The 121,910-nt window shown below is 40.8% G+C and overlaps 7 protein-coding genes across 8 annotated transcripts; 4 read left to right on the forward strand and 3 right to left on the reverse strand.

The window, feature by feature from the left end:
* Positions 1 to 27,120: 27,120 nt before the first annotated feature.
* On the reverse strand, positions 27,121 to 27,752 carry LOC108102099. The gene has a single exon (XM_017206753.2). It carries the CDS (start codon positions 27,675 to 27,677, stop codon positions 27,312 to 27,314), a length of 366 nt encoding a protein of 121 aa, XP_017062242.1. The 5' UTR covers positions 27,678 to 27,752; the 3' UTR covers positions 27,121 to 27,311.
* A 3,619-nt stretch (positions 27,753 to 31,371) lies between these two features.
* Positions 31,372 to 33,236, reverse strand: LOC108089756. The gene is given in 3 exon segments (XM_017188263.2): positions 31,372 to 32,775; positions 32,777 to 33,062; positions 33,117 to 33,236. Coding segments are annotated over 2 exon segments (1,128 nt in total). The 5' UTR covers positions 33,038 to 33,062; positions 33,117 to 33,236; the 3' UTR covers positions 31,372 to 31,908.
* A 419-nt stretch (positions 33,237 to 33,655) lies between these two features.
* Positions 33,656 to 34,447, forward strand: LOC108089030. Its single transcript, XM_017187165.2, has one exon. It carries the CDS (start codon positions 33,755 to 33,757, stop codon positions 34,337 to 34,339), a length of 585 nt encoding a protein of 194 aa, XP_017042654.1. The 5' UTR covers positions 33,656 to 33,754; the 3' UTR covers positions 34,340 to 34,447.
* Positions 34,448 to 37,582: 3,135 nt separating this feature from the next.
* On the forward strand, positions 37,583 to 41,561 carry LOC108088828. The gene is given in 8 exon segments (XM_017186835.2): positions 37,583 to 38,217; positions 38,220 to 38,907; positions 38,964 to 39,394; positions 39,472 to 39,803; positions 40,205 to 40,730; positions 40,792 to 41,058; positions 41,113 to 41,262; positions 41,318 to 41,561. Coding segments are annotated over 8 exon segments (3,150 nt in total). The 5' UTR covers positions 37,583 to 37,596; the 3' UTR covers positions 41,453 to 41,561.
* A 21,581-nt stretch (positions 41,562 to 63,142) lies between these two features.
* On the reverse strand, positions 63,143 to 116,237 carry LOC108089298. Its single transcript, XM_017187512.2, is given in 5 exon segments — positions 63,143 to 67,056; positions 67,058 to 68,824; positions 84,586 to 84,616; positions 104,810 to 104,855; positions 115,059 to 116,237. Coding segments are annotated over 2 exon segments (2,691 nt in total). The 5' UTR covers positions 68,222 to 68,824; positions 84,586 to 84,616; positions 104,810 to 104,855; positions 115,059 to 116,237; the 3' UTR covers positions 63,143 to 65,529.
* Positions 77,777 to 79,093, forward strand: LOC108089521 (SUN domain-containing protein 1). 2 transcript variants are annotated; one of them, XM_017187887.1, is made up of 4 exons: positions 77,777 to 78,060; positions 78,115 to 78,690; positions 78,747 to 78,913; positions 78,968 to 79,093. In XM_017187887.1, exons 1-4 carry the CDS (start codon positions 77,908 to 77,910, stop codon positions 78,993 to 78,995), a joined length of 924 nt encoding a protein of 307 aa, XP_017043376.1. In that variant the 5' UTR covers positions 77,777 to 77,907; the 3' UTR covers positions 78,996 to 79,093. The 2 variants fall into 2 exon arrangements, with proteins under 2 accessions (XP_017043376.1, XP_017043458.1); XM_017187969.1 differs by having other exon boundaries at positions 78,133 to 78,690.
* Positions 109,031 to 110,883, forward strand: LOC108089423. The gene has a single exon (XM_043208622.1). The coding sequence runs from the start codon at positions 109,143 to 109,145 to the stop codon at positions 110,697 to 110,699; it is 1,557 nt and encodes a 518-aa protein (XP_043064557.1). The 5' UTR covers positions 109,031 to 109,142; the 3' UTR covers positions 110,700 to 110,883.
* Positions 116,238 to 121,910: the final 5,673 nt, after the last annotated feature.

A 121,910-nucleotide genomic window follows, 5' to 3' on the forward strand; every position in this document is an offset into this window, starting at 1 on the left:
AAATCGAATTTGCATATGCATTTGCGCTGCGGCTTCTGCTGCTGATGCCTTCTTTTGTGGAAGATGTTGCGGCACAAGGAGCGAATATTTCCGCATCCCCCCAGCACTGAAAGTTCGTTTTTTATTTTCAGAAACGCAAAAAATTGTTTTATGCTTTTGGATCTTTTTTATGATATAGATTAAAATCGAAGTTGTTCACTAAAATTTAACAAGGTTATAAAATAATTTATTTGATCTGCAATTCTTTAATGTTATTAAACTAAATATATGAAACTATAGTTTTTTTTTTTTTAATTTTAATTTTAAAGTCATAATAGTTATAATAATAATATTACTACTATTTAACTAGAAAATATGAAACATAAACTAAAAATGATAAAGAATTAAATGATTGAAGTAGAATTCATAAATATGAAAGGTTTCCTAATAAAAACCACTGGTTTTGTTTGAAAACCACCTCTCTGTAGCTTCAATTATACATTCAATTTCTGCGCATTGTGCTGCCTGAAAAGGAATTCCTCCTTCGGCAGCTACACACACGCACACACGCACAGCCATAATTATACACACTGCTCGGGGGTTCGGGTCCATGTCCACATCCATGTCCAGAAAGCATCAGGAACGTCGTTGTGCTCCAATGGCCACGGAAAACGCGCTGCGCATATATTAATAAATTCAGCCGGGTACTGGGGAACTGGGCCCGGTTTTACTTTAAGTGATGTGCTCCAGAATGGATTCCCAGACACGTTTGCCGCACACGAGGCGTATGTGTAATTTTTGCGATTGCGATTGGGGAAGGCGAGGTGAACTGAACGCGCTGCAGCTGGAAATGCGTGACAATGAAATCGAATTTCCTCATTATAACGTGACATTCGCCGCGAGTCGGGGGCCTCGCTTTAAACGCAAAACAGCGATGGTTTCAATATTTCCAGAAATAATGAATAAATCAGCAAAACAGCGGAGAAAGTCGGAGAAGCGCGCGCGCAAGAAAGTTTGTATTTTTCGCAGGTCCTTCTGTGTTTACATATTCAAGGCTGGCAGTCGTCCTTTCATGTTGCACACACGGCTTTGATTTCCATTTGTTTCCCTTCGTACACTTACTTAAAGGTTGGCTTAAACGGAAAAACATATAAACAGGTCTTTAAAATTTAACTTGGGTATATGTTGTATTTAATAGTAATTTATCTTTTATAAGTGTTCTTAATTCTTTGTAAATATAATTGAATTTAAAACATGATCTTTTATTATAAGTATTTATTTTGGTCTATTGTTGTACATAATTTGATTGTATCCACGCATCATAATATTATTTTGTATATCCAGAGAGTGTGTAGAATCTTTCGGTGGACGATCTGTAACTTTTTTTTTACAGGTTTTCCTTTTATTTTTTCACAATGTTGCCCCACCTTTATCCACTTGTGATGTTGCTGTCTTCTTTATGACTTTGTTTCTGGCTCTTAATTAACAAACAAAGCTCATGTGTGTGTGTGTGTGTGTGTGCTTGATTATCCTGCTCGTGTTTAGCCTGGAGACAGGCTTTTACATGTGCACATGCCGCAGCTGTCTTGGCAAAGGTTCCCCTTAAATGTAACCTGCAGCAAATGAATTTAAAATGTGCATCGGAATTCAGGGAATAAATGCCCAAAACGAATAATTAATGTAAGTCTCCTTTGAGCGTTAATCGCTGAATGTTTAAGGCCCTGGCAAATTAAAGCCATCTACATTTTGCCAGCCCTTTTGGGCGGCTGCCAGGACTCGAATGCAGCTCATTGCGGATATCTAGCAGGCTGTCAATTTGCAGATTGGCGTTTAATGACAGCTCAAAGACACTTGGCCCGAATTGGGGAAATTTCTGCCGATGCAGCAGCAGCAGCAAAAGCAGCAAAAGCAGCAGAAGCAGCAGCAGCAGTTGGCAATTTGCAAGCCCTGCCCCGATATCGAATTTTTGTTTGGACCCCGACTGCCGACTGCCGGGCTCTGCAATACACCTTAATTAAAGGCAATTATGCGCTCAAAGGCATAAATGATGGCCCGATCCAGCCCAACTGTTATGAGCCCGGCCAAATTGCTGCACAGTTGCCCAGGGGCCGGAGTCGAATAGGTTTAGGCCGCCACGCCCTGCCAAAAACTTTTACGGACCTGACTTTGCAGTATCTTTTTCGTTTTCAGCTCCTGCTGCCGGGCCTCAAATTTTATTTTATTTGCGCAACGAGCGTAATGTAGTTAAGCAAGTGCAGATTTCGGGATGCAGGGGTGGACGGAAAGGGGGTTCTACAAAGGGGCACGTTGAGCATACGCCCGAGTGGCCTGTATTTTGGGTAAGCTGATTTGGCAGCATTGTCGGGCAAAGCGGATAAGGCGTCTGCCAAGCTGGAAAAGTTCGTGTCGTGCAGAAAGCAATATGCAAATAGACCGATTTCAACGGCACTAAGCTGCAATCAATATTCAAATCCCATTTGCCATTTCAATTTGATGTAATAAAATTTGCCATTTTTGATCGAGCAGCGACTTGAATTTAACTCGGTCACTATTTATTCTAATCGTACAGTTTTAATTTGTAGCCTCGACTGAAACTCTAGCGACAATTCAGATTCGTTCATCCACTCCAAATGAAATGCAAATCCTCTACAAAATCCGTCCGCACCTAAGGATTTGGGCTTGAGTTTGAGCTTGAGTCCTGGGAGCTCCTCCCTTCGACCGGCTTCATTATTATGCTGGGAAATAACCTTTGTCTCGAATTAATTAAAATGGATTTACATGAGCTCAGAGTGTCCAGGGAGCCGGCCACAAAGGACACCTTTGCCTCGGCCTTCCGGCCTTTCTTCGGATGTAACCCCCCGTCACTATTTTGCATGCCGATTCCTGATTCCTGGACGGCTTTCCGTAGACTCGCTCTCGCACCGCAGATAAATATTTATATTTCGCTTTTTAATCTTTTGTAAATTTAAGTCGCGCTATTCAGCCTGCCCTCTGTTGACTTTTCAATTTGAGAGTTGAAAGCACTTAGGGTTATTAGAATGGGAATCCCGGAGTTAACTTCAAGTAGCCTTTTGAAGCCGAGGGATTTTCCGTCACAGCTTGTTGTTTTTTTTTTTTTTTTGTGGGGAAGTTAGACTTTTTCCAGCTGGCTGTGCGAGTGTCGAGTGCATTAAATTTAAATTGAATTCGACGCTGCCTTCGATGCCTGTCAAGTGTCAGTGGCGTCAATAGTGTGACCCCCACTTCAGATGGCCAAGATGACGATGGGTGGCGCCAAGGAACCCACATCAAACTAACCAGGTCAGGTGAACATGGCTAGCTGGCTGACTGACTGGCTGGTTGGCCATTTTGTGCCGCTCCTGCTGCCGGGGAAATTAATTTCAATTTACATTTAAATGCAGTCCGTCGACTGGCGACAGGCGGGCAACTTGTGACCCGACCTTGCTATTTCTCTGGACCTGTGCCCACTCTTAGTGCCTTCCATCTTTACGCTTTTTTAATACCATAATTGGCTTACTGACGAAGGTTAGAAGCGCCACCAAAAGAAGCAGAAGAAGCAAGGCAAGCAGGGAGCCAGAAAAGGAAAATAACTGCCACCGAATCGCACACAAATTATTCAAGAAAGATTTTTGACAGCACTCGCGCTTTCCTTCTGCTTTCAGTGCTCCGCTTTTCCCCCGTCGCATTTCCCCCGTCACATTTCCCCCACTTTGGTGGCACTTGAAAGGACAACCTTGAAACGAATGCCCGCCATTGCAGAAAATGCTGGCAGCATTAAAGATTTATTAGCTAAGTGCACTTGCCGTTTTCCCGCTGCCGATTGTGTAAGCCATGGTTGAGTTGGGTCACCGCGGCGCCTTTTGTTTGGCCATCCTTCAAATTATAGAAAAAAATATCCAGTTATGAAGAGCTGCAAAAAATTCGCAAAAGAACAGAGAAATGTATTGTGGGCTCTGAGTTTAGTCAAATGGCTTTAAATATTTAATAAAGCAGACGCGGGTTCGTGTGCAGCATTAATAATTGAAAGCATTACTTGTCTTAAGGTTCTTCTTATATTTTAAAAGGCTTTTGAGCATAAATTATACATTAAACCTTCTTTTATTGTACACTATATGTATTGTTTAAGTTTAAAATAAATTTAGAGAAAATTCAGAAAGGATTTTAAAGGAACAGAGTGCTGAAAACCGCTCAATTTGTGTTTGAACATTTTAGATACTGATTTAAATATTTTAAACCATTGCAAAGCCCGCCTCTAAAAATTCCATGGTTATCGCTGAAAGGCGTTGCCGAACAAGGCGCATACTTAATATTAGTTTAATTTCGCTCCTCTTTTTGCTGATTGCAATTGCATTGCTGAACTGCTGGAATTCCAAAATAGTTCGGCTTTGTGCGCTTTTTGCATTTCGAATTCCCCCATCAACAATTTCCATTTTGTGCCGGCAAGTTCATTTGGCAGTGGACGAAGTCCCCGACCTCCGCCTCCCTCTGCAGATATATATATTATATATAGATATATCCAGTGGATTCCCCCTCCCCCCTTCCACTCTTAAAGTGCATTTTCTGGCAACGCCTTGCTCTCTATGCTACATCAATTTTATTGACTTTTCCCATCGTTCCGCTCGATTGAATGCACAATTTCATTAGCAGTCATGCCACAAGCAGCAGCAGCAGCAGCAGTAAGTTCTCCCCAGGGGAGATTCAGTTGGGTTGGAGGAGAACCCTCCACACCGCTTGGGCATTGAGCTGCAGTTATCCAATGTCATCGGAGACAATGAAATGCTCGGCTGCCAGCGGTTTCACTTGCAATGCAGAGGTGGCCATCAAACGGTGGCCATAAGTCAGTCATCGCCACCACCCAAATACCCAACCCAGTGTCCTTGGCCTAATCGCGTTAACAGGCTGGTCCAAAGTTTTAATTTAATAAGCGCAAGTCATGAACATCAGCACCACAATGCCCATCGCCATCTTAATAAACTTCAATTCCCAGAGCCAATCCTATTTGTGTATTCCTGTTCCTGGTCGCCAGCTCCTGCTCCTGATTATGACTGGGCCGAAAAACTTTTAATTAGTAGGCCGGGCGAAAGTTTTTCAATTATTGCCACCTGCACTTTAACCCTTACCCCCTAATTACGATTAGGCCGGGCCATTTTGATTTTAAATCAACTACCAATACCCAAGGGGCCGCCACTAATGAGCAGAGTCACGGCTCCCTTGTAATTAGCCCAGAAGCCAGTGCAAATTATGCTTGGCCACAAGTCAAAGGTGATCGGGATTAAGGACTTTAAAGTTTAAGGCCCGGGAATAAATATTTCTGGCCGTATTTGTCGCTCGGCCGCAGCCAAACAAATGTATCTTTGGCCGCATGACAAATGCCGTCTAGACACAAAAAACCCGTGGGGGAATGGAAAAAAACGGGGAAAATTTGAGAGCTTAGACCCGCTCAGTTCTCCAATTTTTTGGTGACATTTTTCGATTGGCTGCAACCTGCAGCGAGGCTCCGTCTGCTGTTCTTCCTGCCTTTTTTCCGCTTACCTCCGGTCGGGTTAGCTTTTTTAAGCCCACAAATCACTCAGTATACAGTCTATAAATGCTTGATGATGTTGGCATAAGTCACTGGCAGTCGATGTCGCATCCTTGCATGAGACTCTGAAAAAGGTGGGGTACGTTAAGATGAGATTGATGTTTTTAATATCAAGTTGTTTGGAGGGGTTACTGTACTAAGATAACAACAAACTCAAATTAAATTATTATACCCTTGCAGAGCAAAAGGGTATTATAATTTCAGTCAGAAGTTTGCAACGCAGTGAAGGAGACACCTCAGACCCCATAAAGTATATATATTCTTGATCAGCATCACGAGCAGAATCGAAATATGTATGTACGTCTGTCCGTCTGTCCGTCTGTCCGTCTGTCCGTTTCCGCGCAAACTAGTCTCTCAGTTTTAAAGCTATCGTGCTGAAACTTTCCCAAAAGTTGTGTAGTTGTTGCACGCAGTATATAAGTCGGAACGAGCCGGATCGGCCGACTATATCGGATAGCTCCAATACAAGAGAATGAAATAAAAATTCTCACTTTGTTGTTTTTCATCAGATCGACTTGAATTCTTCAAGATGGCGTTTTCTAACTGTTATTGAATTTCGGATTAAATTTGATCAAAATCGGATAACTCTATCATATAGCTGCCATAGGAGAGATCGAAAATTATATATAGAATTAATGGAAATAAATTGATAACATCGTTGTTTTTCATCAGAAAAGTATGATTTTTGGAATATAGAGTGTTCTTACGACTCTTGAATTACGAGCTAAATTTGATCAAAATCGGACAACTATATCGTATAGCTCCCATATGATCTATAGTCAAAAATATGGGAAATGAATAGAAAAATCGTCTTAGCTTCGATGTTGTCTAGCCTTTATGTGTTTTGTTCGACATATTTGATGACTGCAAGGGTATATAAGCTTCGGCTTGCCGAAGCTAGCTTCCTTTCTTGTTATTAAATTATTCCAAAGTTCACAGATTACACAAACACTAATAAGAACAACAGATTAAAATATATTTGATACATCACAACCTACTAATGTTAACATTGATTTATAAAATGTACGATAAAATAAAGAGGTATTAAAATCTTTACTTTTATTTGTTGTCACTTTATTAAAATAAATTGATAAGCTGCGCTTAAATACTAAAAAAAAAAAAAAATTCTTTAAAAGCTGGTATTAATACTTCTCATCATTTTTCTGTGAAGTATTTATTCAATTTAATTTTTAGAAAAGATATAGCTTAATGCCTTACGTTTTTTAACCAAATTTAATATAAAAAGTAAAGAAATCAGGCAATAAATGTTACGATTACCTAAGGTTCTTATCAGCTTCTTCTACTTCTCCTCCTTAACATTAAGACCTGGAGCGATAACATTTCCGTAGAAGTCTTAGATCCGAAGCGCATTCAAATGCTTTGCACTCGAAACGGAACTACTCCGGCTTTCATGTTTTCCCAAGCCAGCGCGTCATAATCATATATCAAAGCCGCACAAAAGCCGCCTCATAATGAGCTGCCAGCGAAAGACATCGCGCAGCAAGCTGCACCACCGAGTTGCAAGTTGCAAGTTGCACCAACCGGCACACGGCGTCTGCGGATTCTACTTTGCAAATTACTTGCACGTTGCATCTACCAACCGAGGTAGGAGAGGGCGAGGGGGTGGGGTGGGTTTGGGGGTTGTGGATGATGCAAGCCGGGTGGCTGTTGTTGTTTATGCAGAAGAAACTGTCATGAGTCTACTAAGCACTTGTGACATGGCCCCATGCCACATGCATATGCAGCATTTGCCGCGCTGCGCCGACATAATTTGCGACGAAGTGCTCTACAAAATATGCACATGCAACGGGCAACGGGCAACGGGTGATGGGGGGGCGGGGGAAAAATGGAAAAAGGCAAAATAATAACGGAATTCCTTTAATTTTCACACCACTACAAGGCGAGGTGGCAAGCCAACCAGCCAAAGATGCACAGAAAAGGTTTTATCGATGAAATTTTGCTACTTTTTTATCGTAATTTTCAGAAATAAATTATACATTGATAAAATTCAAAATGATAACTAGCTATAAACGTATCATGTTGGGCAGCTTTAGTCTGTATTTAATATTTCTGAAAGAGAGTAAGTGATTAGCATTGATAATTTTTTTTACGTTTCTTACATTTTATATTCATGGTTTTAGGTATTGAATATTGTCACATAAGTATACGTTCAGTAAATTTATTAAGTTTGCTTAACAGTATATGTTATATAATATTATCATTCAATAAGATCTCTTTCCTGGAAAATGTGTAATAATTTAAGTCGCTGGTAACGGTGCTAGTAATAACAAGTCCATTTTATTTCGCTGTGTGCAGTGGTAGTAACAGCCGCAGACATTGACGACAGTGGCCCAGAGGCAAGTAAGCCGGAGTTTGAGTCGGAGGCGGAGCAACTTGAACGGTTAAGTACTCGGCACACACTCCCACGGCGAAGAGCAGTCAAGTCAACTGAAAACGTGACAGGATATCCTGCTGCTGCTCCAGCTCCACAGCTCCATGGCTCCATGGCTCCATAGCTCCATGGTTACACGGCTACTGCTGCGGCTCCTTGTCCTGTGATTTTCACACTTTCCATGGAGTGGGTTTTCCTTCTCCCCAGCTTTCTCTGGTGATTACGCCAGTGGCATGCAAATGATAAAGAAAACGTGTCGCTTAATGTGCGCCCCATTATAATTTGGCATCTGAGCGGTTGGCTGTGGCTAGTAAATCTCTGTCTGGCCTCGACATTTTACCTTATTTCGAACCCTTGTCGAAAGGAGGTCAAATGCAGCTTGAAAGTAAGAAATCAGCTGAACATCTTCTACCAGGCAAAAATACTAAACAAGCCATTCAATTATTTTAAAATGTATTAGTGCTAAGCTGAGTCGCTTGTAGGTTTTTGCCAAAATAAATTAAACTTTAAATGTTTTCCCAAAAATGTAATGGATTTTCCGTTTATCTGCCGAGCGCACAAAGTTTGGGTGAGTGTCAACTTTTGCATAAAACTTATGACAAGCTCTAATTGAAAATAATTCATGGTAAAATTTTAAAACATTCTCAGTTGCGGCGGGGATAAATTCAAAGTTTTTTGATATCACTTGTGCTGCGGTTTGGGCTCCAGCAATAGTTGCTGCGTATTTTTCTAAATCATTTGCAAAACAGTCGTGATAAACGCTTGCTTTTGTCGCTTTTGTGGTCGGCTTGCCTGGCTCAGCTCACCTGTCACACAAATGGAATTTATGTCCGACTGCGGTTGGCCACAGCAGCAGCGGGGATATATTCATTTATATCGGAGGGGATTGGATAAAAATTGCATTGATTAAAGTTTGTTATTTGAATATTCATTGGCACTGGCGGTCGCATTAAAGACGACAGCTGTTAATGCCGACGGAGCATATGAAATATTTATTTATGTATTTATATACATATTATTTTTCGCAATTTATTGTCTTTGAATTTATTTGTTAAATTTACATTTCTAATAGTGCCTAGCCGGTATTGTTTGCGGTTGTAATTAGAAATGTAAATTCGCAATTTGTTCAGGTCGATGGTGGAGCGATAAATAGTTCATGAAATTGATAGTCGATGCTGAATAAGGAATAAGTGCATTTAAATCGAGTGTATATCAAGTGGACAAATTGGACAAATTACGCAACTGTACGAAAGAATGAAGTGTTGTAAAGATACATTGAAAACGTGCTAAAGCCTAATTAATTTCAATTATAGTGTGCACAAAATGTTTGCGGATTTATGAGCTCACGTGAGGGGAAAGCAAATTATTAAAGCCACGATACAATTGTGCTAATACTTTTTAATTTAGCACAGTTCTCAGCATTTTTCTATTATTCTGTTTGTCGATGGGAATTGGATTTGACCCATGAGCAAACTAGGCAAAAATAATATGAAATTAATTTGTGTTTATTTTAGCATAAATTATACAGGCGGCAAATTTATGTTTGGCATGCAGAAAGCGAGCGAATCGGCCTTTTCCGCATATCAATTAAAAGCATTTCCCTTCTCGCACTTTGGCCCGCAATTGAATAAACCATTGTTGGGCATTTTTAGTTGATTTTCGATATTTATCGCTTTTGCTGGGCCTATGCCAGCCAGTTCCGAATTTATGGCGGGTTTTCAGGCAAAGACAAACATTTGCCAATGTCCTTGGCGATCCTATTTGTGTGTCCTTGCAATATTTATTACACACAGTTGCACATGAACATGGCGTGTACGTTATATAGAGTTCTGTGGCCCATTTACCCTCTTTGCCTTTCTTTGTTTCACTTTTGCTGTGTTTTATGTGTGCTACATTTGTTTTCATTTACAAGTATTTCACTTAAAATTTATTTGCCATACACATTTTTATGGCTTAGCTTGGCTTTGTCCTCCGTTTCGTTCCGTTTACCCCCTCCTGCTGGCTGATCCTTTAAATAATGTATCTGCGAGTACTAAAATTAAAATTTATTTACCATTCAGTGTTTTACAGCGGACTCAATAAAAAATGAAACTTATAGGAGTAGACTTGAGCGGAAGGTCAGCGGACAACCCAGCTCGCTGTTGTTTTCGTTAGAAAAAGTTTGTTTTAATTGGCAATTGAAAGAGTTGATCAAATGAATGCCAATGCCATTGTTTCCACTGAAAGGAGCTGCTTTTTTAATGCCAAAAGTTTCCGCGTTTTACCTTTAATTTCGATGGACTCTTTTTGGCAACAGTTTGAAGCGTCATAAAAACATTAATGGAATGACAGCTGTTGCAGATGAAAAAAAGGAAAACGAGACAGACGTTATGAAAAACGCGAGCGCCTCGATTTCAGCGGATTTCTTTTGCTTTTGGCGGCGGGGAAAACAGTTTTTTGCTCTTAGTGCCTGGGAAAAATAAACCATCGGCTAAAGGGAAGCCTTTAAAATCCTTTCGCGTAAGCCTTTTGCATGGCTTTTGCCTGTCTCAGTCCGCATCTTATTCTTAGTTCGCCAGGGTCCTGTGAGTTTTTATTGTGCAATTGTATTTGCTGCTCATGAGAAATTGTATGCGTGCAAAGACGCTTAAAACTTTCCCCCGCACTTTCCCCGCTCTCTCCCTTGCTCTCTCCCAGCTTTTTCGATAAGAGCTTTGCTGCACTTGAGCCTCGAGTTTCATTGTCTTCCTGCCAAATGCCGGCTTAAAACTGCTCGCCGTTCACGATTTAATTTTAAATGCTCCTCGCAGAGCTCTCAAGTCGCTCAATCTGGTGGAGAGCTTCTCGGAATTGGCAATTTTCATGATTGCTGGTTTCAAATGTTGCATATGCCATTATTTTGTTAGAGCTTTGAGCACCGATAGTCATTTGGAGCTGATTGGAGTTCTCCCAACCAGAACACTAATCTGAAATATTTCGGATATTTCCATTCGATTTGCGATTATTTTCATTCGGTCTGTATTTTTTGGATATTTTGCCGGGCACTGCCTAATCCCATTATTGCCTATTTCGGAAACATTTTAGCCAATTTTGCGGCATTTTGTTTCCCAGTCGCAGAATGATGATAATAAAAGCAGCAGCAGTGGCCATAGCACCAATTGCTGTCAGCATATTTTTTCACCGCAGCACTAAAAATTGCTTAAATATTGCGCATCGAATTAAAATTGGTTGGAGCTCGACCAAGAAAAGTGCAATTTTTCGGACTCCATTTTATGTGTGCAACCTAATGAGAAAAATTCACTGCTCTGGCTGAAATAAAACTAATGATGATGTCTTTATCAGTTAGAGAGCTAATTGCTGGTTTGCTGAATTCCCAGGGGCTTTGTGGTGTTCTTTAGTCCGGACTGATAGTTTCGCGCCTTTGTATTCGCTTGTAGGTAGCGATAAATAAAATGTTTGTCTTGGAGCGGACTGACAGTGTTTCCTTTTTTTCCTTTCAAACAACTCCACCGCTGACACTTGCCAAACCGTAAAAATGTCCAGCATTTGCCTGCCAGTGGCGAGCGGCAGGAAAACAACAGTGACGAGGGCTAAGAACGGCGAGTTATGCACACCGATTTCTGCTGTTGTGGTAGTTCTGCTCTCACCAAAGGGATTCGGGTATATCAACTGCTTCAGATTTCAAAAGCCAAAACAATCTGAAGACTCTTTTAGAAGTATTACGAATTTGAGAGGGTCTTAGTTTTATTCAAAGAGCATTTAAGTTGTTATTATGTGTATCAGAGATTAGAAAGCCACGTTTATTATTCACCTACCCTTTTTTAATTATACTTTAAGTATTCATTTATTAGAAATCATCAATATTACTTTGTTCTGCTGTTACCCTCTTGGATTACTTACCATATGTGCGTATAAAAAACCAAATTGCACTAAAAAAGCTTCCTATTTCATTTTATTTATTTATTTATTTCATTTTATAGCAGTTAGAATAGCTTAAAAACTAAGACTAACGTAAGAGAGTTGCTGTACTAGCTGCTGAGACCATCTACTGACTGACTATTACATTTCATTTGTATGCAGTTGTGTAAATAAAAAAAAAGTAAATTTCCCCTATCCTTAAAAATATTTCTGACAACAATAATAAATGCGATTTATAATAAAAAAATCTAGCAAAAACTTTCTATAAGTTAGGCCACAGTTTCTTAATATTATTATGATATGAAATGTATAAAATCTCTAAATTTTTGAAAAAAAAAGTTTTATTTATATACGTTAGACGATTTGTAATCCAAAAGAGGATATGTTACCTTTTATATCTTTAGGTTACATTTATTAAATAATTAAATTTATACCAAAGCGGGACTTCAACGAATTTCACATAATTGACATGACTCTTCGTGACAGAAGCATATTTCTTGGTGCAATACAGTTTGCATTGATCGACTTGCAATGCGTAAGTTGACCGATTAATTTTCCCACTGGGACAGGGCATTGGCGCTTCGGCGGGCGCTTCGGAGGTCCTGGGAGCCCGGTGCCCGCTCCACTTGCCGCGGCTTCTGTTTCCGGCGGGCTGCTGGCGGCAGACATGGCGACTTGCACGGAAGCGCCTTCAGCTGAGGGGAATGGCCGAGAGAGCGACTGGCCAAGGAGACAGCGACATCGGCGCGACGTCTGCTAAGCTGGCAGGACTTTCAGCGTCAGCGGGTCTAGTCCCGAGCTGGCTTTGTGCTGGTGCTACGGTAAATCAATACTTCCACCCATCACCCATATCAACTGCAGCCACTTGCGGCAACTTTTCCACTTGCCATAAACTTGGCAAATATTAACTAAGCGGGCGTCAGCAGCGATTGCTGGGAGTCAGCTGCGTAAATTACGAGTAGTTGCACTTGCCACTGGCTGAAGTGGCCAAAGTGGCAGAAGTGGCCGGGGAACAATGACTTCTAGCCGAAAGTTCGGGCTGCGGGGCCACAAACTTGCCCGAAACTCCACTCATTAACAGCTGTTGTCTTTAGTTTTCAGTCAAGATTCTATTTACTTTTAAGAAAGTTAATTATATCAGTGCGAAGCGCTCGTTCCATTCACTGCTTTTTCGTATTTATTCTGCAATTAGTTCCGCTCGCTGCAGCAACGCCCGAAAATATTAAATTCGCATTTCAAAAGCAGCGGCAGCTTTGGAGGATGTGTCGAAAGTTACCAGAAACTTGTTTCCCATTGCAGTGCAAATTAGTTTCCAATGTGCCGAACTTTCCCCCAAAATGAGATTGGAAAGGCAAACTTAACCAAACAAATAACTTCCTTTGTGTTTTTTAATAAGTCAATACTGGACTTGTGCCAAAGACTGGGGCAACTGACCCAATTCCACAAAATTTTTAATGGCCACTTATACAGTATTTTTAATGGCTTTGCAAACACATGTTTTTTAAACATTTCAACAAAATATATTCACTCTAACGATCAATATTAAAGAAACATTTCATTCAAAATTCATCATTCACCTTCTTCGTTTTTGCTCAAGAGAAGATATTCCTTGCACTAAGATAATACTTATTTAAGAGTGATTCCAGCTAAAGTAATAACTGAACGTGAAATTCAAAATTAGGTTTCCATAACGAACGTAAATATTTTCGAAATATTAATTAAGTGGGCGGCGCTCGAATAAATTGAGAATTACGCTAGAACGCATTTTCGGGGGAAAACAAGCGAGTCCGAAAACCGAAGCGGGCCAAAATGAAACCGCCAAGCCGCAACCAATGCCACATATTTACTTTTATCTCAGCCCGAGCAGCTGGAGCTGGAGCTGCAGCCAAAACCAAAGAGAAAGCCAGAGCCGAGGAAGAGGGCCAAACAAATGGGACTGCGACCGGTTTGGTTTGGCTGGCTGGCTGGCTGGAGGCGGATCCTCTGCGTCCTCTGTTCTTCTCCGGCTCCTTGGCCGGACTACAAATGAGGGGACTCCGGAGTCCACACCCCGCAGTCCGCAGTTCCTCCTCCGTAGTCCGTTGTCCGCAGTCCGCAGTCCGTAGTTCTGCCTCTGACAACGACGATGCTCTCAAATTGTCGGTCGTTTAAATACATTTAAATATAAATGCAGCGCAGCGCGGCGCAGCGATAAGAAAGCTGCAGCCATGGACATGAATGCGGATGCGGATGCGAATGCGGATGTGGATGAGGATGTGGATGAGGATGTGCATGTGTATGGGGATGGGGGTAAGTGAAATTCCTCATTCATTCATTTCCATTCATCCGAGTTCCACTGCAGCGTTCTATCAGCGTGGAAAATCGTGTGTGCGCGGGCTTTTCCCCATTTTCCTCGGACCGAATGTGGGCGTGTGGTCAAAGTCTTGCCGCAGCCATTTTAAACGGGCTGCAAGTCGGAGCCGGCGATAAACAAATATATATCCAACACTTGTGATGCGCATTTTAAAATAATGAACGAGCACGTGAGGGAAATCGCACGGGGAAACGATTAATTGTTACCTATTAGCAACGAGGGCAAACATACGTGTTAAAATGTGTATCAGTATCGTTCCAGTCGGGCGTGTGGAAAATAATTTAAACGTTTTGTTTAAGGTGTCCTATTTTGATTTTCCAATTTTATGGCTATTTGAAAATTTTGACTTTACTTTATATAAATGTATATATGATAAAAGGGTTAGTAGTTTGTTAATCAAAAAACTTGTTATATTTAATATGTATATGAAATAAAAATTAAAAAAAAATAATATAATGTAGATTAAATATATTGCATAAATTTACAATTTCATGCTTAACCTTCACAAATAAAAATAAATTGTATCCACAGATTCTCCCATTCACAACCTCTTTTGCGTGACAGATACCTGTATCAAAGTGCCGACATAGCGTGGGTAATTCCCATGCTTATCCGGTGAACATTCTAGTTATTCACATTCCCATTGCTAACGGGGTGGAGTACCTTAACTACCCCGTGCTTGATGCCATCAGAAAAACCATTCTGGTGGTCAAGAAGAAAGCCCTGACAAGCGAGAGAAAAATTTAATTACATATTTCCTCACAATACGTATACGCCCCTTGGGCCGGCAGCCTCGCACTTTTCCTACACGAACTTGTATCGTGGGGTCAGCGAGTGCGATTCATTTCGCAGCCATCGCCGTTGCCGTGATTAAATTTTCATTTTAATGCACGATTGAAGGAGCATTCTGCGAATTTAATTGAAAAACTGTGCAGCTGCAGAGCTAATATTTGGTTTGCAGCACGACCAAACCACCCACCCACTCTCAACCCCTTCCCCACTCCCCCTCCCTTGCATCCATCCAAGCTCATCTCATTCCGGGCATGTCCTCGATTGTGGGATGCGAGTCCGGTCCGCAGACATGTCGGCGCTTTGGCGCTTACACGGATCTCCGGCAGCTCTGCTGGTCAAATGGGTTTCTGACGTGTTTTCCATGGCACGCCGAATTAATTTCATATCGCATATTTTCCAATGGCATTTGCATGCATAGTTAATCGGATTTGCCGTACGACGGAGGGGAGTTCTTAAACGGTTTACCATATCCACATTATCCCCCATTAAATGGAGCAGATTATGGCAGCGGTTGTTGGTGGCCGAAATGAGTGAGTCGCAAGTAGCATTTGTTCCATTTGTCGGCTGTCTAGACTCTTGACTTTTGCTGACCTCTGCTCTACGAGTTTTTTCTGCTGGTTTTTTGGCAATTAGAGGGCAAGTGCAGAGGCGACTATTTGTCATGGCCCATCCACATGTCGATGACTTTGGCAACTTTCTGGTCGTCATGAATTGTCTGTGGATCACCATTCCTAATAGCCGTCGCATTGATTTGATATTTCTGTCTGTCTGCTCCTGGCTGGGAAATTTCCATGTGACTCCCAGTCGAGTCATTTGCAGCTGCTTACCTTTAAATTCTCAGCTAGGCAACTGTCTGTTTCAATTTCTTCGTCACATCGCTGTCAATTATCTGGCGACACAGCAGGACTTTATAAGCTGCCACTTCGGAGAGTTCCAGGTCCTGTTTGGGGAGACACCAGGCGACGGATGTATTCATGCATCAGCCCGGCCAAAGTGACATTTATTGGCTGTCAGGAAGTCCCTCAGTCCGTCACTCAGTCGCTCGACAGTCAGTCGGCAGTCGGCACTCGACAGTAGACACTCGACTACAGTCTACAGTGGGGCGGTGGAAAACTGGAAAAGGGGAGTGGGTCATTGGGAAAACACTTTGTCAGCCTGCTTCTGCTTTTCGGGCAATGAATTGATGTGTCTTGCATGCGAATTTTGAAGCTCTCAGTGGCACTGTGTCGGTTCGTTTCTTATGCAAAGGGGACACTCTCTGTAGCTAACCTGGTTCCAAACACAATCGATTTTATTAACCAAGTACTAGGTGAAATGTAGGAACTTCGTATCCATATGTAATGAGAAAAGGGACGAATGAAATAAATATTAATTTAAGTTTATAGTTCTTAATATCGGACACTTCCAAGCCACAGTTGTTTCTTTTACAGCAGATATTTTTGTGCAATAGACACCTTAGTTTTACACAAACACTTGAATTACTTTTGAAAAACCATATAAAACACATTTGTGGTGCATATACTTTATAAATTTGATGTTGCACTTAACAACAGAATTTATATGAGCTTAGGGAGTCTTTTAGATAGCAATATTTTTGTTAAAAAGTCTAGTTAAATATGTATTTGCTCCTATACTCATAAACATTACTTGCGTCACCATTTAAATTATTATAGTTGAATGCAATAACTTAGGCATTTCAAAGGTAACTAATCAGTCACACAAATCCAACTTTTTCTTGGCTAGTTATAAATAAAAATAATTTTTTAAAACTAAAATTTAAGTGTCATTATCCATCAACCGGTGTGCCATTTTCGCTTCGGCCTTGTACACAAAGCGCAGCAGAAAATCGTGATAATAAGCAAAAGTGAGGGCGGGGAAAACTCAAACTGCATCGCGGGACAATTAAACCAGATTGAAAACCGGCCAAAAAGTGGAACTTCTGCCAAACTGCACGCTCTGCGGAATTAGGTAATTTTCCACGGCAGTCGGCGACACGATCGATCAGCACTTATAGGTTCATCTTGGCATGATTTTTTAAGAATGGTGTTTTGTAACGACATTTGAATATTTAAAAAAAATGACATGGCAATCGGACGACTATATCATATAAGTGTTATAGAAAAAAGTATAGAAAAATCATCACTACTTCTATGTTGTTTAGTATATATATTATATATATTTATATTTTGCTTGGCATAAATACCGAAGCTACCTTTCTTGTTTTTAAATGAAATGACTCATGCATTGCAAAGGTAACTAAGTAGTCAAACTAGCCCAAAGATATCTCTGACAAAATTTAATCGCTTTTAAAAAGGAAACAAATTTATACATCTATAACTTATTTGTCCTTGTCCATGGCGCTTCTTGCCCGGAGCTGGGGCACCAGGCGCAGCAGGGGACGTCGTCGCATTTCTCGTCCAGACAGCAGCGGCAGCAGCTGTCCGCAGGTCCTGCGAACACAAGGACGAGAATCGCGAGGAGCAGCCAAAGTGAGGGAAGGGAGAACTTAAACTGCAGGCTGCGGTGTGTCATCGTGGGACAAGCAAACCAGATTGACAACCGGCCAGCAGGTGGAACCAACTCCAAACTGAACGCTAAGCGGCATTAGGCAATTTTCCACGGCAGCCGGCGACGCGATCCATCATCAGGAGGCGACGAGACAGGCAAACAATGTCATTAGCTGCACTTTATCCGGAGCCCACGAAAATCGCAAAACAGCAGCACACATGCGTCTGCACACGTGGCAGGTCCTCCGTGGACCACAATTAAGATAATGCAGAGTCAACAGGACAAGAACCTCCCAAATGGAGTCAAAGCCGCTACACTGAAGGAAAATGCAAGCTTTGGGGACAGAAAAAATTGTTGTATTTTGTTTTACTGATAGGGTAATTAAAATGGCAAAATACTTAAAAGTTCATATCTTTTATTTTAAGTTCAACCAAATTATAATACCTATAATCAACTATATTTGCGTTTTATAATGCTACATTTAAATCTAATGGTGGTAAAAAAAAACATGATAACAGTTTTTTATATATAAAAACCTTTTTTTCAGTGCTTGCAACAGAACGCTAATGTCGTTGAACTGTCGCTGATTCATGTCTTCAACAAGTTTATTGACAATGTGACGTATGATTAATGTGCCTCCTAATTGCCGACTGAGACAAAGTGAAGTGCCAGCGTTCCACTCAGACATTGCTCAGTCTTTAAGCCAAGTCAAGTGTTTACGTTTAAACCCCCTAAAGAAACATGAAGATTAATTAAAATTTACAGCCACTTATTTTGAGTGCAGCATTTATCTAGTATCTTGTACATTTAAATGTCTTTCAATTCAGATTGAAATTCGATTCATACACAAGTGATTAAAGCAAAGCGTTTTAAGTTGCTATTAACTCAATTTGAAATCCTTTTTTGAGCGAGCACATTCAGGTAAATTTATAAGATGGCTGGGTCAATTCAATTCAGGTAGCACAATCACAAAGGGGGAGTGGAGAGTGGGTTGAAATGGGTTGGCAATAAGAAACTGCTAACACATGGCAACGACAGAACTTCGATTTGCAACGACAAGCGAATGCAAACAAACAAGCAATAGGGTTCGGTGGAAATTGTCGCTTTAACTTAGTTTATAATGCCACTTGAATGAGTTTGCTTGGCACAAATGCGAAAACGAATAGGACTCTGGAAAGGGGTTGCCACAAAAGTTCGAACATAAAATCCAAAATGTATTCGAAATTATTTTTAAGATTTGCAGATATTTATAAGCCATTATTATTGAGAATATTATAGTAAATTGATTGTAAATTAGTTAATTTTTAAATTAATTTGTAAGCTAAGAACTGCATTATTTCTGGTGCGAGGGGTGAAAACTAGATTCACCCAATATCCAAAATGTTAGAAACCCCCCTGGAACACCGGGAATATCCTTTCATTTATGCTCCCGCACGAATGGTCCTTTCAGTGCGGAGAATGCAACGAAATAGTACGCCGAGCAGGAGCGCAAGACAGATGTAGAGTATGCACTATATGCCAGAGCAACCGGAGAAGGGATTTCAAATGGTTTAGTAGAGAACAGGCTGCTGGCGCTAAAAGAGTAGTAGGACCGAACCAGATGCAAATGCCAGGCGACACGTGAGCCCCGCCCCCTGCCACGCCCCCCGGTATGCAATTTGCCATTTATTCAATTTAAATATTCACACCATTGTGTAAAGCGAGCCCTCGCAACAACAGAAGGCCACGAATGCGTCGTGAAATATCTGAGATGGCATCTCCGAGCTAGACACCTCCACTGATGGCATAATAAGCCAAGGATGGGGACAAAGGCCCAGAAAATAATAAAATAAAGCGCATGCAGAGAGCGTAACAAAAGTCAACATATCGCAAAATGAAATAAATATTTTTATTATTATGTAAATATCACAGTGCCATGAAATTCAATTATGTTTAATTTGTATGCGAAATGCAAAGGAATACGGGAGTTATTTCGATTCTATCGTTAAATTATTGTATTGCTTTTGAAATAAGTAACCTTACTGAAATAAAATAATTCAGTAATAATTCATGCATTAAAATAAATATTTGAAATTTTTGCAAATAATAAGAGGAAAAAGTGGAATTGAGGCGATTGTTCAGCCTAAGGTATGCGGAGTTCGGTTGCACTCGCTTTTTTCAGGTCATATAGCAATTATTTAGCTTGTCAATTTGCAATTATGGATATTCCTCTTTATTTACATTTGGCCTCTCGTATTTATTTATGATGTTTATCGAACAATGGCCGAATGTTTTAATCCAGCAAAGCGTTGCAGCATAAAGTCCCGATGGAATTAATCATTTTTGTTGCGCTGTTGTTTGACTTTGGCGCGCTCATGATAATGCCAACTAAATTTAATATTAATTCAATATAAATTCATTAAAGGATTAATTTATATTATTTTCATTGTTAATCGATGCACAGCCGCGTGCAAATGCGCTTAATGAGCTTTAAAGGAGGAAATAAATTAAAACAAAGTGGGAACTCTCGCTCCGACGAGCGCAAAATGCATAAAGTTTATGAAAACCAACAAATGGCACGAAGCTCGAGCTGGAGGAACTGACCAAAGTTTTTGGTGGCTCATAAAATATCTACACTCGGCACTTTGGCCACTCATCGAAGTCGCAGACTTCGCTCCACTCTGCTTGCTTTCTTAATTAAAATTTTCATTTAGGCAGCAAACAATGAAAAACTGGTCCTGGCAAACTAATGAAATGGAAAATGCAAGGCAAAAAATAATTACCCATGCATATAAGCCAAATGCAAATTGCTAAGTTTGTTTTAAGGGGGTGAACCAGAGTTTGAAGATGGCACAATAAAGAAAAAGAGTGGCGTATAACTTTCAAGAAGCTTCTTAAAAATTCCAAAGTTGGTGAATCATGATGGGAGCGTCTTAAAGTTTTTCGTACATTAAATTACTTAAAAGATTATATTACTCCTCGCTCATTTATTATCTTCCCAGTTAGTTTATATACTCATTCTCATCCAACTACTGCAAATATTGCAGTAACTTTGGTTCAATTAAGTTGTATTTTGAAGGAAGTGCATTTCCTAAAAAGAAATGAAAAGGTATTTATTTGAATAGAAGTAAAACTTCTCTTTCACTACTTCACTCTGCATGTTCATTAAAACACCTTTTGTGGCAGCAGCTCAACGAGAAATATTTAAATGTGCTTCTTGCACATTAATGTGCATTAATTTTATTAAAACTAAACAACAATGCGAGTGCTAGCCTGGAGCACTGACCTCATTCGTCTGGCCGGGGAGTTGGAGTCGAAATAGAGAGTCGCCGGGGGCCAAGCGGCAGCTGGCATAGAGGGCAAAGGGGGCAAAGGGGGCGTGGCAGGTCCTGTCGCTCCGCTTGATGGAAGTCCTCTGTTGATTTGCGACGCCTTTTACTTTTCGCTTTATGCGCTCCTTCCATTTGTTTGCATTTGCGTTGACACTCACTTCATTTAGCAGCCCACAGCAGCAGCAGCAGTTGCAGCTGCACAAAGCGAACGGCAACAGCAGCAGTGGCAGCAACCCATGCAACATCATCAACAGCAACAACAACAACAGCAACAGCAACAACAACAGTAGAAGTAGCAACAACATCAGCTGCAAGTGATGTACGTGAGTGCAAGTGCCACCCGCCCGCGGCTGCAGGTTAAGGACCTTCTTTTGAACTTTAAAATGTTTGCTTTTGGACATGTGGGCGGTTGCACGGCGAGCATAGCCGGCAGGATGATACCCTACAGTTAAGGCTCAATTTTAACTGATTTATGTGTTTTTGTTATTTCCAAATAATTAACTAAGTGCTTAGTGTAGTAGTCTTTATTATAATTCTGTAGTATTCTTTATTTTAATTCTTTGCTTTTTAGCTTTTTCACATGCGTTCTCTTCTTAGTCAATCTCAAAAGCCATTACACCAAGGATGGTATCTTATCGATAACTTATTCCATCACGATCATATGGTAACTCTTAATAAGTACTACCCACCCGTTACATCTGGTAACTCTTAATACTACCAGCCTGCTACAACTCGGCCATCCTGACTTTGAGATAGCCCTCTATCTCCTGTTAACATTATCTCGTACATCAATAGATGAATTTGTTTTTCTTAACCAATGTCTAATATTTTGCGCACTCCACACGCCTTGGTAAGGATTTCGAGCTAACTGAAAGCCATCAATGTCTTTGATCAAATACCTATCGTTTTTTAATATCTTATCAATAACATAAGGACCTTTACTTTTTGGTAACAGTTTTCTTGCTACTCCTGCCGAGCTATCAAAATTTTTTACCATAATATAGTCTCCTGTTTTGAATTTATTTGGATCTTTTCTTTTGCTATTATAATATTCCTCATTTTTTGACTGTGCTAATACCTGATTTTGTTCTGCTTCCTTTCTAATCTTTTCCAAATCTCTTTCACAATTTACATCTACACAATTTTCCTCTTCTAGCTTTTGTTTTAGGTCATCACTTATTTCCCCTTTTTGTTGTAACCCAAACAACATTGTACTTGGATATTGTTTTGTACTTCGGTGTATTGTATTATTCAATGTGTATTCAATTTGTTCGATAACCTTATCCCAATGCTGCCCCTCTTTCGCCTCAGTAAGTTTGCTTAACATAGGACCTAAACTTCTGTTAACCCGCTCCACCTGTCCATTAGCTTGAGGCGATCCCGTGGCCACTTTAATGTGCTTTATATTTGCGTCACTTAAAAACTTTTCAAATTCCCCCGAAGTAAAACCACTACCTCTATCTGACACTATGCAACTCGGTTTGCTATATGATCGAAAATAGTCTTTTAATGCACTAACAACTTCTTTACTATTTGTTGTTTTTGTCGCATATAATCGTAAAAATTTCGTACACCCATCTACCACTGCTAATATGTATTTCTTTGATCTACTCTTATCCACTGGTCCATAATGGTCAATATGAATAATATCAAATGGTTTATTACCTTTGGGTATGCTATGTAATACCCCACATTCCTTGCCTGCATTGGATGAAAACGCAATACACTTTAAACAATTTTCTATATGTCCTAATGATTTGACTTTCATGTTCGGAAACCAATATGTCTTCATCATTGCACTAATCATTTTATCCCTACCAATATGTCCTAATTCATCATGATACTTATACATAACATGATCCTCCATAGGTGCTGGTACATAAAATAATATCCTGCCATCATTCGTTTTCCTATATACTACCCCATTTCTCATTTCAAACAATTTCAGCTCACCTTTTTCTAACAATTTTCTAATATTTTGTATTTTCATATCCTTCGTCTGGCAAATTACTAAATTTGTTTCTAAACTATTTGCTTCTGTTATCATAATTGTATTATAACATCTCGACAAAGCATCGACGTGCTGCATCCTGCTTCCAACTCTATGAACTATTTCATAATCAAATTCTTGTAACTCTAACGCCCACCTTGCTATCCTTGGATTTAAATCAATTTTATTTAAAGTCAAAGCTAATGAGTTACAATCAGTAATAATTTTAAAACGCTTTCCCTGTAAATATATTCTGAATCTTCTTAAAGCATAGATTATCGCTAAAGTTTCTAACTCAAAGCTATGGTAGTTTGCTTCTGTTTCTGATGTGCGCTTCGAAAAATAAAAAATAGGATGAAATTTTTCATCTGCCTTTTTCTGAAAAAGTACCGCTCCAAACCCCAAGGCACTGGCATCACAATGCAATTCAATGTCATCTCTATGATCATAAATTGACAAAACTGGCGCTTGTAACAATTTTTCTTTTAAACATAAAAAACAATTAAGCTCCTTTTCACCAAAATTAAATTTTTTATCCTTTCTAAGTAAATCATACAGAGGTTTTGCAATAATAGAAAAATCTTTAATAAACCTTCTAAAATAAGAACATAATCCTAGAAAACTCTGCACTGATTGAACTTTATCAGGCATAGGAAAATTCTTAATAGCTTCTAAACCCTTATCATCGGCTCGAATACAACCTTTAGATATATGAAAACCCAAATATTTAACACAATCCTGCATAAACTCACATTTATCTAACCTTAATTCCAGTTTATTTTCTGCCAATCGAATCAAAACTTTCTCTAAAATTGCAAAATGTTCATCTATATCTTTGCTTGCGACCATTATATCATCCATATAAACTATAACCTCATTTTCTCTAATCATGTCCGCAAATACAGTATTAACAAATCTTTGAAATACTTGAGGGGCAGTTTTAAGCCCCATCGGCATTTTTAGAAATTCGTATTGACCCAATGGCGTCACAAACGAAGTGTATTTAACCGAGTCCTTATCCACAAATACGTGAAAGTACCCATTTTTTAAATCAAGTTTCGTAAATATATTTTTTCCTACAAGTTTATCTAACAAATCGTCTATTAAAGGCAACGGATAATTATCTCTAACCATAATTTTATTAAGCCGTCTAAAATCGACACACATTCTAAGATCCCCCGTTTTTTTCTTTACTAAAACAATTGCTGAGGCATATTCTGAACTACTGGGTTGTATAATACCCTCTTTTAAGTATTCATCTAACATAAGTTGTAGTTTTTCTTTTTCCGCATATGATAGTCTTCTAGGTGAACAACTAAATGGTTTTTCTTTTCTAAAATAATTTTCATCTCGCCCCTAATGTTGGGATTTGCTTGCTTCTTTGCATTTATATAAGTGCTTTCTAACATTTTTATAAATTTTTCTCTTAATGCATAATCCACTTGTGTCCCAATCTTATATTCTCTTTCAGAATCCACTACATTAATTTGCATCATGCTACTTTGAAAATTTTCTTCTAACACTCCTCTAACTAATTCTTTTGACTTCTCATCTAACAATTTACTAGCTAACAATCTATTATCTAACAATCTATTATCTAACAATTTACTGTCTAACAATTTATTATCTAACAATTTCCTGTCTAACAAACAATTTTCTGCTAACGATTTATCAACCCATTTGTTTTCTACATTTTCACAATCCATATTCATTTCACTATTTTCTAACAATTGATCTGCTGCTTCCACTAACTCCACTTCATTTATTCCTTCCTGCTCCAAGTTTGGCCTTATGTTGTCTTTACCATCTAATAGACTTTCAGTACACTCATTACCATTCACATCAAGTTCACTTAAAGATAATTTTATACCATAAAGTTCCATAAAATCTCTACCTAAAACAATATTCCATCTCATAGACTCGTTAGGCACCACTTTTAAATCAAAATTAATTTTATTACTGTTCTTGAAAATGTGACAAAATATTTTTCCGAATACATTTAATTGGCTTTCATTTAATCCAAAATATAACACTTCATGTGTGTGTAATTTAATATTTGTTGGAATACATTTTTGTTTAATAAACGAAACAGGGCTGCCCGAGTCTATGAGGCATTCTGAAATTATAGATTCGTTATTACTACTACTAAAATAAATTACTAATGACCTTACAAAATTGTTTACGCCGCTGTCCTCCGTCTTCACCTTCCTCTTCGGGCACTGCGCCATTAAATGCCCTTCGTCACCACATCCGTAGCAAGATCCCGGCTTCCTCTTTGGCTTACTGCAATCTCGTGCCCAATGTCCCTTGGAGTTGCAATTGAAGCAACGAGAATTTTCTTTTATATCTCTGCCCTTTGCTGCTTCCGACTTCATCAGCAAACCACTCTGCCTAGGTAAGGCAACATCTGCAAATGCTCGCCGCATCTTCGCCGGATTATCAAAGCACTGTAGTTTTGCCTGGATGCGTAGATTTTCATGTGGTATTCCCTCGATAATGCCATCTAATAACTCATCGTCGTCCATATCCAAATCTCGAGCCAACATGCACTTGTCCTCAAAGTATACGCTGAAATTTTCGTCCGATATCCACATTCGTAGCAAATTTCCGACGTAGCTCAATTTTCGGAAGTTTTCCACCAAACGCCTCCTTCAGTTGATCCAAAACTTGGTTTATAGGCTTCACCACACGTACCGGATCTGCATGCAGCCACTGCAACGCTTTTCCTTTAAGCTTTGCAATACATAATAATTGTCGCTGCATGTCGTTCAACTTGTGCAATTGTGTAATATTGTCAAACTGAGCAATCCAATTTCGCACTGGTGTATTGCCATCGTACTCCATTAAAATCTCTTTGGCCAATGAAAACGCCATGGATGCCCAGTCCCCGAAATTTTTTTCAGCTGCCACATTTCTCTGAATTTCACAACTTGCATTTCCTTGAGCATCATCTTCTACGTCTTGGCATGATGTATCGTCGTCTCCCTCTAACTCTTGGTTTCGTCCATGCATGCGTAATTGTTCCAGAACATTCTTAGCGGCCTCGATTTCTTTGTACAAATTTGCCAACGCTTCTGTTCCTTTAAACATTTCAGCTTGTTGCGATTGAATTACGCGTCTTGTCTCCGCCTCCAGATGATCATCCTCCAAATTGTCCACTCTTGGTGCATTTCCACGTTCTGCTGCTGGTACAGCATTAAGACGCACCAGCAACTCAGCTTTTGTGCCTTTTGTGGACAAACCCAATTCGCCAAGCCATTTTTTTAATACCGCCATTGCATAATTATCACCAACTATATCCATTTTTTTCTGTTCTTGATCCCACTTCTGAATTTGTAGTAGTCTTTATTATAATTCTGTAGTATTCTTTATTTTAATTCTTTGCTTTTTAGCTTTTTCACATGCGTTCTCTTCTTAGTCAATCTCAAAAGCCATTACACCAAGGATGGTATCTTATCGATAACTTATTCCATCACGATCATATGGTAACTCTTAATAAGTACTACCCACCCGTTACATCTGGTAACTCTTAATACTACCAGCCTGCTACATTAGAAAACTAAACAAGTTGTGATTTATTGATTATTAATAATATTTCGAATGGCTTATAGTTGTTTATAGTTTGAATGGTTTTAGATTGCTTAGTAAATTTTTTATTAATCATCTGGCCTTCTAAAAAAGTAAGATTCAAGCATACAATACAGAAATTATTTAATTTCACCTTCTCCTTTTATTTTCTATAGAGGTATGTTTTGACATTCTGAATTTCAGTTAACTATTTCAAAATTAATATTAAGCCTTTGAAGCAATTTGTTAAATAGGAACATGCTGCCAGTATTTCAGAAATATCTCTTCACATTTTATTTTAGTTTCGTTTTTTAAAAGGACTTAGAAATCTATAGGGTACTGGCAACCTCGACTACGCCCCTACTTATTACTTCTATATTTATTTTGCCACTCTCTCCCACTCTCCAGAACCCATATACCCCCTTAAACCTTCTCATTCCCTCTCATCTCTATTTGTGTTTGTGTTTGCCTTGTGGTTTCGCCATCGCAACCAGTCCCGGGACGCTTTTTAATCTTAAGCGCCTTCCACTCGCCACAGTTGTCCAGGCCGTGGGCCAACTGTCCCTTACTTCTGTTCAGTCTGCTTGGCTCCAGCCAGCTGAGCAAATATATATAACCATTTTTACCCTTTGCCGCAGGTCCACCTGGCGACTTATGGCCGGCTTATGTGCTCGCAAACCAATTAAAATGGCCAACGGAATTGTAAGACCCCAGACGCGAAGGCAATGCCAGCAAATTAATTTCAAAGGATTACGACTGGGCCTGGAATTGTATTTAGTTGATTCGTTTCGGATATTCGGTCATGGTAAATCAGGGCCTCCAAATGAAGTCCTCTGTGTGTGCCATTTTAAACGTGGGAATTAAGTGGTCGGGTTTCTTGGGTATAAAGTGTCATGTCATTCTGCAACAGCAACTAGCAGCCTTTTCTTGTTTTTGAGAGTCTAGGTAGGGGCTTTCCCTTTACTGTGTTTTGGACTTCTTGTGGATCCAACCATCGGTTCACTGTTGGCTGCTTTTTTCAATACCGCAGATGCTGCCTCGGATCTCTGACGACGGTGCATTTCCACACTCTGGTTAGGATTCAGGTTCCGAAACACGAACCGATTTTCCACGAAGCTTTCATCTTCGTCATCCTCCAGGTTGTTTCGATCCTGTTTAAAAAACTCTTGAGGGCGCTTACCTTTCCATATTTTTATGCCTATTAGGATCAAAAGTCCAATGATCAGTCCAAAAAACTGAAGGTCGTTCTTTAAAAAACAATCCGCCAGCGAATGTATCAAGGAAAGTTTTTCAGTAATCTTAAACATTGCATCAGAATACTTCGTAAGTAAAATTTGTAGCAAAAACTTTCGACTCGTTTCGATAAGTTGCTCGGAATGTACTAAGAAATGTTTGTACATTTCTTTGAGAAATAAGCAAACTAGGAACTTTTAAAACTTCGCTTGCTATGTGTTTATAAAAATGTTTCTAATTACAGTTATTTTATTAGATTTTATTATTATACTTTAGAGCTTCTTATTTTGCGTAAGAAAAGTAATCAATTTTCTTAATTAATCAAAACAAATTTGCATACAAAATAAAATATTGGAACAATTGTTAGAATAATTAAGGCTTGAAATTTTTATTTTTCGATTGAATAAAGAAAAGTTTTAATCCGTTGCAATTTAATTTATTTTGAGTTACTATATATAAGAGAAATAGTAAGAAATCAAGGCTCTGCTCAACAATATCAATGTGGATTTGTCAGAGCTTACTCTTGAAAATTAGTTGTGCTTAACCACTGAAATCGCAGTTTCAGACATCGAAACAAAGTCAAAGGACACAGACTTGTGTACTGTTTACTTTCTGGGAGGACAGTTCTCAAGGACTCAGGATCGGTGACAGACTTATACTTATACTTATTCTGAGCCTGACCGCCACTCGAGGGTTCACGAAGGCTCTTAACCCGCCGCTCGAGGCTGTGGCCAAATCCAAACCACTAAGGAGGGGAAGTGGCATGAAAATAAATTAAAAATGTGTTAGACTCGCACCCACACACCCATACCCCTGCCACACTCACACCCACACATACACACTGGCAGTGTGGACACTTATCCTGGCGGCCGCATACACAGACATATTAAGGAACGTGACTTAGCTGTCCTGCGACAACCACACACTCGCATATAAATTTAGCATGTTATGAAAAATGTATACAAAGTCGGGGGAGTGAGTGAGTGACTAAAGTCCTGACTGAAGGCGCTGCCTTTGTCCAACTGGCACGTAGTCCTGGCCACGCCCAGTCCCGCCGGCGAACGCCCACCGCCTACCGCCTCCCGCTTTTAATGACAAAAGTTATGACGACAAATGACTCGGTTGACTTTCACTACGAAATCAGAGCCAGAGCTCCACAATGGGACCATGAATCACTTCCCGCTGACTTGACTCCGCTCGCAGAATTCACTTTTGCCATTTGGCCGCCTTGATTTGTAGTCGCCGTTAAGAGCGCTCTTCATTTATCATTATGCAAATTATGAATTTAATTTGAACGACGCGAAACGAAACGAAACGAAACGAAACGAAACGCGAACTGGCCGTGCAGCTGCGGTGCAGATAATAATGTAAATGTTTTAATGCTCCACTGATAATTATGCAAGTCTTGCTGCATTGGCGAAAAATTCACGCTCGACCGCAGTCGCCGTCGCTGCGTGCAAATTGAATTTGTTAATCAACTGTATTTAGGCTTAATTGAAAGTGCGGATAGAAGCGGGAAAAACAAGCGCACTTTAAAATTAATTTAAAAAACAGAACAGAACGCTTCTCGGGGGATTTTTCGTAATCAGCAAACACATTTACAAAGTAGTTGTCGACTTGCAACAAATTAATATAATTAAATTGTACATATTTGTCGGGATCAGATAAGCAGGACCTAAATTATTCCGTTTCTGGCATCCATAATTCTAAGTGGCTTATTAGTGTTTGCCTTGGCTTCGATTGGGCAAAGCCAAATTATGTTTTCGACCAATAACCTTTCCAAATTAAATTCAATCCCTGGCACTTCACACTGGTTATTAAATGCAGCCAACTAATTTCGAGCTGCAGGCGAAGGACACACTTCCTTTGAAGCTGTCAAATAAGCCTGAAATGGAAAATTGCATTACAAGTTTGGATGGCTCCTACTTCCCCTTTTCCAGGACTGACTTTAGGTAATGTTAAATTTGAGTTGATAATTAGGCCAAAAGTAAATTGGCTCGAGGCTGCAGCTAGTGTCACGAGATGTCTCGAATTTGTGCCTTTGTTAATAAGCAAAACTGATGTACATCCCACGTGAGTATTATTTACTATGTCGAACATTTGCCTCGGGTTATAGGGCTGCTCAGACTACGTTAATTTGATTTTATTACGCATACGCAGTGTTGTCCAAGCAATAAATACATGTACCTTTAAGTGCTCTGTCCGAAGTTTTCTAGTCCAATAGTGTGTGTGTGTAGATTAGCTATATCTGCACTGCGACAGTTTGAAGCGTGTTTGGCTAAAGTTGATTTACTCCTTTCCAGAGCAGCAATTAATTAGCATGCTTTTGTTTACCCATCCCCCGAACATATTGAATTTACACTTTCAGGTGGCACATAAATTTCCCACTGTTTTGGTTTCAATCTTATGTAGGCCGTTTAGCTATAAGCATGACGTATTAGTTGGCAATCGTTTAAATTTAATAAATCAAGTTAAAGGTCAGTAGAACTAGAAGACATTGCTCAAAGATCAAATACAAAAATGTATAATCAAATATAAATATTTCTCTGCAATTTTCAAAGAACCAAAACGGATGAAAAAGATTGCGAATGAGGCAACTTTTTCTGCCGCAACTTTCAAACTAATTCGTTCGTCGCCGCTTCTATCCGCGTTCAAATTACTTTGGAAATCTTTCTAAAGAAGCCGACGCCTACATATTTCCACCTTTTTTAATATTTTATGCTCTTTATAGGCGCACTGTGGGCTGCATCTGATGGCGTTGCCACTTTTGCCTTTGTGCAATTGCTTTTTGCGGATATTGTTGTTAGTTTTACTTTTGAGATCCGTGTTGGTTTTGCGCTATTTGTTTTTTTTTTTTTCATTGTGCGATGGCGCTTTTGTTTTACACGGCCAGCACTGAGACTGTGGTTTTTGTAGTTGCCGGCTGCTCCGGCTGCCGTGTCCTATTTGTATCCTGTTGGCACTCACAGACACACACCGACACTCAGATACACCGATATACAGACACACACACACACACACATTCTTACACGTTCACTCGCATTTATGTCTATTGGCGCGCGTCCATTTCCATTTCATTTCCGTTATTGCAAAACTTTTCGTATTAAATATATTTTTCTGCCAGCGTTTGTTTCATTTCGAAGCCTTTTTCCTTTTGCGATGCCGTTGTTGTTATTCTTATTGTTGTATTTGTTGTTTTTGTCGTTGTTGTTGTTGGTTTTTGCACTCTAGCAAAGTTGTTTGTTGCTGTTATTTCTGGTACTTTATGCGCCGTGGCCATTATTGCAGTTGTTTCCTTTATTGTACAAGTACAGGCATAAAAATCCCCGTATTTCCATATAAATATTTTGCGCACTCGCCCGCCTTCAGTTCGCCTCATTTATTGTGGCCTACTTACGGACGAGTGTGCTCGGGCCAGCGGCTTACAAATTGACATGCAATTAAATGTAAGCCACAGGCATTTATTATAATTGTTACACCCTTCAGGCCCGCTTTTCCCTCGCTTTCCGCCCACTTTCCACCCGTTTCCCCCATTTCCCACCGCCTTTCAAATAGTGACGCTGATTAGGCAGCTACCAGCTACAAACTAGCGCTTTTGCTGTCGTTCTCTGGCAGCTGCAATTAGCATGCTGCGCTGTAATAAATAAAGTAAAATTAACCACAATACCCCAAACAAAGCGCTCGGCCAAATTGTCCCCATTAATTTAATTTGCAAACAAAAAGTCAGCCGAAAGTTTGCGTTCTATTTTTGGCCGGCTTTACTCGTAGTTTGGATTTTTAAACCATTTATTTCGCTCATCAGTATTTTAAGACTAATCAGATTTCGGCTTTAATTTCGGAAACAAAGTTATTATTATTCCGGCGCATATTATGGTATATTGTTTTTCGTCTGCAATTCACGTGTTTTGTTCTGTTGGAATTGATCAGAAATGCAAATATTTTTTTAATTTACAGCGCCACAGTCCAAATTGGTTTGACCTATTCTTCCAATACTTTATTTATGCTCGCATGTATTTTGCAAAATTGAGCGACCTTTTTTTGCATATTTTATGGGCCAATGCATTTAGAACGTTCATGTGACCACAAATTTTTAGCGCATTTGAATTAATGACACCGAACTTCAGCAAAAAATGTTTAACCGCAAATCAGGTTAGTTTTTATTTCCCTGGTTTTTTGCTTCAAGGCAGTGAGGTTAGAGAAATATAATGAATGTTTAAACTGCTAATTTTCGTTAGTATTTTTTATGTAATTCACTAGCAAGCAATTGGTATTCACTGTTGATTTTCCAGACATGTGATTAACTTTCTAGGAAAGCACAGCATCGCTAAACCAGAAGGACATGCGATCCCCATGTGAAAGTTTCTGTGGAACTTTTATTGAGTGATTCCTTACCACAGAGTCGTATCGTCTAAAGTTTTCATTACCGGCGTTTAGGCGATCGGCCATTTCGGCGGCCTGTTCTTTCAAGGATTGTCTGTAGGATAAGGCCGATTCTGATTGGATATAACTGGGACCGTCCTTTGATTCGGGGAGTACTTTTGAATTGTAGGTAATCGATCTAATCTTATCAGACGTGGGGTCTTCTTTGCCCTTTTTGGATGAAGTTTCTTCTTTTGCATCTTCTTTTTTAGAACCAAGGGTTTCTGCGTCTGAAGTCTTGGATTTCACGGATCGCTGTGAAATGGAATCAGATTTCTGTTGTTTGAGAGATCTCTTAGAATCTGCAACTTTGGTCTTTGAATTGACAGAGCTTTTAGTGCTAATTTTCGAGGCTGTTTCCGATACCTTTGATTTAATTGTGGTGGAGGAAGCCTTAGCTGCTTCAATGGACTTTGTTGGCTTCAATATGGATTTGGGAGTGAGTGAGGCATTTGAAGAGCTTGTATTGGAAACAACAGATGCGGCCTGAGAAATTTTGGAAGCCTTTGTAGCAATGCTGGCCCGACTTGACTTTGAGGCGCTGCTCTCTTTGGAGGCCACACTTAATTCCGATTTGGATGAATTGTTTTTGCCTTCTCCACTCGACTGGCGATTCGACTTCACTGGCATCAAAGTGCGCAGAGATCCTTTTGAAACTGCATCCTGCGAACGGGATTCCTCGGCGAGTTTCACTTTCGAAACGCCTCCTGCATCGATGCGGTCTTTTTCATGAATGGCAGCGGCCTGCTTTTTTGGCCACAGCCATCTCCTCGTTGATGGCCTTGGAAATGGCCACTTCGCCTGACTTCGACTGGTCCAGCTTCGGTTTGCCATCCCGGTAGAGCGAGGCCTTGGAGCCGCCTTCTGCCGACTTTAAATATTCGGGCTTGGCCAAAAACACCGGTGGCGGATACGTAACGCAGGTTGGAATTTTGAATTCGGAGCGAGCACCGCTGTTCGGCGGTCCCACATTGAACGGATTGAAGGGTTCAAGGTCGAGGTCATCGGGAAACATGCTGGCCAGTAATGTTGGCAGTTGCCTGTAGGAAAAATGGTTCATTACCGATATCATCAACTAACGACTACTCACTTGCTTGGGCTGTAATTTAAAAATAAGGCCTGAACGCTTTCCCGTCCTTACATAGGTAAGCCAAACGAGTTTTATCTGTTTTTGGGAGGCTTTTAGGCTAAAAATATTTGAAACAAACTGACACAAAAGTCAGTATATACTGTGCTTTTAGTTCGCCAATAATATATTTTCTTATTTCAACTCAGATATTAAGGTATGAAATACGGCCTGCAATTATTTTACACGTCATTGAAGAGCCAACTTTGTTTATCTCTTATCCAAAAAGTAATCACTTCCCCTTTATTTTGCTTTGCCTTTTTGCGTACTCTGACAGTCTGGGTTGCCCACTTGAAGTTCGTCGTCTTGGCTTAATTAAAAGTGCCTCCTGCTTCTTTTAAGCCTGTGTATCAATTCAGAGAAAACGTGCTGATAAGGTGTGAAGTCCTTTGTCTCTTTTTTTTAATTATGAAACAAAGGCCTGCTTCAAGGAGTTGTTGAACAGGAGATGCATTTGCGGAAGATGATTTCAGAAGGGCGGCTCAGACATTGCTGTCATGGTGCTATTCTGGCAAAATCCAGTAGTTTGATCAACCTTTCGGTGTCCGGTTATTAAAAAAAAAAGTATCGAAATTCTAGAGAGATAAGTAAATCAATTGTTTCGGCATGTCTAGTCTTCAGCGGTCAGCTGGCAGCCCGCAATCGCTTTGCGGTCCACCGCAAGTGCCACAAAACTATGTCTATGGCAGCGGACTAGTTTTCGGTGGCAATGTGTATCCTGTTCTGGTGAACGGTTACCCCATGCAGCCGCCTATGGTCGCTCATCAGGTGGCGGGACAGCAGCGCATTCAGATGCAACAGCGACCGAGGAGTCCGCAGATCCCGGGGAACACACCCATTGTTCTTCCCCAACAGCGGCCATGTCAGTTAAGTGGCGCCCGCGTAGGGACGCGATGTCCTGCGCCCCAGAACACGGCCAAACCGAATCAGGCGAGCTTTGTGAAGTTTCCAGCTCCTGTAGTCAGCCAGCAAATGCGTATGCAACAGCAGCAGCAGCAGCAACTGCAGTTGCAGGCGCAGATTTTCCAGCGACAGCAAATGCTGGCGGCCATGGGGAATTCCTACAGCGATTGCGGCAATTACAACCTGCAACAAAATGCGGGCGAGTCCGAGGGATGGAGTGGCTACGCCATGATGAGTCCCATGGATGCAACTAAGCCCTATTCCTTCGGCTGGGGCCTCACCAATTGAGGCTCTTCTAGTTGTATCTGTGGAAATATTATTTATTTTGAGTTGTAAGGAGTGGAAAACTAATCTAATCAAAATATGGTACTGAGCTTTCTAATCATCCTAAAGGAATTTCCCCTTGGTACAACTTGGCCATAATCTGCAGTGGCTCGTCCGGGATCCGTTTTCTGCACTTCATCGAGCTCTGAGGTTCTCTTTTAGTGGCGGGAGCCTCCTCGACTCGGGGTTGGTTCGTCATTTAGTGGTAAATTTCCGTCTTAGTTGCCAACGAGCGTCAGACGTGACATTTTGCAAATTCCGTTTTCAGCATTTTGTAATCGTTCCGGCATACGTGTGCCACTGAAAGTGGATTCCCCACATCCTAGCTCTGCTTTTCCTGCTTTTTCTCAGGTTGTTCTTGCAACATATATGGGATTGTCGGAGTGTGTGTGTGGCTAAGGGGTTGCTAAGTTGCAACTGGTTCGGCAGTGGCTTCCGATATTTTCACTGGTTTTTCCCGCTCTTGCGATGATACCCTCAATGAAAGCCTTGGTTATACAAGGCCTTTAGATTACTAAAGGAAAAATCATAAAAATTTGTGACACGAAAACAGGGAAAAGTTCGATTCCATACAAATTTTGTATCAAATATAACATGTATTATGTCCTCATAGCATAATTTTATGTAAGGTATTTACCTATTGGTTTGAGAACTTTGAAATTTCTTTCTTTCATTTTATTTACGAACAAAACAAAGTCAATTAATTTTGCCGTTTCGAGTATTTATTTCAATCATTTGTATTGCCACATTTCCCAGCAGGGATACTCAAAATAATTACACATCTGAATGCAGATTTAGAATATATGAATATTCTTGTTTTAAATGTTCTTTTTTTTGGAAGATTATTTCATTTAGCAAATTTCTTGAATTTAATTCATTGTGCAGTTCATTACTTGTCGAACGCAGCTTTTCTTTGGATACCTTTTCAATCAATCATTTGGTTTATTTATTGCGCGAAATACATAAAAATGTAAAAAATGACAATATGTAAAAGCCACACATGGTTACCACGGAAGTTAAGGGTTTTGTGCAAATCTCTTCCCTTCAAAGCTCCCTTCAAAGGGATCAAGTTTCCTGCTTACTGTGATAATTAACGTTATTTCCATAAATAACTTTCTTTGTGGCACGCCTTCGGAGCAAAGCTTCTGACGTCATCAGGATTTGCTGGAGAAAACTCAAGCCGCAAGCTGCATGTTGGCAAACACACACTCGCACACACACATTCTCCACTCTCTAATGATGATCCCCAAAGTCAACTTGCTAAAGTAACACGAGCTCAAACATGCACACACACACTCACACACTCACGCATACACACACTGGAATAGCGAACTCATAAGCACACAGTGGTATTAACGCCATAATTCGTAAGTTACACACACACAGGCGCCGCAAAAGGATTAAGTTATATTAAAGTTGTGAGCACTGCATTTTAAGTTCGCCTCCTTTGACGTTGGCGAATATGCAGGAAGCCAAGGAATTTTTCACTTACTATACGATCTTGGGCGAAAAAGGACCACGCAGGCCGAAAAGTGCGCGATGCAAATTTCAGATGACCCACATTTAAATAATAATAATATTCGGGGCTTGCCGCCCGATTTAAATGCAATATATGGCATAAGTTTACGCATTGCGATCCGCTCTCACGAAATAACCCCTTGGCTTGTATAAATTTGCAATATTTTTATATAGTTGCACGCGCTGCGGTTTTTTTTTCATGAGAGTTACAGGTCAAGTGTTAATTTTTGTTCTCTTATTTTATTTCGTTTTCAGTTTTATTGTTCTTGTCCTCGCTTTTACGTGTGCGCACATTTATGCGAAAAGTTGGCGCAAAAGTTTAATTTAAAAAATGCACTCGCAATGACTTTGACCATCCCGCTAAAAACAACAAAAGTTAAAGCAAACGAAAAGAGCCACAAAACCGACAACTATGAACTGAAAAGTCCTGAAGGTTGCAAGACTGGAAATTAAATCAAATAAATTGACTTTCTTTTGCCTTCAGTTTTGCCCATTTAGATCAATTTACGCTTCGCTTTGTCTTCCAGGATTTCATTAATTACCATCTAACAGATTTGCGTTTTATTCTTGGGCTTTCTTGGTACTAAAAGTGAAGAAATGCTTAAGCAAAATTAAATTTCAAGTGTATAAGTTCAAAGCAGTTCCACAATTCGTTCCACATTCTCAGTAAAGCCAAATTAGAGTACCTTGTCTGATTAAATTGGATGTGTGGCTGCAACTGGCAGTGGAAACACGTCGAATTTAATTCGTAACCTGTCATATAATATTCAAGCTGCTGCTTAACACTTTTGCCGAAATATGGTTTACGACCCCACGGTGGCTAATAAAACTTATATGTCTGGGAGTCGTAAAACCCGCGCAGCAGCACAGTTCCAGACTAAATGGCATGCGATTTTTAGGCCAGACTTTTCGGAATTTGCGGAGGCGCACGGAACCGGAGCAGCCAACTTGTTGAAGTGTTTATTGTTTAGAGTCCCGCGGCGTCGGCATCGGAATACATAAAACATTTTTTCGTTTTAAATAAAAGATACGCAGATGAGGGTCCTGGAGAGCGGGTAAGTAAACTCTTCAACTTCTGCACGGTTTGCGTGGGTGCCTGAAAATTGGATACGCATCTCCAGTCTGAAGTATGTTTCGCAGACAGTTGTTCAGGGGTTAAGACGTGGAATCGCGTTCCATCTTCTCGAAATTAGTTCGGGGCGTCTAGAGTTGACTTGCATTAAAATTCGATATGTGTGCGAAGGAGTGGCTTTATGTGAAATGACACGGGGAAAAGACTTCACTTGGGGATGGTGAACTAAGCCGCATATTAAACAGATAATTTATAATACATATAAATAATAAATAATAATAATAATAACAATAATATAACTGTTATACATATACATACATAGATATATATGCATATATATTCAATTTAATTTATAATATCTCCATCAAGTAACAATTCCTTGAAAATTAAACTGGCAGAAGTTAAAAAACAGTTGAGATAAGAATAGTTATTTTAAAAACGATTCCAACCGTTGGTCAATCTAAGTTCTGTGTTATTTGGAAGGCATTTTTTATTGTACGAGTATTTCCCGAAGTGAAAGTTTGTTGATGTTTTAAGAAAAAGAGAAATCTCTGTCTCAAGTGCCAAACTTACGAAATTAATCTTATGATCTTCCCCAGTTTGCTTCATCACACTTATATTTTAGTTTAAAATGGACAGAATTAGCGTTATGGGCCGAAATAAGCTCCGTCGAACTGCTCGGCAACCACGGAGAAGGCGTTCAACCGGAGGAGTGGAGGAAGTCCCGACCACTACACCCAAAAATCTGATTGTAGATACATCCTCGGAGCATAAGACCTTGAAGCAGCGGGTGTTCCTGTACATTCAACTCAACGAACTGACGAAGCTCCCAAAGACGGAGTATCCGTTGGAACTGCATCTCTACCATCCAAAAAACACGCTGCAGAAGATGCAGGAAAAGTACACCACGGAAACCATCATCTACCAAAACGAATTCAACTTGCAGAAACCCGTTTTCGCTTTGGGAGTGATGCAGGATGACATCGATGAAATGAATACTTTCAGCGATCAACCGCTGGTGATTTCCCTCTACCAAAGAATTCCCAGGCGACGCAAGGGATCCAAATTAAAGTCGGTTGGGGTAACTCCGGAGGCTTCCGAAAATAGTGAAGGTGTTCCCATAAAACCCAGGAGATCGAGTATGAAGAATTCAGAGCGGGTAAGCGAGGAGTTCGGGGAGGAAGGAATAGGTGGTATTTTCTTGGAGGAAAGACTGGAGCTTCTGTCCCGAGGTCACTGCGATCTGCTTCAGCTCTTTTCCAGCGGCGTCGCTTTATAAGCGACATTACCATATTCCTGTACCCGGAGTTTGAAAACCTTTCGGAAGCAGCGTCCACTGAGAAAATCACCACCTGCAGCCTTTGGCACATGTACTCCATTCTGCCCATTCTGAAGAACTTTAACTTCACCAATTTGGCGTTCATGACCCTGGAATCAATTTACAATGCTCCCGGGGATCTGCATTCCCAATCCGCTGAGCTGGGACTCAGTGTATCCTTTCGTTCAAGAGAACCAGAAGACGAGGATGGCACTTTAAAAGTGATTCCATTGTGCACCTACTCAGGATTCATGTCGCAGATCATCAGCGACCAGAACACAAGCATCGTTTGGGAGAACATAAAAAGGGATCTGAATCCCGACATGCACAAGTGTTCCAACCAGATGGATACCAACTCGAGGGTGCAGCTGCCAAGGCTCTTTCGCATGTTGCTCTGGGAACAGGACGTCGACTTTCAGATCCCAAGTATCGATCCTGTGTGCGATTCCGCCTTGATCAACAACTCCCTTCATCGCTTTGTGCTCAACGAGGATATGCGAAAGATCCTCGAAGAAGCTGTTGTGCACAATGACTACGAGTTGTTGTTGGAACTTTACCAAGAGACACCTAGCAATGTCCTTTACCAGGGAGTCCTTAACCCGAGCATCTTTGGGTATCCAGGAGGTAAGCAAAAGGAACTTCTTATCCCTTTGATATTTATATTTTCAATGATCCATCAGTCAACTATTGCCGCTTTGCAACCCAGTTAAGCCCCCTTATCGTACCTGAAATTACAAGTGAACCGCTTGTGCAAGGACCAATGTTCTGCACCTTCAAGATCTGCTTTTTTCAGCCAATTTGCGAGCGCAATGAACCCCTCGACAAGTTCAATGAGAGCCTCCTCAAAAGGTCAAAGCTGCGAAAATGCTTCGATATGGAGTTCCTGAAGGAGGACGAGGACGACGTGGATGTCTTGCTGGAGCTCTATCGCTCCTTCGATGATCTCATCTCCGATACAATTGCCTTCATAATTAACAAAGGTGTGAAGGAAATCAAGGAGAAGAAGGAGTTCTTTTGCTGCCAACTGGGCAACCTCTGCAATCTGGTGCTGAAAATCTGCAGCTGCGATTTTAACGTGCGAATGCCAACGACCACAAACATAGAATTCAGAGTAAGTTATTTCTATTTTGTTATATTGGGTCCTAATTTGTTCATTATAATTTAATTACTATAATTCCTTGTTTTTAGGAAATGCTGACACATATGTACCAGGAACTGATGGATCGCATTGAGGGTATTTTGACTGCCTGCAGCTGGAAAAACAGCTGCGATGTTGCAACTCGGAGCGAATTCTGGGACCACAGCTTGAACAGGATGATGAATGAAATGCGACTGGCCAGCAACACTGGCCAGCGGGACTTGGCCATACAGATTTACGAGGAGATCGACAAATCCACTTTCAACCGAATCATTTTCGATTTTGTAACCCTGCTCAACAGCGTCGAAACCTTGCGATTCGAGCAAGCCGCGAAATACTTCAGCACACCGCGAACGACTGATTGGAGTGGAAATTATTTCACGTGAGTTAACATAAAAAGATTTTTATTGAAAGCCAGAAAAAATAATTAGGCCAAATTATACCAGAAATATATTATTAACTTTTTTTTTTATATATATATTTATCAAAATAGTTTTGAAAAATATTTATTTTAATTATATCGCTTTCTGCGACTTTATTTTGTCTATAATATCTTTGGTCAGGGTTCACTATTTATCTTTTAAAAAATTTTAAATTAAGGAAGAACCTAAAATAACGTACAAATCTTATGTATTTATTTTCTGAACGCAAGAACCTTAACCAATTCAGCCTTCAGCTCCAAATCTGAGTAACTGGTTTCGGATGTCGGGCACCCAACTTAAGCATTTTCTCTTGCTTTGTTTAAAACACTTATTTTGTCATCTATATTCCCTAATAGCGCAGATTGCTTTTGCAGCTCTATATCAACTACATGATAGATTTAAAATCGTCCGATGAAGAAGTGGTGGCCTCTGCAAAATCCAATATGATCGAAGCTCTGCGACAGTTCGCCTATAAAAACAGTTTGGAAAGTGAGATCTGGATCCTGTTGTACTGCTTCTACAAGCAAGAAAATTATTTGCCGGGAATGGAGTTCACGCGGTGGAAGTTTCTGAATCTTATTCAGATATCCTCCAAAGAACTAAATTTCATTCCGTGTTCTTTTTACGAACTATACCTGCCGCTCTATTTTGAAATGAATAGCTCTTGCTCCCCGATGATTTTACATTTCTATCCCGTTTTCAAACTATTCACTCGTTTGGGAGCATATGCATTTGCGGAAGCTGTATTTTATGAAATGGAACAGTGTTTTACTGCAGCAGAGGGATATCTTATCAAGACTACTTTAAAGATTCTACAGCAACAGATTGATAGCAATTTTAAGGTGGTTACTATGCCAACGGACAATAGTGTATCGGGAAAGTTAATGGTAAGATAAACTATTTTCCTAAAAAACAGAACGAAATTACGTATTTTGGATACATAATTAGAAATGTTACCAACTGCACATTAACGGAAGTGTCGAGTATTCCCGAGGACGCTGTGATGAAGCCATGAAATACTTTCAGAATTTATTAACTCTCACTGAACCGAGTGATTGGTTTCTATTTAAACTGAGTTTTCTGCGCCTCGGAAAATTGGCCTTTGCAAGGGGTCAATATGAGCTCTCCGAAAAGGCCTACGATGCTTGTGAACCTTCCTCCCACAAACAAAGGCACTTTATAATAAACTATGGAAAGGGACTGGCACTCTATCATGTTAGTTTGTATTAGGTAAAATATATTTTGGTTACTTTACATTACTTTTCTTAGCTTAATCGTCTGGAAGAAGCTATTCCCTTTCTTTCTCGTTGCACTGAAGCCAACATTTTTGTTCCCGATGTCTGGGGATATTTGGCCACCATAAACATTAGACTGAACCGGAATAAAACTGCCCTCGAATGCTGGAAAATGGCCAAAATGGTATGTATTTATGTATTGAAAAATACTCAGTAATATAAAGTACTCTTCCTAAAAGCAACCTGAATTAAGCATCAGCAAGAAAGTTTATGCCGAACTGGATAAGATTCAAATCTCAGATGTTCATCTGCTGGTAGATGATGATGGAAACCCCGCGGAAAAGCTCTCGAAAATGGACTTCATTACTTTGTAACTAAGCCAAACTAAATATTTTAAGCAAGCACGAGAAAATATAAAGTTCGGCGACAGGTGAAGCGGTCCTAAGCAAACACATCCGGAGTCACGCCTTTCATCAAGTTTTAGCAACGTTTATCACTTAAATTTAGTGCCCTACATCTGGGCAAAATTAAGTATACGCACACGCACATGTTAACACGGTATTTCGGTCCCTCGATGTCCTTCGCCTGCCTCGACGACCGGGCGCTTGTCAAAATTTTAGCCGCAGAGCGGCAGCACAAACGTGAATATGCCAACACAATGCATTTTTGGCCAAGGGCAAACCGCCACAGCAATAGCAACAACAACAAAACCAACAGCACAGAACAGAAACAAGTGAGATACGTAGTTAAACCCTTTTGGCCAACACTCAACCCATGACAGGTGTTTGCTCTGCAAAGCGTTTCAGGGGTACGTCGACTTTGGGGAGTAGCTTGTCTTGCCAAAAGGAATCAGAGCCTTACAATACCATTGATATCATAGTTAGTATTCCTTTTGTGAAGATAACTTAATTATTACATTTTCACAAAGTGCTGTTACGAATGTTTTCTTTTCTTTTTTGCATGAACTATTTTGACGAAGTGAAAACAAATTATGCGATTCCCACTTTTTTAATAGAAATTTGTTTAATTAAATTGAACACCACTTTTATACGATTTAGCCGATGTTCCAAATTTAATTCGGATTCCAAATGATGTTTAATTACTGAGTTTTTCTATTGAAATATAAAGTGCTACTTCAGCTTTGTCTATTTTCCGTTTTCATTGGTTATTAATCAATGTTTTATTGGCTATATTTATTGATAGTTATTTACTGATGGTATTGCTTTCCAAATCCAGAATCTGTTGTTTAGTGAATGAGAATTAATAATTTGATTTTAAATTTGAATCTTTCGACCTATGTTTGATTAGTATTTATTATACACAATAAATCAATAATAATTTAAAGTTTGAAAATGTTTACAACTTAATCTATTCAACTGTCGTGCTCAAACATTTCAAAACTTTGTTTAATTTCAACTCCTGCAGTAGTTAGAAAGTAAGTGTTTTAAGTAACGCTCTTTAAAGGGCATCAAGCATTCGATTCTGTGGCCTGCGAACGTGGTTCTGTTGTTGTTTACCTGGCTGCGAGTGCTCTAAAATCCGCTTTGACAGCTCGGCTGTCAGCTCAACTCAAACCAAGCCGTTGGGGCGTCGGTCTGGAGATCGGGTGTGGGGGCGAAGGATGCTGTACACTTTTTTGCTTGTCTTGTTTGGGGCAGACCCTCAACTACATATGCTAATGACGAGCCAGTCGACGGGGGGCGGGCCGTGGGCGTGGCAGCCACTCAGCTCGGGCTTTTGAGCTAGTTTAAGGCCAACAACTCTCGCCTGCCGGGCACAAACATACCCATACAGCCATACACACAGAGGTACACTCAGGTACACCCACAGGTACACAGAACTACACACGGGGACCCACAACACATCGGCTTCATCAAAATGAAATTTGTGAGCAAACACATAAAGTGAATCAAGTAAGCAAGCCAGGTAGTCGGGGCACATGCTGCTAATGTTTTAAGACGGCTTTAAAATGCGTTTCAGTTCTGGGTTCTCCACTCTCCTGTTTTCCTGTTTCCTGTTCCATCCACATCACGCATACGACCCGTGGGCCCTGGCGAAAGGAAGCTTTTGTCGCCCGAGCCAACAAAATCAATTAGACACATGCATTTACATACTCCGATTGCAGATGCCATCCAGAATATCTGCACTCCACCGCCACTCCACCGGCCCGACGAAACAACAATTGCAATTTAATGTGCTGCCTGCGCCTGCTAATGATAATGTTGTTATGTGCCTATTATGGCTGTTGTTTGTGGCATCTGCGGGGTTGTGGAGCTGTGGAGCTCTGGAGCTGGGGTTCCTGTTTCGAGCCCGGCTGCGAACACATGTCATTAGCATTTGCATTATGCGAACTTTGCTGTCTGACAGCACTCAAAGTGATGCAGTTAGGCGACTGCACCCGTGGGCATTCGCCCCCCACAAAACAACACCAAATGAAATTAAAGCTGGACCCAAATGAGACCGAAATTGATTGGTAAAACGGGGAACAAGGACATGATACTGATAGCAAAACTGACATGCTGGGTATTATCTAGCTTGCTGGTGGTAAAAATCCTCTTTTTTTTGAATAAATAAAGGTTGTTTGCTTCTGAACTATATTAGTTTTTAAGTTACGTATTGTGTAAGTATTAATTAGAAATTTCCAGCAAGAGATTTCTCAAATTTACGCTTATATAATTTCATGTTCAATTGAATCCAATAATGTTGATTGCCAAACATGAAACGAATCCCTTTCATATGCTAAAACATAGCATTCAAGCCATGCCAATAAGCAGGATGGCCCAAACGGAATACTAAACTTTGCTCATGACTTGCATACACGGCGCACTTGCTCCAAATATTAATCCGTATGAATTTCATATGCCGAAATTCCAAAACAAGGCCGAGTGGCAAGCCTGGCTCAACCTTGAGCATTTGGGGCAGGATGCGGCGTTTGGTGTGGAGTGTGGAAACCTGTAGCAATTTCTAATCAAAATATGCGATGGACAGGCTAATATGCAAATACCGTGTAAGCAGCTCAGTCGCAAAGGAGCTCAGCTTAATACCAAAATAGCTCAGCTCGTTTTCCAGCCACCGCACATATCTTCGGCTACCCGGCTAATAACACAGCCACAGGGAAAAATTCGAAAAAAGATGGAAATCGGTGGGGAAAACTACAACAGCTGCGTACGCTGCCCTGAAAAGTATGCAAAGATTTCGCCCTGAATTAAGTTGGCAAAGAGCTAACGTGAAATTCACACCACAATGCCTCCAGGACGAGCCGAGGGAGCCTCGAATGTTTGCCGGGGTGCGACATGAAAATTTCATTTGAAATTGAATATGAAAAAAGCGATGCCTCGTGTGCGCCGCCTGTGCGACAGCTGCTGCAATTGACAATTATTATTATTGTCAGTGCGAATGAGAGAGGTGGAAAGGGGATGAGGCAGGGGGAGAGGAATGAGGGGGAGGGAAGGGGGCATGGTTGGTATTCATATGACAACCGTGTGGCTCATAACCAAGCGCCCAAAATGCCTCGACATCCGTCGGCTTCAATAAAATTCAATGGTCGCATTAAAATCATTTAAATTCTATTGTTTTGTTTGCTTTTTCCTTGGCTCACCGGATTTCCATGTATTTCTTTACGACTGTCAACCGCACACGTACACATACACATACACACTCACTCACGCACACGCAAACTTACGCACACGGAGTGTGGCAAGCTCGGCGAATGCCGCATAAGCTGTTTTCGCTGCGGATTTAGGCGATATCAGCAAATGCATATTTAATGGGCCCGCGATCAATAAGATGTGAGGTGTGGTGCTTCCCCTCCGTCGATTAATGCATTTTAAGGCGGCAAGGGACTTAAGGACTTAAGGATGGCAGGGGAAATTTAAAAATTATAATACTGTATTTTTTTATAAAATCATGAAGGTAAAGTGGAAATCGGTCTTTAAATTCTCTTTAATATTATAAACTTAGGTAACAAAAATAGTATTCTCTTTAATATTAAAAACTTTAAGGAAATAGTGGTAGGAATGAAAAAATTAAACTGTTTAGTCTTTTTATAAACATGGTATTATATTATCAATAACAAAATATCATCAAAATAAGACATTAAAATCTTAGTAAAAAAATCTTATTAAATATCAAAAGAATCTTGTTACTTATGGAAATATATTTGTGGGATGATATTGAATCCAAGACGTACTTAGCAAGTGAAGTGATTCTTTGAACATACTAATTACATAACAAAACATAAAACTCTATTCCTTTAAAATATCGATAAAGATTTCTTTAAACACGCTTCCCTCACTTTCACTTCAACCGATAACCCCCGATTAAATTTTCAAATCGCGAAACGAAATCGTTGGCGTCATTTAAAAATCATAACTGCCAAATCCGAGTGGCACGTTCGGCATCTGTTCCTGCTCCCTTTCTCCCCCTCAAACATCTCAGGTGCGATTCCATCGGTAACCCCGTCCTTTGGCCCTTGTGCTCCGGTGTTTGCAAATTCTCAACTGCCAAAAAAAACGCGAGTACGAAACACGTTGAACGCACAACGCGCGCAAATGCGAAATGGAGAGGGGAAAAGGGTTTTCTGGCTTTCCCCAGGATCTGTCTTGTTTGCATAATGCCAAGCAGTCAACACCCACCCACCCACACAAGCACCCACACACTTACATGCTGCTGAGGAAAAAATAAGTCAGCGGTTTTCATTTTACAATTTGATAGCCGAATAAGAATTTTCTGCTGACAGAAGTCGCGGCAAAAACCGTTTGGCAAAGGATTTCCACTTTTGTGCGGTTGATTTGTTTGTTGATTTGCGTAAGTAACGTTTGAGGGGCGTCACCAAGCCCTAAATCCTTTATGGCCAAGTTGCCTTACGTTTGTCGCATTTATAAATTATTTAAAGTGGCAACGCGCCAGCTCAGCTGGCTTGGTGAATGTGTGCGCTGACCATCATTGACCCCGTGACCCCAAAAGCAACTAAGCAAACAAACGCGGGCCCTCTTAAATACACAGAAAAAAACTAGGTATTAAAAAAGTTTTTAAAAGTTATTATTCCTTTATGTGTCTGTGCTCTTCATTAAATTATGCATTTACTTATAACAAAATATTAGAGAAAAACATCTTTAGAATATTGGCAAAGGTTTGGTGAAATGAGCCTAGTTCAATTATAAATTTTCAAATATTAACCATGTGCCCTTCAAATGGTATAAGTATTATATATTAAGAATGAAATAAAGTAAATTAAAATTAATCTTCAGAAAGGGATTTTGTTCACAAGTTGTCTGCTTACTACAAAAGTACCACTGCTATAATTATTTAAATTGTAAATGATTGTAATTAACTAGCCTCCCTTTAAATATCCCGCTGTAGTTCGATTTAAAAAAAATGGCTTTTGGAGCTTTCTATCCAAAAATAATAGATGCTTATAATTAATAACAGTTAGACTATTCCAATTACGCAAATAACAGATATTATAGAAGTAATCTCAAGACTTGCTGAAATGTAACTATTTTTAATACAAACGCAGCTTATTATGAAATCTTTAAATACATATTTCTCAAAGTGTACGCACAGGCAGATGGACCAGTGACATGAGAGACCATAAACAGTGGCTAAACAAGGTGCTTAAATTATGCCACAAGATCTGAAAACCGGCTGTAAATAACAAGCCGGACCTGCAGCCCTGCCCGCCCACTTCCTTCCGCCCCCAAACTTATCCCCCTCTCCCCTCTCTTTCATTCTCCTCCAACATTGGGGACATGCATTCATATTTATGGTTGTCTATCTGTGGCCCGTCCACTTCCCCTCGTCCTTTTGCCCCTCATCCTTCTGCCCCCGTTGACAAGGCCATGCGTCGCCTGCCACAAACTGTAGCCACTGCCGCCCGGCAGGACCCTTATCCTGCGAGTCCTGGCTTGTTGCTAGTTGTTGGTCTCATGGCTGGATGACTTTGGTTTCGAGAAATCAACGAGTGTGTGTGTGTGGTCCTGTGGCTGTGCGATATTTGCTCGAGTGTTTGTATTTGCTTAGCGCTACTCAGCTGGTTGCAGTCCACAAACACACATGTGGATATCGGCGGCCAGCGTTTAACTTCTGGTGCAAAGCCATCGCTGCGATTTCGGCGGTTTGCCGGGTAATGAAAAGCTGCGGCTCAGGTTTCCGGCTTGCAATCTTCTTGAGGCTTTCTGGTGGTGTACTGAGCAAAAAGAAATATGTATAATATTTACGTACCCATCAAAAAGCTTCAAGTTGTATTTAATATATGTCTAAGCTTTGTATTCCATTAAGATGAGAAAAGTATAGATGCGATATTGCAAAATAAGCTAAACGTGATTACAAATATATAAACCGGAGAGAGTGTGATTTTAGTCTCTCTCTGGTTTATACTATGCTACTATGCATTAAATTCAAAAATGCATAACTTTACTTGAAATACCAGTTTATTCTTCATCTGATGTTTTTCTATTTTTGCGCACAGAATTTATTTAGCTTCTTATCTTTTTTGGCACCTAAAGCCAGAGTTTAAAATGAGTTATATGGCGATTTATTTAAAATGAACACTCACAAAAAAGCTGAATTAGTTTTTATACCCGGTTTGTTAAATTAATTTCAACCAGTTACGTATTTAACTATTGGTCAAATATAATTATATATTTCTATTGGTCTATAAACTTATCTAGTTTTTTAGATTTTGGATAATTTATATATTTTTCTTAGTGCATTCCCCTGCCATTCTTTTTATGGGTGCGGTTAGCACCTGTCTGCCCGAAAATCGGTCTTCCTTCCTTCCTGCACAAAGCGATTTTAATTAAAATCGGATTCAGCATAGACGATTTCCGGAAATTTAATTGCGTGTGGCTGCAAACTTTGTTTACATTGTGTGCAAGCCGTTCAACCAGTGTCTTTGATCTAGAGATCCCCACATCCTCATCCTCCTGCCCAAGGAGACACTCGAAGCAATAGCTGTCAGCTGCCCAAAAACAATATAAACTACATGGCAATCGGGGCGGAGTGTCAGATGTTCGGATGGTCGAGAGCGAATGGTGGCAAAGATAAAAAATAATAAAAATTCATAAATGAATGCTTGAGCGCTTCTTGACACACGGAAGTTGGCCACCGGATGTGTTGGATATGAATGTGTGTGTCTGTGTGGATGTGCGGTCCTTGAGCACAATGGCTCCTGTCGTAGTATATGTGTGTGTGTGTGTGTGGACTTTTAAGTGTAAGTGTGAGAGAAGGGGAAGCAATCACAATGCGAAAGACAAACGTCCTGCTGACTTGTCTTTGTGCCTGAATTTTTGGTGTTGTTAGCAGTTCCGGCTTTGGCCAGCAAAAGCCATTATGGTATTTATTTTATGTCGTAGTCGTCCAGTCGGACTCCAAGTACGAAAATTGTTGACAATTTTCTATTTTAATCTCCGAATCGAGAGCCAGTTGGACGCCCTGGAATTCGGGATCATCATCCGCATAAAGGTATGCTGTGAATTCGTCGGCCCAAGGCCTTAAATTTATTGGGCCAACAAGTGCTCGGGGCACGCCCCGCATTTCATTTCATTTCATTCCATTTCGCCCGACCGACTGACACATCCTTTATCCTTTTCCGTTTGCGGCCCGCAATGGGCCAATAATAAACAGTTTCCGTCACTTGTTTGACACATCTACAAGGCGCAATCTGATTGCGCCACATATACTACTACATATATACATGTATGCACTTGTATTTGTGTGCTTAATGATATGTACAAAGGCTGGCCAAACATTAACCCTTTTCGGTGCGTTTGGGCGTGAGCGTTTCAGAGGGGACAAAGTGAAGGGGGAGAGAAAAGGTAGCGGGGAAGCAGGAAAGTGGAGAACAACAGCCAGTTGGTCAAATATAAAGCGCTCCGTGCCGTGCGGTTATTGCTTGATTAATTTCCGGTCAAACGGCTCTAGACACTAATGACTATTTAATGTTACAATTTACACTTTATTGATTCGCACATATCTGATTGTGTTTGTGTCAGCATAATCGAGGCATTATGTCAACCTGTCACGGCCAGGTCAATTTAATGGCGCTTAAAGGCAACTTTCGCTCACTTGTCGCTGCGACGTAACGTAACTTAACGTAAGAGCCGCCGCTCAAACGAAACAAATTAGCCAGGTTGACAGCTCTTGCATTTAACGTAACGTACAGGCCCTGCAACGAATTTATGCAGCATTTTCCTCGCTACTCTTCTTCCTCCACCACCTACTGATTCTTTTCCTTTTTTGCATTATTCTCCTCATTTTTCCCACAGCCTGTCGGGAAAACTGGGAAAAGTGGTCTGCATTTTGCCTAATGCGACGTTGCATGAAAACGAAAACAGCAACGTAAACAGAAAACAATATAAGAAATACTGCGCCGTGGACAATCGACCATTTTATGCTCTTAAAATATCTGAAATTTTATTTTATTTTTATAAAATACTGTCTATGTAACTGAAATACTTCTTTCAAAACAAATAGCTTTAACACAGACTTTTATATTAGAAAAAAAAAACTTCAATTGAATAAGCCAGTATTTACCATTGATTCAAAATCTAAAGGATGTATGAATAACATATTATTTAATAATATTGATTCTGTTCTTTTAAGTTTCGTAACTTTTAATGACTATTGCAAAGTTATTTTAACAAGAACAACAATTTAGTTTGTGTTCCTTCTGAATCTTAGCAAATACCCTCATGGCAAGTAAATCTGCAAGTCTAAAACCAGGCAAAAAACACAAGCAAAGCGAAAATTTCCATTTTGCATATGCAGAAACACAGACGCTTTGGACTTGAGTGACCCCCGGGGAATGGGGATTTGGATACCAGGACCAGGAACAACTCCGCTCTCAACTCTCAACTGCTGCCTGTCACAAAATTTGTAGCCAGCTCCGGACTTTTCAGTGGTCTTTGCGGGAGTATATGGGGTTTCAGAAAGCCTACACTTAAACCTGAAATGAAAATTTATGTTTTTTGTTAGAAATAATAATAAATATTTGTATTGGGCTTAAAAATAAAAATATTTTGAGCTTAAATATATTCACAAATTCATTAAATTCACAAATATATTAAATTAGCTTTATTGTAGAATATTTATTAAACTCTAGTCTAAACAATTTATAAATGCTATAATTTAAATTAACTTAAATTTATATTAATTCAATAACTGGGATAGTCAAATGCAATTGTTTTACTAGCTGCTAATTCCATATTTTTTTATGCTGGTTTATAAATTAATATTGAAGGAATCTGGTCTGCTAAATTGTAATATTAATAATGAAAATAAAAAGCATACAAACATCAACAACAGTTGTTTTTTATATTGATAGCTGAAAGCATATGATTAAATATTGTTTTTATCAAATCGCAACAAAAACATGTTTAGCTATTTTATAAAGCAGATTAAACCGCAATTAAAATTATAATCGGTTAACAGTTTTGGTTTACACACATCAACTATTCATTTCAGGGAAAATACAAATTTGTGATCCACTTTTTTTCTCAGTGACTGTCGGAAACAGCAGAGGAATGCCGTTCGGAACTTGGTCCGGGGTGTTTTTCAGTCGAAACCGGTTGAGGTTGGGCCTTTTGCTGCTCTGCAGTGGCTGCTGCTGGACGTCGGAGTAGTCACAGCTATTATTTTCTGGCATTATCTCATCATATTTCTGCGCTGCGTTTGTGACTGCAAAATTGCTAGAATATCCTGCTGCTGCTGGTCGTCGGGACACTAAAGTAGGAGCAGGAGCAGGATCAAGCAAATAACCGGCAGGAAGGCGAGAGTGTGGGCCGGATGCCAGCCTGTTTATGGCTGAAGTATGCCGGCTAATTCTCAGAAAATACTCAAGAATTATGTGTTGGCTCAGGCTTATCCGCAGACAGGAGCAGAGCCCGTAGTTCATCATGTGAGCCCCCGGAACTTGGGGATTCGCATCACGTATTTTATTACATCGTTATTCATGATATTGACTCTCGGCGGATGGAAAGTTTTGCCCACCGCTCTAGATATTCAAAGTGCAGTTCAATAGATTTCACAGCCATAAAGAATACATTAAGTTTAGGGTCACTCTCTCTCTCATTCTTCTCGGCAGGCAGCACATAATTAAATTGATTTCCACGTTCGTTATGCTCCCTGCGATTTATGGCCATGTGCGATAAAGTCAATTCGAGCAAATTGAAAAGCGAGCAACGAGTTTGAAATGTTGCTAAAAACGGACGCATACTCGTAAATTGTGTACGCATAAATTATACATGCCAAATTGATCTATTTTTTGGCCATCCTGTCGGAGTTGAGGCATTCCTGGCATTTTCCCGGCAAGGCGAAAACAACCAGTTTTCCCGACTTGGCCTGGCTTCAACTTATGAACTATGCGCTTTGTTTGGATATATCCCCCTCCCCGCTCCTCGAATGCTTGTGTGCTGACTTTGCAAAACCCTCAAATCCCCGACTGCACAAAAGTTCATATCAAAATACCAAAGCAAATATTTATTATCCGTGTGTGCGGAGGAAAACTCCGAGTTCGGAGGCCACACCTCAGCTGAAAACCGAAACTGAAACCGAAACGACAACTACCGAGAGTCTACGGGAAATTCGAATAGAAATTATTTCTGGCATTTTTATAAACAACAGGGAGCCACTGGCAACTATTCTAATAGGATTTGTTGGCGGTACCTAAGCTTACTTTTCAAGTGTTTCAAAAATGCGTAATAAAATTAATCCCATGAAAGCGGCGACGAGCCAAATGAAATTTGCTTTTAGAAACTCCCGAGTGGAAAAGGTTTATGGCTCTCCACGAAAATGTCAGAGAATAAGTCGGTGGAGCGCGTATTCACACTAATTAAGACATCGTATTAGCACCCCTCTCGAGGATCCATTTAGAATTTATACGGCCAGCAACTGCAGCGACGCTATTTAAAGCAAATACAAAATAGAAAATAAAAAAGGGCAAAACAAAACGTGAAGTGCTAAAATTAAAGCAACAGCAGCTAATTACAAGGCGACCCAATTTCGTGCGAGAGTGCGAAAAAAAGGAATCCGCCGGCGGTTGGGGATGCGCCAATAAATGGCAACGAGGCCAAGCACCTCCGAAAACAAACACGGAACCACAGGGAAATGTTGCCATCCCCATCCCCATGCCCATCCCGTCCCGGCAGCTGTGTGCTTGTTTTTTGCTAATTAGCGAATAACCGTGTTTAGATTGCAAACACTCATGCCGGCGAAAAGAAATAACAGACGCCGGCAAATTAATTGCCAAACAAGTGAGTGCAGAGTTGGCAACTGGAAACTGCCGTCGCCCAATCCCAATCCCAATTCCGAGGCAAGCCCAAGCCAAAGCCCAAGCCCACAGCCACAACAAACCGAGCCTAATGTCCGCCTCACAAAAACACCAGCGGAAGTCGCTGCGAGGGGAGGGAATGGAGTCCGGAACACTATCTATGAGCCTTTATTGTGGGTTTTTATCGGGTAAAAGTGATTTTGGATTCTTGCAAGGTTAGTGAGAGTTGGGATCATCATCACATCATTACTCAAATTGCATTGGGAGTTTTGTTTATATTCTGCGGTATAACAAAATAATTTAAGTTTATCAAATGCAAATGACAATAAATATTATCGGGCATTTCAATCACATTTTGCAGCTTTTCTAATTAGATTCCCTATAAAATTTCTAATAAATGCTTTATTAGGCTTTTGCCAAGAATCAATAAGTAAAACCTTTTGAGTTTATTTGAATTTGATATAAATTAATTTAATTAACTAAAAATTACGGTAACGGCTGATTGTAAACATAAAGTCTTAAAATGAAATCTCATTCATATGTACTATTATAGTTTAATCACCTTTATAAATGCATTTAAATGTTTTATTCACAATATCAAAATTAATTTAAGCCTTTATTATTAAGCGTCAAACTATAATGAAATTTAAATTGAAATTACAGTTGAATTTATGTATTTCCTATGGTAGTTTTACCGCACTTATGTTAGTATTTAATAAAAAATATTTCTCTTTTAAAAGCATATGAATATTTGCTAACAAATTCGAAACTTTGCGATGCGAACTAATCATATCAATTTTTAATTAATTCGGACCCAAACCTATGAACAACTCTTTTTGCGGCTTGGTAACCATTCTCTCAGATCACCCCTCGCGGGGTTGCAGCACGCACTTGTGCAACGGAAGGAAAAGGAGAAGGGGAAGGGAGAAAGTCCTGACCCCTGACCCCTGACCCCCGACAACAGACGAGTGCGGTCGACGACAGCGGCTCGAAGGTGACGTTGCCACTGCTGCGCTTAGTTAATTAGTTTAGCAGTATGTTGGTCCTGTATCTGCAACTGTATCTGTATCTGTGTCTGTATCTGTATCTGTAAATGTAGCTGCGTCTGCATTTGTATCTGTGTGTGTGTCTCCACTATTTCTGCGTCCGCATCCTGCGAACATCTGCGAGGCAACGAGTCCTGCGCCTGTCATTTCAGGCCACTGGGATATGGACCCTTTCCGCGTTTGCGACTGTTTGCTGTCGGCGGTTGATCAGCAGTTCGCTGAATTTTGGGCCTCTGTTTGCGCGTTTCTGTTTCCCGTGTCCACGCTCTTCAATTACAGCTCTTCAATTACAAATTGTGACGACAGCTGTTTGCAGTTCGCGACTTTAAAATCGCTTAGCCGGCAGCGCATCGGATTTGTTTGAAGTGTTGAGTAGGCAAATGCTAATTAGAGCTGCCATCGGGGAGCAAATGAAAGAGCTGGATGTTGTTGAAAGCCTACTCCAGTTGGGTCTCAACTTTACTATGGTAGTGAAATTAAAGAAGGGCAAGCTTCAGTTAAAGCAAACTTTTACTCATAGTTTCCTAAATTCAGACAAAGCCAAAATGTATGCTTCTATTAGACAAATCATTTCAGTTTTTAATGCTTGTGTCGATGGTGATTTTAAAGCTCAATTCTGCACACAAAATCCTTGTTGCATATTTTTCCAATCTCTGATTCAATTAGGCTGTGTCCTCCGGTTTGAATTCCTTAACGCCTGACAAACACTTTAGCAGATTTAATTTCAGTTTTTAAAGTCTAACAACGTCAACAGCCGCAAGGACAACGGGAACGAACAACAAGGGAAAGTGTGAAACTTTTATGTTGTTTGTTAAAATACAACCTTAAGCCCTCTTGTTGGTCAAGAGTGAGCTGCACACACCCGAACTCATAGCCACACCCACTCCGACTTGCCCGAAGGAGTCAAGAAAGTTGCCGGGACTTCCGAGCAATTCCCCGGGGTGTATTTTTCAAGTGGAGTCCGGCGAGGCAAAACTTTTGCCCGTCTCCCACGGAGGCGGCATTAAAAATTGATGAGTTCTTAATTTGTGCTGCGCTGCCGCTGCCATATTGAAAATAGATTAAGTTCTATTATTTGCAGTCATGATGTGGATTAGCACGGACACTTTGCAAGCGCCCCGAGTCCGGAAAGGCGGAGTCCGAGGAGGAGAAGGAGTCGATACCCTTGGCCGCTGGCCAGCGGACTGCCCTCTTGGACGTCATCATTAATCATGCTGACAAGGGCCGCCTGGATTTTCATTTTGCGCCGCTGATGGCGCTGCCGCTTCCACTTCTGAAGCCGTTCTCAAACCCATTTCCCTGGCACTTTTCCGCAGCCCTTGCCAATATCCTCGGAACCCCGAGCCCCGAAACCCGGAACCCCATTTCGATTCTTACGCCGCCGTAACAATTTTGTTTGCCTTTGCGTTCAGTTTGTTTGTATAATTTATGTGCCGAACCGATTCGCAGGCCAATTGTCCAAAGCCGAACTCCCTCTAAAGGAAATGGCAGAATGCGATGAATGGCAAAAGCCCAGTGGAAGATACGGAAAACAAGTGAAAAGCGTAAGCGTAATGAAGAAAACATCGTAAAAAACGAGCACGGAAAGGATCAGCGGCATTAAGAGATATGCCAATGAGGATTAAGTGCAATCAATTGGATATCAATCAACAGAAAGTATTTCTTTTATCCAGTGTTTGTGTTCCTCGATGTCATTAGCAGCTTACTTTGTATTTTAAGCGGAACGTGTTTGTTTTTTCTACTTGTCTATAAATTGTTTCAGTACTATGTACATATAAAATTGTAACATAGTCGTTGTGCTTCAATTTTCCCATGCGCGCTAAAACAGTTCTGGTAGAACCCAGCGATTCTTTTGTTTTTTCCATCCTTTCAATCGGTATTACTCATTCGAGGTGGCGTTCCATAAAATTCACAGCAACGGACCCACACAACAATTTACGAGTTATTTATGCGCAGCTCGGACTCTAATTGCAATTTCCGCGCAGTCGCGAAATGTTGCAAAATGTATGGACCTACCTCATGCGACTTTGGCAAAAACTCAATAATATTTGCAACGCACACACATATACACGCCTTTTTTTGACAAATTTGCCAATGACGCTGGGACATCAGAGGGGGGCGTTCAGGGCGGGTGGCGGTGGGCGTGGCAGGGATATCTAAAATTTATTTATGGTAATTTCGTCAAACTGCACGATGTCGGAACTCTCGATGGGGGAGTCAAACATAATAACGGCGGGCAAACACGGCATTTGTCGTAGGCATTTTATCGGATGCCGGGCACAAGGTAAATTTAACAGATTGCCTCTGCGGCCTGGCCAGATTTGGTGACCATATATATGGATTTGGGATCCGCGGTTCGGGATTCGGCAGTCTGTTTAATACGGTCCAGCGGCAGTTGATTTGATTTGGCGCCCAACGTGGGGCACAGTTCATTTTGGAGGAATTTAATTAACAATTTCGCATCGCTCCCATTGAGTGCTGCTCAGCCAGGCGCTCGTAATTGTAATTGTCTTTTTTGTGCCCGCCAGACGATCGGTTTTGCTTTTGTTTGCATTCAATAAAGTTTGTGTAATTAGCTTGGCACGCATTTAAATTTTCAAAATTAATTAGTACGAACAACAGTGCGGCTTGTTTGTGTTTTCATAATGCACCTGTTCAAAAGATTTCCCCCCTTTTTGTTTTTGCTAGCTACTATATAATGCAAGAGCAGGCGTTGGTCATTTATGAACAGCTTAATTTAGCTGGGCAATTAATAATTTTATTTACTCTCCTGCTGTCTTGTCAATAGTGTGTGTCAATTTATTTGAAAGCATGAAATTTAAAAGTGCATGAGGTAAACAAGTTTTAAAATATTTATGGTAATTTATAACGAGGTATTATTTTATGAGATCACCCTTCAAATAATCCGGAAACACTTATTGAATAACAAAATTTAATTTTCGTTGAAAGCAACCCCTTCTCTTGGGTTCTAAATCAATCTCGTTTTCAAGGGAAAGTCAAGCATATTTTTATCTGACCGCTTGAATGCTAATTTATTATTCCGGATGCGATGTCGCCTGCGAACATTTCCTAATTAGACAGGGCTCCCACGGCCCTACGGCATATCCTTTCGGCATTATCCACACACTCACATGCACGGCCAAAAGGACTCGCCCACCCACTCATACACCCAAATTGGAATGAACGTCGAAAACTTTCAACGCCACAATGAGGCATTGCGTATGGTTTAAGCTTTATTTATTTGCGGCCATAAATAACGCTTAACGCATCTAAATCTTGAACTTTGTGCGAATGCGCTGGGTTAGAATGAGGGGCGGTGGGCGGCGATGCCGGGGAAGGGGGCGTGGCAGATGAGAATGGCCCGAGTTGTTTACCCGGGACTAAGGATAACTCGACATGGCTTAAACGGTTGCCGTCGTCCGACTCAAAAGCCAAAAGCCAGAAGACAATACAAAAATCGTAGGTATTTCCCACGCCGAGATTTATGAGCGACCTTTTTGGCTCCCCTGAAGGGTGACGCTTAATAAAACGCTTTAAAGTTAACCATATTTCGGTGTTCCTTTTTCCCGTTTAACTTGTCCGAGGTTTTTTGCGTGGATCTTGCGCCACATTTAACAGTTTGTTGTTCTTGCAACATACACAATGAAGTAGAGAGTGGAAAAAAGGGGGATTTTCCTGCCTCGAAGTCAAAATACGCTAATAATAATCATTTAAATATATTAAAATAAATTAAATTAGCATAATTACATGATTTAATTGATTGAATTTGATTTGATTTGCTGATTTTTATATGCAGCTGTGAATTTAAAATCCTGTTTCTATGTTTAAATAAACTGTTTGAAGGTAAATATTCGTACATTAAATTGTTAAAAAAGTTTTGGTTTTAAATAGGAATATTTTTACATTTGTTAGACTTTTTAAAGAGTTTTTTATTTTAAGCAGTAAAAGATTGATTTGTTGAAAAATCAATCGATATTCAGTCTGTGCATATCTTTTGCTGTTTTGTTTGAGCCAAATGCAGGGTGCGTGCATTCTGGCCGAAAGTGATGCCTTTCAGGGCTGTCATGTTGTTCTACCAACTGATGGCTTACAGCTGCCTGCTAAAACTTCTGTCTCTTCCTGTCCACCCACATCCCCTCCCCCTTACCCCCATCTCCTTTTCCATACCACGAACACCGACACATCCTGACACCAACACACACACACAGATATTGGCTCGGCAAATGTCAGTTTTGGCACCTACAACACTTTGTTGAACTTTTTGGTTTTTTCTTGGTTTTTTTTTGTTGTTTTTCTTGTTTTTTTTTTTGGTGTTGCGTGAGTGAATAATTTTGTTTGGCAACTCAAAGGGAAAGGGTCCTTGAACAAGGAGGCGGGCCAAAAGCTTTTACACACTTTCCCCTGGCGTTGTGGATTTTGCTTACAAATTAACATATAAATTGATTTTTCGCAGCGACAAAGTGTTGAGCTTTTCGGAATTGTCAATGTGGGCCAAAGGTGGCAGGCTCGCAAGATCATCGAGAAGAGCATTTGAACCGCATGTTTTTTCCATAAAACACAATATTTTTGTTTACCACTGAGAGCGATTAAGATTCAATTGCGAGTGTAAAGTAATTGTTATATCATGGGTTAAACTTACATCCAGCCGAAGCCATTTGGCCCGTAAATCGTTTTAGCGCTTTCCTCAGGAACTGGGTCATCCGGAAGTTGTATAAATTACAAACCCCTTCCAAACCTTCGAAAAAGAACGGAAGCCAGGCCACCACTTGGCCAACTTAGACTTATTATAGCGAAGATAGCCGAAGAACTGCAGCGGTTATCTTTAAAATAGCCACAAAATCCATTTAAATTATACTACAAAGGCTGGAAATAAACAAACAAAGCTTAGAGCAAACCTTAGGGCCATCTCAGACCCAGCCGAAGTTCTGGCCAAGTTAATTACACTTAATACGCATGGAGAAACGGTGAGCGTGTGTGAGTGTGTGCGAGTGTGTAAGTGTATCTGTGTGCGGATGGCTTTGACCAGAAAACCTGTTTGGTTATTTGGTGATTTGTGTTTGGAGAATACTCAAAGTATCCCTGCAAAAGGGTTCGGGCAGGATCTGTGTGTGTTCAGTGAAAATATTGGGTAGTTACTTCCCAAGGATAAGCATAAGAGATTGCCTGCTTCGCCTTAAAATATGCATTGGTTGAATTTATTTCAATGAAATCAACCTGTCCGAAAAGTAGAAAGATATATAACACATACCTTTCGTAAATAACTCCTACCCTTCACATAGAACTAGAAAAGTTTAAACTAGTGTAGGCTCAGAATAAGTTATTATTCATTAAAAAAATAATATATGGAGTTCACCCAATAAATGATTTATCTTTCCCCTGAAAGCAACTCCAAATGAATCACTTCAGCTTTTAGGCAAACATTGACTCCCTTTTAAAACCAATTTACATTTGAGGTGTCGAATATTCGTATCTATTACAAATAACTATGCAATCCTCTCTTATTTACCTGTCGAGTCACTCGCAAGTGTGACCATTAAATATTTTGGCAAATATTCCGGTGTAATCACCAGCAGAATGGCCAAGGATAAGGGTCCGACTAGAGAAGCCAAGATGTGGCAACAGCTGGCCAAATTATTCTAATTGCCAGTCAATGGACGTTGCCTGGCAAAACAAATTTAAAATTCCATCAATTTGGCAAAATAGTGAGAGAGGACCGGAGAGATCCGAATCAAATTATCCTAAAGACGTTGACATTGCTCTTTGTGTGCCTTTGGATCTGGCAAATAGAAAGTTTTCGACGAAGTAGAAGTCCTTTGTTCGTTTCATTTGTTGCAGTCTCGCAAAATTGATTTGTCAAGCAGCCACATTAAAAATTGACAACTAGACAAATACGAGGAGGAGTCGAATGCCCGGAATACGTGTAAGGTTTTCCAAGATGAATGGCCGTCCCACATCATCTTTGGGCCAGCTGGCAGGCCGAGTCTGTTTGTAGTCAATATTTTATGAGTTTGAATTAATTTGGAGACATCTACGCCGCAGCTGCTCGATTCGTGGCCAGGCACGTTTCGGTCCTGTCCATTGTTTGTCAGCCGAGTTTTGCAGTTTGACATATTTCCACAGTCCACAGTCCACTTCTGTTTCTGCTTCTGCTCGGGCCACTCAAAGTTCTTGCACAGCATTTTTCCTGGGCACAGGATTATTAGTTATGCAAATTAATGTGCATGCATGCGTGAATGTGAATATTTAATTCCGACTCTACGAGGAACCTGTGACAAAAGACCAGGATCCGTTCTTTTATGGCTAAACCGAAAACGAGTCACATAAACGGAGCAGGGATTCGAAATTGGTTAAGTTTTGAAATGGCAGGCAACGTGCCTTAAAATACTGGAAAAGCCACAAAAGAAGTTTCAAGCACTGCAAGTTTTAGTTCAGAGTCGCAAATTTATGCAATGTAGCCATCAATATTTAATGGGCATATTAAGCCAGCTCAACTCAGCGCCTAATCTCTTCAAGCCTAATGACCGACAAAGTTCGCCATGAATCACCTGCCATTTCGAGATGGTTTACTTATGCATGACTCTGATTGCCTTTCTTGTGGTTGGCGCACATACATCGACTGCCTGAATCGTTTATTTTATGCACAAGCACTTCCGAACCACACAGCAAATTTTATAACAAACATTAATTTTGGTTAATAACTTTATAAGACAAACTAGCCAACTTGTGTGCGGATATCAAGCGTTCGTTCCGCTCCAACGCCACAAACTTTGACTCAACATTTTTCACACAATGTTCGGGGCATCCAAGTTGCCAGGCGGTCGGGACGAGTTGGGTTGGGGCATAAAATAGAATTGGAATAACCATACGATAAGCCCAATTTGTGCGCAGCTTTAGTGGCGCATTAGCCGTACATAAAGCAAAGATAGACGCCTCCATATTTGTGCGTTGATGTGCGTCACTTCCGCTTGTAATTGTAGCTACAATGTCACAATCACTAGACCATATAAACGCAGGCAAGCGGCCACAAGGACGAAGGACGAAGCGGGTGGGAGAGGGAGTGGTGCTGATGTCGGCCATCTCTCGCACACATAAACAACCAGGACGACACCCACTCACACACATGCCGAGCAGCTGGATTGTGTGCGCTTTTAAGTGGCTCTGCGTCTTGCCCACTCGCCACTCGACCGCCTTGCCACCAAAGTGAAACCAACATGCTGCACCGTGACTTCAAACTAGTCGAGGATGCAACATGATGCGGGCCCTACAATCTGATTAGATCACTTTTCATCACGCACTTAATGCTTACTTAAATAATGGTTTTAAAGCCTACTATTTACTACTACTGAGCCTACTAATTAAATTTATTTATATTTTGTCAATGTTGTTTTCAAGGATATCCTTTAAAATGTTCCACAAGTTCGATGGCGTCTGAAGAAAAAAAAAACAAGATGAATGTTAAAATAAATTAAGGACATCTTTAAATTTCTGTTTTATGAAAATTCGAATTTATTTGATTTTTTGTTTTTTTTATACCAAACCATAAATTGACATTCTTTTTTACCTTGAAGATCATTACGTTCTTAATATTTACCTGTTTGTTTGATATTTTATTTAAATTTTTTATATAACTTGATTTTTGAATGGAAGTCCTGTTTTTAAAATTGACTTACATATATTTATTTTTATTTTGGTTCAAAATTTGTAATAAAAATATAAAGGACCGTAATTTTTAATAAGCATATAGCCAATGCTTTTTTTCTAGTAATTTTGGTTTATTAATTACACGAGAATTATAACCAGCAGAGGGCCCTAAATTAAATCATGAGTCCTTAAGGTCTATTTAATCTTATCTGCTTTCCTATACATCTTAATTTCAACCTCATGCGTAGAAAAATGTTTCAAAGAATCCGTGCACAATAACTTTCACCACCTCATTTAAATACTTTTAAATTGTAATTTAATTAAATTAAACTCCAATGCTTCGCGAGTTCCACTTACCTCTTGAGCAAATTTACAAAACAAATTCTTATGCTCTCAGTTTTCCAGGAAAACTCTTGGAGTAAACAGGCAACTTTCCGGGGAAGTTGGTCCCACTGTGTGGTGCCTGGAAACCTCAGCCTCGCAGTCCTCACTCGTACTTGCCACTTTGTAAGTAGCCCCAGTGAGGGCGCAACCCCCTTCACACTCGCATCCCAGAGATACTCGGCATTCGGGAGATTTTGGGGGTGGGCGTGCTTGTAGGTCCCGAGCATTGCCTTGGCAATATTTACAAGTCACTTGTTTTTATGCCTACATTAATTATGCGCGCCTCCGACTTTGGTTTTCGGTTGGAGCCGGGTGCTCGTCTTTGATTTTGATGCCGTTGCCGCAATTCCTGCCTGGCTTTGGTTTTTCTCTCCATCGCTGTCAACGATGTGGCTGCTTGAGAGGAGGAGAAGGACCCTCGATTCCCCACACCCCCTGTGTTGGCCATATTTTTGGCGGCTTTAGACGTCTTTCGGGTGTGCGAGCTTAAGGCATTTCCAATAAATTTCGACACTCGTGTGGAGCGGAGCTGCTGGAGCGGAGCTGGTTTAAGCCCGGCTTTTAATTGCTCGGCGCTCCGGGGGAGCAGCCATCCGCAGCTCCACAGCTCTCTGCAGCTGCTCATAAATGTCAGGTCGAGGTAACAACTGGCTGCATTAACTGACCCAGTTGTGCTTTCCTTTTGGCGTTCTCCGTTTGCGCCCTTTAATGACATTATTGCGCACTGAAACGAGTAATGCGTCAGTGCCGAGGTCTCCTCATTCCGGGCTTCCAGTCAGTCCGTCCGTCCGTCCGTCAGTCAGTCAGTCCGTCCGGTCCGTTCCGGGTGTGTTAGCTGTGCTTTGAGCTCGGCTGCGACCTTGCCGCGCCTCGATGTGCTCATTTTGGGCAGACACTGCGTATGCGTAATGTGCGCCATCTTCGCATATTCGCATCTCCGCATCTTGGCATCTTGAGGCCCGCAAAACAACCTTGAGCTGCAACGGGTTTTGCTGGTTGGGTAAACTTGCGGCAGTAAAGCTGTCATTACATATGCCAAAAGCGTTCGGGTTTTGGTGGGATTTCGACAGCGCCTTGGGTTGCCTTTGACTTACGATAATTGCATTTCGCCTCACTGAATTTATTAAGTTATGAATATTTAGGGGGTCTACTTTAAGATGTTTTGTGCATTTACAATCAGCTTTCGTTTTCACTCACTAATTGGTCTGCATTCGTAGGTAGTTTATGACTGTCTTCCATTTCCTAATTAAATATTAATTTGCTCACTTTAATGTCTCTCTATTATTCGAATAAAAACTCCCTTTTCTACAACTTCTTCTATTTTGCTTCAACTCTTCTTTTCGATGCCTCAAGTTTTATGGTAATTTTTTCAGGGAACTCAAGAAAAGGCTGCGATAATTTTAATCAGCAAAAAGGGTATTTATCCGCACTTCCCATTCCCCATTTCCTCGCACCCAGTTCATCTCTCATTTAATTCTCTTTCAATATTCCAACATATCTAGACTGGCATTCTCGCCCAGCTTTCGCTGGATTTTGCGTTGCCTACTTAGCGGCGCATTTGCATTTCCATCGCCATCGCCATTCGTCGTTAGCACGGCATTATCCTGCTGCAAGAAGAAAGGCTCCATCTCCGACTGTTTAATATTCAATCGCTGGAATTGTTTGCGCTCCCTTTTGTTTTTTGTTGGCGGTGCAGCGCTCGACTTAAGTAAAAAGCGGCATAATTTAGTTTTTATTAAATTCTTCAGTTTAATGCGTTTTATTCGGTTTAATTTCTCTCTTATCCTTTTTACACTTGCTTCTGTTATTATCTTTATGCATTTAATTTAATTTAACTTAGAAAATTAATTATAACTAGATTGTGTGTCCTCTGGCCGTTATCCTTTAAATGTTTCGCGACCGTTTATGGGCCTTTATTCGGTTTATGCGTATATGTTCTGCTTCGCCTAGCCATTAACTTAATGCTAACATTCTCTTTATATCGTAGTGTATGCCATATAATATTTAAAATTATTCTGCCTGCAGGCAATTCTTCTTTTGTTTAATATACCTTCGAGTGTTCGTGTGTTCGGGCTGAGATTCAAACAGTTTGCTAGGCTAAAATGTTTTTTGTTTGTGGTATTTTTGCTTCGTTAATTTAGTTTCTGCTGCTATATTTTCCTTTAGGTGCATCTTGCCAACTAACTCACTTGGTGAACATAAAACATAATCATTCGCTACATACACAAATCATGCCGAGTACGAAGTACGAGTGTGGTGGTGTTGGTGATTGTGAGTGTGATTGTGATTGTGAGTGTTAGAGTGAGTGTGTTCTGCAGGTGTTAGTGTTTGCCTGGCTCTTACGTCTAATGATTTATTTATGCAATTTACAATATTCCATATTGTGCTTAAATGATTGCTTCTGCCCTCGCTCTCATATGCATTTTGCCATTGCTAATTGTGGTTTCCTGTTGCTTAAACTCCTTCAAATACTTTGCAAGCATTTCACAATCGCCCTCTCCTCTCGATTTCTTTTCGATTTATGTTACAGTGGGGAAAGTCTCGAACACTTTACACAACAGTTACGGTAAAAGAGAAAGCCTGGGCTCTGCTTAAACGATCTCTATGGCTACATTTACATACAAGTCTCAAACGGTTGGGGTTATCCTATATTAGTTAGTTCTTACGATGCTAGCCGCTCTAATTTACGATATCTACTTTAATGTTACCCGGAAACACTTGTGTTCGACTCTACAACAAACTTAAGGCGGGGATTCGAAGTCGGGATTGGAGGGGTTAAAAGGTGAAGGGCAAGGATGAAAGTCGAGAGGTTTGCTTAGGACCCGCTGAGCTTCTGAATGCGATAAATTATTTAAATGCAGCTCGGGCGCGGATGTGGCCCGAATTAAAATTTCATAAACTAGAGCACACTACAAAGGGGAAGCCCTTAATGCCACTCGCGATTTTCGGCCGGCACTCTTGACTCGGAGAGGTTCAACAGCCGGGGTCCTTCAGCCGGAGTCCTTTGTGTCACGGAGAGCAGGTGTCGCCATGGCGAAAACACATGCCACTTGCCTCTCAAGTGGAACCCAGAGAAGTGGATCCAAACGGGGGACCCAGCCTGCAACCTGGTGACTGGGTGAGTGGGACTTCCCCGTCGATTGTCAACTAACAACGCCTCCGAGAACCCGACATCTCAATCGGAACACACACACACAAGCACACACAGGAAACCCCACATGTCCTCTCGTCTAGGAGGCCCTGAAATTCCTGCTCCTCTTTTCCCGCTTTCTTGCCTTTTTCTTTTCTGCCTTTGGGCGGCGAGAGCTGCTGAAAACTTTATATTAAATGAAAAAGTTTTTCAATTACATCAGCGGAAATAAAATGCTGCCAGCTTGCCACTCGAAGCACGCAGCAAACAGAAACAAACAACGACAAGAGGCTTTTGTTTAGCGGCGTCTTTGTTTTTCGGCTTTATTAGGTTAGGTCCGCCTATTGTTTGGTCAAATACCCTGAACGCAAAAAGTCCTGGGGAAGAGTGGTGAAAGTGGTGGCAGAGAGTGCCAAAAACTAGGAAACTTTGTGCAAGTAAATACTGGATTTCTTGGTAGTTGAAGTAAAAAGTTAAATGATATTACTAAAATATTAAGTTCTATTTCACCTTCTACATACTTTATGAAACTTCATAATTTTCTTGAACAAAATTGCTTTCATGGTTTTGCCTTCGCTCTAAGTAAACTTTTGCAACAAAATCTGGCTTATCAATTGATTGGGTATTTGAACTTCGGCTTGCCAAAGAGTTCCTGTTTCCCTGCTCCTTTTATTTGGTTTTCTGGGCCTTCTCCTTTTCTCACTCGCACTCTCCCTCTCTCTTTCCCTCTCCTGCCAATTATTAGGTTAAACTTGGGTTCGCCTTTTGTTGGCTCGGTTTTTTGCGGGCTGGCCGGCAAACAGAAAAGGGGAAAGGTAACTAAAACCAAAGGAGGAAACAGGAAAGCGGGAAAAAGGAAAAACAAGGAGGCAAATAAGGAGCGAACTTAGGCTATGAGTGGTTTGTTGATCAGCCGGCAGTTTACAGAGCCACCGAATCGTCTAAGGCCGCTTCTTCCCTGGCAGTCGTCGGTTGGCCGGGTCAAATGTCGCTCGTCTCCTGGCCGTCGCCCACGTATCCTTCGTCGGGACTGTCGGCCAAAGGACCGTTCAACTGCTTGAGTTTCGCGCTCTCCTCGCGGCTATCCTCCTCGCCGCCAGGTGGCGCTGTCGATCCGGCGGCCTCCTCGAGTCGCGGCGAATTCGCTTCGCTTTCATCCAATTCGGGAATGGTGGAGGTGGCTGCTGCTGCTGTTGCTGGTTGCTGCTGCTGCTGCGGGGGTGGTGCTACCACTGCGGCAGGTGGGGCTGCCACCCCTGGCTGGCTGGTGGGCGACTGGGCGAAGCGGTAGCCGGGCAAACAGCTGGGCCACTGCTGAAATGGCGCCGGCATCATCGCAAGTTCGCTTTTGTAGCCCTCTGGCGGCGAGGGGAACTGATGTTGCTGCTGCAGCTGCAACTGTTGCTGCTGTTGCTGCTGCTGCTGTTGTTGCTGCTGTTGCTGCTGCTGCTGCTGCGGATAGCCCTCTGCTGTGAAGCGCACATTGGGCATTTGGTACTTCTCGTAGCTCACCGGCGGATTCCTCTGGATGAACTCCGCTTCCAAGCTGTAGCGCAGTGTGGGATTCCCGCCCGCTGCCGCCGCCGCCTGGAACTGCTGCTGCTTGTGCAGCCGGTTGTGCGGCAGAGTGCGGTAGAAGTTGGCAGCCGGCTGCACCTGCTGTTGCACCTGCTGCTGCTGCTGCTGCGGCTGAGGGGATTGCTGCACCAAGTGAGCGCTGCTGAAGTCGTAGGCAAAGGATCCATCCTGACCCAAAAAGCACACCGGGTTGAGGTGCACGTCCACCTGGTGGGGCGCCGGCTTCAGTTGCATGCCCCGCGGCAGCGTGGTCATCGCCTGGGCGAAGCGACCCATCAGCGGGTGACCCGGATGCGGATGCTGGTGACCCTGGTGCGGATGTGGAGCAGCTGCCAGTTGGTAGCAACCTTCGTACTGACCACAGTCACTCTGCGTCTCGTACTCCCCGGCACCGTCCAAACTCACGGCGGTCTTTAGCTTGTGCTTCACGCTCTCCGCATCGTTGACCAAATCGGGGTTCTTCTCCTGGTAGTTCCGTAGCGAAGCAGGGGGGGAGCAGTAAGCAGCCGCCAATCCATGTCCATTGCTGAGGAGGAGGGGAGGGGATCCAGGTCCCGTACCCATGAGATTCACATTCAACTGCAGCTGCTGCTGGGCGGGATTGGGGGTGGCATACAGCAGCAGGTTCTGCTTCATCTGATTGCCCAGGATGATGCCCCCGCCAGCTGCTCCATTCGCCGCCTTGGTGGGGGTCAGAGTGTCACCCAGCATGAGTCCTGCATTGCCATTCAAGCTATCTCCTCCGTCATTCAAAATGGAGGCACACTTCATCATTCCCATTCCTGTGTCCTGGGTGCTTCCCGTGGAGGAATCCGTTCCCCCTGCGATGCTGGTCACCTGGTCGCACTTCTTGCGCTGCTTGGCCGGCTCCGCTTGCTTCTTGCACTTCACCACAATGGTGCAGAGGAGCACCACGAAGATGATGCCCCCCTCCCGCGCTGCTGGCCACAATGTAGTTCATGTAGTCGCGCGGGAAGGAGACCTCATTGACCACCGGCGGCTCCTTGATGATCACCCTTAAAGTGTAGTTGCTGAAGGTGGTTCCCGCGATGTTCTGGCCCACGCAGGAGAAGGTGCCGTTGTCCTCAGCGCCCACGTTGTAGATGAAGATCTCGCTGCGCTTCTCCTCCGCTCCACTGCCGCCGATCGTCTCGTCGATGTAGTAGTACATGTGCAGGTTGTCCACCAGGCTGTCGTTGCTCATCACCTGGCCGTTGAACAGCCAGAGGACCTTCGGCTCCGGGATGGCCCTCACCAGACAGGTGATGGACATGTTGCGCCCCTCGCTCACCTCCGTGTAACTCGACTGCGGACTCACCTCCGGCAGGCAGGCGAGCTGCTCCCGCTGGAGGCCCTTGATCACCTGGCCCTTCAGTCGCGCCGGCTCCATGCACTTCGGCTCCTCCGCCAGCGGGGTGTTGTAGTTGACCAGCCAGGAGTGGATGTCCAGCAGGCGGCAGTCGCAGGTCCACCGGTTGCTGTGCAGACTGATCCCGTGCAGCGACTTGGGCAGGATGTGCGGTCCCTGGATGAAACCAATTCGGTTCCCGTCCAACCGCAGCCACTCCAGGTTGTCCATGCCCACGAAGGCCTCGTTCTCGATCCGCTCCACCTGGCAGTTGGACAGCTCGAGTGTCGTGAGGAAGGACAGGTGCCGGAAGGCGGAGGTCTTCAGCTCCCGGATGGGATTGCCGCTGAGGGATAGCCGCATCAGGGAGCTGTAGTCCTGGAACGTCTCGCTGGGGACGTGCTGCAGCGCATTCTCGCTGAGATCGAGCTCCACGAGGTTGGTGAGCCCGCGGAAGGCCTTCTCGTGGATGCGGATCAGCTGGTTGCGCGACAGGTAGATCTTCTGCAGGTTGAGCAGATCCATCCGCAGGAACCGCTCCGATTGCAGCACCTGCAAGCTGTTCCCGCTGAAGTTGAGCACCTGGGTGCCGGGGTCCATGCCCTCCGGCAGATTGGCGAGCTGCTGGCCACCGCACTCCACCGTCTGCTTGCCACCCTTCCATTTGCACACACACACCTCCGGTGGGCATCCCAAAGTGGATGATAAAATCCCCAGGAACGCCAGGAGCAGTATCAAGATCATCATCTTCTCTGGTTTGTTTTCCTCTAAGATTTCCCTCTGTTTTGTTGGCTTTTCTTGCTTCCTCTCTAGTTGGCTTCTTGGCCAGCTGGCTCACGTTGGCATGTCAGATTATGCGCCGCGGATAAATATTATTAGCCGATCGGAGGCTGTCACGTCTACTCGAGCGGTGTCGGGCCATAAAAGCAGCGCTCCTGCCACTTGAATCGCTGTCGCAGTCCCGCCCCTCATTGTCCTGTCGCCGGGGCTCTTGTCATGGCTGCCACTTCCGCTTCCACTTCCTCGACCACTTCCACTGCTACTCCTTCAGCGGCCTTTGTATTAATTTCATAAAAATGCCAGGCCCTTGATTCTTTTACTCGACAGCCGCAAGAAGTAGGCAATGGGGAATGGGGAATGGGCTCGGGGACTATTGTCGCCTTTTGCGGTTTTTTTTGCCTCTCTGACTTTCTCCGCACGCCTTTCTCCGCTCTCCCTCTTCCTCTTATCTCCCTTTCACTTTGTTTCACTGCCGGCAGAGAAAGGCTTTTGTCCTTAATGAAATTATAATGTAATGCATTTGCCGCGTGTTCTTCCCGAAGTTGTTTCGTGTCTCGTTAAATGCTGATTCTGCAAGAAAAGGAAAAAATTAACCAAGAAAGGATTAGTAAGGATAAATATGAATTCAGTTTGTATGAATTATATTTTTTATTAGCCATGCAAATATTATATATTGTTTTTTATTACATCAGAAAATATACAACTATTTTATTTAATTTAGTTTCCCAACTCTGAAAATAGTTTATTTTCATTAAACCCCTTATCTTATCACATAAAAAATAAAACTGTTTAAAGTAAATTAATTTCCTCATTATCAAAATATTTTATTTTCATTGTTTACGAAAACTCTTTTAGCAAAGTATTTGCAATTAATTTTTAATCAAAATTAAATCAAACCTAAATTGTTGACTAAACTTTCTACCACAGCCTGGAAAACTACTAAACACAAGTACCCATGGACATTTAACCCCAAAATAATATGTATTTTACCAATAACTTTCAGTAAAACCGATTTTGCCCATTTCGATTAGTCATTTATTATCTTTGCATCACTATAAAATTAATTAAAACCCTCTCCCAAATCCCAAAATGCTATTAAACAAAAATGTTCCTTTCAGGCATTCTACTTTAATCCCTACACATTCTGTGTGTTCTGTAATTGGAGTCAAACTAATTCTGCTCTCGTGCGATTAACACGCGAATAAATTGAAAATAATTCGGCTCATTATCTGCGTGACATAGAGCCATAAATAAAGCGGCGCCGAGGTAATTTATTCCCAATAAAAAGCTCACAGCTTCTGTGTCTGAGCTGGGTGATTTATTTTAAATAGTTTTCGCCAATGGCTGCAGCTCTCGTTTCAATGAGGCTTCTCAATTATTCAAGTGTTTGTTTTCTTGCATAATGAATCCGATCGGATCGGATCGAATCGAATCGGATGGAGTTGGATTGAATGGGATGGGTTTCGGTTTCAGCCAGCAAGTGAATCAGAGCCACAACAAGCTAATTATTGCATTCTTTCCCCGGAATCGATAGCGCAGTTATGTAAATACATATCCGACTGGATAAAATGGAATGGAAATCGCACTCGCAGGATTGACACAGCGAAATGCGAATTGAGTGCACATTGTCCGACTTTAATTGGATGGAAATGGATTGGTCGCTTTGTTGATATAATCCCAATAATTTGCCGGCCCCATTAAGGCGCATCATTGTGTTTCCACCTTGTCCCCGACATTATTTGCTTATTATTCATATTTTTATGAGGGCAGTTCATTAAAGTCCCCAACAGCAGGATCACAACCAGAACCAGAACCAGAACCAGGTTGACATTTATATTTGTCAAAATTAATCTAAGTGAAAAACAAAAGGCAGAGCGGACCGAAGCAGAGCAGGAAACGAGAGCAATAAACAATTGAAAATGTCAGGCATAAATCATGCAACATATTGCACAATGGCTGCCTTAGTTAAATAACAGATAAATTACAGGAAAATTAACTTAAATGCAGGTTTATTGTGCGCACCAAGAAATTGCCTCTACGTGGAAAACAACCTGCTTCTGGGAAACCCGAGATGAGCTGGTCGAGATGGTCGGACAAAGGCGGATCCGAAAAGAATCCAGCGCTTCATTAGCTGCCATCCTCATTTCTCCCACGCAAAATAGTACAAAACAGCAGACAACAGACCGAGTCGAATTTCAGTTGGCTGAAAACAGAACAGAACAGAACAGAACAGAACCGTCTGGCGCCAATGAAAATGCGTAATGGATACTCGGATTCCAGCAAATTGACTTGATTTGGCAGGCACCTGAAGTCTGAAGTCTGTTTTTCGGCCGACAGGAGGACATTATTAATAACCGAACATTAATCATGACCGGCGACTTTCTATGGCCTAATGCTGCCGCAGCTGCTTTCGGACTTCCCCCAAATGTATGGTGCTTAGCCTGAAATTGAGCCGAGATTGTAACGATACACTGGCAGGTGAGGATACTTAAGTCCCTGACTTACCCACAATGGCAGTCTGTTAATTAGGGAAATTCGGGGAAATAAAATTACGTAAGGATACTCGAAATAAAGCTCTGAAAATTCACAAAACTAAATGCCCAACCCGGAATAAATTATTTGGACTTCTCTTCGGTGAACTGTGGATATTTTATTGGTTTTTGCTTAATTGAACTATTCAATAGTGGTTTCCTGCTGCCTTTGGTTGGTTTAAGCCGAATAGAAATTTTAATTAAATTTTGAAAATGTGTCTCTCGGCAAGTTGGGCCCAGAGATAAATGGAAAATGTTCTTTCTCATTTGGTTGGCTTGTCAGCAAACATTTTTTGACATTTTCATTTGTCAGTTATGAAGCAGACACGCAGGCGAGATAGAAAGTCCTGGCCCGCGTTTGTGTGCGAGCAGTGAGCACATTTGTTATATCCTTATCACAAAATGATTTGACAGTCGAGACCAAGAGGCAGTTGAACCTCTGCCAGTGTGTGGAGCACTCAGTTTCTACTTTCTACTTTCCCTTTCACCGACCAACCAACGAACCAACTTCCATCACGGCCTGAAACTTTTTCTATCTCGGGTGATTTAATAAGATGACACGAACGTAGCAGAAGCAGCCTCGGGCAATTTGAGAGATTTTCTCACTGCCGGAATTATTCCGGGCTAGATAAATATTTATTTTATTTTTCACATGTCCCATGTTTTCGCAGGCCTTTCCAGGCAATGACACGTCTGCTAAACTGCTGTCGTTGAAAATAATTTCAATTTCATTCCGTCGGCTCGATGGAAAAAATCAATAGGCATTTACACCAAATTGACCTTTCACTCACGACCAAATGAAAATTTCATAAGAAATTGATTGCTCTATCGGGTTGCTGTGAAATCCCTTTGAAATATTGATGGTTCTCATAATACTGACAATCGATGTGGATATTTTGAGTAAAAAAACGAGTTTGTTGTAGCTTACAAGATATTCTGTGCAACATGGCGTATGCGTGATAAATAAATAACTAAACTGAAAAGTTGGGCATTTAATGAAAAGAAAATTTATTAGGCCATCAAGTTGCTTTGTTCCTATTATGCCAGTGACAGAGTTTTTTGTTTTAATTTTTCAAAGCTTTACTAACAGATTTTATCATTGATGAATATTGTAATTACAATTTCACAGATAAGTTTCATATTATTTAAAATTGATTGAATATTCCCATATTCCCATCTTAATCGTTAAGCACTTAAAAAGTTTATAAAGCCACAAACCATTTACAGGCCACCTAATAAGCTGAAAGTTAATTAAAAACTTATCAACAGCTATGTTAAAAAGGCAATTTAGAGGCGTTGGCTTGTTGCCATTGGCAACGCGAAACCAGAAAACACCAAACAACTCCGGGCTATTTCTTCGAAGGCCAACAAATTGCATTACCGAATTTGGGTACACTAATTTAATACAGTGTCCTATTACTTAAATTCTGTGGGCCCGTTAAAGCCTCACCCGAAATTAGCCATGCAAACGTGGGAAAACTTCAAAGGGCGCTGCGAGAATGTCATAACATGTGGAAATTAAAATTTACATCACAACTTAAGCGCCGTCCTGGCACTCTGGCTCTCTCGTCCCGTCGAGATCTGTTTTGGCCGTGCTTTTTCGCTGCTCCTTTTTGGCAGGCAGAGCACTTAATTTGGCACATTGCCGTGCATATTCTGGCAGCGAGACGACGACAACAGTCCGCCCAGGTGCAGCCACAGTGGCGACAACAAGCAGCAGTTTGTTGTAGAATGCACATACATTTTTTACAACATGCCAAAGGAGACCCGCCAGCAGCAGCCACCTGTGATGTCGATTGCAGCTATCAAAAAAATGCTTAAATATTCGAAGGAAATAGCATTTTTTGTTTGGTTAATAAGCCACAAGGCATTCGACCAATTATTTTGAAGGCATGCAAAAAAGTCGATTTAAATATTTATACAAAACAAAAGCACATTTAGTTAAAGAATAATTTACAACTTTGTGGTTTGTCATATATTGTAATAATAAAGTGATTTTTTGTTACATCAATAAAATTAATTAAATGTGTCAAATAACTGGTCGTTAAATTGAATGAAGAATAAATTTGTAACAGTTTCCATCGCAACTTCAGATATAAATTTTAACCTTTCATGGGTCTTAAAAAAAGAAGGTTTTTTTTTAATCTGCACTTACTTAAAACCACAGTCAATAAACAATAAAATGGTAACAGTTTCAACTGCGTATTTTGTCATAATATTGCATATGGCTTATTAAGGGTAATAATTTCTTGTAACTTGGTGTTAGCTAGTAATCCGCTAAATGGTCATCTCTACCCACCGTAGCTACAAAAATCGCGGCAGTGGTCATAAAACTTATACCTTCGCCACGAATTACGAGCCCGCAACTAGCCGCAACAACAACAGCAACAACACCGTGGAGAGGTGGGCGGGGGGCGTGGCGCAAATAAAATTACGCATGCAATGGCAAAATAAAATATGCATCAAAAATAAGCTGCAGCTGAATCCGAGAGGTGCAAAAAATGGCAAGGCTTACGGCAAAAAATATTTATATAAAAGTAAATAAAAGAGCCGGGACTTTTGGGTTCGTTAAGCGCTGCGGGTTGCAGAAGTGGGAGTGATGTGGCACAGATAAAGGTAAAGAGTCCATGGACTGTGATTCTGCGATTCTGCGGCATAAATTAAATGTTTATGTTCCGCAGAGATCTTAGGCTCCTTGTGTGCAATTAATTTCCGTATTTTTTCGAGGGCATCGCCGCTTCGGCTTGGCATTAAGTATTCTGTCCGCGTCGCCGCTGTTTTATGTTAATTTCCACTTTACGCTTGCCAACACAAACTCAAACACAAACACAAATACAAATGCGAGTACGAATATGAATATGAATATGAATGTAATCCAAACAAGCGTTGTGAGAATTTTCACTTAAAAGACTTTTCCGTGAGCACAGAGTAGCAGCTGGTGCCGTCCTAAAAGCTTTAAGAGCCGAGCGCCTTCCGCTGGCAGCGTATAAAAAATCAACTAATTTTCATTTTATGCTGCAGCAGAAACAATTTTAATTCAAGTGCGCACAGCCCCACTAACAGCCTCTAAAATTTTAATAGCTCACACATTATAAACGCAAATAAACGCCTTCTCCTTCTCCTTCTCCTTGGCAGGCATTCCTTTGAGCACTTTCGTCCTGCTGCCAGTGCGCATTTCGATGTACATTTGCCTAGCAGCTTTCTCTGTTTGTTGTTTGTGGCATGTGCACTTAGACTAAGGCAGGGGAGGAAAAAAAGGGAGCAAAGTTTTCCCAGCGTCCAGCGAACGAACACTTAAGGGGATTTCCTTTCCCTTTTCTTGCGTCCCGCCTGCAACTTAAAGGCACTAAAGTTGCACAGAATTAAGCATACTTCCAGGCACTCAGCGGCATATTATGTTTATCATTATGTCTATGCCTCGGGTATGTGTGTGTGTGTGTTTCTGAGCCCTAATGTTGCCGTTTTCCCGGCCAACGCCAGCTGCTGCCCGAAAAGTTCATTTCAACCTTAAAGGTGAGTGGCAAGGGGAAATCATAGCACTGCACAAACTTTTTAATTGCTTTTAAAGTTTCGCAAATGCTGCGGAACACTCCTGCTATCGAAAACAAATTCCGGAGGGGACACTTTTTATTTTGAATAAATTATTACCAAAATACCCTAAACAAGGCTTAATAAAGCCAGGAATATAATGCGTTTCGGGTTCGTTTTGTGTGCTGTTTATTAACTTTTATGCACTCTTATATGCAGCCTAATTGCTTTTTAATATAGGAAAAAGTTTTCTCGAAAACAACAGCTGCAAAGGAAAATTTAGCAGCCCACCAAGGAATAAATTTGTTTTTCACAAAACTTGTTTTGGCTCAAAGACAGTATAAAAGGCTTACGAAAGTTGCGGGTAAATCTAAACTATATTTTGGTGAAATTTATTTTTAAACAAATTATAAATAGCCTATAAAATGTGGGAGGCTAATCAGCATTCATTGTATTATCGTAAATACATATGCTGCATATTTTATTGGACTCTTTGAGGCCGTTCAAATGCTGAAAAATCCTTTTCTTTTTGTCTCATCTTTTTATTGCCCTTGCGTAATGTTTAATTATACGCTGGCTGATGATGTCCTGATAGCTTTTTCAGCTCGGCTCTTTTTTCTGGCGCATAAACATAACGCAGTTTATATTTTATTTATTTTTCCCTTTTTATTTTGCCTCTTTGCTGCTCATTTTCGGGTGGGGAAAGCCGCCTAAAAACCAATCATAAAAACCTTGCCGTAGCGCAGCGTCTACCAAACGGTTTTATGACATTTTCCTGCCTGCCACGCCCCCTCCTTCCATACTGCGCCCCACGCCCCCAGCTATCCACACATGCGGCTGGGTAATTTGCCATAAAAAATTGGAGCACAGGCTCGTATTTGTGCAATTTCACAGAAATTGTCAATTTGCACTCCCCCGAAGTCTAAGCCGGAATGATGATGACGAGGAATGTCAGCGGCTGATGGCCAAAAAAAGAGAAAAAAACGGGGGCTTTATCGGGGAAGGGTTTTGGGCCTTTGCAAGTAGATAAGGAAGGAGCACGCAAATACGCGTTGATATTTTTATGTGTCTTCTGTGTGCATCGCAGAATCGACTGTTAACATTTAACGCTGCGAATTCAACCGCACTTATGTGTTATTTTCGCTCTCCCTGGCTTTATTTGATTTCCATTTAATTTCACACACTGGCTGGCCCTTAAAAATTGGCATAACAATTACGCCGGAAATAGGCAATGACACTGAAGAGGAGCGGGTGAGGGCGGCGTCGTAAACGCCGGACTCCGAAGGGAGTCCCTCGGAATGGGACTATTTGCTATCTGCAGAGCACCAACAATGGGCTGACTCAATGGCACGTAATTGCAGTGCACACAGTCGCAGCTCGCACAGTGGGGCCAAATTACCTTCATGGGGCCCAAAGGTGATTGATACACAATGCTTTCCTCTAATCATTCCTAGGAGAGGCTAAATTAAATACGTGAAAGGCACTGCAATACATTCCAGGATGTTTTGGAGAAGATATCAAAGAGAAATTTAGGTTTGAACATCGTGTGAAGTCACACACAATTTTTAAAAATCTGTAATCGTTCAAATATTTTTATTTTAGACGGATGCTAAACAAGATTGTTAAATCTTCCTCTATTTTGTTACATTTGGAAATAATACAGTTCCTCAAATAAATCTACGGAATGCCCATTAACTTACAAATACACATTTTCAAAATTTAAATTAGATTTTAAAATCTTTTCCTGCAATGGTCAGAATGTATATTAGATATATTATAGATATTTTAGATTAAGATTTTGACTTGTTAAAGAATAAATAAAACAGAATGAAATTTGTTTAACTTTTGTTGATATTGCCATTAAAGGATTCTTAGTTTAAGCTTTCAATTTTTTTCCTTATCTAAAATCATAAAGATCCATTGTTTTTTGGCAGTTAAACTTTTAGCCTTGACCCAAGGTGGCCGCAACTATTGTGCATTCCTGCAACATATCCTTGCAACTAACGCTTCCGTTTCCGTGCGTCAAGGAGACTCCGCCCTTCGCCCCGACTTGCCGTCTGTTGCTGTTGTTGCAACCCGGCTGTACCGGCAGTTGTTGCCGCTGTGGATGCCTCTTCAGAGCTCCTTTGTTGCGCTTGCCGTGTGAATGAGTGCAATTAGCAGCGGCACTTGCTCTCAACGACGCCGTTTTTGTTTGTGTCCGGTTCTGCTGCTGATCTGCCGAGCGACTTGCATTAAAAATTAATTGTCCCCTGTCTGTGGACATGTCTCCATCACCCTCTCAATGTTTCGGGTCGTGATTGCGCAGCACAAAAGTCGATTAAACAGGAAAATTATTGCCCACAAACTGAACTCGACTGCTCCGTTTTCTTGGAATCTATTCAGAAATATTTGTGCTTGAGTGTGCCGTAAATGTATGGAAATGAAATGCGTAAAAGTATTCCACCTAAGCCCACAGCTTGCCTTTAAGAAGGATTAGCGACCTGAATTCCTGCATCGGGATTTCCATGGGGCTGAGCAATTTTTGATTAAAATTACATTCGTTGCGGCCTTTGAAGTGTTGGACCTCTGCTTCGGACGCAGACCGAATTTCCCAGCCGGGTCAATATTTTGCCAGCTTAGGCAACGCACGTGAGCAGGACCACAGGACTCCCCAGTTCGGGTGAAAAATCCTCGGCCCAAAACGAGGATGGTCACGTTCACGTTGCTTCCTTCTCTGCGGGATTTCGTACCTTTTTTGTGGAACGGCCTTTCGGCCGGCATAATTTGCTGGCACTGGCCACGTTAAGGTCCGGTCCTGATGGATTGTTTGACTAATTAATTTTGCTAGAAAATTTCACAAAATTGCATTGGGCCGGGGCCAAAGTTATTAAATTTTTAATGGATGCTTAAAGGGCCAACGGCGCTTTGTGTGTTTTTTATTTCGCCTCCGCCGAGAAGCAACCAACCAGCTGTTTAGCATTTAAAGTGATTTTCATTTGGATTTTTCCTTAATGCTATTACGTTCCGTTCGCTTTCCCTCCATTCGCTTCTTTTGCTCTCGGCTCTCAATTATTTAGCCATTGACAATTAGAGACTTTCGCAGATGCTGCGCACCTAATGCGATTTCGCCTCATTATTCTCAACGATTGTTCGTTTTCCAGCGATTTTCTTGGCGAATTAAATTTGATTCATCGAATTCCTTTGGCGACATTATCGCCCACTCCTCGGTTTGGTTAAGTGTCGCAAAGAATCGGATGATAAAAGGCGTTACCAAAAAGTAGATATTACTTCATTTAACTTTTATATAACGAATGTTTTTACAAAGTGCAAAGGTTAAGAGAATGTTTGGATATAAAAGATCGTCTTTACACTATTCAATTATTGCACTTGAACGTTTCTACATTATTTAATTTATGAACCCCAATTATCGTTGGGCAATGACAGTACTATACTTTATACATTATTTCTTTAAATCTAAGAAAGCCACCTCAAAACGATTTAAGCTGTCAATCCGAAACTCAATCTGACCAAAAACTCGTAGTGGGAAACACAATCTTAGGTGTATATATCCCTACAAGTATTGCAAATCTGACTGGAATTTCCACATTAAAAATGGACGCCTGTCGACGTGTTGCCAAGCGAATCTGCGTCACATATTTTCTTTCCTTCGTGCTGCTCTCTGCGTTTTTCTACTACTTAATGGCTCACAACAGCAGGAATGACAGGGGAATATCGCGACTTCGAGAGGATGTGGACGATATAGCGGTAAGAATAGTATTTAGTGCTTAAACACTTACTAAGTTAAAAGGATTTCTTTAGCACATGCTTCACCAGCAGCAGATGGAGAGCAAGGAAGCCCAGATATCGGGAAAGTTCAACTGCTTCGGAGGAGAACCAAAAGGATGCGGTTCGGGAAAGTGGGAAAACAGGGATGTGAGCGCCTACGTGGATACTCTGTTTAAAAGGAAGATCGGTCACCTGATGGACGATGTGTACAACCTGAAGAAGCAAATGATGAACAACGATTGCTCTGCGAGAAGTGCCCAATCCATTCCGATTCCCCCAAAGGAAACCTCCTCTCTGGCAAAAACTCGTATTAACTACGCTTCCGAGGAATTGGGTGCAAGGATCTTGAGTGTGAAGGCTCAACCCATTGAGGGAACCAACATATTAAAATCATTACTAGGACTTGACTTCAGTGCCAATCCACCGGTGAATATGCTGCGTTCCAGTTTGTCGGCGGGCTCCTGTTTTGGCTTCAAAGGAAGCAATGCAACAGTGGTGTTGCACCTGGCCAAACCCATCGTCATAGAGGCTTTCTCCTTGACACACGTGGCACGCGAAATGACACCGAGCTTGTGCGTGAAGAGTGCCCCCAAGGACTTTGATGTTTACGTGAGTGGCGATCCATAATGGAATCGGATTCTTGGAAACACATCTTTTGTTTTTAGGGTCTCCCGAAGGGCAATGCCAAGCGGGAGCTTCTGGGACAGTGGACCTTCGATAATGCAGCCAACAAGCGCACACAGAGCTACACTGTGCACAGCAAGTCACTTTTTCGAAGACTCGCCTTTGTCATTAACTCCAATCACGGTGCCAATTCCACTTGTATTTATCGGTAAGTAATCTTTTGGATTTTAATTAGTTAACAAATAATTTCACTTATTCGCAGTATTGAAGTTTATGGAAGACTTAAGTAATATGACTATTTGGTGGTTAAATGTTTGTACATTTCATTTTTATTACTTTCCTCAATAAATGTTAAGTTCATTGAGTTTTGAATAAAATAGAAATCGAACCACAATAGGTTTACCCTGTGTCCTTTTCCTCATTTTCCCACAGTGACGTTTAAAGCCTTGAAAAGAAGTGCATAAATAAATTCTTATAAGATAATGGAAATACTAATAATAGTATTCAATGCTTACAATGTTCCCCTGCTAAACGGTGCAACTCATTTAAATTTCGCAGCGCGGAGGCTTGCTAAATTTCGGGATCCCCAAAGACGTGTCGCATCCGCTTTGATCTTTCGCGAATGGCGTGTTTTCGTTTAATTTCGCTGTTGCTCGCCCCCAAATGCAGGGGGGTAAACACGGCATAAAAAATGCCGCCCAGGGACGGGCCCAAATAAAAAGGAGAGTGCAAATTGACTTGAATTGAGGACCTGTGCGGCAGTCCCGAGAAGTCGAAAGCGTTTGATCTCTGCCCCGAGAACAAAGTCAGTCAGATTGTCGCTGCCCCGAGACTAATTAGTGCCTATTGGAGGCACCACGTGTGCGGACCACGCCCCCTTGCACATGCGTTTAATTAGTCGACAATATGCTCAGATGTCATCTGAGATTTTCACGGCGTTCGATGGGGAATTTCCCAGCCTCCCAGCCTCCCAACCCCTCCTCCCCCATCACAATTTCCTCTTCCCAGGGAGCCATCTGCCCAGAACTGAGTCATTTGATTTCGTTTCGTTTGATTTGATTTAATGCGATTCCATTTGCGACTTGCTCGGAATTCGTTTCGTAATTTGCAATTGTGTGTGTTCCGTGTACACACACGGGAGGACATGAGCACAAAAGTCTGATTGTCTAAATGTGAATGTCGGTTTCTCCCCGTCTCTGTATTAGTGTCTGTGTGTATGTGTGTGTGCTCGCGGGATGTGCTTGATTTTGTTTGCGCAAAAATTTATTTCCGTTTTTCTTTTGGCGAAAAGGGTATGGGGAATCTTGAATAAATTTGGTTGATGCAAAATCTTTTTTACATTCTTGAACGTTTTTTTTTTAAATATAAAAAAATGTTCAATTTGTTCTTTTGATTTATCCAAACCTGGCTTTCCCGAGAGATTAAAGAAATAATAGTAGTAATAGTATTAGAATATTTAAAAAAATTTATATTTCTAACACATTTTTGTAGTAAAAAATGTATTAGAAATATATTTTAAATTGGTTATATAAATCAATAGCTGATTTGGAATTCCTTGGTATTATAGAGTTTTATATCCTTTGAATACTATCACGTTTGTATACAATAATAAGCACTTGCTCCATTAATATAAATATATGGTTTACGTTAATCGGAATTTATCTGCTTCAATTTAACAGTATTTTTGTTTGCTCTTAAAAGCTTGCAATATTTTTTTAGGAAGTGTATTTATTGTACGTTTTTCCGCAGCTTAATTATTTCCATTTTCGTTTTCGTTGCCTGCGCAATTGTGGCTTGTTTACACGGCAGCCAGCGTTTCGTTTCATTCTGCGGTCTGCGCTCTAATTGCGCCCGGCAATATATCAGACCGCCTCCCACAGTGCCACGCCCCCCGAAACACACATACACACACGTTTGCCTGCAGCCACCCACACAGGTACATTCATCTATGTAGATTGCTCTCCACTTTGGGTTTTTGCGCTTTTTGCGCTCTTTCTTAGCCAGCTGCTGCCGCTTGCCATTTGCTTACGCGTTAAAGCTGACAGGTAAAATGGATTTGTTACGGCAATAGAACAGGAAGCTGGAGGGACAGAGGGGCGAGGGGGAAGGTTGGGGGGATTGCGCAGAGTGGGCTACAAAATGCATGACATGTGAAGAGATAACCCGCGTGGCTGCGGAGCTGCAAAATAGCTTGAAATATATTCGGTGATATTTAAAGAGAAGTCTTCTTTACCAAAAAGAATTTTGTAGGGATATCGATGATAAGCATATAGATTTCCTATAAATTTCATATTTGGCGACCCTTTAGTGTTAAATTAAAATTATAAAAACTCGATAAACATTTAATTTAAACTTTATTTTGTTATATTACAGTAAAGGTACTCCCTTAAAATTATAAATTTGAATTTATTGTCGACTAATGAGATTTTATCCTGTACTCTTTCTAGTTAACAAAGCAAATAATAATAATAGTCTTACGATACTTTACGTTTGCAACATTTCAAATTTAATTTATTTACCATATTATGTTCCATTTAATGATTACCAATATTTTAGAGTTGAGATCAAGATGGAGTGGCACTTTGCACTTTTGGCTTTTGTTTGTTGAGATTGCATTTTCTGCCCGTGTTTTTGCACAATCTCGGCAAAAATTAAACCAGGCCCGTACTGAATTAATATACCGAAACAAAAATAATAAAAAAATACAAATATTGTTAATTCAAACATATTTTAACGTACGTGTTATGCTCGGGGGGACGGTGGCCCAGCAGGTAGAGCGCTGGCCTCCGGTTCGGAAGGCCCGGGTTCAAGTCGAACCCCAGGCTCCCCGAGAAAAAGAAACGGTCTCTTTTTCCAAATCTCCACCACTTCTATGCTCTATCGCTCACTTAACATTAGTAACAAATTTCGGCTCCCCGGACCCGCACACCCCCTCGTCCACGTTACTATGGACCCATCAATAGAATTTTCGTCACTCCTAGATGGCGCCAGGTGGCAACCCCACCGCTAGGATAAGTCGCTACTGGCTTATCACCGGTACGATCGAAAATCAATGATAATGAATCCTCTACAAGAAATTGTAGAGGCTCTAAGCTCCCGGGGTGGAGTAACAGAATGTAAATTTTTTATGCTCGGATCCGAATTTTTAAATGCTTTCTCTTGTTATTTCAACCTATTTAAACTGCGTTTTTGTAGTTCCTTTTTATTGCACTTGCTTTATGGCTTTATGTGAAAAATTCTCTGGTTCTCAGAGTGCTGCCATTTCGGCCAGGCGTTGTTGGGGAGGTCTTCTGGCCAAATCGAAAAACACATTTGAATAATGAGAGCGTTGAGAGCTGCTGCAGTTTTGCTGAGTGCTCTGTTGCATTGTTACAAGCCGAAAACTGGCAAACTGGCAAACTGGCAAACTGGCAAACTGGCAAACTGGCAAGCTGGGGAGCTGTGGAGCTGGAAAACTGGAAAACTGGCAGCTGGCAGGCAGCAGCTGCTCCAGCCTGACGTCCTGTCCCCTGACAGCCTTCCTCTGTCTTCTCTCTGCTCTCTTCTGTCTACTGTCTTCTGTCTACTGTCTGCTGTCTACTTTCTACTGTCTGCTGCCGGCCACTGACATTTTGGGATTTCGGGCTCAAAATTTGAGTTGCGGCCTGACGAGTCGCTTATGCATGCAACCAGAGCAATAATAATGGTAAGCACTTGCTGTCGGAGTCGAAAAGTTTCGGGTTTGTGCTAATTATGCCGCCAGGAGTTTAGCATTTCGGGGATGGCAACTTGGATCCGGGAGTGGCAGCTAATTTTTGCCAGCTGTCAGCGCTCTCCATATAAATCCCTCAAAGTCAGCAGCACTGCACCCACGTGACACATCAATTCGCATTCTTGTCTGTCGCTGGCACACACGCACACACACACACATGTGCCGCACGGACATATCCATCATATTGCAATCGTCGGCTGTGTCGCCGCATGCAACGTCGCTTATCGCTCAGCTCTGTAATGATGGCGGCAGACCCGAAAGCTCCCCATTTCCATTCCCATCTCGATCCCCATCCCCATTCGCATTCCCCTCCCCTCCTCAGCCATCCATCCATCTCCTCGAACCGCTGTTGTACATTTTTCATAACGCAATTCATGTTATTCATGTGCCAGCGACAAGTCTCCGTGCCCCTTGGATCAGAAGGAGAGCGATTCGGAGGAGCTGGTGGCACAGTGGTCGGGATTGGCAGTTGTGCGACAGCCGAATTGATTACTTTTCCGACTAGGCGGTTTGCGGCATTCCCCCAACTGCAGTTGGCTGCTGACAAAGTCTAGCAGGGGATTAAATATGCATGAACTGCTCAAGTTCTTTACCAAAAGAAACCATTTTGAAATCACTGTCGTCTTGCACTCTTGAATATTCCCAAAGAAATTTATCTTCACTTAAAATCAATGCAATTTAAATAGAAATGCCTATTTAAATTAAGTATAAGTTGAAAGTATAAAAAATTATTTCAATATGCTTATTTTTATTTACTAATAAAAGCTTATGTGTGACTTTGTTTTCTTGTTGATATTAAAAAAATTTTAATTGATTTTGCTGCTCACTCAATAAATGATACAACAACATTTCAAAATTTAGACTAAACATTCTTTACGATTTATTTGATGAACTATAAAGATTTTAGGAAAATTGAAAGAATTTTATTGCAAGGCACAGGTACTAAAAAGTTTTTTTTTTTTTAAATCAATTTGATGAATTTCTGTAAATGTAAAAACATAAGAATCTTCGTTCGACTAGACTAGCTGCTTTAAAGACTTACGAAATGTCTTGAATTTTCCAAGAAATCCACCCATTTCTCTCGAGCGCTAGTAAAGTAATCAATTTAATATCTGCCCATTTCCTCTTAATGCCCCAACATTTCGGATATTTATGTCGGCGGACTATTACATGCGCTCGCCCACTGTGCGATGTCATAAAAATTGTCTCATTAATCATCACACGACATGCTAGCTCCTTCTCCCTCTCTCTCTCTTTTCCTCCGACTATATCCCCATATATCCCCCATTTCTTGAGTTCTTGTTCGCAGTTCTCCCCAACTCAAGGGGCTATTTCTGTGCTGTTTGCAGGAAACATGGACTTAGTGTGAAAATCCAGCGAGCAATTAAATTGGCTCCCCCATTTCCATTTCCCAGATTCTGATTCGGATTCAGATTCAGATGCAGCCCCTCGAACAAGTGCAGGCAGCATAAATCAAAGGAGTCGACCCTTCGTGGCGATGGGGTCTTATTTTTACTGGCGTGGCATTTTAAATTGTCTGCGCCATATTTAAAATAGCAACTAATTAATTTATTTTTTCACGCCGTGGCTGGGAAGTGCGCATTAATAAACAATTAAGTCGTTTTAATTGCAGTTCGCCCGCTGGATTATAAATTTCCGACTGAGAATCCCCAGCACCCGGAGCATCCGTAATGAGCCGGAGCTCCCGACTAAATTCGTTTATTATTGATCAGTTCGGGCCATAAGCTGCTTAACTTTGCCTGGCTCCAAGTCACCCAGGGAGCTCTTTTCAAGACCCCTCACCCCAGATGCCCTCTATGGAGCCAGGTGTTCGAGCCCGCTGGGAGACATTTGGCCAATTCCTCGAAAATTTGCTGCTCACTTTGGTAAGCTTACTTTCTAAACACATGGTATATGGCCGTTCTAATTAAGTTTAAAGAGGATTTGGTCTTTTCTCTTATATGTTATTACTATTTAAAGAGCACCTAATATCATTTGGCATGTCATAATCATTCCACAAACCTTTTGGTAGAATAATCCAAATAGTATTTACTCACGCTCACTGATAAATATAGTTTTGTAGAGGTTCTGTGAGCCTTCTTCAACTTGAATTACATTAATTTACATACCTTTCAAGACCTTCCAAAGTAGTTGGCGGAACTGCAAGTAGAAAATAAGAGAGTCCTTTTTAATCAAATAATTAATTCAAGCAAACGTCTTCTTCAATCCACCCAAACTGACAGTCAGATTCTTCTTTCAGCATAAATTCTAGCCGAGGAGGAAAAACATCCGCCGGCATCTTGGCCGAGTTAATATGATGGGACACGTTAAGCAGGCTTGAATGATGTGTATCAAGGACGAACGGAAAAACTACCAACTGTGTCAGCAAAAAACGGAAACAACAACAAACCAACAACTCTGTGCAATGCCTGGTTGGAAAAAAAAGGGAAAAAAGGAGAAGGACGAGCGGAAACCAAATGGGAATGACGATAGACATTGAACACGAAAAGGGAAAATGGAGCGAAGACATTAGCCTGAAATGACAGCAACAAGATGCGAGATAGACACTTGGCTTATATCAGTTCTGTTTTGTCCTGCGGAGGAGGATCCCTCCTTGTCCCTCTTCCTTCCCACCACTTTGCTGCGAAAACAAAAGCAACTTGCAACCGAAAGGCGTCGAAAGTGCGTGCAGCAAATTGAAGCCAACTCGGTGAACAACAAATGCCAATTGACAGACAGCCCTACGAATGCTTCCAACGGAAATTCGGCAGCGCGGAAAATCGTTGATTTGCAAAACAGTTGTACAAATATCTTTCCACTAATAAATCAGAACAGAAGAAGAGAACATTCAAATAGAAAATATACCTTTGATGGTTTGTAAAAGATCTATAATACTTTAAAGCTTAAAAAAAAAAAAATACATACCAATTTCCAATTTATAACTTTGAAATAAAAATCAGGAACTTTAAGAGTTTGTCAAAATTTATATTTATTTATGTTTTGTAAATTACTGCAGATATTCATATTGCTTAAACAAAACTTAGTTGAACAATTCTTAAGTTATTGGTAAGGAGCTTAAATGGCCGGAAGCCAAGTTAAGTTCGCCAAATTGTTGTTCTCATTGCGAGCCCATTTCAACCTTTCACGCAATGCAGATTTAGTTGAGAGTGTGCCAAAGCCGGAGTCTTAGTAAGCAATCTGTAACATGTTGCCAGTTTGAGTTTTCTATTGAAAAGCGCTTTCTGGCCCAAGGACAGCTGGCTTGGCCTACATCCTTGCATTCGTATTCGCATTCGCATTCAGAGCCACGCACACACAGGACTTATTCATCACTCACTCACTCACTTAAGCAGCGTGGGCCCAAGGATCGATGCCAAAGGACGTCGAAGGATGGCGAGGGATGCAGTTTCGGAGGAGGAAATTCGAAGACGTTGCTCCTCCTTCGAGTCCTTTCACTTCTTACCAGGAAAACACAACGCCGCCAGCTGGCATAAGGATAAGGCTTTTATTTTCCATTTCTAGGCGAGTCCTAAGTGCAGATAGAGAAATGCTTTTCATGCCTCTGCTTAGTTTAAATATTTATGTAAGCCCGCCATTTTATTAGAAATATTTTGCAGTTGCTCCGCAGCACCAATCTCGAGTATTTTGCTTTTATTATTATTGAAATAGAACCGGAATATGCAGAAACGAAACGATTTTATGCCAAGTATTTTTTTCCATCTGCATTTTGGCAATGAAGTTGGTTTCTGCCTCTCATCTTGAACATTTTGTTTAAGATATTTTCCATTGCATTTGCGGGATTTTATGAAAATTGAAGAACATATCGTTTATATTCCACTTCTAATGCCATTTTACAAAGTTTTCTATTGATTGCATTAAAAGTTTTAATAAAAAGCGTTGCATAAAAAGAGCAAGAATTTCCTTTTTGATTTTAAATTGAAGAACAGTTTGCTGTATGGTCATTCAAAGAAAAAATGTATTCCTCTAAAGCAATTTAAAACTTTATTTCTAACAAGTCCTGATTCATTTGCTGATACATGCTCTTATTAATAGAAACAACCAATATTTTTAAGTGGTAGCCTTTTTCTGATATTAGGAATGAAAGGAAAATTGTGGCAAGTCCTCGGAAGCTACAACAAACATGGTTTTATTTCAAATTACACACCGCTCTCCCTTTTCAAACTTTACTTGGAAACAACATTCCAGATCCAAATTCAAATCTATTTATATCAATTTACTCACTTCAGTGCCGAGCTGACAGACAATTTCCAGCAGAGACCTCAGACTCAGATCTTGTGGTTGAGCAATTTTTCATCAGATAAAATCAAGACCAAACAAATCAAATCAAATGCAGACAAGAGCACAAAAATGCTACACACCAAAGACACGAAACACCCGAACACACCCACACACACCAATACACACGTGGCAATGGGAATGGCAACTAAAGAGCAGTAGGAAACAACAATAACAGGCAGCAACAAAAGTAAATTAATAGAAAACAATAACAATTCCCTTTATTATTATTACTGCAGTGAGTCGAGGGCAGACATCGAAGTAAAGCAAAGTTCCCAGGGAGAGATTCGAATTTGTTTCGCCTGCCGTTTGTTGTTTGTTGTTTGCCGTTAGCTGTCTGTTTGTTGTTCTGTTGTTTGTTCTTATTTGTTGTTGTTACTGTAGTTGTTGTTGCTGGTTGTTCGGTAAATGCCCAAGTTTCTCAGTTTCTGAAGTGTCTGTGTTTGTGCATGTGATTTACTCAACGGTATGTAAGTAAAATACAAATCATGTTCAACATTCGGCCTTGCCCCGAAAAGTGGGCCCCACTCTTTGACGACGGCCCACGGGGCGGATGCGTGACAGGGGAATGGCTTAGGTTGTCCTGGCAAATGGTTGAGCTTTGCATTTTCTCTGTGTACTTTTCCCTTTTATAAACCCAACAATGGAGACCAAGAAATCAGGCTGAGTGAAAATGCGGGAAATGCCATGCTAAAGATACCCTAACCGAATTTTATTTGGGCTTACAGATTTATACTTTGAAAGAGCTAAAAAAAAGTGAAACAAAAATGTAAAAATAAATCAAATTCACAAATTAAAAATTTTCTAAAAAAATTAACATCATTATTTGCATTGATCATAAATTTATGAAAAAGAATATTCAGAATAAAATTTTCTAGCTGTGTATTTTTAGCTCTGCACAACTGGCACGAATTTAAAAAGTTCAATGATGATTAAGAAAAAGTATATATAGTTATATATATTGAGTAAAGTATATAAATCTGGCTTCAGGCAAAGTTTCTGGAAAAACTTATCACACTCTCTGCAAGAGTACAAACTGGAGAAGAAAAATATCACAACAAGCAAAGTGGGATAAAAGTCTCTCAAGAAAAACTTTCGCCAGGTGTTTGTTAGTGAGTATCTGTGTGCGCCTAAAAGTGTGCATGTGTTTTTGTGGCATTACGTGCATTGCATGTCGAATGTTGGTAACAAAGTCTAAAAAACATCAAGCACAAACACGGAGCAGCGGCAACTTTATCTAAAGTACAACATTCCCCAACCTCTCAGCTCGGAAATTTCATGTTGTTTTCCTGCCTGATTGGTGGCAAGCCACCTTCGTCGGTTGTTTTTGGCCAGATTTCACTCGCTTTAAGCCGAAAACGAAACTCTTGTTGCTGTTGCCACGCATGCTATTTTCGTTGCCGACTTTTATTTATTTATTTTGGTCTGGTTTGGTTGGGGCTCGTGCCGTGTTTTGGCCACCTTGCAAATGCCTCGCCAATGATTTTTAATGCGATTGCCGAGGCAAAGAAAACATCACAACCTGCACTTACACCCAGGACATGAGCCCATTTGAGCGGCTATCGCAACCTTTTTTTGAGTGGCTGGCCAATTGAAGTGGCCCAAGTGGGTTGGGTTTCGGTTCGGTTTCAGTTTCGTTTTCAGTTTCGGTATTCGGCATCGGTTTCCGTTTCCCGTTCCGCTTCCGAGATAATGTTCGTGGGGGTGCGTGCAAGTGACTTTATTTAATGCCATTAACGCAAATTGAAAGTTTTACGCTTTCCCAACGGCCGTTGCATGCGCAATTGAGTTTTTCGGGTCTGTGCCTCGTAATGCCGTCTTTATGACGTTTCATCGCATGGAAATGGCTCTGCACATTCACAATTTTTAGGCACGACCCCCAGAAAATCCTTTTCCCCATTCAATCCGTTGTGTAATTCACTTCGCCTCTCATTATCCACACACATACACATTGGTCGTTAGCCAAATCCCAAAACGAGCTATGCGTCATGCGAAAATGGAAAAACTAGCCGGAGTCATTCATGGTTTCTATAGCCACTCTATGGCCAAAAACCAAGGACGAGATCTGGCTTTATTGCCAACACTTTGTCGCGACTGTGGGGAACCCATTACAACTACTTAGAGCATGTAAATAAAGCAGAAATAAGCCAAGGCGACTGACGAGCAGGTAGCCGGCATAAGAACAAGTCTGAGAGCAAGGCGTTCTCTTCTCCAGCTAACTGAACCACCCGGCCACCCAACCACCCACTCATGCCCCTTGCACCACCCTGCAGAGCATTAACATAATCGTTATGGTTATGCGCGACGTGTGCATAATGGCGGCGGAGGGGAAGGATGATGCGGCAGGATACGGAGATGCGGAGATAGAGAAGGACAACGACAGGGACACAAGGATAAACTATGTTAAGAGCGCTGACATTGTGATATATAGTTGGTTTCGCCACTCTTAAGCGGAGGGGAAGTAGGACTGCATCTTGCTTTCGAGCTCTCTTTGATTACAGCATTATTTAATTTAAGCTAACTACAAGAGATGCGGAATTTTAAAGACGAAATAAGGATAAGTAAACAGAAACAAGTAAAAATTTTGATAACTACTTAATGAATTTAAAATGTAAGCATAGAATTTCAGAACTACTTTCCTTCAGTGGAAACAACAAATTAAAAAATAAAGAAAATACTCAAAAACTAGTATGAATTAAGGTAACCATTTAATAAATTGCAAAACTACTATGGGCGCCATTTAATATTAAACCGTTTAAAGTAGAGATTAAAATAAAAAACCATAATTTTAAAGGTTTAAAGGTTTTAAGCTCACATTAATACATCTTCTATTACCCTCTTTTACAATATGGATGTAGATCTCCCTCCATTTTTGTTCCTTTTTTATTCTAAGGGAAAAACAATATCCTTTTCGCCCTGATTAAAAGTGTTTTCGGCATTGCGTAGCTATGTTTTGTTTTCCTTCTTTTGTCTCCCGTTGTTTACCTTTTTTGGCTAGTTACCAGCGGGAGGTGTGTTTGAGCCCTAAAGTTGCCAGCGAGCGTTTCGGTGCGCCATTGCCAGGTGTGCATATCAAGTAGCCGCCACGTCTGCCGTGGGACAAAGCCATGTGGCATACTTTTCGGGCGCAGGCCATTAGCAAACAAGCCAAATGCGAAACACAAGAAGACCGAAAACAAGCACAAACACACGTATGACTATAATAAATTTCCCTTACACAAACACAGAAAATTGAGAGCATTTGAAGAGTCAGACTCGAAAAGCAGCCAAAAGGCCCAAAAAGGAAAGGAACCTGTTAGAGGACCTGCTCTGCAAAATATTTGAAATTCCACACGCATAACTTATGAAATAAAAATTAAAATTCGAATTGCAAACCTTGATAATAAAGCACTTTAAAGGCCTGACTCGTCTACGTATTATTTTTATATCCTTTTGCCTTAGAAATTCTTTTGATCTGGGTGAAAAAAGCCAGTTAGGCAGGATAACAGTGGAGTATAAATTGTTCATGTACCAAAATAATCTACACGTTATCTAAATAGTGCAGCAGTCAATAATCCATGCTAAAAAAATATTTTTTTTAGTATTTCTTTTGATAACAAAGTGGTTTTAAACTTAATTGATTTCATAAGAAAGTTTCTGTTTCTTTACCACTTAAAGTTTTTTTTATTATCTACTCTGTAATTATATAAATATAAATATCTTCCAAATAAAACATTGTTAAACTGTGTGTCCCGGCTTCGGTTTTTATTTCAAATTCACCGTGACCGACTTGGCATACTTAAGCACTGCTGAGAGTCTCAGCCATTTCTCCCAGTTTCCACATACTCACATCTTCTGAGGATTATTAAAAATGTGGCCCGAGAGGCATCTATCAGTTATGGAGCTTTACTTCGGCACTACGCGACTTATTTCAATGAGCTTCGGCTAAGGAAACTGACAGTGTGTAAGGACTTTTTAAGTCTAAAGCAACGTACACTGAAATATGTGTAAAGTATTAATTTAAAAACATTTTGGGCAACAATGTTTTATAACATTGTTTTTAAACATTTAGAAGAACAGGAGCTTTTCGTTTTTCTTTTTGTGTCAAAATTATATTAAAACACTGATATTTTCCTCAAAGCTCATCTTCTTTTTCGCCAAGTGGCCGGCGCAACTTGTAATTGGCATTCCGCACACTGACCGAAATGAAAACGCTACGTGCTTTCATTTCACGTTACGACAGTCGGATAAGTCGGCACAACGGTCCATTGACCGCCGATGGAAAAGCGGAAAACGGCGAGGAAAAAGGCTGAGATGGGCCCCAAAAGCGAAGCTTATTTGCCGTGGTTTTGGGGCCACCTCCGCTCGTTTTAATTTTTTACGTTGCGGGCATACAGAGAGAATGCCGGAGTTTCGGCGATTCTTAAAGTCAATCACATTACGCAGGATACAGGACACCGCCCGTGGAACGAAACGGCCGACAAAGGCACTCGAGACCCTTCGAGATGATGGCAAATATTTGTCTGGCCTGCATCCCTCGCGAAAATCGATCGGCATGCCGAGCACCTTGTGGCATCCACCCATCTCATCCTGCTGCCGAAACCCCAACTCTTTCACTTCCGTTTTATGTGCATATTCAATATACGCAAAAATTTCATTTAATTTTGGATTTCCTCGGCGTGCCTGGCATTGACAGTCGGAAAATTTCGTTGTCAGCCTCATGCGTCTTTCGATTGTTTGCAGTTCGGTTCGGTTCTGTTTTTATATGTTATTTTCTGATGGCTTTCCCCACTGTTTGTTTTAGTTTGTTTTTTTTTTTTTCAATCCTTTTCGCCTCCGCCTTAAATGTTTCCTGGAAGATGTCCTCTGCGGCGGGGTCCTTTCATGATTTATTTCTTTCGTAATCCTTGCTCTCTGCTGTTTGGTTTTCCCCGACCACAACCTTTCATCCACCCAGTTTATAAGCACCCAAAATACTTGTAAATTTCAGCCGGATTCCCGCATAAATATATACGCTGCCACTCAGTTCTTAGCCATCAAATTTATGAGCACTCGTCACACTAACTCATAAAAACGCTTTCTCCAGGCGAGGGGAGTTTTAAAACGAAGGGGAATGGGGGGTACAAGGCTGCAAACACGAGACAACACTTTGCATGTGAAAGGGCTTTATGCAGAAATCGGAGAGGGCGAGGGGGTCGTTGGGTCCGCCGATGAGATTTATGTACTCTAAAGCTTAGGCCGAGCTCTCGGCCTGTATTTTGTGGTAAACAGCGCGTCCTGCCGCCAAATCCTGCCACGCACTCGTAGGCAGGAAAAGCGGAAAAGTGGAAAGGCGGAAGGGAAAGGGAAAGGGCGGAAAAGGGGGTTTTCCGAGGCGGCAGAGGACTTGTCGCTATTTATTCTACTAAAAACGCAATAATATATCATCTACAGTTTATCATTGCTATGACGCCAGACTGAAATTATTATCCAGCGAATTTATTGCCTTACAATAAACGCAAAGTGCACGAATGTATGAGTGCGTTTGTGTGTGGGTGAGATTTTCTCAGTGTGTGTGTGTATCCTGGCATTTCTCCAGCACCAAGAAATTGTGGAAAAACAACATTTGGAACGTGAAATGTTTTGACGAGGCTTCAAAAGCAGGAAAAAGAAACTAAAGAGTCGGAAGAATATCAAGTTGACTGTCAGAAAGAAACGATTCAACCTGATTTATACCCTGCTATTAAATAAAATAACCAAAGGATCAAAACTAATTACAATAAATATTTAAATATATATTCAACAAAATCAATGACAGAAAAAGACTCCAACCAGCTGTGTTTCACAAAAATTGTCTGGTATCAGATATCAATAGAGTTTGAAAAAATAAACCGCTAGAAACTGACCTATCCGAAAATTGGTCCTGGGCCTACGAGTATATAGGATACGCAGGACATGGATAGCATTTGTAATAAAATCGCTGACTTGTTTGTCTCCCCTAACTCCGCTCTCATTTTTTGCAAACATGTGCACCCATGTCCCAATGGATTCATATAGATATTTCTGGCCAAGCTTATAAATTCATGGCAATCTCGAGAGCTGTCAGACAGAAGCTCCATCGCGCATATTTTTTACTATTAGCCGAGAGCAAGAGGGAAAAATTTGTCAGTCAGGCCAAAGCCAAAATCAAATTGCTCGTCCTGTCAACTTTTTGCGTAACCATTTTCTTTTTCTGCCCGTACATATTTTTGTATTTATTTCATTTTTGCACAACGAGACAAATAGCAGAAGTTTGCTAAATTGTCGGCTGCCGTTGGCCCCATTCCTCGGATCCTGGGATCCGAATTCTCCGTTCTCCATTCTCCCTTATATTTTCACCCTTTCTGTCTACATTTTTACGACGAACAGCCCCCACATCGTGTTCACTCGTCAGATACTTGCTCCCAACTACATAGTTCTGTTTTGGCAACTGTTTGCCCAAATTGCCACACATTTTGCGCATAAATGACAAATGCCTTTGATGGCATAAAATATGACTTTGGAAATTGTTTTGTAGCAAATAAAATGGGCGCAGCCATCGCCATGAAAGGGTTTGTTTTTCAGCTGAGTGTGTCACAGGATATTCTGAAACACACGAGGCAAGGGCGTGGAATCGTGGGATTATGTGTAAATAGTTCACTATGATCCCTAATGGCAACAGATTTTTCTGCGAATATGTAGGGGTTAACGGCCCTCGATTTATTTTCAAATTGAGTAAGCGAAAATTTAACAGTACTAGCAAAACACATTCCTTGAATCAAACTAGTCAATGTAATTTAAATGGAAACATTCTCTACAACTTTTGAAAAGAAATTAATTGGCGTTTCTGGCTAAAATTTTCTGGAAACTCTACAAATGCTGCCTTCTTCGCAAAACTTTCATTTACATGCTGCGAAGCCAAATGAAGGCGCCATATTGGCGCTTATCCTAAAGTTTTTCTCAAGGGCAATGACTTTTTGAAAATATTTTACAAAAATCCTATTTAAGATTTAAATATAATAAAATTAATAAGGCAAGCATTAAGCTTATTCTTGAAAGTATTTTTTTATTTATAGCTATTTAAATGTAACTGCGATGTATTTTCTTATTTTGTATTCCATTGTTCTAAATAATTGATTAGTTTCCCCGTTACTTCCATCCATATCAATGTCAGTCCTCACTTGACAACTGCTACTTGATTTCTTGATTCCGTGCCCCAATTCATACATGCCTCATATGCGGCTCCAATTAGCTGACAATTGACTTGTCAAAACATCAATTATAATTGACACTCGTCGAATGTTTCACGCTTTCTTGGCAGCTCCACAACCCTCCAGCCACTCGGAAAAAGCCATTTGCATATAAGTCGGGCAATAAGTCAAAATGTGAGTTTCTTGTTTGCGGTTCTCCCTTTGCATATCGAATGCGCCAGCGAACATGGCAAATAAATGGGCGCGTTAAATATTTAATTGGCATAATGCTAATCACTCGATGGCGGGCAAAATTCATTAGCGCACATCCACCGATCACATCTGTCAGCACTCAGAAAACCTCAAAGCCCGAAAAGCCCGCCATCAAAGTCGCAAAACCATCCCGTTTCGAGGGGTTTTAGGATGTTGGGTGAATACGAAAAAAAAACTAAAACCCTCACCACAATGTGGCACGTGTTTTCGTCCCTTAACCCACTGGTGCCCCCTGGAAGCCCCGAAAAACCCACTCCATCCTGCTCCACTTCCTCCGCCGCCAGATGATGCTGCTGCCTGTGCTGGTGGCAAGCAAACATTACACAATTTTGATTGTATTTCCGTTTCGTATGCGCAGAAAAGCAGCAAACAGGCAGCTTCGGTTGTGGCAGCAACAAAAAGCGGTGACAGCAACAGGAAGTTTCGCTTATTTCCGTTTGTTTACCTTTGCGCTGTGCCTTGATTAAATGTCAGGTAGCCCCGGCTCGCAATTGTGGGTGGTTCTCCCTGGCTCCCTGGTTTTTGGCTCTTTGGCTTTCTGGCACAGCTGGCTGCCAGGTATTTTTAAGCCATTTTCACTTGGCCTGCCAGCGTTCAGCGCTTTTCGCCACACGTCAGCATAATCTTATTAACAGGGCGAATATTCTAATGATGCCCGAGCACTAAATGTCTTGCGTGGCAATAAGACAGCGTGCCACATTATTTGTTGAATCCGAAGGAAGGGGAATGGGAAGGGGCAGGAGCATCTGGCGGATTACTCGGATTAGAGCTGCCTAAATGGGACTTGCCACCAGACTTATAACTTATAACAATTCTGGGAAAACTTAAACCCCCATAAATATTTCGATGACTCTTGTTTCCCATTCACATTAAGTTCTAATACCTTAATCCACATAATAACATTTGTGGATTCGCAGAATTATTTGGATTGCGACATTGTATTTACTTTGTGGGAATGGGAGTTAAGCTGCGTATAAGCTTAAATTTAATTGCGATTTAAACATGACTTCTGATAACTACTAAAAAAATCGTATCACCCTTCTGTAAAGTAATTTTCTTCTTATCTTATGCAAACTATATTGCCTTATCTTTAATAATCTACACACAAAAAACAAGTATATCCAATAAGATGAGTAAAAGAATGCCAAGAGGTCGGAATAAAATAACTTGTACATTTGACCTCAACGCGATGTTGTCACCCTTCTTCTTACGAAATTCAACAGCGGTTTTAAGTTTATCTTTCTCAAAGATACACAATTTAAACACTTTTTAAGCCGGCAAAAAAATGTGTGCAAAAGTCAATTTCTGTTGTAAATAAATAAAAACAGTGGTCAAGCAACCAGCAGTAACAAAAGCAAAGTGTTGTTTTCTGTAAATTATGCATTCTGGGCAACACTCGGTCAGCCTCACACAGTGTCGAACATTCCTTTAAATTTTAAGACTTTAAACTTTCAAACTTTAGGTAATTTTCGAAAGTATAGATTTTTTTTTTAGCTAAAAGCTCACAAATAAAATAATTCTTGGGACATTTATATTAAGTTTAAAAAAGTAGTTTCTAATGAAGTTCATCATTTCATAAGCATAGTTACATAACTAAAACTTAAGTAAACTTTAGCTTGAAAGTTATTCTATTAACTATTAAGGACAAACTACCACTCTACTCTACACTTTCGTACCGGACTGTATGCTGTTACATATTTCATGGCGAGTTGCGGGCTGCTCGACACCTGACAGTTTGAAGCCAACAAATGCTTAAAGTGTCGCGCAGACCTTAAATTACAGGAAGGACACACATTCCGACTGGCCGCGGACTGCAGCTAATTAATTGGTGGCAATTTGCGCAGACTTGCGCGGAAAAACTTGGCAGGGAAATGGAAATTCGCCGCCCCGTTTTGTATGTCAACAACAATGATGTTGCGGCTCTCCTTGTTCCCGCTTGTCGGTTGTTGCTGATCGTCATTGTTGTTGTTGCTGTTGTTTTTTTGTTGTTGCTGTTTTGTTGTTGTTGTTGGCGGCACATGCTTTGGCATAATTTATGTTGCCCAAATAATGTTTGTGCACTTTCCTCTTGTTTATTTATTTTCTTATGTTTTCGCGTTTGCTTGCTGTTGCTGCTTTTATTCGGCGGCATTAAAAGCTGCCGCGAAAATGTTCTATTTACCGAAAAATGTATTTGCATGTCTGCGCGGGACATTTGCATAATTGTTAAACAAACGGCAACCTAGATACGTGTGTGTGCGTGTGTGTATTGGGAGTGTGCAACATAGGCAGCGATGTCTGCCTGGGCATTAGTCAAATTGGGAAATAACCAAACATTTCGATACAACATTTTCTACGGGGACATAGTAGCACTAAATTAAAATATATATTGGTAGAGCTTAGCTTTAAGCTAAAACAACATTTGTGAAAATATTTAATACGGAACAAAAATAACATATTCAATATTTAGTATGCTCCTCTGAATATTCCATTTAGGAAAAGTTAAAAGACTAAATAATCTTTCCCATTTCCTCTGCCTCGCAGCCATTGCACATTAAACTTCTGATAGGATCTATTAAATATTTAACTTATCGCCGCTCTAAATCAATAGCCAAATATATTAGCCCGCTGTATGTATACGCTCTCAGACAATACATAGACAGGCAGGCACACGCACACTGCTGCACATAAAAACCCATTCAAGCGTTTCATAATGATATGAGAAAAACGAAAAAAGACATGCGAAAAATAGCAAACCCAACACATTGCCTCAACTCATTTTCGCATAAAAGGACGCCAATGTGTCGGGCTTGGCAAAAGGCCAAAAATGAACTCACACATTCGCCAAAACACACACAGGGACAGGGCTAACCAACACAGAGGCACTCGCTTAGCTCTTCCATATAGAGCCATTGCTACATGGCAAACAATAAATGTACGCTGCCAGGACAAGAGACCAACTAAATTATCAGTAATATTGGAGCACCAGGATAACGCTATGCATATATACGTGTGTGTGTATGTGTATGAGGGGGCGTGGCAGGAGGGAGGTTCTTTTGGTAGGCGTGGCAAATAAACACATCAGGCAAAGGGCTTTTTACTTAAATTAACAGAGCACCAAGCAGCTTGCTTCGCTTTTTGGACTCCCAACTAACGCTAAGTCATTGTTTTAGTGTGAGTGGGAGTGCACGTAAAAAAATACGTATTTCCCAGAAAATCTTTAAGAAAAGTGATGCGATTTTTTCATATATGTAGTTTGTGTGTTCTTAAATTGAAAAAAAGGAATATATATTACTATATTTTTAACTCAAAGGATTATTATAAAACATAGTTAAAATGAAGTATTTATTTCAACACAAGTATACTTATTCTCTTTTTCGTGTAAAAACATTTCGTGGCCTCAGCTTCAAATCAATAAAACTACATCGAAAATTGATATTCGAAAGCCAATTTTGTTCCAATTTTCGTCCATGAGATATCGTGAGTAGCTAACCCCTTTTTCGGCACTCGAAAACTGAGACTGAGAAACTGAGTTCACGTTTGATTTGCCATGCAGGCAGATCAATAATTGAGTTGGCACAATTTTTGTGATGGCATATAAGATTCGCAGCTCGCTCATAGAATTACGTAATGGCATCGTAATACCCAACTCGCTGGGGTGCAGGAACAAGCTGCTCATCAGTTTCTTAGTTCCCTCCCCCTTTTTCGCATCCCAATCCCCTTTTCGCCATTCCCAGAGCTTTGGCAGCTCCTTCCTGATATGGCATACTTAAGCAATCGAGGCAAATGTTTTATCGTCACTTTGCCACACACACTCGCACAATAAATACATAGAAGTGTGGTGTGTATGTGTGTGTGCGGAATACAAAATGGCGCCAGTTTCCTTGTGCCTTTGGGCTCTCTGCATCGCTCGGTCTGCCTCAATCTCAATCGTTGGAAAAGTCTATCAACGCAAGGGGCCGAAGGCCAGATGGTGAGAATCCAGCTGAAAGGCCAAAAGACAGGCAGAAACCAAACTTAAATACAGAGTTTCGGGGCATAATGTTTAATAACATCAAGCTCAAACCTCTAGCATTGCGTATACGACCAGTTGTGCCATTGTAAATTTAATAAAGCCAGGGCTAAGTAGTAAGGGTGAAAATCAAGAAGCCAGCAATTATTTGGTTACGCAATTACCACAGCCAGGCAACCGGCAGGTTCAATAGGCTTAAATAATTTGCCCAAATCCCCTTGGCGCAAAAACAAACAAATAAATTCAATGCAAAGGAGGCACAAAACTTTCCGCTCCCGATTCCCAAAAACACAAACACAAATAGTGAAAGTTTTCCGAGGGATGATACGGGGCAGCAAAAGTGGGCGTGGCTTTGAGGCTGGGGAAGTCAAAAGCGAGAAAAGCCGTCTTCTCAATTGCCACACAATTTATTATTATTGTTTTCTGCAAACAGCAAATGCGCTAAAATAAAGCTGTTTCAAAGGAGGAATAACTTGCTATCGCCGATTTTTCTGCAACAACAAACCACTTTTACTGTGGTTCTTCTGGCGAAAGTCGAAAACTAGTTCGTCTACGCCACTTCAAAAGGTAACAAAATCGCATTGCTAAGCCGCTGAAAAAACGTTGTAAAAGTGTATTTTTGTTTTTGAATGGAGCACACGCCCCAGTTTCTGTGCATTTTTATTTAGAAAAGTGCAGCAAACATTTTAAATTTTGGTTGTGGCTTGCTTTGAGTTCAAAATTGAAAGGGAAAGCAAAGCAATTTCAACTTTGCAAATAAAGTCGAAGCACTAAAAAGCACTCAAAGAAAACCAAAAGAGCAAATAAAACACGAAAACATGTTCTTGTTTAACAAAAGAATCTATTTTAGAAACAGAAAAGTAGGAAACCAGCTTGCATCAATATTGGTCACATTTATTGGGGAATTTCCCGTTTTTCAATAAATGATTTTAATATATTTATGACCAGTCATTCGTCAGAACGATGATTTACACCACTGGCAGGAACATTTATATTCAGCCCTGCAGTCCGGCAACTCAATCATACGCGCTTTAAAGAATTTATATTTATGACCAGATGCAATCAACGGAACCGATGTGTCCGCGAATGGTCCATCAAAACGGGAGTCCACCACGGGTAATAATAAAAACAAATGCATTGCGCATTAAATCAATTCGCGTTGACTTGCTGGCCACAAAAAGTTGCACAAGCGCCCATCAATCAACCATAAGACACAAACAAAAACAGGACGAAATGGCAAAAGGATAAGCCCCGGCCGCAGATATACAAGCCATACAACTACAAACTGCACATGGATTTATACATTTAATTAAAATGCGGCCCAGACACAATATTCGTCAAAGTGATTGGCCCGAAAGCGGCTTAGTGAACTTAAGTAAATTAAATGTTATGGTTGTTGGTTTGTTGGGTGAAGTGGAGGTTGTGGGTGAAATGGGTGAAATGGGGGCACAAAAGCTGGGGAAACCTCAATGAAAATTGTCTTTAAAACTGTTTTCGGCGACGACAAAGCGAATCGCAATAAATACTCAGCCAAGTGGAGGGTGTGTCTGGCTTCAGAGGGTTGGCACTGAGCTCCGTGAAATTTGCATATTTTAAATTACTAGTGGGGCCTCTCGGCAGCGATTGCTTTTGGGGTTGACAATGGCACAGCCACGACAACTCCAATTTATTTGTAATTTGTTCGAAATTTATATCAAGCGCAGGCCTCACACCTACTTCCCTATTCCCCAGTGGGTCTCTATTTCACACACTCCCTGCCACACATAATTGCACTCATAAAATGCCAAATACTCAGCTCCGCACGCTCCGATATTTATGCTTGATACCCAGTAAAAAAGTGGGTATGATGGGATTTAAGCATGATTTAAATTTGTACGACTATAATTCGTGTTTCTTAATAGGCTTTATAGTTTGTATTTACAATCTCCGCTGAAAACAACATTTATTAATATTTCGATTGAATTTTAAGCCGCAAGCCTTAACCTACAAATTATATGGACTACTTAATTGGACTACTTGGCTATATAAACTCTCTCTTTCGTACTCCCTGAGAAGCAACTGTGCAAAAATTACAAGCATTTTGAATTTTTCCACTGACACCGAATTGTTTTATCTGCTAGTTGGCATCCGCAAGTCGATCAGCTCACTCCCAGGAAGTCCAATCCCACATATAGACATATCTTAATGCTCACAGACTCGGGTGGCTCGGAAGCAAGCAAACAAACAAATTATGTGCTCATTTGAATACACATTCTAATGCGAATCACGTTGACAAAAATTCATTGGAGCGTGCAGGATACGCACACGAGCACAAGGACCCAGCCGCACTGGACGGCAGGATACCTTGACTTTCGAACTCCGGTCTATCCAATCAGGCTGCTGCTGCTGCTGCTGCCAGGATCCTGGCGCAGATAAGGATACGGATAAGGATAAGGGGGAGTGGCAAACTGCCCCCGTCTCGGACGCTGACAAGGACATATTTATAAAGCGCTCATTTCGAGCAAGGCACATTCACATATATATAATATGGAGTGGCATCCCAATATCCAGTTAATCTATCGGGACATGGTGCAATGTGTAGAAAATTAAATGTGTTTGCTTGAGCCTTGTACACTAAGAAAAACCGAGGAGGCTACTAATATATAGATGTGTACTAAATAATATTTTAAAAGGTTTATACACATCGTTTAAAACCGCTTACAAGGAACTAACATTAATATTGGATATACATTTTATTGATTAAAGAAATTAAGAAAATGATGATTACTGTAATATTTAAGCTTATTAATAACAAGAAAGGAAGCTAGCTTCGGCAAGCCGAAGCTTATATACCCTTGCAGTCATCAAATATGTCGAACAAAATGCATAAAGGTTAAACAACATTGAAGCTAAGACGATTTTTCTATTCATTTTCCATATTTTCGATTATAGATAATATGGGAGCTATATGATATAGTTGTCCGATTTTGATCAAATTTAATTCGTAATTCAAGAGTCGTAAGAAAACTCTATATTCCAAAAATCATACTTGTCTGATGAAAAACAACGATGTTATTATTTTATTTACAAACAAATCTATATAGTTTTTTCGATCTTTCCTATGGCAGCTATAAGATATAGTTGTCCGATTTTTATGAAACTTTTTTCTCAATATAAGGGTTGTTAAAGAACTTGATGTTCAAAAAATCAAGCGGGATAGAAAACAACGATGGGATAGAAAACAACGATGCTATCAATTTATTTCCATTAATTCTATATATATTTTTCGATCTCTCCTATGGCAGCTATATGATAGAGTTATCCGATTTTGTTCAAATTTAATTTGAAATTTAATAACAGTTAGAAAACGCCATATTGAAGAATTCAAGTCGATCTGATCAAAAACAACAGAGTGAGAATTGTTTATTTCATTCTCTTGTATTGGAGCTATCCGATATAGTCGGCCGATCCGGCCCGTTCCGACTTATATACTGCGTGCAACAACTACACAAATTTTGGGAAAGTTTCAGCAAGATAGCTTTAAAACTGAGAGACTAGTTTACATAGAAACAGACAGACGGACAGACGTACAGACGGATTTCGATTCTGCTCGTGATGCTGACCAAGAATATATATACTTTATGGGGTCTGAGGTGTCTCCTTCACTGCGTTGCAAACTTCTGACTGAAATTATTATACTCTTTGCTCTGCAAGGGTATAAAAATCATGCTCGTGGGATAAAAAACAACGATGTTATCAATTTATTTCCATTAATTCTATATATATTTTTCGATCTCTCCTATGGCAGCTATATGATAGAGTTATCCGATTTTGTTCAAATTTTATCCGAAATTCAATAACAGTTAGAAAACGCCATCTTGAAGAATTCAAGTCGATCTGATCAAAAACAACAGAGTGAGAATTTTTTATTTCATTCTCTTGTATTGGAGCTATCCGATATAGTCGGCCGATCCGGCTCGTTCCGACTTATATACTGCGTGCAATAACTACACAACTTTTGGGAAAGTTTCAGCAAGATAGCTTCAAAACTGAGAGACTAGTTTACATAGAAACCGACAGGAGGACAGACGGACAGACGGACAGACGGACAGACAGACAGACAGACAGACGGACAGACGGACAGACGGACAGACGGACAGACGGACAGACGTACATACATATTTCGATTCAGATGGTGATGCTGATCAAGAATATATATACTTTATGGGGTCTAAGGTGTCTCCTTCACTGCGTTGCAAACTTCTGACTGAAATTATAATACCCTCTGCTCTGCAAGGGTATAATAACTAACAGGGCAAAAAATTAATACCAATTAATATTGGATATACAATCCTTCGATTTAAGTGTGTTTTTTTCAGATTCCTAAGACAAAATTACGTATCCTGTTCTCTGAAGTATCTTATGACCCAGAAAACTTTAAAAATTTTCAAGGCTTGATAAAGTTTAAAGGACATGCAATATAAATTTAGGATGCCATAACTTATTCTGGTCTAATATGCCAGTTTTCTGGCAGTGCCTTTGTATGACGATGTCCTTGTTGTGTCTGTGTGTGCCATGTAAATGCAAACTAAATATGTACAGACGCCACAGCCAGGCATTAAGTCGATTGCTTCAAGGACTTCTCGCGCCCGGCGGAGAATCGCAGGGAGATTTGGAGAAAGGGGAGCTTCGCAGAAGGGGAGCTTCGGAGAAAGGGGAGCAGACAGAAGGAGTGAGAGATTCCTGGCGGCTTTGTCATTTACACCCAGTTGGATGTCGGCTTCCATCGCTCTATTCCGCATTGTCACTGCTAACATCTCCGCCCCACTTCGCTTTGGGGGCCCCTCAAGTGTAAATGAGTGGAATCCACCCACCCACGGGGACCGCCGTTCTTTGCACCACCAACCACCACCCGCCCACAACCACCCACCTGAATATGCATGTGCTGCGAAGGCTTTTTAATAAGCAATTTATTTTTAGCCTAACAACGCTCATGTAATGAAAAACGCGGAGCCTCCGCTTCAGCGGCTTACAATTCGCCTGCAATGATTTCCCAGCCCGAATCCCGCCCCCTTTTCCACCCCCCAGCTTTTCCTTACGGAGCGTGTTTGCCAACGATAATTAATTTTTTGGCCTACCCCAAGCAAGAAGCTAAGACCATGAGTTCGTACCGCATTAAAAAGAAATTAAAATGTTGCCATTCTCCTCCGCATTTTCCACCTCGGCGACCTCAAGTACATCTAATGAGATAACTTGGAGACAACTGGCGAGAATTGAGTGTATAAGGCATAATAATGAACAGCGAGAATACTGGTTGAATATTCATATAACAATTTAGGGCAGAACACACCTAAAGTGGGGTATAATACGAAACGACACTTTAAACAGCTAACTTTATGTGCATTGTTAAATTTACAAAAGATTTATTTTGTATCTAAAATTTAAGATTTATTTAAAATATCATGATATATATTTTTTTTCTATTCAAAGTATTTATTCATTTAAGAGCGTTTTTTATAATTTATGATCAAATTCATGCTATTAATCCTTAGAGAGTATACAAATTACAACTTTTAAAAAAGGAAACTGTATAAAAAGCCTTACTAACAAAATGAAATGCCTTTCAAATTAAATTTGTTTCGGTATTAACAACAAGGTCCACAATCTTAGGAAGGCATATGCAATTTTCTCGTTTATTTCACTTTAGTTTTTCTAAAAGCAACTGTTTTTAAAATCATGACCTTTGTTTAATTTTCTCTTAATTTAAATATCACTTGTGATCGTGGCACAAGGTACATCTGAAGCTCCAATCTGCATGCCGTATCCCAGATGTCTTGCCAAGGCCATAAATTGTTGCTGATTCTCCCAAAAAGGGCAAAACCAAGTGGAAGCGGGTGCATCAAAAGCAGAACTGGATATAAGATATATTAGCACTTGATAAAAACTGCGCTTCCTTTTCATACGGCCTCAAATAGCTGCCATCAACATGGCAAAATGGCAACATTTCAAGCCTGCTCATAAATCAATTTCGTTTTTATTGCGGATGCCGTTTGTCTGCGCTACTTTTACATGGCCATTGCCAGCGATTTTTGTGGCCATTTTTATGTCGTTCAGTTAATAAAGCCCTACTCCAAGAAGAAAAAACGTGGCAAAGTTCAGCAAACAGGCAAAAACTCTCGGTTTTACTTTAACCCGCAAGCGTATAAATATTGTTTTTAAACCCCAATGAAATATTGCATGCGTTTTTGACGAATCGTCCATATGCAAACATAACATTTATAAATAAATAAATATAATCATAAATAAATAAGGCCCTAGTCCATGACAGATTGATGGCAAAAAAGCACAAAGAAAAATAAATATTACACCAAATTGAAAACTTGCTTCAAAGCCGTAACGTCGCTTTTCATTTACATATTTAATTTGATTTGCATAAAAAACAGGCAGTAATAAATAAAAGCATAAAAAACTTTGGAATAACCTTTAATGAGAGTTATTTATTTTCATTAATACAATGCCCTTGTAAAATCCATCACTTTCACTAAATAAAACGTTTTAAAAAATTGTTTAATAAGTGTGTCTTAACCCAACTTTATTTGATTCCCCGAAATAATATTTTAAAGCTGTCTGAAATTTTTTCAATCCTACCTTTTTATCGTTTTAATCATCCGCGGCTTAGTGCTCCAAAAGTAACCTGAAAAAAGGAGAAGAGAAGGCTTTGAAAAACAACGCAAAAAGGGTTTCATATTAGAAATGTATAAAACTTTTTGTTCCATTTTGTTTTGTTCCTCCTTTTTTAATATAAAATGGCTTTGGGTGGAAAATTCGGAGAGCGCGGCGGGAGGGGGGAATATGTAAATATGTGTTGGATGCTGGATGCCTTTGGAGCCTTCGCAGTAGCATGCTCGGAATTTAAATTTGTAGCTAAGCCTCGAAAAATGCGCGCCGCTTCATTTTGCGAAGGCAGCCGGACCCTTTTGTGGGTGTGTGTGTGTTTGTGTGCGTGTGTATCTGTGTGTGTGTGATGTATCTTTGGTGACAAAGGACAATGCCATAAGGCTGCGGGGGCAACAATAAAATTAAATATTCTATTTAATGGCGTCGTAGTATGCCAGACGCGTCGCCCAACTTTCCCCGATGCATTCCATCGGGAACTGGGACCAGGGGCGTGCCCCCAACCCCTGACCCTTGACCTCTTAGCAACTCCTCAACAGCATCTTCAACTTCCTGAAGCGTTTTCAAAGTAAGATCCCTTTGTTTTCCGTAAATAACAAACTCGTACTGCAGTCCAATAAAAACGCTGTAAACTTTCATTTTAATTCCGTTTCCAAACTCGGCTCAAATTGCATTCAGTTTATTCGAATTCTGATTGTCCGTTTATTAGCCTCGGGCCCCCTCCGAATGAACAAAAATAAGACCACGTTCCTGTCCTCGCCAGGGGCATGCAAATAAAACAGATTTTATTGGCGGTCTCTTGGTCCTTTTCTTTATACCATTTTTTGTCCAGCATTTTCCCTTTATTTTTTCTTGGCCTAACGAAAGTCGAAAAAGGAAACTTATCTACATTGCGAAGGGTTGTTGGTCCACAATTTGGTGTTCCATATAAATTAAGCAGATAATATAAATTAGATGGGATCGGACGACTTGTGTGATCGGATATCCCGACCATATTTAAAACGAAGCTCGCCCGAAATCGATGACACAAGAAATGCCTCAATTAAGCTGCCAAGATATTTTGTTGAGCCAGCGTCGAACGGCATAATGAAACACAAGCATAATATTTTCATCTCCCGGACGTCTTGGCTTCAATTCGGGACCTCTGAATTTTCCCCAATAGATATTTAATACTCGGCTGAATTTTTTGTTTGCCAGAACCCCCACTCCCCACTCTCCAACCTCTCCAACCACCCCCTTTCCACCACGCAGACCACGAGGGGTAACCACAGCAAACAGAGTCTAAACTTTTATTCTTCGCTTCTTGCGTAGGAGGACGTAATGAGTGGAAGGATAAGGGCGGAGGGGGTTGGTGGAAAGGGGGGTCAAAGGTCGGGGGCACTCAGACTCAGCATTTGTTTGAGCAATATTTTCGTGTATATTTTTCAGCTTTTCCGCACATTGTTGATGGTTGTTTTTAGTACCCCATGAAACGCTTTTTTGGGCATTCCGAATCAAGTGTTGGGCAACGTTTAAAAGAAATGACTCATTGGTCACAAAAAATATTAATTTTTGAGAAGTTTATGAGAAAAAGTTTTGTTTCAAATTTGATTTTAAATCACGGATTTGGATTGAGTATTTAAAAGAATTTGTAACTTTTATTAATGGGATAAAATATAAGTCTTTGTGATAACTTTATTATTTCACCAACAAATTATTTAATTATAAGTATTAAAAATTCAAATATTAAAATATTATTCGTAAAAGCGAGTAACCTAGGCTAATACTTTATATTTATTAACCCACTTAAATAAATTTCATTTCCCTTGAATGAGTATCAAATGGTCGATGGTTGAGCTTCCTTTCTTCCTGAAAGCTGGTGCCAAGTTTTAAAGGCGTCACGACCTTACAGCGCATTACAACTCACTTGCTCAGGCTGGGGAGGTTTCCAGAAATGGGGTTCAAGCGAAGGTTGGGGGTTGCCTGGTTCCTGTTCGCAGGGCCCAGGGTTGCCAGGCCTTCGCACAACCACCCACCCACGCCCACCGACAGCGCATAATTGCGCCGCGTCTGAGGCAAAATGAAAATATTTGAAGCTGCGAACTTCTCAAGTGTAAAAAATTTAATTTCGAAATGTAGGTTTAACGAACGGAAATTGCTTTCGCTCTCCGCGGAAAATGGAGTAAGCCCTCGTTGTTGTTATTGTTGCCTGATTTTCTTCCCTTTTCCGCCTTCCTTTTGCGCCCCCTTTACAACTGGGGGAAAAACAAAGTAAATGCAAAGCCAAGTTTAAAGTCAGCCGAAAATATCCCAGGCAGGCAAAAAAAGAAGCGTATCTCATTTGAGTTTTCGTTTGCAATTTGTTGGGCTAACTTTCTGATTGAGCTCGTGGCTCATTGCGGCGCATAACAGGCGCAGAACGGAATTATTTAATGTTTTACATTCGACCCAAACAGCCTCCCAGCCATCTTGAGTTGGCCTCATTTCCCCGATGGCCGACTGGCCGCGTAATTGCAATTGATTGTCGAGCACTTTGCACGCCAATTTGTTTCTGGTCACGGTCAGTTTGAGCGGGGAATGTGGTCAAGGCAGCGGGGTGCCAGCATTTGGACTCGGATGAGCCCGGAATTGAACTCTCACTTTGATCTTGCGACGTGGAAAGCGAATTAGCACCTTGCCTTGGCCTACAAAAAGAAGTCAAATAGGAGAAGAGCCCCATTTCGAAGCCTGTTAAATCAATTACAGCCGAAATTATCAAAGCAAATTAAATAAATTGTTTCTAACTTTTAAGGCTTGAAATTAGTCTTTCAAGGTTTCTAACTGTTAGGGCTTAAAATTAATATTTCAAGGTATTTTCATAGGCCTAAATACCAACTAACTATGATACATTTAAAAAATTCATATCCAAAAGTATGTTTTCAAAAAGAGATCATCATTTCTGATATGAAACACTCACAAATTATACTGTTAAATGCCAAGCTCCTTTTGTTACCACACATAACAAGTAATTTAATCAAAATTTTAAAGAAGAAGCTGTAGATTATGAAGTGTTTTATAATCCAAACTAACGTTGTAGTACCATTAAACAAGTTTTCATTTCAATATGCTTAGATTTATGTTGCAACTCTACTGTTACCACTCCACTTAATGCACAACCACATAAGCCTTTAGTCTAAACTGGCTCCCTGTAACCTTTTAGCAAACTACGCGAAGTCAAAGTGCATTTCCGCAAGTGCTGAAAGGTGCCAAAGGTTAGGAGCCAGATGACCCAACTCGTCCCAGCTGAAAGGCTTACCGAAAATGTTAGCTGAAGTGTGTAACAAAAAACAACACTCACGGAAATCCACACACACACTCGGGCAAACTTTTCAAAGCCCCCGAAAAGCAAACTTTCGGCAAATATGTTGGCAAAGCTTTTTTCGGTCAGTGTTTAGAAATAGAATGTCCGGCAGGAGTTCGATAGACTCCCTGGGCTCTATATCGAAACATTATCCGCACCGAGCGCCCAAAAACAAATGCAAAACAAACTAATCAAACTTTTTCCAGGATAACCGAAACGACACAAAATGCGCAAAACAAATTGCTTTATTTTCTAATTCAGCTGGAGAGCATTTTTCAGACTTTGTTTCCGAGCAGCAAAGGAAGCTGGTCGAGTGGGGCTAAAATCGAAAATCAATTTCTGTTAATGTGCCCGGGCCAAGAGTTTTCTGCCAGGAGACCTTACCCAATCCAACCCAACCCAAGCCAGCCACCCAATCAAGCAGCCAAAAGCCCCCAACCCATGAAAACCCAGCATGCGTTGGCCAGAGCATATTTTTGCATAAAGTTTATGCAAACATTTTTACTCGAAACCCGCATAAATTACGGCGCCCGGCTCGGTGCCCTAATAAACCCTATCTGGCGGATGTCTGGGGCTCAGTAAGTGGCCCCCCTGCTGCTGCCCGTGGCTCCACTACTTCTGCTGCGTATTTTGCATGTCATTTGCGTCTGAGCACTGCGGCCCAGATACCGAGGAAACCGGGGAAAATGGGAAAAATGGGAAATCGGGGGACGGATGGCCCCAACTTGCACCGTTTGTTTCCTTCGGTGTGCGGCAGATAAATCTCCGATATTTATAGGTCCAAAAACTACCTCAAAAATATACATTTGCATTTGCTTTGGAGCAACCTTAAATCCCAGTTACCCCTGATACTTCGTTCGCCCAGTATCATTACACATTTCGTAAGCCGAGGTGAGAGCTCCCAACTATTTTGTTTCTTATTTTCACAAAGATTTTTGCAAGTTAGTAGCAGTGGTAGGAAGAGGGCAATTATTTTTTATATCCCCAATGAATACCGAGATGAAACGAACGACCCCTGGTCCAGGAGGCCCAAATGCATACAGGAACTTCCTCGCTTGTTTCAAGCAGGAGAACTTCTGGTTGCAGGAAAGCGATGTCGACAAATTGGCCAACATTAAGTGGGCCGATTTCGACAGGAATCAGCGACAGGAGTTCTACGCCAACAGATACAAAGTAAATATGGAGGCCAAGCTGAAGATGGTCACCATAGAGCCTTTCTTCGGAATGGGAACCGGGGAACCTTGTCAATTTATAAATATAGACGATATAATCAGTCCGGTCAACTCGTGTAACCCGAATTCGGTGGAAACCATTCAGACGACAGCCGAAGTTCATGCCTCAGAAGAGCCAGAAAGCCCCTATATTAGTGATTCCAATTTGAATAAGTCGAGGCAGAGTTCGGTGTGCGCAATGGAGAATCTAAATCGGAAGTCTACAACCCGAAACTCAGCAGAATGGGAACCTATAAGTAAACCAATAAGTGAACTGAGTCACCGAAACTCAGCAGAATGGGAACCTATAAGTAAACCAATAAGTGAACTGAGTCACAAGTCAATCAGCGAAGTAGATCAAGCAGATCACCATGGAATTTCAAAGACAGTAATAACTGAAATGTCCATTTCAACCGTGACGATAAGAGGAGAGCCCTTTGCCAACTTCCTTCAGGAATTCTCTGTAGAGAAGGGAACGAAACCCCGAGAGAATGTCAAGGAAGCCTCCGCGAAATGGGATCAAATGAATGCCACGGAGAAGGAAGCCTATACAGCCGAGAATTATGTCCTGAAACTGTGTTCCCAAGTGAGAAACTTTGATCAATTTTTCGATCCACTTGTGCTGAATCAGGAAAACCTGTCGAATGAACCAATGGACTTGGATGAACTTGCACCGTCAGATAATTCTATTAAACACACAGTGAAGCCAAAACCAAGGGCCAAGGGAAAGGCAAAGAACACTCCAGCTAAAAAAGTGCGAAAACTTCCTAAGCGCACAGCTAAAAAGGTTCGTGGAGTGCAAACCCCAATGAATGAACCCGAAAACCATGAGGCTCCTGAACCCATGGCGACTCCACTCCGTCGCGCCAAATACAATTCGGGGTACCTGAATTTCCTTCGGGAGCTAAGGAGAGTCAATTCTGGACCAGTCCTCTCCGTCGAGGCCACCAATTTGTGGCGCAAACTTCCCGCTGGCGAGAAGGATATGTACAAGGATTTGAGCAAGACAGTCGTGCAGAAGAAACCAGCTCGCATCATTACCAGGAAGAGTTCCGTGCAAAAGCCCCAAACCCGAAGAAAACCGCGAGCTGCAAAGGTGCAACTCGTTGATGCAGCTAACTTGACTGATTTTGAGCCAGTGCAGCAAGTGCAACCCACCCCGCTGCAATCCAATATAGATGTTGCAACCTCAACTGATTTTATGCCAGTGCAACAGGTCCAGGAAACCCAGCTGGAAGTCTATCAGGGTCCGAATACGAACATTCCTAATGGGCACTCCTGGCAACAACTATTTTCGAGAGCAGCTCGAAAAGTAAAAAATATATTCTATTAAAAACGTATTTCGCATTTTGGCAAATTTTCCAAATTATAAACGTAAAATGTTTTTAGGTATTCTAAATTCCATTTTTATATCTAGTGATGCTTGGCCAATTTTTCAAATTTGTAATGTAAAATGTTTAAGCCTATGAATAACAAACGTTTTATTGTTAATCCCATAAAGACAAACCAATCCAAAATTGAAATTTCTTATTTTTAGTGTAGGGTAAGATGGGGTAAAACCGCCAAAAATTTATATTTGACGATGTCAAGCTATCATTTATAAAATGATCAATGAACCAACCCATATTTCTGAAAGTTTAATCCCTTGGCTACATAATTCATTTAGAAAGTTTTTATGTAGCTTTTATTTTAAAACAATTGTGACCGTTCAGAAGAAAAGTTTAAAACGGCGGTTTTACCCCACCTAGTGTGGTAAAAACGCCATTCTGGTTTCAGTGTAGTAAAGTACCCAAATTTCCAAAGTGTCCGCTTCAATATTATAGAAAAGTAAAATATTATAGAGTTTAAAAAATTCTTCACTTCTGAGCAATACCTTTTCGCGGCGTTTTTACCCCACGTGCCAATTTTTTGTCGAGGTTACTTAGTTTGTACAATTTTGGAAATATTGGCTAACTTGATATACCTATGTACATCAGTATCAAGGTTCGTACTATAAGCGGACACTTACCTCTTTTTTTCAAGCCGTTCATTTACACTTGATTGAGCAATGTTGATAACAAAAAATTTTTGCTGCCTTCGAGTGAAACAAAAATGGCTCAATAGAAATTGTCACGACAAAGCTGCAGTATTCCGACCGACTGCAAAAACCGCGCATTACACTGTGCGACAAAATTTAACGAAATGTTTGTTTAAGTTACTTTTTTGATTGTTTTCGGTTAAGATGCATAAATTATGCACAAAAATATCTATGCCACCTTCTAAGTGATAGGATTTCTTTTTTTATGATAAATTTTATGAAATTATTATTATGAAAATAATTAACACAAAATATTATTTTTTTTTTACTTCCAATCAACAATTTTTTTTTTTTTTTTTAAGTGAATTTTTTTTCCAGATTTTTTTTGGCTTTTTCAGAGGTATCCTCGCGTAACAAGTTCCATACGAAGTCGCCCAGAGTATAGAGCTGGGAGAAAAAAATTTTAAAGCATTGTTATAAAAGCCTAACGGTATATTTGCTTAATACATTTTAATTAATAGATATTGAACTTGCATAAAACGCTTATAACGGTGAAAAAATATTTTCCCAATAAGTGATTATAAGGCTGTGAAATATGCAAAAACACGCGTTTTTGGGACATTTGAGTGTGCGTAGAAGCTGATTGGCTATTGATATTAACAAATCCAAAAATTTATATTCTTATTTTGACTAGTAGAAGTGAAAAATAAGAAAAAAATCAACTTAAACATTTTTTTGTCGCACAGTGTTATCAATCAGAATCTACATTATCAACGGTTAATTGTTTCGGCGCTTCATTGGTATTTGAAATCCAAATGGCGGTTTTACCCACCGGCGGTTTTAGCCCATCTTACCCTACCTATAAAAAAGTTAAGTTATAAATCCTACGAAGACAAAGCAATCCAATTATAATTATATAATTTCGATTTCCAGTTCCCATTTTAGTATATTTAATAAGTTGCGTCTTGGCAGGACTTTCCTTTTACCACTTGTTAAGACATTTAAATGTTTGATAATAAATCTTATACATTTCATATTAATGTATAAATAACCACACTTATAAAATTGAAAAAGTAAATGAATGGGTTCATCGAAGTGTACTTCAATCTCCATCTTGTAAGGGTTGTATGTTTTAATTGTCTATGCGGAATTATTCATCGGCTTCTGCGAAGTGTACTTGTTATTGCCATTTGTAACATTGTAGCCCTGCCTCCCTGCCACTCCCCCCGATATTATTGCCTCTTCGAGGGCGGACCTGCCACCGAGGTGAGTCAATAGGGCCTTTGTCTGCGCCCGACTTTCCTGCATCGGTTCCTGCCTGCTCCTGTGCTAACAAATTTCTCGCTATTGTTTACTCGGTGCGGAGTGCGTGGTTCCAGCCGCCTGAACTCTCATAGCTGCTTCCGTTTCCGGCTTTGTTTTCGCAGCGCTCCCTTCTGTTCCGTTCGCCCATTTCGCAAAACCTCGGGCAGCTCTCCACATTTGGTGTTTATTTTATTGTACACTTGCTGCCGGCAACTCCGCTGAGCCGTGAACTGTGCGGCGTGTCATCATCTGCTGCTGCGGAGTGAGAATCGGCATCATCGGACCCGGAATCACCACCATTACCATCATCATCATCACCATCGCCGTGTGAGCGGTATATTTCCTCAGTGGCCATAGACACGAGGAGCAGGAGGAGAAGGAGCAGGAGGAGGAGGAGCAGAAGGAGGAGGAGCAGCAGAAGGGGGAAGAGCAAGTTGCTCCTCATATCTGCAACTGTTGTTGTTGTTCAGACGCTGTTATTGTTGTCTTTTGGTTGCTTTTTAGCGTGTGCCCTCGTGTTATTTACTTAACAATTTACTGAATAATTTAAACACCTTTTCCACCCACCAGCCCGAAATGAAAGTTACCCGAGTGGGCATATTGGACAGGGAATTGAGAATGCTAGGGTACATGAATTCAAAAAGTAAAATAGGGTGTCCTGTTTCAAGCTGCAGCGGATTGTCAAGCTAATTTGCAGAAAACATCCAAACAAATTAGCGATAATTCAAATTTAATTAATATAATTCAATTTATATTTAATTTAACGTTAAACTTTACTATATATCTTCTTTTCCAAAATTTTAGCCCCTACAAAAAACGTTAAACATTGAATGGTAATGTGAACTGATGACCCTTTTTTAGAAAATTAATACCTAACAAATGTCAAATAATTGACCTGAACGAAATTTACTCGTTAAATAATGTTCTTCTTTTTCAAAAAAATGTTCCTTTCATTACTGCGTAACAAAGGATATCTAAGCTTCTAGATTTTATGTTTTTTAAATATTTTCCCCAGCCATAGAAAAAGAGTGAAAAGGATATGGTTGGTTCAAATTTAGTAGTCCCTGAGTGCTGGGTACCACTTAGTCCAACCCCTCCTGGTGAAGCCCACTATGTATGTCGCCTGTTATTTTTCAGTTGCTGCTTTGCTTCCTGTTTGCTCCTTGCTGGCCACCACTGCCACGCCCCCCTCCTTCCTTTGGTGGGCGTTGAATTATGAACCTGACTTTCCTTTTGGGGGTTTGAGGCTGTTGTGGAAAAGTAAAAGTTTCACCTGCGAAGGTGTGAGTGTGAGTGTGAGTGTGTGTTGGTGTGCCTGATAGTTGTCCACGGACTCACTCACACACTGAAAATCTACCACACACAGTGAAACTTTCAGTGTTTACTTAGTCGAGTCTTTGACTGACATTTAATGCGGTTAGCATGTGTGTGAGTTTGTGTGTGTGTGTGTGTTCGCCCTACTGTGTTGATAATGTGCATAATAAGCCTTAATTAATGTTAAATAATGAATTTTCTCATTTGCACGCCGTCAGCGTTGAAAAGGCATTGCCTTCGGCATTTCCTTGTTTCCATTTTAATTCGACGCAAACACACGACTTTCTGTGGGCTTCCAAATATTTACAGGTTAACCCCCGTTGCCCCCCGAAAAACTGCCGACTTCGAACAGCTGGGGAGGTCGAAAATGGGGATGGCTATTGGGCAGGTCCTTTGTTGTGGTTCCCTCACCTTTCCCACTCCTCCGAAAATGTACAGAAGCCACAACACAAACATTTTAAAAATCAGCAAGTTTTACTTTTGGGCACTTTGTGTGTTGGCCAATTAAATGACCTTATCAAAGGGGCTTAATCAGGGGAATGGTTTCGGGTCAGCTAAACATTTGACAGCCGTAATTTACACGGGCCTAATTGAATGTTTAACAAAATATAAATAATAACTACAAGTCCCAGTGGAACTCGTATCAAAACCAGTTCACAGTGAATCTGTAGGACAGTAAACTTGAGCAGTTTCCATTCTATAACTTTGAGCTCCTGTCCAAAGTTGTAAGAACTCATGCCGGATTCTTCGCCCGAAAGTTGTTTGCCAGTTCCCAAAAGAAGGCAATCCTCACAATGCCAGAACTTTGGGGCTCCAACTCTTTTAAATCGAGCACTTTTGTTTATTTACAAGCATTTAACCTAATTATACAAGCAACTTTCCTCATAACGAATATCGAACCCTGTTCGAACCTGAATCCCGAACTCAATGAGGATGGAAAAGGCAGCTTGAGCATATAAAAAGTTCAAACTGTCAGAACTTTGACAGCAATATTGTTGAGTTTTATGTACAACAAGCGGGATAACTAAAACAGTGCAGAAATTAGAAACAACATACCGAAAATGTCCGAAAAACTTTGCCCTCGATTCCTGCAACTTTTCCTCGATTCTTATTATGTAGCTTGCTGCTGTTGTTGTTAGTGTTGTTGTTGCTGTTTTCCTGGCTGCCGTTTAGCTGTTGTTTTTGTCGCACGAGAAAATCAATGCCGGCATATTTTATCCTTTTTTCATACGCAGGCACACAAATACATATAAGAGACACCACTACACTGACACAGGGAGTAGGATATCAAACTGAGATGCCAAAAAAACAGTTGCCCAACTCAGCGTTTTTTTTATACTTATTTACTTATTTTTTTGTGTTATTTTGTTGTAGTTGATTATGATTTTTTCGGCTGGGTTTTTCCTTTATGCCAGCGTGTGTTGTGCGGTTTTTATGGGCCTTGATTTGATTGCATTTTGTTTCTGGGCCTGAGTGGGATATATATATATGTATATATTTTGTTGTATTTTTTGTTTACTGGCACTTTCGCTGACAGCCCTTGAGGCAATTATTTTTTAGAACCGAGAGTGCTTGAAACTTTTCAATATTTGTTTGGTTTTTCAGAGAATATTTATGGGGTTTTTCGATGCAATGGCTAGTAGTGTTCTTCGAGAATGTTGTTTGTTGTTTGCCTTCTTTCCTCCCCTTCTGCTATTTTGTGTCACTTTTCCTTGGTGGGTGGCATGCGCTGAGTGGCATGTCAATCAAAATCAATCAAAATGTTCGCGTTTTCGCGCTCGTTAGCGTTTACACATGTTGTTGTCGCCTGGGTTCCTCGACTTGCGGCAAATGGATTTCAGGTTGTTGTGTTTCTTTTTCAGGATTTCCCGTCTCACGTTACCCGGCGCACTCGGAAAATTCTGACGGCGGCACGTACTGCCATTTGCCGTTCGCCTTTCGCCACTTTCCCTGCACACACACACTGAAATCGCGTTCACCAAGGGGTTAACTCCTTGCTAACTGACCTACTGAGGCCGCCTCCTTGGCTTTTTAGCAACGGTTAGAACTCCCGGCTAAGATCTGTGCATCCTTCCGGCGGACGTGCTCCACACGGGCGGGGCTACGGATCGGATCGAAGCGAAACGAGTCGAATCGAATCGAATCGAATGGAGTCGGAGCGGTACAGAGCGGAACGGAGCGGACTCGAGCGGATGAGGTGCGGCGTGTCTGTCGCTCACGGCGTGCGCTTTTCAACTGCTGCGCCCGCAACGCTCGACGGATTTCCAGGCAGCCAGACGCCGACGCCTTCGCCAGAAGAAAACCAGGCGTTCGTCGCTCCTCGTGCCTCGTTTTTCACTCGTTAAACTGTTATACGCTCTCCGAAGAGAGATAGAGAGAGAGAAAGGGAGAGAACTAGCGAGAGAGAGCGTGCCAGGGAAAGTCACCGAGAGAGCGCACCACTTTCACCGGTTTCTCTGCCGGAAAATGCGGAGGCTGCGGGGCAACGCTTCTTTATTTATATTTTCTATGTGATTTATCTGCCTGTAAACTGCTTAATAAAAGGGATTTATCAATTGCAAATTAGCACACATTTATACGTCAATTAAAGAAGCTAAAGGGTAAATCATGAAGGTAAAGCCTCGTATTAGCTAGCAGTATTATCTAATTCTAATTTGCAAAATAATTTGAATAATTTTTATTGTCGCGGTGCATAGGCGAATCGACCCATAAATTTTAAATGAGACTTGCCATTATGCAGGTGAAATTTTGCTCTGATTTTGTTTGTAAATTTAAATTATTAAGAATACCCCGAAGCGAAAAATTAACAATATACCTACAATATAATTATTTACAAAGTATAATATTCAAACACCGAACGGGACATATTTTATTAAAATTTACAAAAGATTTTAAAAAAAATATGAATTATAATTATTAAAATATTTAAATATAAGTATTTTAATACTCTTGTGAACTAGAACCAAATCTAATTAATAAAAGAACAGAGTTCTCTGAATAACATAATGTATGTTAATCTTTGTAATTAAAATATATATTTTTTTCAACTTATCTTAATAAATGTAATGCTTTAAACAGGATAAACATATATAATTTTAATTTTTTTTAAATTTTGGTATGTTAACTTACCATTCCGGTTTTATAACAAAATTTACCCAAATATGTATAACCAAATTAGAATAAAATAGTTTCACCTTAAGGCAAGATACACCTTTTAAACAAATACATTTAAATACGACACATTCATTTTTAAAATAGTTTTTAAAAGAAACCATTATATGATAGTTTCGTGCTGTTGCAAATACTGTTAAGTACTGCAAGTACTGTCAAATAGAGACTTATTTTATTTTTCCCACTAAGCAATGTTACAAAGGATTGTAGTTCATGTTCCTGCTTTGTTATTGTTATTGTTAGCGGTTTCCTATTTGGTTCTCCGCCTTTTTTGATAAGCACTACCCAACGATTATTTTCTTAAGCTGCAGCTCTCCATTAATATAAGAGCCCCAAATTGAAACTGATCCCATATAATTTCCCAGTATATATCTCTCTCATAATATCTCATAACATCACAACCCGTATAACAGAGCGATTTCTTCAGGGAGTCGGCGCCACTCTGGAAAGGCAAAGCCCGAAAAGCCAACCTCAACTCACAGCTGACCGAATGGGCTGGTAATGGTAACCAGGAGAACTTCACCACGGACTCAGGCGTGAAAACTCCCAAGCTGAAGTCCTCAGCCGGCCGAATGGATATGTGGCCGGAATCGAAATCGGAATCGGAGGCTCAGACCGGGAGTGCATTTCCCCGGCGCCGCCCACTCCAGCCCAGCGAAGCCAAGGTGGCTGTAACACCAGGCGAAACGGGTCCCCCGGGGGTGCCAAAAATCCATTTTGGCCAGGACCAAAGACAAGAAAAGTCAAGTTGAAGAGGAGGAAAAACACGGAGAAAAGGGGGGCGGAAAGGGGGGAGGAAAGGGGCAGTGGGCGAGAGCCAGCAGCGAAAAATATCGATTCGGTTCGATTGTTGTTGCCTGGCCGCCCACAGCGAATTGTATATTGCTTTATAAGCAGCTTCTGTCTTCGGTCCAATCGAGGGGTAAAAAATAAAAAAAAAATAAAAATAAAAAAAGGAGAAAGGGGAGGAGGAGGGAAAATCAGCAGACCCTGCCCTGCGGTTGCTTATTTGGCTGCTTTAGTTTCACTGCCGTCAAGTGAAGTCCTTTTCGCGATTTCACAAAAAAACAAAACAAGAACCAGTGATGGGAATTTTTCGTTTTACGCTGTTTTTCTTGTTTGATGCCTGCGCCGCAGCTCCTCCTTCAATCGCAATGAGTAAATAACCAATGAAGCAGATAGAAATGTTTATTGTTATTCTTCGGGGCTTCCCCCGATTTCCCCTTCTTGCCCCTCAGCTTTTTGGTCATTCAAATCAATTCCGCAGGCAGCTTGTAGCCGAGTTGTATCTGGAGAGTTCCATCTGCATTTTTATTTAAATTTACTTTGGCCCCGGCATAAAGGACAAGATTGTCGTCTTGCCGACCAAACGAGCCATTGCACATTATGAATTTTGGCTTACAATCCCGCGCTTCCTCCTCTCCTTTCCCGAAAGTCTCCTTTTGTCGGGAAGTACAATAATTAAGGCTGCGTTAAGTATACGCACCTTGGGCGCGGCTTGTTCGTCCTGTTCCTCGGGATCCACTCCCGCGTAGTTTGTGTCGCATTAAAACTATTTAAGTTTTTAATGCCCTAACAGCGATGATCTTGTGCCTGGCATATAAATTACTCAGTCGCCCCTTGAAGCCCCGCCATCCCTGCATTAGCGCAGCTTCAAAGGCCTCCTTTCCCGCCACCCTCCTTCCTTACAACCGCCACCCACCCACCGTACTTCCACCCATCACAACGTCCTTGTCGTCGAGCGTGGAAAGCGCGCAGAGCAGCGAAGCTCCAAGATGCTGAGCACTTTGCCAAAGTTTTTACTTGGCTCGTTGGCAATTTTTACTTTGTTGCTTTATAGGGATTTATGTTTAATCGGCCAAAGGTTACTTCAACTCGCCCGCACACACACACACACGCACACTCTTTGGCAGACAGACATGTTAAAAGCTCCTTTGTTTCAGCGTCAGCGAGTGAACAGGACGATTACCGAAAGGATTGGGCAGAACAAAGCGTTACTAGTACTGTCAACACCAAAGGTGCTGTAATTTAAAGGCCTTGATGATGGACATTTGTATACTTTAAACGATTTATATTAAATTTAAAACTTAAGCTCGTGTCTGGAATGTGTATGAGTTCAACTACAAACAGAACCTCTTTAAGTACATACCAAAATTCCCAGTTTCCATATGGTAATATTTCACTTTATATATTTATTCTATTCTGTACTTTATTTATTTTACTTTAGGTGACAAGGACTGTCTGATAAAGAAACCCATATTTATTATATTGTAATTTCATAATCGCTTATTATTTCCAAAAATAATTTTTCTTCTATTTTTTTATTGAGCGAAACCATTCGATATTTAAAAACTTTGCTTACCGTTCTGAAAACATCTTTGTTGAATCTAAAAAGTTAATCAGATGCTCCACACTTTAAAGCTGGCAGCTTCTTAACAATATTATCTCATCAAATACTCGGCAAAGAGAGTCAAATAAATAATCCGAGGGCGAACAGAATTGCATTTTCCCTTCTGCTGCTGGCCGTTCATTAACCCTCTTTTAGCCGTTTATTTACTTGAATAAACTGTTTCAATTGTCCCTTGCTCAGGTTCGGTCAATAAACGAACTTTCCCCGGACCTTAATTGAAGAAGTGGCTGCAGCTGCATGCAAACCAATTTCAGCTACGACTTGCACTCCGACAAAATAAGTCATTTAATTTGAGAAATTGCTTTTCCTTTTAAACGGCACAACAATCTAGAAACAGTTTATTTCGTATATCATTATAATCCTAGGAATAAAACTATAGTGCATATGTATATTGTATTACATCTGTTAAAAGGTTTTTAAAATATGTGTTAAATACAAATATATACACCAAAGCCTTCTGGGCATAATATAACAAACGAACCAAGCATAAATAAATATAACATTCCTTTTGCCAAAACAATACAATTTATTGAAGCAGAAAATTAAAATTATAATTAATACATACTGCAAATTTGGCAACACCAATATGGTTTTGGAATTTGCAATAAATATGTTAAAAAGAATGCAGTGAATAAAATACTTTCTCTGTTTATATTATTACTCTCATATTTACTTACCTAACAAATAATTTCTATTAAATGTATTTCGGCAATTTAAAATTTTTTAGAGTATGTAGGGAGGGATCACGTTAATTAGGGCCGCCCTGAGCAAGGATGTGCGGTGGAACTTTGGGCCAAAGGTACGCAGCGGTATCCGCGGTTTAAGCCCGGCTAAAGACCACCATTGATTGGCAGTGCGAGACGTAGTTCTTTGATTTGTGTCTAGACCGAGGAGCGCGTGCCCCAGCGGCAGCTGGAAATAGAAGAGCAGCCCGAGGAGGAGGGAAATGCCAGTTGGCTTCGGAAAATTCATAGCTAGCGCGGGAAAGTTTATTAGATGCTCTTTGCTGTCCCTGCCGTCTTCGATGTCCTTGCTGTCTGTCTTTGTCTCACTCGCTTTTGTTGCCTTTGAAGCGCCGCCAGAATTTTAATTTCCGCCCGGAGCGTGTCGCACGTGGCCGCACTGCCAAGGAAGTTGACAAAGCTTTGAGTTGCGGCCAAGTACCGAGTACCGAGTACTGAGAACTGAGTACTGAGTACCGCCGGCCCTTGTGGGCGTTGTGGGCCATCAAGTCGGCCGCCTGTCAGTAATTATGGCATCGCTCTAATTAAAAGTCAAAATAGTTGACCTTGAGGCCGCGGAAGAAGAGGTGTGTGTGTGTGTGAAAGCTTCTAAAATGAAATAAAAGAGCACGAAATTGAAAAACTAAAAATTGATGGGCTGATAAGGGGGAACATTCATGGGAAATAGTTGGCGATTGTTTTCGACGCATTCGAGCGTTCAATGCACTCCAAATATTTGTTCAAATATTTGCCAACACGCTCCAGCTTCTCTGCCGTTTCTGTTTCTGTTTCACTTCTGTTCGCCTTGTTAATGCTATTGTTGTACAACTTTTGTGCAAAATATTTTACGCCCCACAATTTCCTGGAAATCTACATTTTTCCCCTGGACTTTTTTTCTCTTTGGCCAGTGCTCGAACTCACACACACACACATCAAACTGCGAGCTGAGTACTGAGACAGACACACATTTATGAGAATGGCTATTGGCATCGAGCCATGGCCCAAAGCCGTGATGCAGTTGGCTCGTTTTGTGCCTTTTCCCAGTCGGTGTATTCGGCTTTTGTTTCGATACCCCGGCACCAATGGGCAAATTTCTATTACCGAAACTTTGTATGTACTCTACAGGGATATAAAACTGCCATCAATCGGTAGCCGTATCAATTTCCCAGTCGAAGGGTTAGCACCTTTGTTGGGAAAGTGTTAAGGATCCCCCGAGGGTCGCAACATAGGTTTTCGCCAGTTTTATATGCAGTCCAAAATAAGTAATCTTTACAATCTGTTAAAAAGACAACAAATCAGATGTTTGCATGAAAAATATATGAGGAATGCTGAGCTTATTTGTATGTAAAAGTTACTAAAATATTGATTTGTTGTTTTATTTAATATTTCATTAGGAAAACTCCTAAAATATATTCGTTTTTAATCGTAGGACATAGTATATAAAATGCAATCTCAAATATAACATTTGAGTCCTTTGAATTTAATGAAAACTAATGGAATAAAAAATAAATAAAATACATTTTATTACTAACTTTGAATATTCGGTACTCTAGAGTAAAAGCATATACAATTTTTTAGTTATTTATATTTTTATAAGTAAATCAC

Source organism: Drosophila ficusphila, unplaced genomic scaffold (genome assembly GCF_018152265.1).
Source record: "Drosophila ficusphila isolate 14025-0441.05 unplaced genomic scaffold, ASM1815226v1 contig_607, whole genome shotgun sequence".
Classification (NCBI taxonomy): Eukaryota; Metazoa; Arthropoda; class Insecta; order Diptera; family Drosophilidae; genus Drosophila; species Drosophila ficusphila.

Excerpts from the sequence above, each read along its gene's own strand:
- LOC108102099 (XM_017206753.2), bottom strand. The coding sequence starts at position 27,677 with ATGTTTAAGATTACTGAAAAACTTTCCTTGATACATTCGCTGGCGGAT.
- LOC108089423 (XM_043208622.1), top strand. The coding sequence starts at position 109,143 with ATGAATACCGAGATGAAACGAACGACCCCTGGTCCAGGAGGCCCAAAT.
- LOC108089030 (XM_017187165.2), top strand. The coding sequence starts at position 33,755 with ATGTCTAGTCTTCAGCGGTCAGCTGGCAGCCCGCAATCGCTTTGCGGT.
- LOC108089521 (XM_017187887.1), top strand. The coding sequence starts at position 77,908 with ATGGACGCCTGTCGACGTGTTGCCAAGCGAATCTGCGTCACATATTTT. Across the intron at positions 78,061-78,114 it reads AGGATGTGGACGATATAGCG|CACATGCTTCACCAGCAGCA; the intron begins GTAAGAATAGTA and ends GGATTTCTTTAG. Across the intron at positions 78,691-78,746 it reads CCAAGGACTTTGATGTTTAC|GGTCTCCCGAAGGGCAATGC; the intron begins GTGAGTGGCGAT and ends TTTTGTTTTTAG.